The sequence below is a fragment of the Staurois parvus genome, unplaced genomic scaffold (genome assembly GCF_062004578.1).
Source record: "Staurois parvus isolate SC_StPar_1 unplaced genomic scaffold, SC_StPar_1.0 ptg000415l, whole genome shotgun sequence".
NCBI lineage: Eukaryota > Metazoa > Chordata > Amphibia > Anura > Ranidae > Staurois > Staurois parvus.
The window spans coordinates 2,917,346-3,061,524 of NW_028318211.1; the positions used below are offsets into that span (position 1 = coordinate 2,917,346).

At 42.2% G+C, this 144,179-nt stretch overlaps 2 protein-coding genes across 3 annotated transcripts; one reads left to right on the forward strand and one right to left on the reverse strand.

The window, feature by feature from the left end:
• Window positions 1-17,286: 17,286 nt before the first annotated feature.
• Window positions 17,287-74,284, reverse strand: TOX4 (TOX high mobility group box family member 4). 2 transcript variants are annotated; one of them, XM_089687039.1, is made up of 9 exons: window positions 74,190-74,284; window positions 53,125-53,193; window positions 37,778-38,020; window positions 36,684-36,944; window positions 36,375-36,602; window positions 36,042-36,122; window positions 33,455-34,159; window positions 27,559-27,725; window positions 17,287-18,283 (listed from the first exon to the last, which is right to left on the reverse strand). In XM_089687039.1, the coding sequence occupies exons 1-9, from the start codon at window positions 74,193-74,195 to the stop codon at window positions 18,223-18,225; spliced, it is 1,821 nt and encodes a 606-aa protein (XP_089543165.1). In that variant the 5' UTR covers window positions 74,196-74,284; the 3' UTR covers window positions 17,287-18,222. The 2 variants fall into 2 exon arrangements, with proteins under 2 accessions (XP_089543165.1, XP_089543166.1); XM_089687040.1 differs by lacking the exon at window positions 37,778-38,020.
• Window positions 74,285-74,370: 86 nt separating this feature from the next.
• RAB2B (RAB2B, member RAS oncogene family) lies at window positions 74,371-118,006 on the forward strand. The gene is made up of 8 exons (XM_089687041.1): window positions 74,371-74,548; window positions 96,213-96,284; window positions 102,496-102,563; window positions 106,613-106,695; window positions 107,814-107,906; window positions 114,989-115,100; window positions 115,187-115,255; window positions 115,347-118,006. Exons 1-8 carry the CDS (start codon window positions 74,503-74,505, stop codon window positions 115,446-115,448), a joined length of 645 nt encoding a protein of 214 aa, XP_089543167.1. The 5' UTR covers window positions 74,371-74,502; the 3' UTR covers window positions 115,449-118,006.
• Window positions 118,007-144,179: the final 26,173 nt, after the last annotated feature.

The following is a 144,179-nucleotide window of genomic DNA, read 5'->3' on the forward strand; positions in this document are numbered from 1 at the left end:
ATGCAGCACTAGCGTGATTAATATTACGGTAAAAAAATTTACCAGGACTCAGTTTATTGTTTTGCACTAATTGTTTTGTATGTATATTAATAGTGGAGCGCAACACAAAGTGGTTTTTTAATTTGATATAGACACATTGGTATGAGTATGTGTGAAGTATACGAGACCCACTCATTCAATTTATATATTTATTCAATTAATTAAATTTAGTCACTGAATCATTTATATTTATAATTTATTTTACTTAATTAAAATTTCAGTAAATTTAAATACATCATAGTAGCTCACAAGAATCACATTTATAAAGCATTCAGAGCTAATATCTCCCATGGAGAGCCATTGCAGGAGGACCTCCCTACTTGATGAAGAACTCTGGTAGCACCCATTGTCCTTCTCCCCACCGCTCTTCCTGTGAGAAGACATAGCCTGCTGCGGCGTGATAGGCCTGTAACCCAGGAGTAAGTGGCCACACAGCTGAGAGGAGTGTTGACCTATGCCAAAACAAAGTGGCAGCGCCCCCCAAAAATACATATGTCTTTGTACTTGCTGTACCCCATTAGACAGAAGTCAGCTCAGTTAGTGGTTGCGGAAGTCAAGATCAGGCAGATGTTGTTGAGCAGTGTGGACAGGAAATCCCAACAGAAGTAAATAGGATACAGAATGGCGGACTGGCTCGCCCATTTTCAACACTGCCACTGTACAGTTGTGACCAAAATTATTCAACCCCCAATGCTGTAAAGGGGTTTAGGGACTATAGTGTACATTTGGAATTGTATTCAGAATCAAATCCTACAAGGACGTTGTAACTACCCAAATGCAACTAAAATGACATCAATTGTTTATGTAATACAGTAGTAAATGGTTCTTATGTGGTTTCTTCATTGCCACAATTATTCAACCCCTTAAAGACTACCACTCTGAAGAACAGAGGTTCATACAGGTGCTTTCCATCAGGTATTGAAAACACCTGTGGATGTCACCGAGCAGCAATCAAGCATAATAAGCACCAATTAGGCAGCTTTAAAATGACTGTGATACTCAGCTCCTTCTAGACATTTACTGGTGTGGTTACAAACATGGTGAAGGCAAGAGAATGGTCCAGGAAGACAAGAGAAGAGGTGATTTCTCTTCACAGGAAGGGCAATGGCTATAAGAAGATTGCAAAGATGTTAAACATACCAAGAGACACCTTAGGAAGCATCATTCGCAAATTCAAGGCAAAGGGCACTGTTGAAACGCTACCTGGTCGTGGCAGAAAGAAGATGCTGACTTCGACTGCTGTGCGCTACCTGAAGCGTAGAGTGGAGAGAAGTCCCCGTGTGACTGCTGAGGAACTGAGAAAAGATTTGTCAGATGTGGGTACAGAAGTTTCAGCCCAGACAATAAGACGCACACTGCGTAATGAAGGCCTCCGTGCCAGAACTCCCAGGCGTACCCCCTTGCTGTCTCCAAAGAATAAGAAGAGTCGACTGCAGTATGCCAAAAGCCATGTGGACAAACCACAAAAGTTGTGGGATAGTGTTCTGTGGACTGATGAAACAAAATTAGAACTGTTTGGGCCCATGGATCAACGCTATGTTTGGAGGAGGAAGAACAAGGCCTATGATGAAAAGAACACCTTGCCTACTGTGAAGCATGGTGGAGGGTCAATCATGCTTTGGGGCTGTTTTGCTTCTGCAGGTACAGGGAAGCTTCAGCGTGTGCAAGGTACCATGAATTCTCTTCAGTACCAGGAGATATTGGATGGAAACGTGATGCAGTCCGTCACACACCTGAGGCTTGGGAGACGTTGGACCTTTCAACAGGACAATGATCCCAAGCATACCTCCAAGTCCACTAGAGCATGGTTGCAGAGGAAAGGCTGGAACATTTTGGAGTGGCCATCGCAGTCACCAGACTTAAATCCGATTGAGAACCTCTGGTGGGACTTAAAGAAAGCAGTTGCAGTGCGCAAGCCTAAGAATGTGACTGAACTGGAGGCCTTTGCCCATGAAGAATGGGCGAAGATACCCGTAGATCGCTGCAAGACACTTGTGTCAAGCTATGCTTCACGTTTAAAAGCTGTTATAACTGTAAAAGGATGCTGTACTAAGTACTAAGATTGAATGTCACTTGGGGGTTGAATAAAACTGATAATGCTGTGAGCACAGAAAAGACATTTGTGGTTATTTCATTATAACTGTTATGTTATATTTGTCTGACCTACAAGTGCCTCTTTAATGTAAATGTAAGCAAGATGACTGAATGATCAAAAGCAATGTCAAACTGGCCAAAACACTCAATTTCAGTGGGGGTTGAATAATTTTGGTCACAACTGTATGTATATGACCCCATAAAGTGTGTCATGATGGACTCCTGTGCTCTAAACACCACACACTGAGTGCACACTGTAAGGGGGAGCTGCCACAATTCCACAAACACAGGCACTTACCAGTCCACACTACAGGTCTAGTAGACCCAAACTTCACCTATCACAGCAGGAACACCCTGCAGGGCCTTTGAGGACTCAACTCCAACCCAGGAGGATCACTGCCCTTGACTTGTAGTGGAGCCTGTCCGCAAGATCGCCAGGTATGCTGTATGTTGGAGGTTGTTGCCCACCAGATCCAGTGCCAAACAGCAGCTGTTACTGACCTTCCCTGCTCTTGTATGCAGGGTCAAGGTACAGTTGCTCTTGGCTTGCAAGATCTTCAGCGATACCAAGGAAAGCATGCATTACCTTCAGAAATCAAAACATTGTTCTTTATATTTACCACCATTATCCCTTTTTGACTAGCTCCATGGCAGTATGTGCATGAGTCTAGGCCCCACTCTGTCCTGCATGGATATGACCTAACTCATAAACCCTAGCAGCTCTGCATTGCGTAGCTAGCTTTCTCTGACTGGGTGGGCAGATGTGCTGCTATGGAGATGGTCAGAAAAATAAAATTGCAGTAAGTATGGAAAAAAATGTTCTGATTTCCTTGACAGTTTCATGCCAGCACACAGGAGAAAAACTAATCATATTGGAAAGAGCAGAAGCTTGCAAACCATGAGTAATTTTAATCATGTACAAAAGAGGAATCAATAATTCTCCAGCAGTAGTGAGCCACAAAACGTATGGATCAAGGAGCAGGTTACATATCTTTTCCAGTGAAACACAATTCACTGCTGCCCAGGTAGTTTAAATAGCGTAGCCTGCATATTTACTGCCTCCAGAACTGCCAACCCCTTTGACTTGTAGGTGAGAGCAATGGCCTACCATGCAGAAGGCAGTAACTCTACATGAAGCTTTTTAGCCCTTCCTTGCTCCTCATAGGATGACAAATAGATGATCCAAAGATCGGAAGCTATATGCAGCCTCAGTTTAGGGTTCTAATAACTGATTTGCTGAGCATTGTCTGAGAAGAATATTGGCAATACTAGCTCTTGTTTTACGTGAAAATTGTAAGCCAGAGGGTGCTTGGGTGAACCCCAGCATTGAAACATAGACCACTCTACCAGGAAAAAAGGGTGTAAAGAGGTTGTTCAAATTCCAGTGCTGAAATCTCGGAAATGTTTTTGGCAGACATGACAATTAAAAATGCTGTGTGCACGGCCGAGGCGTAGCTGGGGGGGGGGGGGTACATATGTACCCGGCGCCAAAATGAGGTCACAAGATCACTGCAGCGGCTGCAGCAAATGTGTCATCTGATAAGTCTGCCATCCACAGTGAGTTATGAGAGGAGCCGGCCAGGAGAGAAGAGCAGTGAGCCAGGCATGTGCCGGAAGGGACAAGGAAAGAGCAGAGTCGGGTGAGTAGTGCCATGGATGAAGGGGGGGGCAATGTGATCGGGATGGGGGGAGTGTCTACAGGGACCATATGAAGCGGGGGGGTGTCATGAGGTGGCCGTTCGTCCCCGGGCGCAAAATATCCTAGCTACACCTCTGGTGCACGGTGAGGTGCCAGAGAAACACACCTAGGAAGACCTCTGAGGCTAGAAAATCGTAAACCAGAGGTCAGTCCCATTTTGGGAAAAGGAGCTTTCTTGGAGGTTTCTACCTTAAATAACTGTACAACGTGAGCTGATTGGAGGCCCACTGAAGGGCAGTGAATGCAGAGATAGCTGAAACATGTTTCTTAATATGTACGTACCCTAAATTGTAGATATATTTTTTTTAATGCGTGTTCACAGCCTGCCTCACACCCCTTCCCAATCACAGCCTGCCTCTTGAACACTTCTCCTGATCAAGCACAGCTTGCATCTTGTCTCAGGCTGAACAGACTATGGAATACAGGCACACAATGTGTCTGCACTTAATCAGGAAAAAGAGCTGCATGGTCACAGGACAGAACTTTTTAACCTTATAAAAAAGGCACATAAATACATATCTGAAACTAAGCTAAAACAGTTGTGGTTCCAGCAGTTATAACTGTATTAAAAAGTGTTTATGTCATTGTATGTTCACAACTACTAACCACTAAAGGACCACCCACAGTGCTGTAGTGGATCATGTACACAATCCAACATATTGGGGTATAGGGCGCACGCATCCCTGCCATGTCTGTGCTATGATTTGGTACAGCACAAGTCAGTCAGCAAGTTGAGGCCAATGCTTTTTGGCATAGACCTGCTGATTGCCTGTACCAAATCACAGAACAGCATGTGCCAATGTTTTGTCTCCAAAAACCCAATGTTAGAAGAATGAGCACTGTTTGCTGCCAGCACTTGTGTTTAGCGCCCTGTCCCCCCAACAAGTGCAGTGTCAGTATAATTTCTGATCATTGCAAACTCTGATACATTGTACATAAAATCACAGAGTTGGCAGAATCAGGCCTGATCTCTGCTAGCACTACCAGATAAATTTTATTTATAGCGGTTCAAGCAGTCTCTGACAGCCAGGGGCTCTTTTTCCCATAGTCGCACTAGGTACCTGTAAATTTAGTGCCCGAAATGTCCCAAAAAAAGGTAAACTAGAGAAGAGGCCTACAGGATTTTGAGCCGGTCAGATGACAGCAAAGGAGAAGCCTCTCTGTGAGAATCTGGTTCAGAAAGCAAACCTGGAAAGAGCAGCAGCACCCTAAAGGGAGCTCAGACAATGGAGAAGAGGCCCCTGCTAAAATCAGATGTACCTGAACTCAGGTTGCTGAGGTGCTATAAATGCATGAATATTCTTATATGCAGCAGAGTGCCAGTACTAGCACTGCACTACCGCTTGGTGGACTGACAAGCACCAGTGGCCCAGTACATCCTAGCCTTTTAGACACCAGCACTGCAGTGACCACCAGCAGTGCAGTCCAAACTGATGAAGTGGCTAGCACTAGTAGCATCCCACAGCCATAAAGAATTCAAGCACAGGCTCATAGCACCCACGGTGTCCTTCCAGATGTGCTTGCAAATCCGAATTGACAGCCCCAGCTTCATCAGCACCTTTTATCCCCGCCATTCACAGTCCAGCCCAGCCCAGCCCATAATTCAGGTGGAAACACCAAATTGAACTCCCCTAGTTTTTTTGAGCTGTCTTTCACGGGAGATCTGTATCAATTGATTGTGGACCAAAGAAATCTTTATGCCGACTAGTACATCACCGCCACCCATAATTCGTACCTTGCCAGAACATTCAAGTGGAAACCTATCAGGGTTTCAGAGTTTAAAATTTTTTTGGGCCAAGCTCTAACAAAGGCATTACAAAAAATAATGAATTACAGTCATATTAGTCCACAGACCAAATTCATCATATGTCCATGTTTTCTGCTGTAAAGGCCAGGCTTAGATATGAAAATATAATGTGTTTCATGGATTTAGAGGACAACAACCTCTGTTGTCCTAGGGATGATTCTGAATATGATTGGCTCCACAAAATTCAGCTTCTCATAAATTACCTGTCCCAAAAATTTGCAGATGTGTATACGCCCCAACAAAACATATGCATAGATGAGTCCCACATACTGCTTGAACCCAAGGTGGCCAGAAATATGCATCTCCCCAGCCAGCATGCCTGATCTGGGGTCAAAATGTATAAGCTCCGTGAGAAGGCCACAGACCATACATGTCATTTTAGAATTTGAGGAAAAAGACAGTCATGTGGAGCCCCCCCGATACCCAGACTACATGGAGAGCAGTGGCAAGATAGTGTCGGACTTGTTCCTTATGTACGTACCATTTGTACATGGACAACTATTAAGCGAGCATACCGTTTTTTAGGCACTTATTCAATCTTGGAATTGGCTGCTGTGGTACCATGCAACCTATTTACTGTGACTTCCCCCAATGGCACATTAACACCCAACTTAGAAAGCCTGGCTACAGAATGAAGAACTTTTTCCAGTAAAGTGATATGACGAAAACATCCCGTTTGTCCGGTCTACCATTCACACAGACACAACAGTCCAAATTTGCACAGTATCTGGTGTTGAAAAGTCTCTCTGTGCCCATGAATATAATCTTTATCTGAGAGGCGTAGACTTCAACAAACCCAATGCTTGAAGCAGTACTTAGTTTCCTATAGAACTAGATACTGATATAGAGGTGTTTATACACCGATTAAAAAAATGTTCCTTTAATTGTTTGAGCAGCGTATAGTATCAAGCCAATGAAACTCCTAGGGTATTGTTCTGTTCAGTTAAGTAGCAGAGGGGGGTTGTTAATCAGTTTTAGCTGCTTTGGTGTTAATGAAATTAACAACAGGTGCACTAGATGGGCAACAATGAGATGACTCCCAAAACAGAAATGGTTTTACAGGTGGAGACTACTGACTTTTGTTTCCCTACTCATCTTTTCTGACTGTTTTTCACTAGTTTTGCATTTGGCTAGGGTCAGTTGTGCTGGTAGCATGAGGCGAAACCTGGACCCTACAGAGGTTACACAGGCAGTCCAACTCCTCCAGGATGGCACATCAGTACGTGCCATTGCCCGGTTGGCTGTGTCTCCCAGCACAGTCTCAAAGGCATGGAGATTTCATAAGACAGGCAGTTACTCTAGGAGAGCTGGACAGGGCCATAGAAGGTCCTTAACCTATCAGCAGGACTGGTATCTGCTCCTTTGTGCAAGGAGGAACAGGATGAGCACTGCCAGAGCCCTACAAAATTACCTCTGGCAGGCCACTGGTGTGAATGTCTCTTACGATTCAGAAACAGACTTCATGAGGGTGGCCTGAGGTCCTCTAGTGGGCCCTGTGCTCACTGCCCGACACCATTGAGCTCGATAGGCATGTGCCATTGTACACCAGAATTTGCAGGTCCGCCACTGGTGTCCTGTGCTTTTCACAGATGGGAGCAGGTTCACCCTGAGCACATGAGAGATGTGAAAGAGTCTGAAGAAGCCGTGGAGACCGTTATGCTGCCTGTAACATCGTTCAGCAGGACCATTGTGGTGGTGAGTTAGTGATGGTCTGGGGAGGCACAGACCTCTACAGGCTAGACAATGATTGATTGATTGATTATTTATATATATATATTTAGATTACACCCATGCCGCACTGTAGCAGTACTTTTGCTATAGGGCGGAAGTGGTTAAAATCAAAGGCTGCAAGGTTATTGGTCTAAAATTTAGATTATAAAAAAAAGTTTACAAAGTAAAAAAATAAACAGAAAAAAAAAAGTTTTATTGTGTTAATGTTATATTGTTGATTACTTTGCAAGAACATCAGTTAGCTGCAGCACTGATATGTGTATTCTGACAGCAGCCGGGTACTGCCCCCAGCATACATATGTCAGTGTGTGCAGCGCTGCAGGATATTTCTCAGCCACAGTTATAAAATGGAAAAAAAAAAAACAAATATGCCCAAGCATGAGAGGCCTGGGGTGGTCAGGGATCGCTTCTATACTTCTGCATATTTTTTTTTTTTTCCTGGCAGAGATTTCTTCATCCACATTGATCAATGTAAATTGAGAAATCTGTTAGGGTCTGTTTTTTTGTTCAGCCACATGGGCTGAACGGAAAAAAGAACATTAACTGTATGCCCAACATTACAAGTGGGTGGATGTGTGTTGAAAGATTTTAATGGTGGACATACCACACACTTTTTCTGGCAGAGATTTCTTCATCCACGTCAATCGATGTGAATCGAGGAATCGGTTAAGTTTTTTTTCTTCTTTTATGCCCAAGCATTAGGAACATGGGGTGATCAGTGGGCAATAGCTCCTATGCGTCAGCATATACATTTTCACCTTTGTTCTGAAATTTCCTCATCCACATTGACTGAGGTGAATAGTGGAGGCTGTTAGGTTTTTTTTTTTTCAGCCTACAAACATGTATGCCCAACCTTAGAAGAGTGGGTGATGTGTGGTGGAAGCTTCTAACATTGGTCATAAAATGCCAGGACAGTTTAAACCCCTCCCCCCTTTTTGGAAAATACACCCCAAGCTATTTGCAGAGAGGCATGTTGAATCCATGGAAGATTTAATTTTTTACCACAAGTTTTTGGAAAGTGACGAAAATATTTTTTTTTCCTACACAAAGCAGTCATTTTATTGCAATATTTCTAAAAAAATAATTTTTTTCCCCATTTTTCAAAAAACCAGCTTGCGAAACAAACAATTTTGCCCTGATAAATATAAATAAACAGCGCAAACATAGACCTCTACATCAAATCAATATATAAAGTGCATAATATATAATAAAAATTATATTAATAGTGAAAGTCCATCATGATAATAGACAACAAAAGTTCGTGAATCACAAAAAGTTTGTGCAAAAAGATCAAAAATTCTTCTAATGCAAAGAAACTTCCACCCGTGCAAACCAACATCAAATACACTCACCAGATTTAGGTGAATGAAACGCCTTTTAGGAATTTTTATGGGATCCTAAACCTCTTTCGTATCCACTCTATAGGGATCCTCACCATCAGTATAGGATCCACCATACAACCGGGGAGAGAAAAATCTCAAATAGTGTGATATTGCAAAATACCGTTTTTAAATAAAATCAAGGATTAAGGCCACTCACATTTAAATCACTTTAAAAAGGCATATTTATTAGAACAAGCTTCTTCCAGATGGACAATGAATGTCAGACAACCTCCTCAGGAATCTCACATCACAGCTCCAGGATACAGCAGAAGCTCCACAGAGAACAAACATGCACAAATCCCAAAAGATGGCCGCTGGAACGCACCGCTCAGCGTGCGCTCCACTCACCGGAAGTGACGTCAGACGTACGGGGGTAAAGACCGGAAATACGTCAACGCATTTCGCCCCTCCCATCGGGCGTTTCACTATTAATATAATTTTTATTATAAATTATGCACTTTATATATTGATTTGATGTAGAGGTCTATGTTTGCGCTGTTTATTTATATTTATCACATTTTGTGTTCATCACATTGCACAGCAGCAGGATAGATCCTGTAGTAGTTTTTTTCATTGGCGCAGGAAGAATTTTTAGTTTTTAGAAACAATTTTGCCCTGTCTAAAAGTATGGGTTAAAAACAGAGGGTTTTGTTTGGCTTACGTATGTATTTGCAAATGTGTACAAACAAAACCCTCTGTTTTTAACCCATACTGTTAGACAGGGCAAAATTGTTTGTTTCACAAGCTGGTTGCTAAGTGTTGCTGGGAAATCTTTAGTTTGTTCTGCGCTGTGCATTGCCCTTCCATATGCACCTTGCTGCTAAGGCTGGTTAGAGGTTGAGACGGCTGCCATTTTTATTTTTGTAGTTAGCTAAATTGGATGCAAGGACACACTGGATGCCTTTGCTATCATTTTGGTATAGCTGGATGTCACGTGTGTCCCTGTACCTTTTTAAGGAGGCATGGGCTCCGCCAGGCACACCTGCCCTTAACCTATTCATTTATTCATGTGCTCCCACTATGGAGGCTTTGGAAATTTTAGTTGGGTCCACAGTATATAGAGGACCCTTGATGTGGGACTGTGGCTTACGTATGTATTTGCAAATGTGTACACAGTCCCACATCAAGGGTCCTCTATATACTGTGGACCCAACTAAAATTTCCAAAGCCTCCATAGTGGGAGCACATGTATAAATGGATAGGTTAAGGGCAGGTGTGCCTGGAGGAGCCCATCCCTCCTTAAAGGTACAGGGACACACGTGCCGCCCAGCTATAGCAAAATGACAGCAAAGGCATCCAGTGTGTCCCTGCGTCCAATTTAGCCAACTACAAAAAAAAAAAAAAATTTAAAAAAAAATGGCAACTGTCCCAACCTATAACCAGCCTTGCTGCTTCATCAGAACAGCTGAACCTGATTAACCTTCATCTTTAAAAATCCAAGCCTGTAAGGAAAGCTTCTTGGGTGCTAGATAATTCAAAGGTCAATATGTACGGAAGGTCCGGTGACACCAGATAAGGTAGAGGTTCCCTCATGCTCAGCTGTTAAAGAGGGTACCATAGATGTTTGGACCAGCTGGGAATCACAGCCACGACCACAACTTTCTCCCTCAACAACATTTTAGAATGCTGAAGATGAGTGGAACAAGGAGAAAGGCATATGCCGATCAAATAATCAATCTGTGATCAGAGCATCCACCACTACGGCTTAAGGTCAAGGCAGTCCTGAATAAAACCTAATCAGTTTGGGATTTGAAAAGCTTCAAGAATGCTTGATAAATGCCTATGAAAATGTTGCTTTTCTAGTGTGAAGTGCTTTAAAAGGAAGTGAGGTAGAGAAAATGATCGAGTTTGAGGGTTGGTTAGGTAGTGGCGTGATAGCAGACATTTTTATGAATTATCTGCAAGATGGATTTGTATACGGTGATCTTTCACCCTTGGCTTAGTCCGGCAAACTTTGCTTTCACAAAAAGCAATGCATCTGCTCCTGCCTGACACTGTCATGAATTGCTGGTTGGCTTGATGCTTTGCCTGCACACAGAAGCAAATGGTGTAATCACAGGGCTGCCATGTCCAAACAGGAAGTGGTTGTAGCTGCTCTAGTTCTCTATTATTCACAGTGCATTCTGGGATACAGGACCCTCCACTAGCTCTTCCCCAGTGCCCAGTTGACACTTTATAAATGCTTCACTAACACCATAAATGCTATAGCTGCTGTTAAGGTGCAGTTACAGAGCTCTATCATTGAAATCAATTTAGTCAGGCGAGAAGAGTCAATGCCTCATGAAAGCAACAGGCTGCTTAATGCTGCTACTGCTCCTGCTCCTGTGTGAACAGCACAGTGTGGTACCATTGTAATATTCATGGCAAGTGTTAAAGGGCAGTGATCCACCAGTTCAGACTCTCTTTGAGGAATTAACTTGGATCAACAAAGTAAGAATCTTACACTGCCACTGGGGTAAGAACCCAGACTGACATGTGCAGGAGCTCAGGGCCTTTTTGACCATTGGTACGGTAGCCACCATGGTCCTTACCACTTGAAGACACTGCACGGTCATAACAAAATTGGCAGAAAGGATTGATTCTCTTGTGGATAATTAGGATATTCTGAGATACCATATTCTAACATGGGTCTATGCAAACTCCTAAGTCAATGAGACTTTAGGCGGGAAGATGATTCTTTTCTATATTGATTAGGCATCCAGATTTTTGTAGTGTTGAAAGTACTAGTTCTTGGTGAGTTACCACGGTATCTTAGTTTTGATTCAACAGCAATAGGTTATCAAAGTAATGATAGAAACTGCATCATCCAAAAGGTAACATGCCCCGCATTTAAATCTAAGTCAGCTACTACAGGGAACTCTTCTAGCTTTTTAAATCTCATTTTTGAATAGGTACAACTTCAAAAAGCAGTTTTATCTACTCAACTCCATTCATCAGCGAGTTAGGTTTAAAGGTATTCCTTCTCTTCAGCTGAACTTTCCCCTAACATGACTGGCCTAACTAATTTGATTTTTCCCACATTGGATTCCTTTGTCAAATTGGCTGCTTTGATCTTTGACTTAAAAAAGAATCTGAGCAAGAAGCAGTTCCAGAACTCCCTAGAAGAGCTGCAGAAGATGGCCCAAGAGAAGGTGTTGTCATGTGGGACTCCAGGGAAGAGGCCCACATTTGACCGACGAAAATTACCAGTGCCCTAAACAATCTCATTGGAGACACAACCTGTAGCTTGTCTGGTTCCTTGTCCTTTGTAACTTACCTGAAGATATTCTCACAAACTTTTTTTGCCAAAACTGCTGTATTAATCCAATCCCAGAATGCAGCTGAAGGTGGCTGAGGGTAATGGAAGGAATCAGAGTACCTTTAAAGGCAGAGGACTCATATGCTCTAGCTCTCTTTATCTATGTGTGCTATGACAGAGAGGTGGCTTTCGCTGAAAGATCTGCGTTTGGATAAAGATGAGGGCTCACACTAGGCTCTGAAAGGAAGAGAGGCCCCATGATCTAACCTGGATGAACTGGAGAGGAATAAGCAGAAATAATTAGGAGACAGGGTTGTACTGAAGGAAACATTTATTGGAAGCAGCCACCTACCTTCTTTGTGAATGCTGGTCTTCAGAAAGGGTTGGCCTGGCACTTGGCATTCAACAAAATAAAAAGTTGCCTATAATGCCCTTAAGCTTTAAAGGAAAAAATAAGTAATTCAGTAAAATAATAGGTTATACCTGATCCATGCATTAGTCAGAAGGCTGGTCCATCCAGACAGGCCACCACTCTGTCTTAATATTGTTGTCCCACTAAGATCGATCAGCTGTGACCTGTAGTCCCGAGTGCCCACTCTGCTGCCACACATGGGAATACAAGCTGCCCACCTCAAGGAAACCCTACTCGCCTTGTGACACCACCAGCTGTACTATGCATAAACATGCAGGCCAGTCAATTTAGGGTGAATGCAGGATCGTGGAGACCACCCTTTGGCCCCTTTTCACATGGGGCAGATTCTGTTCTGATCAGCTCACAGATTCCCTGCTGTTGACACATTCACTGCCCTATGGGTGGCTAGGATGTGCCTATGAAGTCTGTTTACACCCACCTGTCCATAGAAATGCATGGCCCTTTCGATCAGGTCTGCCTGAAAAACTGACAGATAGACCTGAGCAGATTGCCTGTGTCAAAGAGGCCTTAAGTTCTGCAACTGCTATGTAGCACTCAAGGCAGCCCAGAAGACCAATATAGTAAAATCACACACACAAACGTGGGGGCACAAGATACAGGCTAGTGTACCAGCAGGGACTACCCCAGAGCACTCACCTTTCCATGCCACAGGAGCCCCTAGGGGTTCTAATCTGCATCCATCACAGCATACAGTGTCACAAGGGCCTTCAGGAACTCTACTTCTCTACTCCTAGAGATCACTACCTTGGACCTGTATAGTAGCCTACAGGGCACAAAATAATATCATGGAACAGGAAAAGGCCAGTAGCCCAAGTAGATCCATTGAGAAGCTCGTTTTATAGGCAGAGATTACACAGCCATGCCCATCACCTAAGACACTAGCAAAAAAAAAATAAAATAAAAAAAAATGAAGCCTTGCCTTAAAGCAGTGGTTCTCAACCTGTGGGTCACGACCCCTTTGGGGGTTGAACGACCCTTTCACAGGGCTTGCCTAAGAACATCGGAAAACACATATTTCCGATGTGTCAAGAGCAGCTACTATGTAGAAAGCAGCTACTCTGTTAAAAGCAGCTACTGAGTTGAACGCAGCAGTATTGGAGGTAAAATGACACTTTATGAATTATAATTACTGGGTAAATAATTTTATGGTTGGGGTCACCACAACATGAGGAACTGTATTAAAGGGTCGCGGCATTAGGAAGGTTGAGAATCACTGCCTTAAAGGGATGGGTTATGCCTATAATGGGATTTCCTGTCTTTTTGACTGGTGTCCAATCAGCTGAAGGAGGCAGCATACCCTATCATAATGGAGATGAAAAACTGTACCCTTTACTCATTCACATGGGGGGGTGGTATTTGGGCCCGCGCCCCCCCTTAATGGTAAAGGGGTTCTTCCAGAATATAAGCCCCCAGCCAGCCACAACCACCAGGCCAGGGCTGTGGGGAAGAGGCTCTTGTCCTCTTTGACATAGGGACCAAGTGCTTTGCTGGGGGAGGTATCCCTGCAGCAGAGTACACCACTCCCCCATGTGTTCTGCATGCATTTTGGTGCTTTTCTATTGAAGTCTATGAGGCCACAATTGTGCAGCAACCACATCAAAAGAAGCACCAGCAACTTTTTCCAAAAATGCAACGTGCTGTATTAATGTGAATGGGCACCAGAGAATACTGTAATGTGATTGCCATGGTCATGTTATTGTGTGCAACTCAAGTCACATCTGAAATCACACTAGCATGAACCAGGCCTATGCTTTGTTTTACCTTCATCATGAAGGAGGTTAAAGCAATACTAAATATTTTTTTTTCTGCATTACATTAACATTTTACACTTACTTGACCTGTGCAATGTTTTGCCACAAAGCAGCCCCACTCATCTTATGTCCCCTGCCACGTGTCCACCACAGGAGGCTGCTTCCTTCCTATGGTGGTCACTTGCCTGGGCTCACTCTCAAGCCAGACTGTTGCATTTAGTGCATTTAAAACGCACAGGGTTGTTATGGAGCAAAGAACAGTCACTTCCAAACTCCGCAGATTCATTCATCACTACCAGACAGTCCAAAAGAGTGTCAAAAGCTTAAAACAGCTGTCTTAATTTATTATTGCCCAAATATTTGAGAACTTGTTTCCAATACCCTATATTTAAATATGGTGTAAAATTTAGAGTGGGAAAAAATAAATAAATTGGACAAGGGCTATCCCCTCACACACCCATGAATACATATTTCACTGAAGAGCGGGTTCTTAACCCATTATGTGACAAGACCTAAACACTATCAATGCTATTCAAGCAACGGTTTGTCTTCTCCCACTAGAGATAAATAGTAGCAATCCCCCCAAAAATCGGTTCAATGTTTATATATGCCAAAATGGCTACATTCATTACCTACCCAACAAACATAACTATGCCAGTTTTATGGAAAGAAAACCAGTGTAGTACTCTGTGAACTACCACGCTTGAGCACTCTGGTAGTTGGATTCTTCCTGTCAGTGTGAAATTGGCTGCCCGTATTATGTACAGGCAGACAGATTACACAGTCTGCACCTGCAATCTGCTGATCAATGGTGCAATGCTTTCCAGGCTCATTAATCACTTCATGTCCGGACACTTTCACCCCCTTCCTGTCCAGGCCAATTTTCAGCTCTCTCACATTGTGAATGACAATTACTCAGGCATACGACACTGTATCCAAATGAAATTATCATCATTTTTTTTCAAACAAATAGAGCTTTCATTTGGTGGTATTTAATCACCACTGGGGTTTTTATTTTTTGCTAGAAAAAAAAAAAACCTGAAAATTTTGAAAGAAAAAAAAAAAAATCATGTTTTTCTTAGTTTTTGTTACTAAATTTTGCAAATAAATATACTTTAATAAATTTGGGCCAAAATCCATTGTGCTACTTTTTTTGGTAGAAATAACCCAAATCAGTATGTATTATTTATTCTTTGTGAAAGTTATGGAGTTCACAGACCACAGTATATATATTTTAAAATGTATCAATCCTGATGTACGGACTACCTATATAATTTCTTGGGGCCCTAAAATGCCAGGACAGTACAAATACCCCCAAAATGACCTCTTTTTGGAAAGTATAAAGTCTGAGGTATTGAATGAGAGGCATGGGGAGTTTTTTGAAGTTGTCATTTTTTGAGGGAAATGACAAAAGTAAACAATTTTTTTTTTCCCACAAAGTTTTCATTTAACAAGTTCTCTCACACGGCATAGGCATACTTGCAATTACACCCCAAAACACATTCTGCTACTCTTCCTGAGTATGGCGATTCCACATGTGTGAAACTTTTTCACAGCCTATCCACATAGAAGGTCCACACATCCAATAAGCACCCTTAGGCGTTCTAGGGGCAAAAATTACACATCTAATTTCTTGACGGTCTATCACAGTTTTGGAGGTCCTGGAGTACCAGGACAATTGAATTACCCACAAAATGACCCCATTTTGGAAAGCAAACACCCCGAGGTATGTTTTAAGAGGCATGGGCAGTCCTCTGAAGACTTCATTTTTTGCCAAAAGTTTTTGGAAAATGTGAAAAGAAAATGAAAATAGATTGACAACTTTGCGTTAAAAAAATACATGAGATATTTCTATTACACAACATATGCATACTTAAAATTACACCTCGAAAAATGCATTCTTTAACTCTTGTTGAAAATGGCAATACCAAATGTGTGAGACTTTTTCACAGTCTGGCTACATGGGGGGGCTCCACATTCAATAAGCACCTGTTAGCGTTCTAAGGGCAAAAATTACACATCTAATTTCTTGACTACCTATTGCTGTTTTGGAGGTCCTGAAGCATCAGGACAATGGAATTATTCACAAAAAGACCCCATTTTGGAAAGCAAACACCCCAAGGTATGCCAATTGTGTGGCAATCAGGGACACTGCTGGACCACTTGTGCGGCAATCAGGGACACTGCTGGACCACTTGTGCGGCAATCAGGGACACTGCTGGACCACTTGTGCGGCAATCAGGGACACTTGTGGGGCAATCAGGTGTCACTGAGGTGGAGGGCAGTTTGTTCTCTTCTACCTTTTGCCATCTGCTCCTTCTACTCTCACAGACAGAACTCCGTGTGAGGAGAAGGAGGCAGAAGCCACACCATGCGGCTTTTGTTTACACTTAGACTGTGTCCTTATTGGACACAGCTGATCACATGGTATAGGAACGATTTCATTGGTCCTGTACCATGTCACGTGATCCACTGTGTCCGTCGGACTCGGCGATCATCGGGCTCGCGGGTGAGCGTTCTAGGAGCCGCGCACCAGCCTCAGATGCAGGACGCCGTTCAGAAATGGCAACCTGCTCCTGGAGGTGTCCCGTCGTTCATAAACAGCAGCCGAACGGGAAGTGGGTAAAAAAAGAAAAAATAATAAATGCACATTTTTTATACCTGCAAAAAATAAAATAGCATTTATTTTTTTTAAAAAGTGAACTTATCCTTTAACAGATTGGACACCGGAGCTTGATTTGGCTGCTCAGCATGCACTTGTACGGAGCACCCAAGAGCTTCCTTGTGAGAGGGTAACCTAAAAGGAATAACGTTTTTTTTTTTTGTTTTCCTCACGGGGGCCGGTGCATCATTTACTTGCTCAGCAGGTGCGATTATGCTAAGCGTTAAGAGCCTGACACTCCCCTTTCCTGACAAGCACCCAATTGGTGCTCATTACATTGCAAGGTCTCTCCCCTCCCTGCGTGTGATGACAATTCTAAAAGCACCTCAGATTTAAATACAGTTTGTTAAAAATATATATATAAAAAAATTTTAATCAGGTCAAGTAGCTTGGGACCCTGATTTAGTCCCTTAGACAAGTAATTTTTTAAAAAAAAATTCCACATCCCTCGTAATGGAAGCCTCTTTATTCACTTGCATGTCTTAGTTGAAAGAAAGAATGCCAAAATCACAAGATCTCTGGAGTGGGATGAGGAAAGTGTAATTGTGTAGGATCACAAGATCTTTGGTGCAAGATGAGGCAAGTATTTATGTGCTTGATGCTCTTTTCCATGCCTCTGCTTAAGGCTGGGTCCTTGTACAGCTAACCAGTGATTGGACTATGGGGCCCAAGGAGCAAAGCAGAAGACAGGTGAGCTAGAACTACCCTACCCAATTCAGGGATCTCACAATCTTGGAGCTCTTTATTATTATCTTTGCTTCATAAACCAGAAGCGCTGTATTAATTGACACAATACCCTGCAATCAAACAATTGTAATTGCTTCTTATAAGCTCTTGTGAAGAACACATAAGAGACACAAAGTTGGATCTATACTAACACCATTTCAAACTGCTTAATAACTCACTGACAAGACCTATGTAAATATTCTTTAAAATACACGTCGATTTATTTATGTATTTTTTCTTCATACTTTTTCAGATGTTTAGTCCTTTTAAGATTGCATTCTTGAAAAAGTTCCAGAGACTGTGAAAAAGCCAGTGGCTGTACTTGGTGTCATAAGGAATATCCTCTGCCCTTGATTCTAGCAATAATATGCCGATACAGCCTCCAGACAAATTCCATCTCTTTAGGAGGACATAGGTTTCTTAGAAGCAGGAAATAGAAATGGTTTCCTACAAAGACAAAACTGGTTTCATCCATCATTTCTTCAGAACAGGTCATTGGCCCCAAGGCATGGAAGTAGGTACATTTTCCCATCCATTATAGTCTTCCTCACATATCACAATATGTACATGTAGTCAGAAAAAAATGTGTCTCTTGGATATTCACTTGATCCATGGGAGTTGTGTGATCCAACAAAATACCAATGTGGGAGGAATCAAGGGTTATTTTACAGGTGCAATTGTCCCTTGACTTCGTGCAGCAACAAAAGCCAAGAAGGCGTCTCTGTTATAAAAAAAAAAAAAAAAAAAGTCAAAAATATATAATACAAGTGCTACATGACATTTTGAAAAATGCAAATAGTTACACTTTCATATTACATTCACTATTTTTCTTCATCTTTTACTGTAAGAGTGAAAGAAAATGTAGCCCTAAGACAGAATTTTTGTACAGGCTGTACCTCTTTTTTCCATCACACAGAAGGGAATTATTCCCTTTTTGTTTTTTCCCCTACCTAAAAATGATAATCTCTTTCTTTCCCATTGAGGGATACAGGAACTACTGTTAGGTTATACTACCACCTATAGGATGATTAAACAATGGCAAAAAAAAACTGTAGGCCAGCCCAAAATGAGCACTCTTCCTAGCATTTATTTATTTCAGGTACTTATATAGCACCGCCAATTTACGCAGCGCTTTACATATATATTGTACATTCACATCAGTCCCTAAACCCTCAAGGGGCGTACAATCTAAGGTCCCTAACGCACATTCATATACAAGGGCCAATTTAGACAGGATCCAATTAACCTACCAGCATGTCTTTGGAGCGTGGGAGGAAACCGGAGTACCCGGAGGAAACCCACGCAGGCACAGGGAGAACATGCAAACTCCAAGCAGGAGGTGCAGTGGCTGGGATTCGAACCAACGACCCGAGTACTGCCAGGCAAAAGTGCAAACCACTTAGCCACTGTGCTGCCAGCATGGCTGTTTATAGTAGCAAGCAGTACCAAGAGCATGTTCTACCCTCTCCTCTTTGCTTTGGCTATGAAAACCCTAACTGCATCTACATTGGATAAAGAAAAGAATCAACCCCCCCCCCCCTTTTTTTAAATAATCATATTTTTTGTTTTATCCAGCTGTATTTACTCAGTGCAACTTATAACATCCAAGTGAAAGGTATAACACCAACATGTCATGCCTCCTAAAAAAAATTACTTGTATACTCAATCAGGAATAACCAATCACCTTCTCAATGGCATACAACTGCAATCATCTGTGTTAATTTTTATTAGGTCAGCATGAAAAAAAGCTTTCCTGGATCATTTCAGTTCCCGATAGTTGGTTGATTGATTCAGTTGCACTATGGTGGCAAAGCACTTTCAAAAGATCTCTGGGATTAAGTTGTGGATAGGCACAAGTCAGGAGGTGGATACAAAAAATTCAAAGGCTTTATCAATGCCTAGAAGTACCGTATATACTCGAGTATAAGCCGAGTTTTTCAGCCCATTTTTTGTGCTGAAAAACGGCCCCCTCGGCTTATACTCGAATCAACGTCGAGTCAACGTTGCAGATGACATGCCGTCCCTGTCATCTGGACACCCCCCCGGGATCAATCCTGTCAGTGTGGGAGGAATAGTGCCCCATCGTTGGTGTTAGTGGGGGAGGGGATTACTGCCCCATCGTTTGTGTCAGTGGGGGGAGGAATAGTGCCCCATCGTTGGTGTCAGTGGGGGGAGGAATAGTGCCCCATCGTTGGTGTCAGTGGGGGGAGGAATAGTGCCCCATCGTTGGTGTCAGTGGGGGGAGGAATAGTGCCCCATCGTTGGTGTCAGTGGGGGGAGGACGAGTGCCCCATCGTTGGTGTCAGTGGGGGGAGGACGAGTGCCCCATCGTTGGTGTCAGTGGGGGGAGGACGAGTGCCCCATCGTTGGTGTCAGTGGGGGGAGGACGAGTGCCCCATCGTTGGTGTCAGTGGGGGGAGGACGAGTGCCCCATCGTTGGTGTCAGTGGGGGGAGGACGAGTGCCCCATCGTTGGTGTCAGTGGGGGGAGGACGAGTGCCCCATCGTTGGTGTCAGTGGGGGGAGGACGAGTGCCCCATCGTTGGTGTCAGTGGGGGGAGGACGAGTGCCCCATCGTTGGTGACCCCTGCTCCAGCCTGGGCTCGTTCGCTCCCTCCCTCTCCCATGGTACACACTTACCTGTCAGATGTCTTCCTTCTCCGGCCGCTTTCCTCCTCCTCACTCGCTCAATCTGCGGTGCCGCTCGGCTCCTCCTCTCGCCGGTGATTGGGTGCCTGTGTGCCTCTCCTGAGCTACAGTTCCGGCGGCCAGTCACCGGCGAGGAGGTGGAGCTTGGAGAGGAGGAGCCGAGCGGTACCGCGCAGAACGATCGAGGACAACGGCCGGAGAAGGAAGACATCTGACCGGTAAGTGTGTACCATGGGAGAGGGAGGGAGCGAACGAGCCCAGGCTGGAGCAGGGGTCACCAACGATGGGGCACTATTCCTCCCCCCACTGACACCAACGATGGGGCACTCGTCCTCCCCCCACTGACACCAACGATGGGGCACTTGTCCTCCCCCCACTGACACCAACGATGGGGCACTATTCCTCCCCCCACTGACACCAACGATGGGGCACTATTCCTCCCCCCACTGACACAAACGATGGGGCAGTAATCCCCCCCTCACTAACACCAACGATGGGGCACTATTCCTCCCACACTGACACCAATGATGGGGCACTATTCCTCCCACACTGACACCAATGATGGGGCACTATTCCTCCCCCCACTGACACCAACGATGGGGCACTATTCCTCCCCCACTGACACCAATGAAGGGGCACTATTCCTCCCCCCACTGACACCAATGATGGGGCACTATTCCTACCCCCTCGGCTTATACTCGAGTCAATAGTTTTTCCCAGTTTTTTGAGGTAAAATTAGGTACCTCGGCTTATATTCGGGACGGCTTATACTCGAGTATATACGGTATAGTGAAGTCTATTATTAGGAAGTGGAAGGTATTTGGTGCAACATAGATCCTCCCTGGATTAGGACATCGCTCCAAACTGGATGAAAGAGCCAGGAGGAAATTGGTCAGAGGCTACCAAGAGGCCTACAGCAACTCTGAAGCAGCGTCAGGAATTTATGACAAAGTGGTCATTGTGTGCATGTGGCAACAATATCAAAAATTCTCCACAAAATGTGGCTTGTATGGGAGGGTTGCAAGAAAAAAAAAAAAGCCACTCCTCAAGGAAGGCCACATGCAGTCACAACTGAGCTTTGCCAAAAAACGCACCTTGAAGATTCTGAGGCCACATGGAAAAAGGTGTTATGGTCAGAGGAGACTAAAATTGAATTATTTGGCCTCAACACTATATTAAATGTCTGGCAAAAATCCAATACAGCTCACCTTTCAAATAACACCATTCCTACAATCAAGCATGGAGGTGGTAATATCCTGTTATGGGTGGGGGGGGTGTTCTGTGCAGCAGGGAATGGAGCACTTGAAAAGGTAGGAGGACAAAATACCATCACATTTTTTAGGAAAATCTGCTGCCCTCTGCCAGAAAGTTGTCAATGAGAAGAAGGTTTAACCAAACGAGATATGAGGTTTTTGGCACACTCAGTGGAGGCTAATGACCATGGAGGTGCCAAAACAACACAAAACGAAAGGCTGTATGCAGACTTTTTTTTTTTTAGGGGATATGGATCACTCTTTAGAATCGCTTATGGCAGTGATAGGGATGCATGGTTCCCAATATGGTTTAGGGGACACATATACACACACCCCCCTATAAAAAGTTGCAGTACTTCGTTGTTCACTCACAGAGCCAGGTACTGCACTCTAGGGGGAGGCAGAGAGCACAGCACACACTCCTTCCTTTGCTTTCACTGCGCTCAACTATTTAGCAGTCTGACAGCTCCCAGTGACAATGACAGATTCGGCCTGAGCTCCGAGCCTGCTCAGCAAGACGGACCTGGGGGACACACTCGCCCCCACCATAATTTCCACTCGCCATTGGCGCGCAGGCGAGTGGAAATTTAAAGGTCTGGTTTAGGTATTAATTGGGATAAGCCGGTCTTGCTCCAATTAGATAATGTAACTATTCCACTGCTAATGGGTACCCAGCAGATTAAAGATAGTAACATCTTAAATATCTGGGGATTATTAAACATTCAAAAAAAGGGAGCACTAATTAGAGTATAATTTGGCTCCAATGTTAGCCAGATTTGACTGGTTAGAAAACTGCAATGAACTGACACTTTCACATAAACTTACACAAAATGATTTCGGTACCACAATTACTATAACCTCTAAAAAAAATTCATGCTATTTGGATTACTTGAACATAGTTCAAAAAGATACGCTTTTCAGACCTTGGTTTGGAAAGAAAAAAAAAAAAAAAACACAGCTAGAATTAATCAGCCTTACATCTGACAAAAAATAGACGCGGTCTGGCACTGCTACATACCAAATTTGCATTTTATAGTGGACCAGCTACAGCATTTTGTAGGAGGGGGTATTCTTAACAAAAGGATTCTATTCAAGCCATTGTCCTAAGCTGACCATACATTATACAAATTTTCTTTAGATTTACCTTTAACTATGTAGTTGCCTGATTGGATACAAATTGAAAGTGCCTGCCTGATTGGATAGAAATTGAAAGTGCTTAGGTTTGACCTCATAGGGTTTTTGGTAAAAGGAAATCTGCACAGTATGTATAAATGTATGATCAGCTTATAGTTCCAGGTACCATTTGATAGCACAATTGGAAGCAGGAAACATTTAAAATACCTACCCAACCATTAAAAGTATATGCATAAAAAAATGAATACAACTTATGAAATCTGGAAGCTATTACAATTTATACCCAGTTATGGAAGAATTTTTTTTTGTGTGAAACTGGGTAAGCGGAAAGGATTTGGTTTTGGCACCGTATAGGGCTTTAGTTTGTTCACCAAGTATACTTTGAAAACACTCTGAAGGCATTTTGTGATTTACAGGATGTGCATAATATACCTAATCAAAGATTATTTCAATATCTTCAGCTTCACCATGCACATATCACAAGCCAAACATTAGTGAAACGTATCCATAAGAGAAATCTTATGCAGGCTATAGACGGGTCGTTTATCGGCCGAATTTTCGTCCGCACGAAAAATCGGGCCGATAATCACGCCGTTAGTGGGGCCAGCCCATTGGCCGTTTTTCGCGGATCTCATTTATTTTTATCGGTCAAGCTGGAATATCCGCGAAAAACGGCCGTTTTTTGCTGACATGGGTAGCAGCATCGGCAACGAGGCTGACCGATTTTTCGTTTATTGGCCGAAAATTCGAAAATGGGAAGTTTTACACGGAGGCATATAAACATTCGGACCTCTAGTGATGTACTTAATCTCATCAAAAGGTTGTTCTGAAGATATGGTGGTCCTTGAAGATCAAGTCAGTCAGGAGCTCTTTGGATAAGGCACCTGCCACCCCACACCAGTATTGGGACGCCTGTCTGTCTTTACACACACATGAACTCAATAGCATCCCAGTCTCAGTCCACAGGGTTCAATATTAAGTTGGCCCAACCTTTGAAGCTAGCACAGCTTCTAATCTTCTGAAAAGGCTGTCCACAAGGTTTAGAAGTGTGTCTATGGGAATGCCTGACCATTCTTCCAAAAGTGCATTTGTGAGGTATGGCACTGATGTTGGACAAGAAGGCCTGGCTTGCAGTCTCCGCTCTATTTCATCCCAAAGGTGTTCTATCTGGTTGAGGTCAGAACTCTGTCTTTATGTCCATGTCTTTATAACCCTTGCTTTGTGCACTGGTGTGCAGTCATGTTGGAACAGGAAGGGGCCATCCCTAAACTGTTCCCACATTATTGGCAGCATGAAATTGTCCAAAATGTCTTGGTATGCTGACACCTTAAGAGTTCTCTTCACTGGAACTAATTGCCAAGCCCAACGCCTGAAAAACAACCCTACACCATAATCCCCCTCCACAAAACTTTACACTTGGCACAATGCAGTCAGGCAAGTACCTGGTTCCTGGTAACCTCCAAACCCAGACACGACCATCGGATTGCCAGACAGATGCGCAATTCGTTATTCCAGAGAACACGTCTCCACTGCTCTAGAGTCCAGTGGTGGTATGCTTTACACCACTGCCTCCGACGCTTTGCATTGAACTTGGTGATGTAAGACTTGGATGCAACAGCTCAACCATGGAAACCCATTCCATGAAGCTTTCTACGCATTGTTGTGCTAATCTGAACACAATCTGTTTGTAGAAGTAGTCTGCATACCTAGGTGCTTGATTTTATACACCTGTGGCCATGGAGGTGTTTGGAGCAGATGAATCCAATGATTTGGAGGGGTGTCCCAATACTTTTGGCAATATACAGTGAAGGAAATAAGTATTTGATCCCCTGCTGATTTTGAATGTTTGCCCACTCACAAAGAAATGATCACTCTAAAAATCGAATGGGAGGTTTATTGTAACACAGACATGCATTTCTTTTGAATTTTTTGTTGCTATTCTGTCTAACAAATTATGCACTGATTTGCATGTTCATGAGGGAAATAAGTATTTGATCCCCTATCATTTAGCAGGATTTCTGGCTACCAGGTGTCTTTCATACAGGTAACAATCTGAGATTAGAAGTTTTAAAGGGAGTGCGGCTAATCTCATTTTGTTACCTGTATAAAAAACACCTGTCCACAGAAGCAATCAAACAATCAGATTCCAAACTCTCCACCCTGGCAAAGACCAAAGAGCTGTCCAAGGATGTCAGGGACAAGATTGTAGACCTACACAAGGCTGCACTGGGCTACCAAACTATCGCCAAGCAGCTTGGTGAGAAGGTGACAACAGTTGGTGCAATCATGCGCAAATAGAAGAAACACAAAAAACGGTCAGTCTCCCTAGGTCGGGTGCACAATGCAAGATCTCACCTCGTGGAGTGTCAATGATCATGAGAACAGTGAGGAATCATTCCAGAACTACATGTGAGGATCTTTTCAATGATCTCCAGGCAGCTGGGACCGCAGTCACCAAGAAAACAATTGGGAACACACTACGTCGACAAGGATTGAAATACTGCAGTGCCCGCAAGGTTCTTCTGCTCAAGAAAACACATGTCCAGGCCCGTCTGAAGTTTGTCACTGAACATCTGAATGATGCAGAGGACGACTGGTTGAAAGTGTTGTGGAAAGATGAGACCAAAATCAAGCTCTTTGGCATCAACTCAACTCGCCTTGTTTGGGAGAGGAAGAATGCTGCCTATGACCCCAAGAACACCATCCCAACTGTCAAACACGGTGGTGGAAATATTCTGCTTTGGGGGTGTTTTTCTGGGGACAGAACAACTGCACCGTATCAAAAGGACGATGGACGGGGCAATGTATCATCAAATCTTGGGTGAAAACCTTCTTCCCTCAGCCAGGGCATTGATAATGGGTCGTGGATGGGTGTTCCAGCATGACAATGACCCAAAACACACGGCCAAGTCAACAAAAGAGTGTTTCCAGAAGAAGCATATTAAGGTCCTGGAGTGGCCTAGCCAGTCTCCAGACCATAATCTGATTGAAAATCTGTGGAGGGAGCTGAAAGTTCGAGTTGCCAAACATTAGCCACAAAACCTTAATGACTTGGAGAGGATCTGCCAAGAGGAGTGGCCAAAATCCCTCCTGAGATGTGTGTAAACCTGGTGGCCAACTACAGGAAACGTCTGACCTCTGTGACTGCCAACAAGTGCTATGCCACCAAGTACTAAGTCATGTTTTGTGAAGGGGATCAAATACTTATTTTCCTCATGAACGTGCAAATCAGTGCATAATTTGTTAGACAAACATTTCTTTTGAATTTTGTGTTGCTATTCTGTCTCTCAGTGCTACAATACACCTACCATTTGATTTTTAGAGTGATCATTTCTTTGTGAGTGGGCAAACATTCAAAATCAGCAGGGGATCAAATGCTTATTTCCTTCACTGTAGTCTCTATATCTATCCATCCAGAGATTTACAACCACTTTAGCCCCTTTCATGGTAAAATTGGCAAAAGCAAGGTGTTTGCGGGGTAGCTAGTAAGTGTGAGAGATTTTTTTTGTTTTGTTTGTAATGAGCTCCCAGTACTCAGCCTGATTGGCCTACTCACAGACCAAGTCTACAGAGACAGGGCAAGTACAAAAATAATTCCAGTGGTTCTGAACCTGTAAAGCTTTCTGAGTCTAACTTGCTACCAGAACAACATGTGGAAAGTGTCTGAATGTGAAACCCAGCACCTGAACATAACTTCCAGGCTAGCCGCACAACGTCAAGTTCAGCATTGTGCTGGTACAACACTCCAGAGGCTAGGCAGAGGAATGGCTCATCCAGATAGCTGCTATATGGAGAACAGCTCAAGCAGTGATGTAGCAAAGAATCTGGATTAACATAAAAATGAAGAAAAATACTGGGAAAAGTTTACACTGTTTTTTTTGCCAACTAGAATATGTCCTCCTAGGACACTAGCAAAGAACCGAGGCATGTTAGGAAGAGAGATTACCCTGGGCTGTCCTACAGATTTATCTTCCAGTGTCCAATAAACCTGTAAGTGTCACTTTGTCCTTGGTCATTGACTCCACAGAAAGTCATTGATTTTAGGTTAAGCATGCGGATCAGTAGTTGATTGTACTTTAATAGCTTTTCAGGGTCAAAGACATTAGAAACTAGGGTCAGTAAAGGCAGTTAGAAATTAATAGGTTGCCATTGCCTAAGCTCCTTTAAGCACTTGCCTACTGGCCACTTTTACCCCTTCCTGCCCTGGCCAATTGTCAGCTTTCAGCGCTGTCACACCTTGAATGACAATTGCATGGTCATGCAACACTGAACCCATATGAAATTTTTAACACACACAAAAAAAAATCAACCTCTTTTGGTGGTATTTAATCACCACTGGGAATTTTTTTTTTTCCCAGCAAAAAATTACACAACCCACACATTTTTCTTAGTTTCTATTATTATACAGGATTTATATAGCACCAAGAGTTTGCACAGTGATTTACAATATAAAATTTCAGTACAGAAGGAATAGGAGGGCCCTGCTCGTGGAGCTGCTTATAAAATTTTTCAAACAGGAAATTTATCTCCCTCACTGATGTGTTCATGAGGCTGCACGGATAGGTGGCACTGGTGGGCAGATTGGCAGCACTGATGGACCCCGATTGTCTTTATTAAGCAGAACTGATGAGCACTGTTGGGGCTGAACTAATAATCAGTGCCCCCTTCCACACTTGCCGGTTACTGGCAGTACCTTCCTCACGCTGTGACAGTGTCAGGAAAGTACTGCCGATAATGGCAAGTGTGTTTACATTGTGATCAGCGGTTGTTGGACACAGTTGATCACAGGAGTGCCAGGTGTGCGCCACAGGGCGCAGTTCTAGGAAGACGTCGTATGATGCCCTCCCAGAACTGGATGGCCAGCCATCATTCGGCTATAGCGGGGTCAGCCAGTGGTTAAAATGCTATGCATCAGTTTTCTTTAATCTAACGTCAAAGAACATCAAAGCAATGTTACTTACCTGCAGTGCTTGGCCACACATTCATTACTACAGTACTCATTGTCCCAATCTTTGCTTTCCACAGGGGGATTCTCACATCCTGAGCGTACACACCGAAGCTGGGGAGATGGACTGTGAGGTGGAGAACCACTTACTAGCTGCACATCCATTTGTGGCGGGGAAGACTCCTGCAAAGTGAAGCGATTGCTTTAGATGAAACAAAGTAACGTACAACATACAAAGCTCTCCGTATTAGTCTCACAGCAATATTAAACTTGAATACAGTAATACCTCGGTTTACAAATTTAATTAGTTCTGCTGGACTTTTCGTATAGCGACAGCTAAAAAAAGAATTGCCGGCAATTAAAAAAAAAAATAAAAAACGGCATGGCTGATCCCCCCTGCCCATCTATAACAAGCCCTTCAGGTCTGGTATGGATTTTGAGGGGCACTCCCCACGCCAAAATTAAAAACACCACACCACCATACCAGACCCTTATCTGAGCATGAAGCCTGGCAGGTCAAGAAAGGGGGGGGGGGGGAGGGCACATTTTACAAGCAAGCGCCCCCTCCTGAACCATACCAGGCCACGTACGCCCTCAACATGGGGGGGGGGGGGGGGGGACGGGGGGGGGACGACAAGGGTCTCTTCCCCACAACCCTGGCCGGTGGTTGTGGGGGCCTGCGGGCAGGGGGATTATTGGAATCTGCAAGCCCCCTTTTACAAGGGGCCTCCAGATCCAAGCCCCCTCCCTATATAAATGAGTATGGGGTACTACTCATTCACAAAAAACAAAAATGTAGTGTGAAAAAAGACAGGACACGGAAAAAAGAAGAAAAAAAAAAAAAAACACTAAAAGAGAATGTCCCTCGCAGTAGATCCAACAACAATCACGATGCCCGCCGTCACCACCTGAGACCCCTTACCCCATGGATTTTTTTTTTTTTTTTTTTAATTTTGGCGTGGGAGTTCCCCTTAAAATCCATACCAGACCCGAAGGGAATGGTTTGGTATGGATGGGAGGGGGAACCCCACACCATTTTTTAATTTATTATGGTGCCAGTTTTTAAATGTAATTACCGCTTTTTTTTCTTCACTATAGCTCAGAAATTCAGCTGTCACTTTCCCCCCCAGCTAAAAAAAAAAAAGTTTTTTTTAGTTTATTTCCCGAGTTAAGAGAAACAAATGTTTCCTTTTAGTTTCTTAAAAGAAACAAAGTTTCCCTTAACTCCGGGGAAAGTGACAGCTAATTTTGTAAGCTATAGTGAAGAAAAAAAAAACAAAAAACCGGCAATTGCATTTAAAAATCGGCACAAACACTTCATATTGCGAAACAAAATCGTAAAAAATTCGGAAACCAGAGGCATTATTTTCATTCGTAAACCGAGGCGTTCGTAAACCGAGTTATTACTGTACAGTCCCTTAAAATTTTTTTACATATTTTAGTACCTATGCAACCATGTATTACTAAAAAGTGTTTACCAAAAAAAAAAAAAATGTACTTCGCATACAAACTTGAAGTCCATTGAGGGCCACAGGAATTCAAAGACAATTGGGTTATACTGCCACATACAGGAAGGCTGTGATATTGCCAAAACAGAAAAAAGCCAGCCAGCCCCTGTAGAGCCCATCTTCTACTTAGCAGGCCTCAGTTTTGTGACAAAGTGGTTCAAAGTACTAGAATGAAAACCAACAATGATGGAGCTGGACCCAGGTCTCTCAGTGGAAAAAGATTTTATGGCAAGTGCAAAATTCTTATTTTCTTTACTGTCCATTGAGAGACACAGTATTTCAAAAATGGTCATCAAAAAGTCCAAAACTAATACAACTGTCCAGCAGTCACCGACAGACCTATAAATTTAGGAACCATCAAGTCCGCCTTGCATTTTTATAAATTTTTGCAAAACACTAATTGGACAAATGTAGAGATTGTGACTGTTGACCACCCAGTACAATTAGAGAATGCTTTGCATTCTTTGAGAAAAACCACAAGGTGTTCTCTGAATGGAGGCTGCACAGAGAGATTGACCTCCTATGGATACTATGCAGAAGGGCAGCCACTCGACAACACCCAGAAGATCACGGTCATCACCGTAATAACTCAGGCTACTACAGTGATTTCCTTTCCACAGAGGCCAATCAGGCATCACATATGCATACTTACCTTGGGCCTAAACATGTCCAAAGTATGTATAAAAAAAAAAAAAACTTCAGTATCCATGAGTCCACGCTCTCTGACTCAGGAGGGAAGGCTGAGAAGGAATGAGACAACAGATAAAAAAAAAGGAGACTGCGATTGTGAGTATTCACAATGCACCTTACAAGCTCCAAAAAAAGAGGAAGGAGGGAGAATATTCCTGACAGATAAGAATGGAATTAATGCCCCACAGGAAGTGGACTTCCTAAAGCCAGCCTTACAAGGACTGAAATTCAGCTGGTTCAGGAGGGACCAATTAACCAAATCGACTTTTGTACAACTTCCCTGTTAGAATACACTGATCAGCACTGCAGTTATATTCAGCGACACAGATCATGTGGCAAAAATCTAACAGTGGGGAATTCTGCTTGAAGTCAGAATGCAGTAGCACATCAGGGAGAGTTCCCCATCCACACTGAATGCATGGATGTGGGGAACAGACTTCTTCCCCCCCCCCCCCCACTTGCTCAACCCACTGGTTGTGTCCAAAAAAACGGAAAAAAGGAATCATCTATGGGCTGCTTTAGGGAGGATTTGAGAGAAGCAACCCTGCCCGACGGTGACCCCTTGAGGAGCCAATCCAAGAACTAGGTCCCTCCAAAAAGCAGCCTCTCTCAACCTTTTTAACACAGAGGAACCCTTGAAATAATTTTCTGGTCTCAGGGAACCCCTGCTACAAATTACTACATCTACAGCTAATGATACATTAGTGTGATGGCCTGTGGAAAGAATGCTCCTTACACTCGTGGTCATTGGGAAGAATTACCCCCTTACAGATAGCTAAAAAGATCATTGGTGTCAGTGGGAACTTATCTGAGAGGCAGAAACTGTTCATGCTCAAGGAACCACTAGCAACCTTTGGAGGGACCCTAGGGTTCCACGGAACCCTGGTTGAGAAACCCTGTTCTAAATGGTTCAGACTGGAAGAGACAGTGGGGATACCAGAAAAATAGTAGGAAAGACACAAGGACCAAAGTGTAAAGAAGCAAAAAGGAGATTCTGGTGGACCCTGCATGGTCAGGTCCTTATTAGAGAAGATCCCCAACAACCTCTAGCAGGTCAGGAGGTCACCCGGGGTCAAAGCTGAGGGGTAACCAAATACAAAACAAGGAGGGAACACTCATGAAGTAGTGTAAACCCATGGCGGGCATTGCTCCTAAAGACTAGCATTCCCGAGTGGGAAACAGGGTCCCAGGGTGTGGAGGCCCCAGATAGACATGGATAGAGAAACACTGCTGAGTGCAGTAACACCAGGAAAAGAAAAAAAAAAAAAAAAAAAAAAGGGGGGGGGGGGAGGCCAGCTGATGAAGATGCCATGCCCAAGGGCTACATGGGGTGACTAAAGCCCCTTAATGATAAGAAGGCACACTACCTAGGAACCCATCTGTATGTGAAAACAGCCATTATGTGGGGGCGCACACCCCTTGGATATTTGCAAAATCCAAAGCACGCTGGAGAGAAGAAGGATTATGTGGGGGCTTGCAGCAGTATAAAAACCATTTCTCAATTTCTGTGTCTCTTGATGGACAATAAAGAAAAAAGCAACAAACACACACACACACACACACGATTTTTTCATTGTTTGTAAAATCCTTTTCTGTGTGTCTATTGAGGGACACATTCCGATACCATCAGGTTATATTGTCACCAACAAGAGGACTGCACACTGGCAAACAAAAATAAATTGTGAGCTAGTCCCAGGAGAACCCCCTCCTCTACCCAAGCATGCCTCAGTTTGTAGAAAGTAGTAACAAAAAAAAAGGAAAAAGGCATGAACAGAAAAGCAGCGAGGGGGTGGAACTTGTCCCTTAGTAGACTCTAAAAGAAAGGACTCAACTATGGGACAAAAGGAAGTTACATACTGTCTAGCCGTTCAAAAGCAGTCCTACTGAGAGGTGGGCAGCAAAGCACCAGCTGCTAACAGGCACAGTGTGAGAACTGGAGACTGCCTGCAGAACCAAGGCCCCAACCTGAAACTGGATGACAGGAGAATCTGCCAAAATGGTGAATTGACCCAATGCTCAATACCTAGATAGAGAAGGTTACCACTAGGGTAAAATAAATGACTCCACATTGAACTAAAACCGAAGAGGGTGGCTGGAGGTGGATCAAGTTAATCAAATGGGTGAATTTTTGTTTTTTTTCGGCACCACATTCTTAGGACAAGGAAATGATTAAAGGACTGTTGGGTCTCCCTAGTTTCAGGTATTTCAGGGCACCTTTCAGGCTGTCCATTTTTACCACCAGCTTTTGAAAGCTCTCATTCCAAAATTAGCTCTGAAAAAAAAAAAAAAAAAAAAAAAAAAAAAAAAAGGAAGGAAGGCGTTTTACACGTGGATCATACCCTCCTTGTGAGCCACAAGGAAAAAGTAGTTAGCCATATCCCCCCCCCCCCCCCCATCAGCACTTTTGGTCAGACTTACTAATAAAAAGTAGGACTCTGTATTAATGAAATTCAAAAGTCAGGGGCGATTCCCCTTCCCCACCTTCAAGGCAAGCAGATAACCACTAGATCAAGGTTTCTCAACCAGGGTTCCTTTAGAGGTTGCTAGGGGTTCCTTGAGGAACGAGCAATATCTGCCTCTCAGATAGGTTCCCGCTGACACAATCGATGTTTTTAGCCATCTATAAAGGGGGTAATTCTTCTTAATGATCACAAGTGTAAGGAACATTCTTCCCCACTGACCCTCACACTAATGTATCATGAGCTGTAGACACAGTAATTTTTAGCAGGGGTTCCCCGAGACCAAAAAGTCATTTGAAGGGTTGCTCTGTGTTGGAAAGGTTGAGAAAGGCTGCACTAGTTCAATTGTGCTACAGTAATTTGTGTGCTACAATACAATTGAAGATTTCCTGTGTGATGCAAAAATAAACAAACTGCACCTATCTTTCCCAAGTGTTGAAGGGCACAATGAGCATGAAAACTTAAGTGAACTCGAGTCTCTGCAAGTGAAGTCTGTGCGATTTTCCCAGCAGTTTTTATGCACGTATGGGGTGAACAAGGCCTTCATCAGTTTTTATGCGCGTTTCAGTGAGTTTTAATGCACGCTGACATCAGTTTTCACACATCTCAGTTATGTGATCTGTTTACACCAGTGTTGATGTCACCTCAGCTCGAACCCCCCCATATCTCTACACATGGTGTGAATGAAGCATTATTCACGTGGTTTTGCCAACAATAAATGTGCAGGCATGTTCCACTGTTATCACCATCAAGAAGCCTGACCTAAAGCTGGCTATAGGCTAATCGATATAACAGATTCCACTAGCACAGATGGTCAAGTCTCAAAGCTGAGGCTATTGTATATTGATAGCCAGCAGCTGTCAGAATACCCAAGCAGTGGCTGCACTTGATTAGACGTAGCCACTGTTCGGGTGACAATTTTCTGTCCAACTCTTTCCATTTTGCAATTGAAGGATGTTAGGTGGGAGAGTGCTGACAGAACCAGCCACAGAGCTGAAATTCAAACAAATACTGTATGGCCAGCTTTAGAAATAACCTGCAGCCACCACTGGACTGCATGTATGTAGATGGGAAATGGCTGCAAAGAGGCATAAGAAATAAAGAGGTATAAGTTTATACAAAACCATGCTTTGGTAAAATATTATATTCAGTTAGGGTTTACACATTTAGAATCCATTTAAAAATACAAGATCGCTCAAGCTGACTGGAATTTGAAGCAGTTATAACACACACCCACACACACAGTAACACTAACCTCTTGTACAACTTCTGTTAATACTTCCAAATGTTCAGGTGAGGCAGGAACTTCAGGTGAACTGGGTACACTAATGATTGGGATGGCTTGTGCTTGGACTTGTACAGTCTGCGGTTGGGGTAGCAGAGGAGGTGGTATAATCTTGATCTGCAATGGGGGAGGCTGCACACTAAGCCTCACTTTCTGCATTGGCTGTAGAGGTGGAGGAGGCTGCAGAATAGTGATTGATGGTTGCTGAGCAGGTGCCATCTGTAGACGTGGTGGTTGCTGCATCTGTTGTAATGGTGGTGGCTGTAGGCGCGGAGGCATCTGCATTGTTGCCTGTAGTACTGATCGTGTGACTCGCGTCTGAGGGCTGGGCTGCAATTGGTGAAGGGGTAAGCCACGAGAAGTCACCATAGTAGCTGGAATCACTGTCACCATGCCCTGAGACACAGCGATTGATGCGGGGATCTGTCCCGCCTGGAGCATCTGTTTGGAAATTATTATTTTAGCAATGCTTGGTTGGGTAGCAACTACTTGTGGGAGTGGAGGAGTAGGTGCAAGTGGAGGTGTTAGTACTTGACTAGGTGTTTGGGCAGGAGGCGAAGAAGCACTCTGGGGTACACTGACTGCAGCTGCTATAGAGGGAGAACAAACGGGTAATTCGGGCAAAAGAGCTGGTGTAGCAGGAGGAGGATCCAAATCCATAGTCTCCACAACCACCTGTTTGCAAAAATATTGGGTCATTACACAACAATCAATTTGAAAACATCTTTAATGACATATTTAAATCAAAAGCTATTCCTTTATTTAGTGCTCTCGGTGTCACTACTCAAGAGCAGATGCAATGTTCACATGTGCTGGGAGAAACTCATGGGGTTGGTTAACATTAGAAATTAGATCCCACAACCACCAAAAAATAATTCTCATTAAAATACATATGTCCTTTCTGCAAAAAAATCCTTTGCCCCGTGCTATCAATTTTACCTGAATACTGCATACCAAACAGAGCAAGAAGCCAGGGATGATGTAACGCCTGTGAACATGCACAAGAATTATATCAGTAATAGCTGTTCAGTGGCAGAAAAGGAGACGAGTAGGACACGGAGGAAGCAGCAGGGGAGATGTCATTCTATCAAGCTTTGCAACCAACTGTAGGCTAGTCCTGTCATCAATGAAGGAGGTCATAATAAGAGCAGTTTGTACAGAAAACTTAGCATTTGCACAGCTTTCAGCAAACGTTAACGGTTTTGTTAAAGTCCTTAAAGCATTAACTCCAAAAAGGAGATGTTAAAAAAAAAAAAAAAAACGCTTGCCGACGCTTTAAAAACAAGCTTTTGGTGGGCTTTAGCAGACTTTCATCAAGGTTCAAGTAGCGCTAAAGCCTACTGAAGCCCGATAGAAGCTTAATGGAAGTGTTGACTTACAGCAAGACCTGCGTTTCAACCCCTACACTGGTGCTGAAGGGTTTTCTAAAAGCTTGAAGTTGATTTTCCCCAAAAAAAAAAATCAAACACAAACCTCTGTAGAAACCTGCTGTAGATATTTTATACAACATTAATTCCATATGTACAAAGCCTTAAAAGGATAAGTTCACCTTTTAGACAAAAATAATAAAAATGCAAATGAAAGGAAGAGTGCATTTATTTCTGTCTGCAGGAGCTGGGAAAGCATTGCACCAGTGATCAGTAGATCACTGATGCCATGCAGGTTTCCTGCAGACCTGTCACAATATCTGCTTACTGTACAGGATGTACGAGCAAGTAGATATTCTGACAGGAAGCTTCTATGAACTACCACGGCGCTCCACAGTGCTGTGGTAGTTTACTGAAGACTACAAGCCCACAGCCGCTAAAGGCTGTCGGGACTTGAAGTGCATTCATTTACGGAAGTCCATGAATGAATGACGCGGCCATGTGGGCAGAGCCCCGCATGGCCACACAGTTTTCAAATTTTCAAATACAGATAGTACGGGGAGGGGGGAGGGGGGGGCGGTGTTAGGCGGCTTCTGGGGCTATGGGAACATGTTCCCAAAGGTGAACTTATCCTTTAAATACACTTTACAGTGCACAGACATGAAGCAGTTTACAGTAAAATTTTCACATCAATGCTCCTAAAGAAACACATACGGTCATGAATCTACACAGTGATAACAAGTGTGGCCGCTGGCAAACAAAGTTTGATATACCCAAACCTAAAAGCTTACAATATCGTGAAAGGATATGGAAGTGCATACATATGGAGATGATCTGGGTCTGAGAAACATGCCGTGTCTGCTGTACCTGTTACAGTTTATGCTTTGTAAGTGTGCATTTGATTAAGGTGATGTTTTTGTTACACTACAAGGATCTGGTGGAAGATCTTTTTTATTTTGAATATGGACTTTGATTTAAGAGAGACATCACCTTTTGCACATTGAGCACTAATTTTTTGTATATTTTTGTTATATTTATTGGCGCTGCATCATATCATAAAAAAGCTAGGGAACACTGACCTCTCAAAAAAGGAATTCAAGTGCTAAAATGGGGTCATCATAATTTTGGTATCCAACCCACAAGGACACATGTGAAAAGAAAGCCCATTTTAAGCTCAGAGGCAGCTTTACCTGTGACATTTGATTTTCCTTGTACAGTGCCAAAGCCTTTAGATATTCCTTTTTAGCTGCCTCAGTTTTTCTTTTATAAACCTAGGGAAAAAAAAATAAATAAATATCAGTGACAGACAACTTTTGTCAATTGCTATTGTAACATCTTAGCATGTTATTGCTATTTTTCTTCATCTTTTGTACAATTTTATAAAATACCCACACAGTACATGTCTGATACCCAATTACAAATACCCCTGTGAGTTAAATAAATTAGATTAAAAAAAACAAAATCAGTGAACTGTGAAAAGATAGCAAAGAACAAAATAGTAAAAATCTTTTCAAAAAGGTTACCTGCTTCTGCTCTTCTCCAAGGCTGTCCCACATAGAGGCCACAATTTTAGACACCTCCCCAAATGTTGCATTAGGGTTTTGTCCCTTAATGGCAGCCTGCGTGTCACGAAAAAATAGAGCATATGCAGAAAGAGGTTTTTGAGGCTCGTTAGGATCTTTCTTCTTTCTTTTCTTAGAAGCTTTCTGTTTCTTTGTTTGTTCCACAACAACATTCTTAGGAGCAGTTATCTGTGAAGTACAACAGCAGATGTAGCATTGTCAAAAACAGCTTTCATGATTTTAACTGAGTGATTGGGAAATGATACTAACCCTTCTAAAATCTTCCATGTCCTCATCATGCAAAGAGCTTGTGGGTGAGGGAGTAGGTGACAGGTGATCTTCAGGAGACTGAACTGGAGGCAAAATAGTACCACCACCAAGGCTCAAACCAAGTTGGGTGCTCAGCTCTGATTGGTCAATCGTTGTTAGCTGACTGTGAGCCAGAAGACCAGTTGATATGTCGGTCATTGAAACATCTATGGTAACTGGTGGGTTGGCACTGTACGTGGTGACAATGGGATGATCCAAATCCTGCACACAAACAAAAGCAATCAAACATTGTATTTTTGTTTTAAGTAGGGATGCACAGATACTGTGGTAAGTATGAGTACTGATACTTTCGATCAAGTACTCCCTGACACCAATTACTGATACTCTGTGGTGTGATTCACATTAATGGATGCAAATTGCACCTCAGAGAATAGCATGCGTTTTAAACAGGAATGAGATTCCTCTCCAAATTGCATTCGGTTTCTCTACTGCTTCTGTATGAGCCCAGGCTCGTTATAGCTTGCGTTCACACAGGAGTAGTGCGGGAAACCTCCCTGCAGGCATTCCATGTTGAGTCTCAGTGGTAAGATGAAAAAGCGGCAGGGATTTAAAATCCCTGGCGCTTTCTTTCCTCTCCTTGCAGCGGTGACAGTTCGGGCCAGAGGACTTTTGATTGGTCAGCAGCATCATCACATGGAGGATGCTGACCAATCAGATGCCATCTAGCCCGAACTGTCATCGCTGCAAGAAGAACACGGTGGGGATTTAAAATCCCTGTCGCTTTCTCTCTTCTCTTACCACTGAGACTCAGCATGGGATGCCTGCAGGGAGGTTTCTCGCACCGATCCTGTGTGAACTTGGGCTATGACAAGCCTGGGTTCACACAGCAGTGGGGAAACCGCATGCGATTTGGACAGGAATCGCATGCTAATCTTTACGGTGCAATTTACATCCATTAATGTAAATCGCACTGCAAAAGTATCAGTTAAGGTATTAGGAGTATTTTCATGAGTACTCATGAAAATACTTGGTATCGATGCATCCCTAGTTTTAAGTGTAATAAATATTACTGTGCTGCAGGATTTAATGTTTACCATGGTTAATCCGGTTCCAAGCAGTCCACCAGTTTGTTCTATTACTTCATGGGACATTTCCACTGGCATGTCCAAAGTCTGAACTCCATACTGTGCTGCAAATGCTCCTTCTTGAACAGCTGTAGGATCCCCAAGATCATCAAAGTGTCCAACTACATCAGTGACTGCCAGGGATGGGTCAGAATCTAAGGATATGGGAGGTATCTCAAACTCCTCATCTCCTAGGCTTGGTGTATGAAATGTCTGTACAGAAAGATAATGGAAAAAATAGGGACATGCTTCAGTATTAAAACAGGCTGGCACTTAACTGCCAACCATATTAGAAGTGCTGTATCCCCAGTTCTACTCTGACAGTAGGTAAAAAAAAAAAAAAAAAAAAAAAAAAAAAAAGGAAGGAGAAAATGCATTACTAAAGCATTAACGTTTTGTAAAAGATTGAGGGATTCTAATACTTCATTTCCAAGCATGCATGAATTCGAATTGGAAGAGGTATAGAAATGCATTCAGAAGCCTTAGCGGCTTACATATCAGTCCACCTAAGGAGGGGAAAGACCTGGCATTATGCTCTAGCTTCAGAACGTCATTAATAAATGATTGAATTATATGCCAGATTGGATAGAGAAAGATCAAGTAAGTTTCATCCCTGTGAAGGAAGCAAGAGAATGTATTGAGAACAAATTCTTTTAATACAAAAGAACGAAGGTAAAAAGCCAGCCCTTTTGTCAATAAATGCCAAAAAGGCGTTTGACAGGGTGGATTGGAATTATATGCTTTCAACAACACAGCATCTAGGTTGGGGAATGCGTCAGGGAAGCCCACTCTCCCCTTTGCACTATCCCTGGAACCCCTACTAGCGACGATTCAGGCAAATCAGGAGATACAGGGTATAGAAGTGAAGAGAGACATCAAGTAACTGCATTTGCATGAATATTTTGCTTTATGTATCCAAAACAAAAACATTGCCTATTATTATGCAGGAATTAAAAAGATATGGGGAGATCTTTAATATTTTAGATTTTTTAAATATTGACCTTATAATTTTAATATAGCTCTGTTACCCAAGGGGAGTCCAGGGTCTTTAGACCTTTGTGCCCATTTATGAAACAGAACGGTTTGAAATACTGGAGTACAAATCTATAGATGGGAGCTAGAATTACATCAACCTATCTCAGAAGATCTAAAGCGTAAAGCCATAGACTTACTTATGTACCTCAGTAGATATGAAGATAAAAAACAAATTATAAACTATTGGCTAGGTGGTATTATGTTCCATCAAAAATTACATAGGATAAAACTCTGGGTCCGCATCGGAATGTTGGACAGAATGTGGGGGTGAGGCCCATGAATATTGGCACAGTCCAATATTTCAGACATATTGGAAAAGGGTTTTAAAATGTAATGGAGATGATTAGTAAATTCTGAAATCGTACAAGACCCTTTGCAATGTCTTTTCTTTCTACTAGTGATTTAGGGAAAAAAAAAATTACAATTTATACCATTTCTGTTGAATGCAGTAAAAGTATTAATCCCAAAATATTGAAAATAAAAAAAAAATTACCAATTATGATAGAATGGTTTAGACAAATACACTGCTCAAAAAAATTTAAAAGGAACGCTTTTTAATCAGAATATAGCATCAAGTCAATTAAACTCCTGGTGATGGAACCAGTCAGCCAGATACCACCGTAAGAAAGCTAAGAAAGATAAACGTCCAGACATAAGAAGTAATTTGTGGACAGATACCAACGAAGTGCCTTCACTGATGGTGACTGGCAGCAGAGCCATGAGGAAGTAGCTGATCACATGACTTAGAGAGGTCACATGACCAGAGTGCAGTGGGAGGAGATCGCAGAGTGTTCCTGGAACCTGAGCTTTGTTACGGTGGTATTTAAAGGGGCCTCTGGCTGATTGGTTCCATCACCACCTGAGAGCTCCAGCAGCACCACCACCTGTAAGCAGAGGAAGGATCTTCCCTGTCCAGGACCACATCCAACTCCTAGAGGTGACCTTTACTGCTTTATTGCGTATTAACATTACGCATCTGGTGAGTGAGTACTCTTACCATATTATTTTGGAGCACCGACACTGGATCTTGACAATAGCTTCACCTAGACCTGCACGGACTGTCACTTTTTGGATCATTTATATATTTATTATTGACCGATTATTATTAGCGCTGCACTTTGATGTATTTGATTGATGAAGGTTTTTATTGGTTACCTTTGGTGCAATAGCTTCTATCTTTTAGGGCGCTCACTTTTACATTCCATTTTTATACTGTATTTAATAATCCTCTGAATATACCTGTCTGGTGACGGTGTGGGTTACAGACAATTCTTGCTCACATCTGTTCTTGCTAACATTGTGAAGGGCTGATAGTCCCAAAGTTATCTGGTGGTAGTTTGGAGTTTGAAGGGTTAATTTCATAATTAACCTAACCCAGTGACAATTGCTCTCAGGCTGCTGGCAGCTAGATTGTGGTCCCGCGAGCTGGAAAAGCTCTGTGCAGGCTGCAGCTGAGAGTGGCATTGTTACACACGTGACAGCGCGGTGTGAAATTGGATGGTTCTTTGTCACAAGTTGGTGAGAAGGGTAGGGGGTCGGGCACAGTGTGTCACAGAGGTCACTGACTTTTTCCCAACTCATCTTTTCTGACTGTTTTTCACAAGTTTTGCATTTGGATAGGGTCAGTGTCACTACTGGTTGCATGAGGCGATACCTGGACCCTACAGGGGTTGCACAGGCAATCCAACTCCTCCAGGATGGCACATCAATACATGTCATTGCCACAAGGTTCTCAAGAGCATGGAGGAGATTCCAGGAGACAGGCAGTTACTCTAGTAAAGCTGGACAGGGCCATAGAAGGTTCTTAACCCATCAGCAGGACCAGTATCTGCTCCTTTGGGCAAGGAGGAACAGGATGAGCACTGCCAGAGCCCTACAAAATAATCTCCAGCAGGCCACTGGTGTGAATGTCTGACCAAACAATCAGAAAGAGGACTTCATGAGGGTGGCCTGAGGGTCCAACGGCCTCTAGTGAGCCCTGTGGTCACTGCCCGGCCCCATAGAGCTTGATTGGCATTTGCCATTGTACAACCAGAATTGGCAGGTCCACCACTGGCACCCTAAGCTTTTCACAGACGAGAGCAGGTTCACCCTGAGCACGTAACAGACAGGGTCTGGAGAAGCCGTGGAGACCGTTATGCTGCCTGTAACATCGTTCAGCATGACCGTTTTGGTGGTGGATCAATGATGGTCTGGGGAGGCATATCCATGGAGGGATGCACATATCTCTAGAGGCTAAACAATGGCAACCTGACTGCCATTAGGTATTGGGATGAAATCCTTGGACCCACTGTCACACCCTACGCTGGTGCAGTGGGTCCTGGATTTATCCTGGAGCATGAAAATGCCCAGCCTCGTGGTGAGTATGCAGGCAGTTCCTGGAGGATGAAGGAATTGATACCATTGAATGGCCCCCACGTTTACCTGACCTAAATCCAATAGAACAAATCTGGGATATCATGTTTCATTCCATCTGACACCGCCAGGTTGCACCTCAGACTGTCCAGGAGCTCAGTGATGCACTGGTCCAGATCTGGGAGGAAATACCCCAGGACACCATCCATTATCTCATTAGGAGCATGCCCTGACTTTGTCAGGCATGCATACAAGCACGTGGGGGCCATACAAACTACTGAGGACCATTTTGAGTTGCTGCAATGCAAAATGGACTAGACTGCGGCATCATTTTTTCACTTTGATTTTTGGGGCGTCTTTGAATTCAGTCCTCTGTAGGTTGATAATTTTCAATTTCCATCAAACGATGAGGCATCCTTGTGTTCCTAACACATTACCCAGTCCATATCAGTATAGACATCCAGCATATTTTTCCCCATTGAGATCAGATAGGTTTTCAAAGTGTTCATTTAAATTTTTTTGAGCAGTGTAGACAGAACTAGATTTAATGGATGAGCTGATGTATTTAAAACCGTATTTGGTCTATGTAAGATACAAAAAGAAATGAAAATGCTCTAGAAGAGAGGCAGGAGGGAAAGGCAGAATAATCCCCATAACACGAACAGGTAGAGGATAAGAAAAGGATGATGGTCAACCGTGTTTTTAGAGGGAAGGTTAAAAAGATAAAAAACAGAATATGACGACTGAGGAAGGTAATTTATTCTCTTCTCGATGGCGAGTGTCTGATCATTGGAAATGAGCAGGATGAGTTCCAGCACAACTAGAAAACTGACCATGCAGTTCTCACATGCCTAGTGTGGTCAGTGTTTAATAGGAAAGCAAAGGGACTGGCAGGAACACCAGGGATTTCACACAAGGAAGCAATACAAAAAGAGCAGGATATGTTTTAACACAAGTACATGGTACAGCAGGCTCATATCATGAATATGAAATGCTGGGTTTACATATTCTTTAAGAAGGACCCTCCCAAAAGTGATAATGTAGTTACAAGCAAGTGGAGTATAGTAGGCTAAGTCAGCCATTGACTTTAATATATTCTAGTGGTGAGGTCTTCTTTGCATAACTCCTGGCTCTGTTTCTGCTTACAATATTGTAACACCATACACATTTAATGTATCTATCTCCATCCAACAAAGAAAATGGGAAGCTCTCATGACCAAGGCAGGTGTGCTGCCCTAAAAATTCAAATACAGCTATATCATTCAGTCCCATAAAAGATACACAAAACTGTCAGGTGATTTAACTTGTCAACATGTAACAGCACACAAAATTAAAAAAATGTGTTGTGGTTCTTGTTTAAAGAACCCTTTAAACCTACATTAAGAGAAGTATGGGGCATGCTTTTGCAAATGCTAGCTGCCTACTTGTTATGCTGACACACTGGCTTTAATAGTTTCTAAGTCACCACACCATGAAAAATATGCACATTAGGAAAGTGGGAGAATTGCATATAGAGAGACTTAAAGTGGCTCTAAAGCAGTGGCTTTCTTAAAAGCAGGACTACACTGCACCTGAGCAACACAAACAGAAAACACTATTTAATTAATTTTTAAATATACAACGCAAACTCCCCATTAAAAAGGATAGGTTCACCTTTGGAACATATTATATGTTCCACCCGTTTTTAGGGTTGAACATGTAACATGTTCCCATAGCTGCAGCCGTGCCTGCCGCCCCCCCTCCAACATATAGTATGGGGAGACCCGTACTGTTACATTTGAAAAAACAGCGGGGCTTTGCCCACACGGCCACGTCATTCATTCGTGGACTTGCGTGAATGAATGAACTTTAAGTCCTGGCAGCCTTAGCGGCTGTGGGCTTGTAGTTTATGAACTACCACTGCGCTGTGGTAGTTCATTGAAGCTTCCGGTCAGAATATCTGCTTGCTCATACATCCCATATAGCAAGCAGATATCCTGACAGGTCTGCAGGAGACCTGCATGGCATCAGCAATCTACTAGCAATTTCAGAAGCCGTTCAACAAAAGAAGCACCCATAACTCCCCAGTGACAAAAACCCATTCAACAGAATGAAAGTCTAGGAGCCCTAATACCTTGGTATACAAACATGTTCATTCTCCTATCATGTACAGACCAATAATTAAGTGTATCCAAAAATCAAAATATATAATGCAGTTTACCAATCCTTAAAATGCAGTAGCTGCAATGGTTTTCCCACTTTTACTCTTTATTTTTACCTGGTGATCCAGCCAGTGACACTTCCTGCCTTGTGTCCCAACTCTGGATAGAGAAATACTGGAGACATCTTTGGACAGAAGTCAGTCTGAGAGGAGGGTACTGTTAGATGCACTAGCAGAATCCAGGTTTTCCAATCAAGTCCACCTGTCCATTTTTCAGGTAAACCTAATTGGAAGTTTCATGTGGGTCTATGGGTAGTCCGATGTTAAACTTGTGTCTACTTACACCTGCCCATCTGAGACCGTCAAGGTCCAGCATAAAATAAATCCATCTAAATGTCATGGATGTGAGCTAGCCTCACGTAAAATTGACACATCTGTTTACATCCAGCCACCCAAGGATCTATCACATGTCTGCTCCTGTCCACTGTCAAATTGCAGACACGAACTCAACTGGCATAGAACAGATTTGGGGGGGGGCACCTGACAAATAAAAAAACAAAAACGAACTCTACTGCAGCCACCATATCTAAGGATTGTAAAGTGGCAATAGATTACTTTTTTTTACCAGAATTAGATAAGCTTTAACCCTGAGGCTCGATTCACACTACTGCGACCTGAAATTGTGTGATGTACAGTCCAACTTTGCCAGGTGACTTCCTGGCAATTTGAGTACGACAGTAATGAGGCTGGACTTTCATGCCATGCAACTTTGCCTAGGTAATCTTTCTGTAATATCTGTTCCAAATCACATTACTATAGATGAGGATCCACCTTCTATTAAAGTCTATGGGCACAAGTCAGATAGAAGTCGCCTTGAAGTAGTACAAGAACCTTTTCTAAAGTCGGAGCAACTTCAGTAGTGCCAATTAAGACCGCTCTCATAGACCAACATGGGATTTCACATGTTATGAACTTGGAGTCTCACGAGTCGGATGTCAAGTCACGCAGTGTGAACTGAGCCTAAGGGTCTGGGTCATTGGGCTTTTGTTTCAAGATTTTGAATATCCATACAGGTCTACGGGCATGACAGCACGTCAGAAAGAGGTAAAACATACCTGGAAATGGATCCTGAATGATATCATGGGTTTCAAACGGATGTCATCAGCATAAATCCAAAGTCCATCAACACAGGCCCCAACTTTTGCAGGAATGTTCATTGTTTTATCAATGTTTGAGCATCAGAGAAAATAGTTCTGTGCTTCCAATATAAAGTGTTGGCTACATAAAATGTGCCTTTAAGGCTACTTTCACACTGGCCATCAGGGCCAGTGCAAATTTTTGCAAAAGGAAAAAAAAAAAAAAAAAAAAAAAAAAAAGGATTCCTGCTGCGCCTCTCAGCAGCTAGGTGTGGTCGCCAGCAATCGGTCATTGTGGTGAATGGGGCCAGCAGCCACACCTAGCAGCTGAGAGCTGCAGCAGAAAATCAAACTTCTGGTGTGCATGTAGTCCAACTCAAATTCGAAAACCTTTTTTTTTGCCTAGGCTACATTCACACCAGCAGTTTGATCTTCTGCTGCAGCTCTCAGCTGCTAGGTGTGGCCGCTGGCCCCATTCACTACAATGACAGATTGCTGGCGACCATACCTAGTCACTGAGAGCTGCAGCAGAAATCTAACTGCTGGTGTGAATGTAGCCCAACTCAAAATTCGAAAACCTAGGAAGAAAAAAAAAAAAAAAAAAAAAAAAAAAAGGGGGAGGACAGGCTTAGTTAATTCTTATGGCTGCTATAGAAGCAAACTTGTTCGTTCAATTTTGGGAGGATGATGAATGTTTGTTCTATGCACCCAGGCTCCCACTTTTGCCTAACCAGTACAACCATTATGATGTGGTCTTTCAGCTGGATGTTTCACTTATTCTACATTCAAGATAATGCAGTCAGTCAATGTAGGCACCCTCCGTTCCCTAGTCTCTTAGGATTGAGCCCACCAGCATCCATGCATTTACAAAATATAGGCTTCTTGGTGCTTACATTTTAGTTTTTGATGTTTTTTTTTTCTTGTACACACACGTTAAAATTATAAGTTTGTTTTAACCGCCTCCCGCCTGCTATATAAGGAATTGACGGGTGCAAGGCGGTTCTCTCATTCTGGGAGGACGTCATATAATGTCCTCCCACTCTAACCTCGCGTGTACGGAGTGCAGCGATCGGTGGTGCGCTGTGTCCCTCAGACACAGCGGATCACGATCAACGGAAAGAGCCGAAGACGTCGGCTCTGTCATGTGATCAGCTGTGTCCAATCACAGCTGATCGCATGTACATAAGGAAATGCCGGTTATCAGCATTCCTCTCCTCATGAGCTGTCATGCTGACAGCTAGTGAGGAGAGCCGGTAAATCGGCATTACTCAGAGGGGTCATGTACACTGATCATCAGGGCACTGATGATCAGTGTGCCCTGATGATCAGTGCAGCTCCAGCAGTGCCACCTGTCGGTGCCCATCAATGCCACCTGTCAGTACCCATTAGTGCCACATCAGTGCCTACCAGTGCACATCAATCTGAGCTGCCTTTCAGTGCTGCCTCATTAGCGCACATCAGTGAAGGAGAAAAATCACTTATTTACAAAATTTAACAGACCAAGAAAAAACAAATTTTTTTTTAAATTTTCAGTTTTTGGTTTGTTTAGCAAAAAATAAAAAAACCCAGAGGTGATTAAATATCACCAAAAAATAAAATAAAAAAATAAAAAAATAAAAAAGGATAAAAATTTCATATGGGTACAGTGTTGCATGACCACGCAATTGTCATTCAAAGTGCAACAGCACTGAAAGCTGAAAATTAGCCTGGGCAGGAAGGGAGTATAAGTGCCCTGTAGGCAAGTGGTTAAAGCCCAAGTGCAGCCAAAATATACAGATACCAACACAAAGGACATAACTTACAGTCAGTCGGATGTTTCAGTTATGCTGCTTTTTCTGTTTTTATTGGCGATCACGTGATGTGGTAAAAGGCCAATCTCAGCGGCCTTTTACCACGTGATCAGCGGTGTCCAATGACACGCTGATCACAGGGAAATGCAAGTGCCGGTTCTCAGCTGCACTTTCCTCACGCTGTCAGATCGTGAGGAAAGTACTGCCGAGAACCGGCAGTTGTCAGAGCGAGGATCGGCACCGATCATCAGGGCCCTGATGATCAGTGCCCTGATGATCGGTGCCCAGCAGTGCCACCCACAAGTTCCGCCCACCTGTGCCCAGCAGTGCGCCCACTAGCTCCGCCCACCTGTGCCCAGCAGTGCACCCACCTGTGCCACTCTGCAGTGTCACACACCTGTGCCACTCTGCAGTGTCACACACCTGTGCTGCCCACCAGTGCAGCCCACCAGTGCAGCCCACCAGTGCCCAGCGGTTGTGCCAGTCAGTGCCGCCAGTCAGTGCAGTCTATCAGTACCCATCATCAGTGTCACCTATCAGTGCCGCCTATCAGTGCTGCATATTAGTACCGCCTATCCGTGACACCTCATTAGTGCTGCCTATCCGTGCCCTTTAGTGCTGCCTATCAGTGCCGCCTATCAGTGCCCATCAGTGCCGCCTCATCAACGCACATCAGTGAAGGAGAAAAATTACCTGTTTGAAAAATTTTATAATAGAAACAAAGAAACTTTTTTTTTTTCAAATTTTTTGCACTTTTTTATTTATAGCGCAAAAAGTAAAGCGCCCAGTGGCGATTAAATACCACCAAAACAAAGCTCTATTTGTGAGAAAAAAATTATCAAAATTTCATATGGGTACAATGTTGCATGACCGCGCAATTGTCAATCAAAGTGCGGCAGCGCTGAAAGCTGAAAATTGGCCTGGTAAATAAGGGGGTATAAGTGCCTGGTAGGCAAGTGGTTAAATAGGAGTACAAGCTCTGAAAATCTTAGAATATATGCAGGTTTCTATAAACGTGGAAAGCAGGTAGCTGGGCACAGCTTTACATCAGTGCACGTTTTCTCCACACACTGACAACAGCAACCATTTATATTGGGTCACAGTCATGTATGGTTTTGCAAAACAAATATACTATAATCATCTTACTAATGCAAACATTATTCCACTGAAAACATTTAACTTGACTTTAATACATCTGAAATAAACAGAATGAAGGCTTACCTAAAGCTTGTTTCTCAGAGTTGTTTTGTCTGCTTTACCCTTTCCTGAAGGCTACTTCCCTAATTCTTTACACAGTGTCCTGTCTGCTCACATGACCTGTCCAATCAGCTTGTTACACATTCATTTTAATTTATCTGCTAACACTTCCTCTTTCCTTACCAGAACACATCCTATCTGTTACCTCTTCTGGAATTGCCTAAATGTATATGAATTGGTAGGAGTTGGGGAGTGATACAAATTGGATTGCATTAGGAATGTTGCAATTAATGAGTTATATTCTGTTTTATGCAACAGAGTATTTTAAAATAATAAAGCTAAATCAATATATTATTACTGATGACATGCTAGAGGATAGAGTTTAAAATATTTAAGTGAGTAAATCCTCTTTTTTTTTTTTTTTTTTTTTAAATGGTTACATGCCCCACTGAGTCATTAAAAAGATCCCATTTCTATTAACCACTTCCAGACCGGACACTTTTACCCCCTTCCTGACCAGGGCAATTTTCAGCTTTTAGCGCTATCACACTTTGAATGACAATTGCGCGGTCATGCAACACTGTACCCAAATGAATTTTTTACCATTTTTTTGAGATAGATAAAGCTTTATTTTGGTGGTATTTATTCACCACTGGGATTTGTATTTTTTTTGCTATGTAAAAGAAATGTCCAAAAAATTTGAAAAAAAGTGTTTTTTTTATAAAATTTTGCAAATAAATATTTCATCATAAATCTTAGCCAAAATTTATTCCATTATCTTTAGTAAAAAAAAAAAATCCAAATTAGTTTATAAGCAAAAATTATAATTTTTAAACATTTTTTTTTACATTTTTTTTTTTTCTTTTACATACTGTCACCCTAGCAGTACAGTGTCACCATGGTGACACTGTACTACTTGTGAGGGGTGATGAAGATTTTTTTTTTTTTTTTTTACACTGATTGCTTTTACACCCATATAGGATGTAAAAGCAATCATTTCTCTTTCTCTCTGTGTGCATTCTTGCACTCATTGAGAAGAACTGAGTGAGCTGTGATTGGTCACAGCTTGTCACATGGTACAAGGCTTTTGTGAATAGCCTTGTACCATGTGATCTCTGTGATCATTCACAGATTTCACACATAGTAAGCAATGATGTCAGAAGTGACATCTTGCTTACTACTTTGCATGTGATCACTGATTGGCCAATCAGTGATCACATGATCGGGATCTCGTACAGAGGTCCCGTCCAACGATCGGTGTTTCACTGTGTCCGGAGGACACAGTGGGCACCGGATCGCGGTGCTGCGCGCTCCCAGGGAGCGTGCACAAGCAGGGTGCGGGGAGGCCGTTTATAGACGGCCACCCGACCCTGCAGTGCCACCGTCCGGCCGTTTATATACAACGGCCGGTCGGGAAGTGGTTAAGACAGTTGTACAGGCTCCTCTACTTTAATAAAATTGCAGGTTTCCCTGTACACACCAAAGGCTGGCCACAGACTAGTATATAGACCAGGGGTGGGCAAACTTTTTGACTTGAGGGCCGCAATGGGTTCATATATTGGACCCGGGGGCCGGACCAAGAGTAGATGAATGATGTGTATGTGTCATCCATAGTAAGTATAGTAATATTCCCCCATAGTAAGCATAGTAATTCATCCCCCACATAGCAATTCATCCCCCACATAGCAATTCATCCCCCACATAGCAATTCATCCCCCACATAGCAATTCATCCCCCACATAGCAATTCATCCCCCACATAGTAATTCATCCCCCACATAGCAATTCATCCCCCACATAGTAAGTCCCCCATATAGTAATTCATTCCTTATATAGTAAGTCCCCCCTGTGTCAATTCACTTACCTTTGCTCCGCGCGTTCCTCTCGTATTCCCGCGCCGTTCTGGTCTTCAGGGAGGACTGTGAGAGAAGAGTTCGTCACGCTGCCCCGCCTACATCCTGGCTGCCCCGCCTACATCCTGACAGCTGCAGAGTCCTGACGCCCGAGAGGAGGGAGGGGGCGGCCATCCAAGAGGGGGGGCGGCCATCCGAGAGGAGGGGAGGGGAGGAGAGGAGGCCGCCCGCCCGAGAGGAGGGAGGGGAGCGGGCGCCCGGCACACAGGAGAGCCGCATCTAAGTTTGTAAAGAGCCGCGGCTTGCCGACCACTGGCCTTGCGGGAGCCTAGCTCCGCGGGCCGGATTAAAAGGTCCGCCGGGCCGTATACGGCCCGCGGGCCGTAGTTTGCCCATTGCTGATATAGACTATGAACAAAAATCTAAATTGTTTGATTTTTTTTTCATACTATTGTGCCATCAATTGTTTCAGAATTTTCCTCTGCAAAAACATTTTTTCTTCATCTGTGGAATGATGCAATATATCATGAGCTATTGGTTTGAAATAATAACACTGGGTTTATTATGTTAAATAGCTTTGTTTCACGCACTTCCAGCCCCATCTATCTGGATTCCTTGTTATTGCAAGGCTGCAATAAACAAAAACATTGAATTTGCTTATCCCCTACAACCAGTTCTGGCTGCAGGTTTTTATTTATTTATTTATTTTAATTACTATTAGTAGAAAAACACACACTCTACGGTCATCAAAATAAATCATGACAGACTTTTGGTGACAGGGAACACTCTTTTGTGCTCATGCCCATTTCAGTTTATTTTATAGAACGATAATGCTATACACAATTAGAGGATAGTTCATTCCAATGTAAAATTTTCAGTATGTTTGATGTAATTTTCAATAACCATATGAAAAATCACCGGTTGCTGTGGGCACATTAAGGATTAACAAAAAAAAAAAAAAATCAAACAAACAATCTTTCTTCTGACAGTCTGGCTGAAAAACGACAAGTCCATCCAGTTCAGCCATTTAAAAAAATTAAAATAGAAAAAAATTTAAAATAATCCTACACCCACAGTTGATCCAGAGGAAGTAGAGGGCAAAAAAAAAAAAAAAAAAAACCCCAGCAAAGCATGATCCAATTTGCTCCTGCAGGAGAAAAAAAAATTCCTTCCTGATCCCCTGAGAGGCAATCAGATATTCCCTGGATCAACTTTACCTATAAATGTTAGTATCCAGTTATATTCTGTGTATCCAAGAAAGAATCCAGGCCTTTTTTTTTTTTATTTAAAGCAATCCACTGAGCTGACCAGAACCAACTCTTGAGGGAGTCTATTCCACATTTTCACAACTCTCACTGTGAAGAAACCTTTCCATGTTTGGAGATTAGATTTCTTTTCCTCCAGACGTAAAGAGTGCCCCCTTGTCCTCTGTGATGACCTCATGGTGAATACCTCTACACCGAGTTCACTATATGAACCACTGATGTATTTATACATGTTCATCATATCCCCCCTTAATCTCCTCTTCTCAAGAGAGAATAAATTCAGTTCCTCTAATCTTTCCTCATAGCTGATCTCCTCCATGCCTCTTATCAGTTTGGTTGCCCTTCTCTGTACTTTCTCCATTTCCCCAATGTTCTTTTTGTGAATTTGTGCCCAAAACTGAACTGCATATTCCAGATGAGTTGTTACTAATGATTTGTACAGGGGTAATATGATATCTCTCTCTCTGGAGTCTATACCTTTTAATAAAAGAGAGGATTTTGCTTGCTTTAGAAACCGCAGCTTGGCATTGTATGCCATTATTAAGCTTGTTATGATCTACCAGAACGCCCAGATCCTTCACCATTGATTCCCCCAGTTGTACCCCCCCCCCCATGCATGCATATTCTTAGCCCCCAAGTGCATAACCTTACATTTATCAACATTAAACCTCATTTGCCACATAGTTGCCCAATTAAACAGTGCATTGAGGTTGGCTTGTAAATTGAAGACATCCTGTAAGGACGTTATTCCACTGCACAGCTTGGTGTCATCTGCAAAGACTGAAATGGGATTTTTAATCCCAGACCCTTTATCATTTATAAATATATTAAAAAGTAAGGGTCCCAACACTGAACCTTGGGGTACAAAAATACCACTGACAACCCTAGACCATTCAGAGTATGAATCATTAACCACTACTCTCTGAATACGATCTTTTTGCCGGTTTTCTATCCATTTACATACAGATTTTCCAAAGCATGTAGACTTTACCGTATACATTAGCCGTGTGTGGGGAACTGTGCCAAACGCTTTTGCAAAATTCAAGCATACCACGTCCACCACCACCCCTCTGTCCATGGCTCACCCTCTCAAAAAAAGAAATCAGATTTGTTTGACAACTTCTGTCGTCATTTATGAATCCATGCTGTCTGTTGCTTACAATATTTTTTTCCAGCAAAAACTCATCTATGTGGTCTTTTATTAAACGCTCCAGTATCTTCCCAACTATAGGAGTTAAACCAACAGGTCTATAATTACTTGGTAAAGATTCTGACCCCTTTTTAAATACTGGCACCACATTGGCCTTACGCCAATCCAGTGGTAGTATGCCAGTTATTAAAGAGTCCCTAAAAATTAGAAACAAGGACATGCAATTTTGTTCATTTTTCGACTCATGTATGGCCTGCTTAAAGTGGTTATAAAGGCTGAAAGTTTTTTACCTTCATGCATTCTATGCATGAAGGTAAAAAAAAGCCTTCTGTGTGCAGCAGTGCCCCCAGCCCCCTCAATACTTACCTGAGCCTCGCGATCCAGCGATGTTAATGAAAGCTTTGGATGTCCCAGATCTCTGCATCCTCATTGGCAGAGACAGCAAGCGGGAGCCATTGGATCCCGCCAATCACAGCCAGTAAACCAATGAGGGGAGGGGGGCAGGGCCAAGCCACGGCTCCATGTGTGACATAGCTGCTTGCTATGGGGGTACCCGAAATACAGAAGGAGCCAGAAGAGCCTGCAGGGGACCCAAGAAGGAGGAGGATCCAGGCTGCTCTGTGCAAAACCACTGCACACACTAGGTAAATATAGACTTTTTTTTTTTTTCTGTAAAGACTCTGCATTCTAGCTGGGACACACCCATTTCCCCTACCCAGTCCTGACACCAAGGTCCTAGCAGTGGCCAGGGAAGCCTCCACAGATCTGCAAACTTTGTCAAGGCAGATAATGTAAAGCTCACTCAGCTGCCATCAAACCTTTGTTCGCCTTACAGCCAAGGGAGCAGCTGTGTGATGTTTATCCTAAAGAGCAGCTAAACCCTTTGATTTACCCCTTTCCCAAAACGGCACAAACCGTTATTGATGAATTATACAATATTAACTTATCCTCTAGTTTAGGAAAAAAAATCTGTCTTTTCTGCATGGGGGAAAAAAAAAAAATACAGGTGGTCTTCACTCAGTTGTTACCCAGTGAAGCAAATTGAACAGATACTGTCTGGATTACCAGACAAGTCATATGTAAACTAAAGACATTACACAAATATATAAAAGGTAAAGATTCTGAAACGTTGGTTGTAAGATTGACTGTGCCAGAATGCACCATACTGTCAAAAGCTTCTAATACATATTTTGTAAAAGAACTACATTAGGTAAACACCCCATGCTATAGTTAGTCTGAACATAGCCTGTGTATAAGGGGTGGTGGTACTAGATCATAATTTTGACATGCCAATCTAGTATTGTAACAGGACATCTAAAAATATACAATGAAGGTGGTACTGTAGTTTAACTTTGTAAAAGATTAGGGCCATTTTAATATACAAATGTCACACTCACCTCTGTCCCAGTCAGGAATGGGTGTCCTGAACCAGTGATGGTCAGGTAGCTGTCACTACCCCCTGGAAACTGCAAACAACAATGTGAAGAATTGTAACATGTTGCATCAACAATACTGTATACACAACAGATAATATACACATTTAAACCCCTTTCATGCAAATATATGCACCATAATCTTAGCAATAACTAAACTTCCTGTTATGCTTTAACCACTTCAATACAGGGGCACTTTTACCCCTTCCTGCCCAGGCTAATTTTCAGCTTTCGGCACTAACAGTTTGGATGAAAATTGCGCGGTCATGCAACACTGTACTCAAAGTAATTTTTTTCACACAAATAGAGCTTTCTTTTGGTGCTATTTAATTTCCACTGGGTTTATTCATTTTTTGCTAAATAAACTAAAAAAAGGCGGCAATACGGGAGGACATCCTATGACGTCCACCCGGATCAACAAGAGTCCCGATCGGCCGTCATTCTCCTATAGGCCCGGTGGAAACTGGTTAAATTGGTTGTAAACCTCAGACATGAAATATGAACAGAGAATGTCCCTCCATAGCAAGGGTCTCCAAACTTTCTACACAAAGGGCCAGCTTACTGTCCTTCAAACTTTAGGGGGGTTTGACTGTGGGAGTAGATAATGCCCTGACGAAGGAGTAAACAGTTCCCCATCGTTGGGGTCAGTGGGAGGAATACTGCCCCATCGTCTGTCAGTTGCAAGAACTATGCCCCACCGTTACAGACAGTGTGGGGGGAATTTTGCCCCAAGGGCCAAGCAAAGGACCACATCTGGCCCCTAGGATGTAGTTTGGAGACCACTGCTCTATAGTGTGTACTTGTCTTAATCCAGAGCATTACCAAGTGTCATTTCTCTCTACTGCCTCATTCTTCTGCTATCCACATTGATCACTTCTGACAAGTTTTCCTGACACCAGGAGATATTAAAAAAAAAAAAAAAAAAAAAAAAAAAAAAAGTGACAAGGGGAGGGATCTCCAGCACAGTCTGACAGCCTCAGCTGTTACTGTGTGAAGGGAGGTTTGTCCCTTCCCTACAACCAGCTTTCCTCACAGAGCGCTGCAGAGTGTAACTTCAGGTCCCCTCCCCCTGCTTTCTGTAAGCTCAGACAAGCTGTGTAAATTCTGGGCTTTGAACAGCTGTAAAGAGAAGAGAAGAAAGCAGATAAGCCAGTACAAACTATGCAGTAGGATTTGTATCATCTCTGTGTATCACACAAGGCCAATCACTTCACTGGGTATATGTAAAGGTTTACAACCACTTTAAACTTCATTACCTTACAAAAGCCTGCATTGAGGCGCATGAAGTGATCTCAGTATATTTTATACACACACACACACACACACACACACACCTAATGCCTATGCACAACAGCAGCAGTCTTGATTACTAACACAAATTTTACATTGCATCTTTACTGACACTGAAGGGACACTATTTTAGACCCAAAATCAAGCCCAAAAGCTCCCTGAATCCATGATATGTGGATAGTAGCACCATTATTGTATGTTTCAAACCCAAAAGGCATGCTTGTGAAGTAGGATTAGTCACCCCTCCTGTGTCACTGATCTCTGCTGTGAGATCTATACTGGCTGAAAAATCTTTCAGGAATATCTGATGCCTGATCCCCTTTGTGTTGGCTTTGGTTCCTTCCTCTGTCCCCTACATCAATAGTATACATAGCAGTGTGGTAGGAGTTGGAGGAGAGAACCACCGTGAACAGGGAGAACAGGCATCCAACGCTCCTAGAAGTGTCAAGATGTTGAAGATTTTTCAGCTAGCGTAGGTCATGAAGACAGTAGAAATCAGAGTCGGGGCACAAGCAATTTTAAATATTAACCCTCTTTGCAGGCAAGCCTTTGGGTCTCAAAATGATGTAGGACAGGGGTGTCCAAACTGTGGCCCTCCAGGTGTTGAGAAACTGCAAGTCCCATGAGGCCTTGCAAGACTCTGACATCCACAGGCAAGACACCCAGAGGCAGAGGCATGATGGGACTTGTAGTACTTCAGCAGCTGAAGGGCCATAGTTTGGACATCCCTGATGTAGGATGAGGCTTTAAAGTACTGAAGGGCTTTGGAAAGAATTTGTGAATACTTAATATAGGTGTTCTTAAACTTTTTAAATCTGAGGTCCCAAATAAGAAAACCATCGTGGGACACAGGGAATGAATTTTTACCAATGTAATAGGAAACCCATAAAAAGACTAATAGCCATTAAACACCACTTGGCCTTCCATGGTTGTAACAATTTATGAAACTTTCTGCTGTGTCAATGAAGCATTCCTCAGAGCTGCCAACATAGTGTGTTTACAGTGTAAAAACTGAATTTTTGGCCTGAAATTGCTTAACACACCCAAAACATTATAAAATTTCTGAAAGCAGAGGATCTGTAAAATAAAAGATTGTTTTCATATTGGTGCAACTGTTAAAGTATGACTGAAGGCAAAACTTTTTTTTTTTTTTTTTTTTTTTATTAGTTTTTGAGAGAGTGAAGAGAGATTAGAACCCCGATCAGGTTTTTAGGGTTAGGATTAGAACTCCGGTTCAGGTTTGCTGTTGGTGTCTCAATTAGGGAGAATCACCCTATTTGTCACATTTATTATTATTTCTTAAAGCGGAGCTCCACCCAAAAGGGGAAGTTCCACTTTAATAAATGCTCCCCATTCAGGATTGGCACCTTTGGGGGGGGGGGGGGGAGCGGTTACCCGAACTCGACAGGTACCTGCTCCCACTTCCATTCTGATTGCCTAGGCGACCGGAAGTGGAAGGTGTCCTCCCTGTAGTCTTTTGGGACACGTGACAGGTCCCAGAAGACTACAGGACCATTCATGAAGCACAGTGGTACTGGCGCATGCGCAGTGGGTACCCGGCTGTGAAGCTGCAAGCTGTCACAGCTGGGTGCCCACACTGAAGAGCCAGTGAACCAATGAGGTGAGAAGAGGGGGCAGGGACGACCTGAAAATATGTGTGAATGGACACACAGACTTGGGAGACTTTGGAGAGAGCCTGCTTGGGTGCCCCCATAGCAGGCTGCTTGCTGCTGGGGCATTTGGCAGGAGGGAGTGACCAAGGGGTGCCGGTGGGTACCTGAGAAGAGGAGGGTCAAGGCTGCTCTGTGCAAAACCACTGCAGGAGTAGGTAACTGACATGTTTAAAAAAAAAAAAAAAAAAAAAAAAAAATTACCTTTACAATCACTTTAATGCTACCACACAGGGCCTCACAAGCCTCCTATGCACTAGACAGGTACTCTTTAGGGAGACATCAGGGCTCTCCCTGCCCTCTGTTTTAGCCAGTTGAGCAGAGTGTGCTTGATCTGCGATATACTCATGCTTGCACCGGGGTCTTGACAGCTCTGGACCCAGAGAATGCTCAGAGTGAGCACTTATGGGTTGATCCTCTTCAAGTGACACCCCCCTCCATGGGTCAATAAGCAGAGGGCTGCCATATACAGGGCATGGAGGACAGAGGTAATCCTTACAGCAACTACTACTACTACTACTACACAGGTGCGTTCCTTCTTACAGAGTAAACATGCTAACGTACGTTAGTGCTGGGAGACTGCATCTGGAAACTTACATCAGCACTCATGAGCCAACTTTACAAATTGCAGTACATACCTGTGTACAGGGGCCTAGACCCATTCATGTCTATGGGCAGCAGTATGTAGCCTCTGAGGCTCCTGTGCAGCAAAATACACAGTGGGCTTACACTGTAAGAAGCAATGTATCCATGTGTATGACTTTTAAAGAGTATTTAAAGACTAATACAGTGTGAAGAATTAGACTGTCAGATTTTATTACTGTAGTTCTTTGATGAGAAGATTTAGATGTTGTTAGACACAGTTGAATGAAGTGTCATTTTGTGAAAGACAGAAAAAAAAAAACCCAACGTGCTACCTTTTATGACTACATCACACCCCCTCCTCCTTGACAACCATGTGCAGGCTGTTATGAACCAGCCCTTAGGGTCCTTTCACACAGGTGTCATCAGATCAGTCACATTTTCTGCTAAAACAAAAAAAAACAAAAAAGAAAAAAAAAATAATATGATGAATACAGATTCAGGTTACATTAGTTTGCACATCTGTCTTCAGTTTACATCCTTTGTTTCCAGTTGTAGAAACCAAATCATAGGTTACAAAAGTATAAAGAAAAAGGTTTCTTGCTTAAAAACAGCCAAAATCTGTGTCATATCCTTTCAGCTGCAGCTAGACAGACAAGGACACAACCTTGTACTCTTTAAACAAAAACCAGACCTGAAAGAACACAGAGGATCTTTTTACATCCACCTGACCATAGACATACATTGTGGTTCTGTCTGAAAAACTGACAGACAGATCCAAACTAAACAACTGTGTGAAAGAGCCCTCTTAGGGAAAATCCAAAAATTTTGGTCTCCAAAGAAGACTTGAGATTAAAGTGGCGTTCCAGCTGTTTTTGTGTTTATTACAAGTGAGCAGCTACAAAAACTTTATCTGCTGACTTTTAATAAACACACACTTACCTGTCCCAGGGTCCAGCGATGTACTCCCTGCACTGTCCTTTCTCTCCTCCACAGCACCAGCATCTCTACTGTGGGCACCAGGCTGTGACAGTTTGCAGCCTGGTGCCCACCGCACATGCGTGAGTCGCACCACACCTCGTGACTGGTGCTGCAGTCTCCTCGGACCTGTGAAAGTTCCCAGGATACTGCGGGAGCAAGGAGGGGTCTGAACTTCCGGGTCACTTTGCCGCGGCGAACTGATCCGGAAGTGGGCGCGGTTACCTGTCAAAACTAGGTACCCGCACCCCCCAAAAAAGGTGCCAAATGTGGCAATGGAGAGGGAGGCAAATAAGCAGAGCTTCCGCTTTTGAGCAGAACTCTGCTTTAAATCAATAATTTAGGACAAACGTGATGACAAGTGTCTAAAAAGGAAACACTCATCTTCACATGGAGATCCCCTACCTTCAAAAAGGTGTCACAATGACAGGAAGCAAGTGAGAATCTCTCTAATTGGCCACAGAAAGCCAAAATCCTCAGCCTGATTGATATTTAATCCTTCCCTACTCAAAAGCAAAAAAAAAATAAAAAATTAAATTAGAGAAAAAGTTTAGCTATACAAATCATCAAATGATTGCAATTGTGGTGCAGCCCAGAAAATAAGAACAACTATGAGACAGCAGCCTATCCATGTATAAATGGAGGGTGCCCAGGGGCGGACTGACCATTCGAGCACTGCCGAGGGCCCAGGGTCAGTAGGGGGCCCCATGAAATGCCCCTGATACCTTTTTTATAGGCTTTGAGTGTGGGCAAGGACACAGAGGCCCCATGATCCCCATGAGTTGTCAGTCCGCCCCTGAGGGTGACTGTACCAGTGGTGAATCCTGATCACGTGTCAATACACAGGAAGTGTCGGGGGAGCTCACCTTACTGCGCCCATACATGCCATACACATGTGGAGAGCCCAGACCAGTGGAGGGACCCTCCTCCCCCGGGAACAATCCTGCCCCATCCCCACTCTCCAGAGCCGTGAAGAAATGCATATCCATCAGCCAACGCTGTATAAGACCAGCTGACCACCGGCTCGCCCGCCACTACTGCATACATTTGATTCTGCCGCTCCGCCCACTACATCACATGACTTGGACATTTATAAACACGAGTCTCCCCGAACGGCGGCCCGAAAGTCTACGGGATCATTTTATTAGCGCTACACTGCCCCCACCGGCCGGAACCTGCACTGCCCGAGCACCAATCAGGAATTGGGCAAACGGTAACGTGAGTAGCCGGAGCGGTCCGCTTACCAGACACACCCGTGAGGGACCAGCAGACAGATGACAATGGCAGCCATGGGTTACCTATGACGGGTCTTCTTTGGAAGGCTCTGTGAGATAAGGGTGTGCACTCCAACTGCCTCATGTCACCCATGCGCACTGCTGCCAGGGGAAACACACAGGTAGCTGGGATTTGTCTGGTCTACCTCCAATGCAGCGATTGCTCCATTGATGGACTGGGCTTTTCTGCCATCTCCCCTGTCCTCACGTGTGGGAGAATACTGTGAACTTTAAATATCCAGGCTGGCCCAAACAAACGACTGCACTAAGCCCCCAGTCCCATCAAAGATGATTTTGAAATCGTGCGACTTACAGTGAAGTTGCACAATTTCAAAATCAGCTGACCTGCCGATATCATTTGCGATTTGCAAGACATCTGACACAGGTGACTGTGCAAATCGCAACAAAAGTTTTGTATGTACTACTTTAGAAATCAGTGCGGCTCCGACCAAGTCAGGACCGCACTGATATGACCGCTCCAATAGCAGACAATAGGGTGCGACTTGGCATACGATTTGCAAGTTGCCTGGCATGGAAATTGCATACCAAGTCGCACCCGATGTGACCGGGGTGTAAGGGCTCTAGTAAACCACAGAAAAAAGCCAGCACCTCGGTCATTCAGCCTAATTGCTTATTTTTTTTTTATTACAAAGTAGTGGAGCATAGCCAAATAGAAAGCCAATGTGTTTCAACTGTTAGGCCTTTACCACTTCACCCAGCCCTTTTCTGACACTTTTTGTTTACATGTAAAATCAGTTTTTGTTTAAGACCCCCAAACACACATATATATATATATATATATATATATATATATATATATATACACATATTTATTATACATATTATACAGGATTTACATAACACCAACAGTTTGCTCAGCGCTTTACAATATAACGGGAGACAATACAGCAACAATACAGTTCAATACAAGAGGATTAGGAGGGCCTGATCCTTAGAGCTTACAATCTAAGAGGAAAAGGCTGGTGGTACAAAAGGTAATAACTGTGGGGGATGGACTGGTAAGAGGAATAGAAGATTCCATTATTAGCTGAAGGCAGTATAAGCTTCCCTGAAGAGACAGATTTCAGAGATTGCTTAAAAGTGGGCAGAGTAGGTTATCGTCTGATATATAAAGGTAGAGAGTTCAAAAGGATGGGGGAGGCTCTGGAGAAGTCCTGGAGACGAACAAGGGAGGAGGCGATAAGGGAGCTAGACAGCAGGAGGTCGTGCGAGGAGCGGAAAAGACAGTTTGGGTGATATTTGGAGACAAGATTGGTGAATGTAATTTGGGGCAGAGTTATAAATGGTTTTATATGTTATTGTTTTGAATTTTATCCATTGGGCAATGGGAAGCCAATGGAGGCACTGGCAGAGAGAGGTGGCAGATACAGAACGGTTAGTAAGGTGGATGAGTCTGGCAGCAGCATTCATGATGGATTGAAGAGGGGATAGCCTGCGATGAGGGAGGCCAATGAGGAGGCAGTTACAATAGTCAAGGTGAGATATAACAAGGGAGTGAATAAGTTGCTTAGTAGTTTCCGAGGTTAAGAACCGGCGTATCTTAGAGATGTTGCGGAGGTGAAGGCTACAAGATTTGGACATGATTTGTGATTGCATTTGGGGCTGAAAGGACAGATAGGAGTCTAGGATTACACCTAGTACCCTGGCATGAGGGGAGGGACTGATGGTTGTATTATTGATCTTGATGGAGAAGTCAGGGGAGGGGGCACAGGCTGGAGGGAATAGTATGAGCTCAGTTTTGGAAAGATTGAGGAAGTGGAGTGACATCCATGCCGATATGTCACTTCGTAGGTTAGTAATGCGAGAGGAGACTGAAGGGGCAAGGTGAGGGGTAGAAAGATAGATTTGTGTGTCATCAACATAGAGATGGTTCCTTAAAGCCGTGGGAGTTTATCAAGTGACCAAGGGAGGAGGTGTAGATGGAGAAGAGTAGGGGTCCAAGGACAGGACCTTGAGAGACCTTTACAGAAAGAGGAAGTGGAGAGGAGGAGACAGAGTTATAGGTAACGCTGAAGGAGCGCTGCGATAGGTAGGAGGAGAACCAGGAGAGAACAGAGCAGGCCAAGAGAGTGGAGTTTTTTTAGGAGGAGGGAATGGTCAACAGTATCAAAAGCCGCAGAGAGGTCAAGTAGCAACAGTAGAGAGCAGTGGCCATTGGTTTTAGCAGTTAGTAAATCATTAGTGAGTTTTAGTAGGGCAGTTTCAGTGGAGTGTAGTGAGCAAAAGCCAGACTGTAAAGGGTCAAGAAGGTTGTTGTCAGTGAGGTGGGAGCTCAGGCGATTGTAAACTAAGCGTTCTAAGGTGTTTAGAGGTAAACGGGAGCAGAGAGATGGGTCTTAAGTTGTTAAGGTTGGTGGGGTCCAGCGAGGGCTTTTTAAGTATGGGAGTGATCTGTGCATGCTTTAGAGGGGTGGGGAAGGCACCATTAGAGAGGGAGATTGAAGAAGTGTGTGAGGGAGCATAGGACAGAAGAAGAGGGTGACCATAGTAGTTGTGAGGGGACAGGATCCAGGGGGCAGGTGGTGATACAGGCTTCTGAGAAAACCTTAGTGACCTTTTCAGTAGTATCAAGGTCAAAAGAGGAAAGTGTTGAGGGAGGTTTAGTACAAGGTATGTTAAGTGGGATAGATGTCTCTGTAGTGGTGATGCCCCTACGAATTGCATCAATCTTGTTTTTGAAATGATTTGCAATCTCGTAAGCAGTGAGTGAGTTACTGAGTGGAGGTGGAGAAAGTAGAGAGTTAAAAGTAGAGAAGAGACAACGAGGACTGGATGACAAGGTATTAATAAGAGAGACAAAGTAGGCTTGTTTGGCAGCATGGAGGGAGGAATTGTATGTTAAGAAAGCAGATTTATTTAGGGTGAATGCTTGCTGAGATTTGGTTTTATGCCACAATCGCTCCAGCGCACGACTATGTCGCTTAAGATTTCTGGTGTCTTCAGTTTGCCATGGTTGTAACGGTCAGGGCCTGATACTTCTTGTAGTTAGAGGAGTAAGTGAGTCTAGTGTGGATGAAAGCGAACTGTTGTAGACAGCAGTGGCCAGGTCAGGGCAGGACAGGGGAGATTCTGTCATAGAGGCGGTCAGTTGCAGAGTGGAAAAGAGAAGGGTTTAAGTTGTGAAGGTTTCTATATCTATCTCTATTCACATAGATAGGGATATATATTATATACATACATACATACACACACCATATCCCTCTCTCTCTCTCTCTCTCTATATATATATACACATACACACCATATTGCCAAAAGTATTGGAAGACCCAACCGAATCATTGGATTCAGGTGTTCCAATCACCTCCATGGCCACAGGTGTAGACAATCAAGCAGCTAGGCATGCAGACTGCTTCTACAAACATCTGTGAAAGAATGCGTCATTCTCAGGAGCTCAGAGAATTCAAGCGTGGTGCCATGATAGGTTGGCGCCTGTGCAATAAGTCCATCTGTGAAATTTCCTTGCTACTAAATATTCCTCGGTCAACTGTTAGTGGGATTATAACAAAGTGGAAACAACTGGGAACAACAGCAACTCAACCACGAAGTGGTAGGTCACGTAAAATGACAGAACGGAGTCAGCGCATGCTGAAGCGCACAGAAAATCGGCAACTGTTTACAGAGTCAATAGCTAAAGACCTCCAAACTTCATGTGGCCTTCAGATTAGCACAACAACAGTGCATAGAGAGCTTCATGGAATGGGTTTCCATGGCCGAGCAGCTGCATCCAAGCCTTACATCACCAAGTGCAATGCAAAGCGTCAGATTGAATGGTGTAAAGCACACCGCCACTTGACTCTAGAGCAGTGGAGACGTGTTCTCTGGAATGACGAACCACACTTCTTTGTCTGGGTTTGGCGGTTGCCAGTAGAACGGTACTTGCCTGACTGCATTGTGCCAAGTTTAAAGTTTGATGGAGGTGGGATCATGGTGTGGGGTTGCTTTTCAGGGGCTGGGATTAAGGCGTCAGCAAACCAAGACATTTTGGACAATTTCATACTCCCAACTTTGTGGGAACGGTTTGGGGATGGCCCCTTCCTGTTCCAACATGACTGCACACCAGTGCACAAAGCAAGGTCCATAATGACATGGATGAGTAAGTTTGGGGTGGAGGAACGTGACTGGCCTGCACAAGGTCCTGACCTCAATCCAACAGAACACCTTTGGGATGAATTAGAGCGGAGACTGCAAGTCACACCTTCTCATCCCCAGTTCTCTCCTCTGTCCTTCCAAGCTTCTGATCAAACCAAGATTAGTGTGAAAGGGACTTGTTTACATGCTGGGGAAACCAGAAGTGACAAAATATTCATTACTCCCAGTGTCTAATACCATAAAGATGATTGGGTAAGAACTGATCCCCGTTCACCACTATGGTAAGCCAAGGGAACCTCAGGCTTCAGTGTCAGGCTCCACCAGGACAGGAGAGCTCGGAGAGGCACCAGAGGGCAGCAGGAAGGGGGCGACCGCTTTCCACAGTCTGTAAAAGCAATACAGCAAATAGCTGCTAGGATTGCTTTTACACAAAAGAGCATCACTTGCCAAACAAAAAAAAAATAGCACAGGCATCAGCCTGGTATAAGCTAAACTGGCAACTTACATGTATGTTAGCCGTTTCAGAACTGGTTAATCATGATTAACGTCCAAAATGCATTGGATTTCTGTTTGGCTGTATGCCACTATTTTGTAATAAAGGATATCCAAGTATGCTGATTTACCAGGGTGCCAGCCTTTTTTGGAGTGTTGGGGTTCATGGGAAACCACCCTGCCTGAGCACCCAGTACTTGGAGCTGTGGATTGAAGTGGAGGTTGTAGCATTATCTCGCCTCTTCCAGTCCACACTAGAGCACAGATCTGCATTTTTTTTTAATTGGAGAACACAGCTCTCTACAAAAGCACACACTAAACAATGGTTTTCTATGTGCTCCATTCACACTTCCACAAAGCTGTCAGATGCAGGGCAGAGTGAAAACCTGCAACATGTCTTCATTGCTCCTGGTGTCGCCCTGCATTTTCTGCATGGCAGCAGAGAATGTCACTTTGTGCGTATAGGTAAGAGGGGGGGAAAAAAAAAAAAAAAAAAAAAAAGGGTGAGAGGAGTAACAGTGCATCGGGTTCTAAAAATGAAAGGCACCATCCCCCAAAGACCCACCCAGTATGATTGCTACCTGCAAAACAATGTTTTTCTTTGTGGGTAATGTGAACCTGGCCTAAAAGATGTGCCTGCTGTGTGCATTGTATAAACTATACATAGCATCAACTACATCCAGTATACAGTGTAGTGACAGCAGTACACAGACTTTCCATCCCACTCCCAGAACAAACTCAAACAGGCTGAGCCCTGCTCAACCATTCACAGGAAGCTTTGGATTTTTATGAATGGATACCAGGCTTCCTCTGCTTGCCTGAGGTGGAGGTTGTGAAATCATCCACCCACCTACCCCCCCCTCAGAGGAAGTTTTGTATTCATATATAGACTACAAAGATTAATTTGAATAGTTGAGCAGTGCTCAGCCTATTTTGTTTCAGGAACAGGATGGTGTCTGCCAGAATAAAGTGCTGTATACAGGATGGCACTGACGTTACATACAGTGCGCACAACAGGTACATCTGTTAGTGAAGGAAATGGGTAGTTTGGGGCAGCTTGGTCTAAACAAACTATTTGAAGTCACAGTAAACATGGAATGATAATTTAAAGTAGAACTAAAGGCCAAACTTTTAACAGCTCATTGGGGACACTTCCCATCCAATAGCTGCAACAGGAAAGGAGAGAAAATCCCTGGCTATCACCAGAATTTGTGCCTCCATAGGAAGATTTCTCTGCTTCTGTTCTGTTAACAACCCCAAAATTGAATTTCTTCTTTTACATTACCATTTTCTAAGCTGTGTGAAAAAATGCAGGACAGAAGCCAAATAGAACTTGTCTCAGACACATTTCTTTTAAATTTCCCCAACTTGCGTCAAAAGAAATTTGAACTGAAACATGCAATAAATTAGCAATCCGTGTCAGAAGATCCACCCTTGTCATTTCTGGTGCAGAGCTCCTGACCCAAAAAAGAAAGATTGTAGTTAGGGGTATCAAAGTAAAGGGAGCTGAATTCAAATGCACACCACACTTTTTAGATATTTATTTGTACAAAATTAGAGACAGTTTCATTGTCCTTCCACTTTGCAATTATGTGCCAAATCCCAATAAAATACATACACATTTTTGGTTGTAATATGACAAAATGTGGAAAATTTCAGGGGTATGAATGCTTTTCCAAGGATATACAATTTTGTTTGGAGATTTTGGTTGGCGTTCTGTTTTAAAATGGAATTGGAAAAAGAAAAAGTTGCTGGCAGGTACGTCTTTGCATTTCCCTCTTCTGGGAAACCCTCTTTAATCCTCTAGCAATTTTTTCCTTATTGTACACTTTCTGCTGTGCAGTAACAGTTCAGAAGATGCTCCAAGCACTTGTACGATGCCAAGAATGGTGCAAAGATTATATAAGTCCAGTGTATTCATGTAGGTCTTACATCATCAATGGCTATAGAAAGAAGACATCAAGCAACAAAGAAAAGATGGGGGCAGATAGAACAAGGCAAAGTGCAGACCTTGCACCACTCAAGGTAACAAAAGTGGGGGGCAATTCTGTTATGTTCACATAATAGTAAATACACATGGGATGTGCTGCAGGTTTACTTGCCCTTATCTTTTGTGTATCTACACACCCTTTCGGCAGTGGGATCCTCTGCACTGAAGACCAGTCCTTTCTGGATACCAGCACCAAGGTTCTCTTAGGCTTGCTTATATGGTTTGCACCATCTGAAGAATGATCTGCTCTAGACTGCTTTTCAAAGGGGGGGAGATATGTTTTAAGCACCTGTTTTAACCCCTAAAAACCCACACCACCATGCAGGACAGTCTATTTAGTTGAATGGGTCTTGTTTACTGGGTGGTACTGTCTGCATAAGAGGAGGGGGACATTGGAGATTTAATGTTTGACATACCTCAATGGAAAGCACCCTCATCCACTGCCTTGCAACTTAAGGGGGAGTGGTTGGGGCAAGTTTTTACCACATTCCCACCAACCGCAAGTGTAAACTGAATGACTGAGGTAGACAGATGTCACACCCTTTGACATTACTCATAAAATACAAAGCTTTCGATAAGTGGTTGAGCAGCACTTAGTCCAACTTGATATTGTTCTGAGAATGGGAGGGGAAGACCCCATACTGCTGCTGAAAGACAGTACTGTATACTGGTTGTTTTAAGCGCTGTATAAACTGTAAGCGGCGGCAGCTACAGACACATGTATAAGCAAACAGGGGGTTTAATACCACTTTAACCACAACTTGGAGAGAAGTATGGGGAGGGGGACACAAAAAGGCTACTATGAAATGTTTTAACCTGCAACCTAGTAAACAGTCATAGGTATGGCTAGGAACCTAGTTAGAGAGTGTAAACAGTCAGCACAGCCTTTTTGTTTTCAGTCAAGTGCTCCTATATTGATGGATAAAAAGTGTATTCCCATGTATTTTAGCTACTGTTTTGGATGTTGTGCTGCACAATTGAAAGATGCTTTACACAAGCAATTACAAAATCCTACCTCCTTGTCATCCATTGCCACAGAGTCTGTCATCCCAGCAGCATAGGCCAGATCACACTTACAAATTCACTAGAAAAACATTGTTAAAGTGGAACTAAAATCCAATATTTAAAAACTGTAAGACAAGCTCCTCATTGCCAAAGAAAACATGCAACCTAACTGCCTGCTCACAATCTTCTGTAGAATGTACACCAAGATACACAGCTCGGTTTACATTCTGGCACACTGCCTATGCAGAGATGACTGCACTATTGTGTATGTACAGGAGTGACATCATGCCACACTGGCCAATCCATATAGACAAATACTGGCACCTGAAAGAAGCCTGGGACCCTGCAGGTATCAACTTTTAAAGCAAAGGTAACTATCACTGAATTTAGTTCAGCTTTAAGGCTGGGTGCACACTGTTGCACTGCAACACACGTGGGTGCACTATAGTGCCATTCATTCTTAATGGCTCCCCAGCACTTGGTAATGCACTACCATGTGTTGTGAAAGGAATTCAAACAAATGAGCTGCCTTAATGCACCATGTTACCGTGCATGCATTAATCCACCACAACAGTATGAATCCAGCTTTTATCACAGAAATGTACAATCACAGGGGCAGCGACTATCAGTGGAAAGGGCTGTCAGTGGAGAAGTGGGTGGGCACAGTGGCAGTTAGTAGGAGTGCACAGGTACAGTGGCAGTTAATAGAGTGCAGGTACAGCCAAAGAGTGGACAGGGGTAGTGGCATTCAATGAAGGGGTGCCCAGGTACAGTGCTGGAGTGGGTGAGGACAGCGGCTGTCAATGGAGGATTTGACAGGTACAGAGAGAATTATACTATATAATGTATCATGTGACATGAAAACCAAGCTGTCACTGACAGCTCCAAGACTACTACTACTGATCAGGAGCCAAGAAAACCACCTCTTGATCACAGTGATCTGTCAAAATTCACACCTTTACTGTTTTCTCCTTTGAATGTAACCTTTTATATGGTTTGTGTGTAAAAATGGCCAGATCAGGGTAATCTAGCCACTTGCCAACTGCCTGAGAAAATATGTAATTACCTTGATTTTAAATACCGGGATTATGGCTGCAGCTAGATGCCATAACTCCAGTAATATTTATTCCCTTAGGTGCCGATGTCTGATAAAAAATAATCAGAGTGGTGGATTTGCCACTGGATCACTTTTAGAAGCTGCATATAGGGTCACCCCCCTCCTTACAGTGGTTCCCAGACCTGGTTGGTCATTGAGTCTGGGAACCTATCCAGCACTTGGGGTGGCAGGGTATAGAGATAAGTGAAGGAAAGATGGCGTAGGAGGACTAGAGCGATGTCATGACATCACTCCGGCCAAATATCAACAAGGCTTTTTTTTTTTTTTTTCTTCTTTTTAAAGCAAAAAAGATCAAAATGTTTTTTGTTTTATCTTTTGCTTTTAAAAGGTAGAGGAGATATTTGAGGTCTTTTTGACCATGCTGTATTGTGATCACAAGGGATGTTTACTTTTTTTAATCACTTTTATTGCCATCACAAATGTAAAGGGACAGTGTAAAAATAAAAAAATGTAATTAAAAATTTTTTTAACCACTTGCCCTCCAGAAGTTTTACCTCCCTTCATGACCAGGCCATTTTTTGCAATACGATGCTGCATTACTTTAACTGACAATTGCATGGTCATAGAAGCAGCAGCTGCCTGCTGACAGGGGAGAGAGGTGTGTTTACACACAAATCTCTCCTCTGTCAGTTTCTCCGCTGAGTCCCAGCCATGAATCACTGCCTGGGACCCGTTGATTGGCATCTTTGGTAGCCAACCACAGCGTGGGTAGGGCAGTGTGCATGAGCCTCCTTTCCTGAAATGCAAAAATTGCATATAAATGCGTGATTCTGCACAGTGCGACTGCCCTGTAGCAATAAATCTGCTATGGGGTAGTCTTTAAATGCTCCCATGCAGTAGTGAACACATACATAGGTTACGCCCTCATATGTTAACGGTGTTCGCACCACACCTGTTCTAGCAAAAATTGATGTTTACTTGTAAACAAAGTGTCAGAAAAAGACCTGGTCCTTAAGTGGCTAGGTTAATGAAAGGCTAGGTTCACACCTATGAAGTTTGATCCATTGCTGCAGTGCTTTTTGTGGTACGTTTTGACAAATGCGTTTTTGACTCAGATGAGTTTTGCATTTTTATTTTTTTGGCCAACTTGGTGCTAGGCAGAAAAAATGTGTCAAAAACACATTAGAAAACACGCAAAATGCTGCAATTGCATTTTATATGCTGCTACCTCACTGACAACAACCTTCTTGATCCCCTACAGTCTGGCTGCCGCCCACAACATTCCACAGAAACTGCCCTACTAAAACTCACGAATGACCTATTAACTGCTAAAACCAATGGCCATTACTCCATACTCATACTCCTTGACCTTTCCGCTGCCTTTGACACAGTTGACCACCCGCGGCTCCTCCGTAAACTCCAATCCATCGGCCTCCGTGATTCTGCTCTTTCCTGGTTCTCTTACCTTTCTCAGTGCACTCTCAGCATCACATACAACTCCTCCTCCTCCTCCGCTCCTCTTCCGGTTGGGGTACCCCAAGGTTCTGTCCTTGGACCTCTGTTCTCTCTCTACACCTCCTCCCTGGGCCAACTGATAACCTGCCATGCCTTCCAATACCACCTCTATACTGATGACACCCAGATCTATCTCTCCAATCCAGCAAAAACTGCATAGATGTGAAAATGATCCATAGGAAATGATAAAAAGCATGCACTGCATTCCTGCAAAACGCATAACACATGTGAACATGGCCTCAAGGTCATGTCAGGGTTAAAGATCACAGACCAGGTCAAAGGCCAAAGTGTTTTAAGAAGGAAGGAAAAAAAAAAGCAAGATGTGCCCCATTGTTTCTTGCCCCTACTACAGGTACAAACACATTAAATACGTCATATTGTCATGAATGCCAGTAGGAGAATTTATTGCAGGACTTTTGTGGTGGGTTATGGTAATGACAAGAAATTTACAGATAAAATGTACTTTTTAAAAAAAATGTATACAATTCACCTGGATACACCAAGAAGTTGCGATATGTACAGTTTTACTAACACCTGCAAAAACAGTATTCAAGCATTATGGTCTGTTTTACTTTCAAACATGAAGGTGTTACCAACTGTGCTCTGACAAAGGGTTGAAGGTACAGTAAAAGATGTGGCAGAGTTATTGTGTCTTGTGCTGCTTTGTAATAAAGTAGCATTAAACCCTCAGTTTAATGTGTAGCAAGACAGGTCTAGTCCCTGCATGCCAGGGTGGCTCCATAGGATGCTGCAAGAGTAACGAGCCACCCTAAAACAGGCAACCTGAAGCACCAGGCTACACTGGACCACAAGCAAGGATTAAAAGTTAAAGATGCTGCAGATGGATGGACGAGTCTGCTTTCAATATTAAAAATGAATTATATAGTTTTTTCGGTTTGTGGTGCTCAGATGTGGCATAGTCCCGCCTTAAAGCCCAAAAGTAAACTATTATATTGCAGTTTATCAATTCTTAGATGTGATGGCTGCATTAGATTTTTTTTTCCCCTCTCTATTTCGATATGGTAACAGGGATTTTGGATTCCTATCACCCGATGCCCAGGACATGTAGTTCCAGGCACCGAGCAGGTAGTTTCTTTCTACCTTTAGCCCTGCTGCAGGCAAGCAGCAGGGCTCACCTGTCAGGTGAAGCAATCAGCGGCAGCACTGCCGCTGATTGTGTCACAGTGCCAACCTCTCCGCACCCCCAGCATGAGGTCTCCCAGGCTCTGCTTGCCCATCTGCAGGCTCGGCTCTCCGTCGGCTAGATGTGGAGGGGAGTGGACTTGTCCGCTCTTCTCCCTCCCTTTTTGTGCTGACCCGGAAGTAACGTTATGATGTCACTTCCAGGTCCCCATTGTGAGATTGTAGAGCAATGCCCAGTGGAGCAGAGGGGAGACATCCAGGGTCTTTTAGACCTTGGATGTCTCAAAGAAAACCTGTCACCAAAAGTTTAATTGTAAACAATGAAAGTTACATCCAAGCACATACCATCTTCCCACCAAAAAAATATTGAGGCCCCCACATAAACACACACAAATATAAAAGCACGCGCTGGGGAGCCTACACATGAAACAGTCGATTTCGATACACGTTACATATCGCTGTGCACGCCAGAATGAGAGCAATAATTCTAGTACCAGACCTCCTCTAATGCTAAACTGGTGATCTATAAGGAGCTTCAAAAGTGTCGACCTATAGAAAATATAGGGTACTGAAGTTCGTCACCATTTCACGAGCACGCACAAATTTAAGGTTTGACATGTTGGATATCCATTTACTCGCTGCAACCTCATCTTTTATATTTTACAAATAAATAAAAGGCAATTTATTGTATCATTTTTTTTGGGGGGGTTAGGTCATCTTCAGGCCTAAAATAATTTTTTTAAAACGTGCGAAAAAAAACATTTCTGGCAGTGAAAGGGATGAAGTATAAGCCCTGACCCACCCTTTCCTGACGAGCAGCCAATCGGTGCTCATTACACTGCAAGGTCTCTCTCCTCCCTGCTAGTCCCCGGGTGCAGTGCAGGAGACACGCAGGGAGAGGAGGTGGAGATAAACAGTGCAATGTTAAAAATATTACACATTTAAGTTGCCATAAAGCCTCTTGCTTTTAAAAGCCCCAGACATTCCTAAAATCACCTCCGATTTAACAAAGGTTGTAGTTAATTTTTTTTTTTTTTTTTTATAATCAGGACAAGTAGACTAGGACCATGATTTAGTCCCTGGACAAGTAGTTTTTTTTTAAATTTCCACACCGCTTGGTAATCCAGCCAGCAACTCTGGTTTTTCACTGCACAAGCTCTCCAGTAGATAGTATCAGTTTACATGGATGAGACCATCAATTTACCACTGCCAGAAGTGATTACAATGATCAGCTTTTATTTATTCATGTAAAAACCTTATCCCAAAAGGGAAAAAAAAAAAAAATCTGCTGTAACTGATTTTAAAAGGTTTGCTAGAGTTTGGCTTCAAATTGTACTAGTATTCAAAGCTGCTGGTATATTTAACACTACCCTCCTCCCAGACTGGCATTGTTTGTCTACTGTGCCCCCTGTATTCCATCCAGACCGGAGTCACTCTAATACAGGAGATGTGTTACTGGCCAGATCACCAGCTGAAAACAGAGGTTGGAAAAAGCCAAAGAAAACTAATGCAGCCACCACATCGAAGGATTGGAAAGCTGCAATATATTACATTTTTGGTTTGAGGTTTATTGCCATTTTAAAGTGTTACTAAACCCAGGACCCTGCATTCACTATATCTGGTCTCCCACAGTACACACAACATGGAAATGCAATTATTTTAGTAAATATAAACTGCTAAATACCATTTCTCATCAGGATTTAGATGAGTCTTGTGACGTGTATCAGTGTCTGGCTGAGCACTGATTAATCTTGTACTAGTTTTCATTCTCACCCTCTGTCTGGACAGTGCTGATTAACCCTGTGCTAATCACATGCACCCACAAAAAAAAAAAAAACCTCTAGAAGTACACATCAAACTGAGCATGTACAGGGGGTCTCCTAGAGCTTTGTACTATCAGCAGATGGATTGGGGACAGTCAAAGGGGAGGATCAGAGGAGAAAGGATCAAACAGCCTTTTTTAACCACTTTACTACCGCACTATTGCTGACTGACGGCTGCAGTATGGTAGTATTAACATTATTATACAGTATTTATATAGCACCAACAGTTTGCTTAGCGCTGTACATTACAATGGGAGACAATACATGAGACCGTAACAGTACAATGAAATACACGAGGGGTTCAGGGGCCCTGCTCCTTGGAGCTTACAATCTAGGAGGGAGGGGATAGTGGTACGGGAGGAATAGCTGTGGGGGATGGAGTGGTAGGAAGAGTGGAGGAGATCAGCAATTAACAGAGGGCGGGGTAGGCTTCCCTGAAGAGATGGGTTTTCAGGGTGTGCCTAAAGGAGAAGAGAGTAGGTGATAGTCTGATGGATTGGGGTAGGGAGTTCAAGAGGATGGGTGATGCCCTGGAGAAGTCCTGGGGGCAGGCATGGGAGAAGGAGACCAGGGAACTAGAGAGAAAGGTCTTGTGAGGAGCGGAGAGTGCATTCTGGGTGGTATATGGATATCAGGTCGGTGATATAGTTTGGGGCAGAGTTATGGACAGCTTTGTATGTCAGTGTTAGCATTTTTGAATTTTATGCGTTGGGCAATCGGAAGTCAGTGGAGGGATTGGCAGAGGGGGGTGGAGGATACGGAGCGGTTGGAAAGGTGAATGAGTCTGGCCGCCGTATTCAGGATCGATTGAAGCGGGGATAGCCTGTGATGAGGCAGGCCAGTGAGGAGGGAGTTGCAGTAATTGAGTTGTGATATGATGGAGTGGATGAGTTGCTTAGTAGTTTCCGGGGATAGGAGCGGGCTTACAGTTTTGGGAGGATGTCATGACGTCCTCCCAGAACGCATCCACCTCCCCCTGTGGCATGCACCAGGCGCTCTCCTTGTACACACCTGATCACATGACATTGAAAGGCCAATTTTCTCACATGATCAGCTGTGTCCTATCACAGCTGACCACTATGTAAATACATTGCCAGTTAGCAGTATTTTCCTCACGCTGTCACTGCAGGAGGAAAGTACTGCCAGTAACTGGCAATCTTGAAAGCAGACATCTGCATAGATAATGAGTCCTAATGATCAGTGCAGCCCCAAAAGTACCACCTATTAGTGCTGCCTATCAACATCATTGCCACACATCAGTGCCTCCTCACCAGTGACACCTCATCAGTGCAAATGCATCAACACACATCAGTGAAGAAAAATTGCCTGTTTCTATTAACCTTTACACAGAAAATCTATTAAAAAATGTTTGCTCTTAATTATAGTGAAAATAAAAACACTCAGTGGTGATTAAATACCACCAAAAGAAAGCTTTTAAACATGTCACATAAGTACAGAGTTGCATGACCAATGAGCAACTGTCATTCAAAGTGCAAGAGAACTGAAAGCTGGCCTGGACACAAAGGGGGTAAAAGTGTTCAGTAGGCAAGTTGTTAAACACAATGCAGAGGATTAACCCCTTAGGTCCCACAGTGAGTATACCAAGCATGCTTTACTGCATATACAGACTGATTTTACTGTTGTGGGTTTAGTAACACCAAGCAGTTTTAGAGGACATAGTAAGCATTCTTCCAGATTGTCTCCATTCCATTGTCAATGGCTGGGAACAAGCATAGATCTGCTCCTAGGTGACACCAGACTGGCCTGCAGCAAGCATCAGATCACACAGATCTCCCTGAGGTCACCTGATCCCAGCACACAACCACTATGTCAGCAGTGATGGCGCCATCATCAGACATTCCTCTACATGACACCACACTGACCTGTGAGAAAACTCCTTCCTTCATTTCCATGTAAACAGAGTCCAGCTAACAGGCCCAGTACAAAACTCTCTCTCAGCTAGACTCAGAACACGGCTGCCTGCCGCTACAAAGGTAACCCGAAGTTCCCCAACGCTTCCTTCTGGTCAACTGTCATTTTTTTTAACGCTCACAAAACAACCGTGTCACCACGCCCCAAAATCGCAAACAACCCCCTTACCTCCATCTTCAACACCGGCTATCTCCCTTCTTTTTATAACCACACTTCTCCGCCTCCACCAAGATGGCGGAAGACCAGCTTCCGGTAAAGCACCGGAAGTCACCTTGACGTATTCCAAGCGCCTGGCTAGTGTAGTTACACGGGGGTCACGTGGTATAATGACAGCTGGCAGTAACCAATAGCTGAAGACTTTCTGGAGCATCCGAGAGGAAGTGTGGAGAGCAGATCGTCTCCTGTCAGACCATCGAGAGCTGGTCCAGTGGGCAGAGAGACTACACCCTGTGATCGTCCGTGTGCTTGGTGTGCAGCAGTCATGTCGTATGCTTATCTGTTCAAATATATCATCATCGGCGACACAGGTGCGGACTTCTCCCACTTATCACAGTTATGGCTCTTCTGTGGACGGGTCTTTGTGGTGCTGAAGTTGTGTCAGCTGCCAGTGTGTGGTGGTGCAGCTGATCCACCCATAACAACAAAGGCTCCTTACTGTTTACTATGGATCCCACCCCTCAGGTCCCTCCTCGTTATTTTCTGGCTGTTGGAGGGGGAGGGGGGTTGTGTGGTGGATTGGACGTGGAGGTTGCTAAAAGCAGCTTGTTATGAGCCAAACCTGGAGGCAGCCATTGCTGACCTCTCCTCCTGAAATGCCATGTGCCTGGCTGTCATGGTGACGCTCCTCAGTAATTAGTGTCACGCTACCCTCGTGAGGGCTGCTGTAAGACACCACTTCCCAGAGGTTGCCCTGACCTTGCAAGCCGCCTGACACCTCTGACACCCTGGGTTCAGACATAATGCACACTGGAAACAATTGCACAGACAACTGAGTGCAGTAGAGCATTTACTAAGAATTGTTCAGTAAATGTTCATGCAAATACTTCTCATGTAACCAGCACCTTGTTGGGCTCCAAGGTGGACTTGTCAGAGGTGAACACAATGATTCCAACAGTGTTTCAAATATGCGTAGTGGGGAGCCTTATGACCCCAGGTATGAAAGGGAAAAGAAAGACTTCTCAGTGTCATCCTGCTCCCTTAGGCTAGGTTCACATCTGTGCGGGTGGTGCAGCTGTGGATCCGCACAAAAATCTGTGCAGCCGCACCACCAGCACAAAGGAATGCGGACCCGCGGGCATGTGCCATTACTTCTAATAGAACGCCACCCGTACTGGGAACCGAGGTTCCTGTGCGGACTGCGTATTACAAAGAAGTGCGGGGACATCTTCCCTGCTTGTCCCTGGCACGGGAGTCCATTCAAATGAATGGGCTCTTGTGTCCGCGCAAAACACGGCCACATATATGAGTCAGGGCTTAAAGTGTTACTAAACCCAGGACCCTGCATTCACTATATCTGATCTACAGTACACACAACATGGAAATGCAATTATTTTAGTAAAAACTGCTAAATACCTTTTCTCATCAGCAGTTAAAGCAGTCTTGTGACTTCTATCAGTGTCCAACAGAGCACTGGTTAAAGCTTGTAGGAGGAGTTTTCTTTCTGCTCTAGGAGGATTCAGAACCCTTGACCTCTGTCTGGACATTGCTGATTGGCCCTATGCTGATCACATGCACTCTCCCAAGAAAAAAAAAAGACCTCTCTAGTAATACACACCAAACTGAGCATGAGCAGAGTAACTCCACACGATATGTCTTATCAGGAGATAAGAAGGGAAGGATCAGAGAAGTCGGGGTCAAACAGCCTTTTTACACAATGCAGAGGATTAACACCTTAGGTTCCACAGTAAGTATAACAAGCATGCTTTACTGCATATACAGACTGATTTTACTGTTGTGGGTTCAGTAACACTTTAAAATCCTGATGCCACAGGTCCAGAAATAACAACACACTTTGTAAGTGTTTGAATGCTAGAAACAAATTCTAACAAAGTCCCCCTTTAACATACGCACTGATATAGGCAGCCAGTCCTCGTCCTCGGCATGAGGAGTGTTAACAGAGAGTCTTGGTGGAAATAATGACCTGGGTCTTCAGCTAGCTCAGTAAGGACCCAAAGAGATTGCTGTGCAATGGCAACCAGCAATGATGAATTCTACATATATGTATATCTATGTATGTGTGTGTGTGTGTGTGTGTGTGTATATATATATATATATATATATATATATATATATATATATATATATATATATACAGTTGTGGCCAAAATTATTCAACCCCCACTGAAATTGAGTGTTTTGGCCAGTTTGACATTGCTTTTGATCATTCAGTCATCTTGCTTACATTTACATTAAAGAGGCACTTGTAGGTCAGACAAATATAACATAACAGTTATAATGAAATAACCACAAATGTCTTTTCTGTGCTCACAGCATTATCAGTTTTATTCAACCCCCAAGTGACATTCAATCTTAGTACTTAGTACAGCATCCTTTTACAGTTATAACAGCTTTTAAACGTGAAGCATAGCTTGACACAAGTGTCTTGCAGCGATCTACGGGTATCTTCGCCCATTCTTCATGGGCAAAGGCCTCCAGTTCAGTCACATTCTTAGGCTTGCGCACTGCAACTGCTTTCTTTAAGTCCCACCAGAGGTTCTCAATCGGATTTAAGTCTGGTGACTGCGATGGCCACTCCAAAATGTTCCAGCCTTTCCTCTGCAACCATGCTCTAGTGGACTTGGAGGTATGCTTGGGATCATTGTCCTGTTGAAAGGTCCAACGTCTCCCAAGCCTCAGGTGTGTGACGGACTGCATCACGTTTCCATCCAATATCTCCTGGTACTGAAGAGAATTCATGGTACCTTGCACACGCTGAAGCTTCCCTGTACCTGCAGAAGCAAAACAGCCCCAAAGCATGATTGACCCTCCACCATGCTTCACAGTAGGCAAGGTGTTCTTTTCATCATAGGCCTTGTTCTTCCTCCTCCAAACATAGCGTTGATCCATGGGCCCAAACAGTTCTAATTTTGTTTCATCAGTCCACAGAACACTATCCCACAACTTTTGTGGTTTGTCCACATGGCTTTTGGCATACTGCAGTCGACTCTTCTTATTCTTTGGAGACAGCAAGGGGGTACGCCTGGGAGTTCTGGCACGGAGGCCTTCATTACGCAGTGTGCGTCTTATTGTCTGGGCTGAAACTTCTGTACCCACATCTGACAAATCTTTTCTCAGTTCCTCAGCAGTCACACGGGGACTTCTCTCCACTCTACGCTTCAGGTAGCGCACAGCAGTCGAAGTCAGCATCTTCTTTCTGCCACGACCAGGTAGCGTTTCAACAGTGCCCTTTGCCTTGAATTTGCGAATGATGCTTCCTAAGGTGTCTCTTGGTATGTTTAACATCTTTGCAATCTTCTTATAGCCATTGCCCTTCCTGTGAAGAGAAATCACCTCTTCTCTTGTCTTCCTGGACCATTCTCTTGCCTTCACCATGTTTGTAACCACACCAGTAAATGTCTAGAAGGAGCTGAGTATCACAGTCATTTTAAAGCTGCCTAATTGGTGCTTATTATGCTTGATTGCTGCTCGGTGACATCCACAGGTGTTTTCAATACCTGATGGAAAGCACCTGTATGAACCTCTGTTCTTCAGAGTGGTAGTCTTTAAGGGGTTGAATAATTGTGGCAATGAAGAAACCACATAAGAACCATTTACTACTGTATTACATAAACAATTGATGTCATTTTAGTTGCATTTGGGTAGTTACAACGTCCTTGTAGGATTTGATTCTGAATACAATTCCAAATGTACACTATAGTCCCTAAACCCCTTTACAGCATTGGGGGTTGAATAATTTTGGACACAACTGTATATATATATATATATGAATGGTTCCTGATAGAGATTGCTAATTTATGAGAAGACGTGGGGTAGAAGGTGTCTGCATGCAGTGTCCCTCAGTGAAGAGTGTACATAATGTGGGAGTCTGCCTGCTCACCAATCCTGATGACACCGCAGCTCAAGGGAATCAGGATCTCCTGAAAGGGCTCCTCTAGAATCTGGAACCAATGTAGGGGGCGTCTGGCTGTGCCCCTTGTAACAGTGGGATTCCACTGTGACTATGATGGTGACACAGCACACACCTCTGGCCAGTCACTGTGCCAACAGGAAGCTGGGGACAGATGATCTACTTTCAAGTCTGTAGCTTACCCACCAAAGACTCTCCACACCGTCTGGACCGCATGGCTTCTTTAAAGTGTTACTAAACCCAGGACCCTGCATTCACTATATCAGGTCTCCCACAGTACACACAACATGGAAGTGCAATTATTTTAGTAAATATAAACTGTTGAATACCTTTTCTCATCAGCAGTTAGAGCAGTCTTGTGACTTGTATCAGTATCCAGCAGAACACTGGGTAAAGCATGTAGGAGGATTTTTCTTTCTGCTCTAGGAGGATGCAGGACCCCTGACCTCTGTCTGGACAGTGCTGATTGGCCCTGGGCTGATCACATGCACTCTCCCAAGAAAAAAAAATCTCTAGCAATACACACCAAACTGAGCATGTGCAGAGTGTCTCCACACCATATATCTTATCAGGAGGTAATAGGGGGGCACTGGAAGAAGGGGAGGATCAGATAAGTCAGGATAAAACAGCGGTTTTACACAATGCAGAGGATTAACCCCTTAGGTTCCACAGTGAGTATAACAAGCATGCTTTACTGCATATACAGACTGATTTTACTGTAGTGGGTTTAGTAACACTTTAACTCTCCACAGCATCCAGGTCCCTCCTTGCAGCTTCAGCCCATAGTCCCAAGAAGAAGAGCTTCCTCCAGGGTCTGAAATATGTATCTTCTCCCAGCATTCTATTTCTCTTCCTGCAGCCAACTGGAACTTGTAGTTCACAACAGTATTGGCTCCTTGCAAATCTCAGCCTTCTGGACTACATGTCCCACAATCCCCAGCTTTTTGTTAGGTTCTCCTCTCTTTCTCAGTCCCTGGCACAGTTAGGGTAGCCAGCACTGAACTACATTAGAATCACTGGCCCAGGGCAATTACAGATAAGAACATCTAAGTTTTCTGTTCTGTATGCATTCCTCTGTCCAGTGCCTGACTTTGGAAGTATAGACAAACGTACATCAGCATAACAGCCAAGCGATTGGCATTTTCAGAAAATGGTCAGCAATGGCAGCCCCCTTATTTCTCACATGACTTTTTGTCTTCGCTGTCTACAGTTATAAAATAAATATACATTATGGGCAAATTAAGGCCTAGTTCACACCAATGTATTTTGCATGTGTGTTTTTACTGAGGTTTTTTTTTTTTCTTTTTTTTTTTTTTTGAAGTGGACATTTTTTTGTTGCTGGGAACAAAAAAAGCAGCAAAAACACACTACATGCATTTCAGCAGCTTCCTCATTAAACTCTATTGTAGAAAAATGCTGCTTTTTGCATTTAAAAAAGTCCCTGACCCTTTCCAAAAACACAGCAGCTCAAAAAAAGCATAAGTGTGAACATGTCCCATAGGAAACCAGGTTAAATGGATCGTAGTGCGTTTCTACAAAAAGCACTAAAAATGAATTGGTCTGAACCATGAACCAGGCCTAAAGCAGAGCTAAAGGGATCACTACTCACCATTTTCCATGGTCCAGTGCTGGCATTGTCTCTTTTTGTGCCAGTTTTCGGCCATCTTCATTTTCCAGCATGGCGAGGGGTCACTCCTACACATGCATATGAGCTTGTCATTCCAGCACACCGCGATCGACCAGCCACTGTAAGGTGAGCTGTGCATACGCAGCATGGTTTACATTCTGGGGATCACTGTGAGAAGGCAGTTAAGTGTAATTTATTGAAAAAAAAAAAACTGCCTCCTTACAGTATGTAGCAGTAAAACTTTAGTTCCACTTTAATATACACATATGCATTTGTTTGTTCTGATTAATTGGTTCCTGCCTGGCCTATTTTAAGAAAAAGATATTTTGGTTTTGTTTCCCAAAATTTTGATCTTTTTTCATTTATTTAGCAAAAAATAAAAAAAACAGCACTATCTGTTTAAAAAAACTAATAAAAATGTATTTTGGGCACAGTGTTGCATGACCGCGCATTTGTCATTCAAAGTGCGACAGCGCTGAAAACTGAAAATTGGCCTGGGCAAGAAGGGGATAGAAGTGCCCGGTATTGAAGTGGTTAAAAGAAAATGTGCTTAAGTGCTGGTTCACATATATGTAGATTGGATGCGGTTTGAACTGCATCCAGTCTGCATGACATGTGAAAAAATGTTGCTTTTTACAGTGTCTGTTCACATATGTCTGTAAACTAGCAGTGCATAGTCATTGCGGTTTGAAAAAGAGTCATGTCCGATTTCCCAGCAGCGCAGTCCGGTTCAGGTGCGAATTAAAGGCTATTGACTTCTATGGGAACAATTTCTCAACCGCATATGTGTGAACAGGATAAAATCCTGAGAGCTAATCCTGTCCTGAACCTGATGCAAACCTGACATGATCCAGTGAACAACTATTGTGTCAATTAGCTGTGAAACCTGAGCTTCAATCCACACCGCACATGTGCGAATCCGCTTTTACTCTAGGTTCACACCTAAGCGTTTTGCAGAAACGCACTGCAGTCCATTTAACATGATTTCCTATGGGACACATTCACATCTCCGCATTTTTACCCGGTGCTTTTTTTAAAAAGAATCCGCTCCTCACAAGACCTCCTTCTCTCTAGTTCCCTGGTCTCCTCCTCCCATGCCCGCCTCCAGGACTTCTCCAGGGTGTCACCCATCATCTGGAACTCCCTGCCCCAACCCATCAGATTATCACCTACTCTCCTCTCCTTTAGGCGCACCCTGAAAACCCATCTCTTCAGGGAAGCCTACCCCACCCCCTGCTAACTTGCCGACCTCCTCCACTCTTCCTACCACTCCATCCCCCACAGCTATCTCCTCCTGTGCCACCATCCCCTCCTCCTAGATTGTAAGCTCGAAAGAGCAGGGCCCTCAATCCCCTCATGTTTTGCATTGTATTGGTATTGTTCTGTCACATGTTCTGTCCCCCTTTGTAATGTACAGCGCTGAGCGAACTATTGGCGCTTTATAAATACTGTATAATAATAATAATAATCAGGGGCTTTTTTGAACGCAAAAATTAGCGTTTTTGGTTCTATAGACTTCAATGGAAATGCTGTAGAAAAGCATGTAGTGTCTTTTTGCTGCGTTTCTGATGCATTTTGCAGTGTTGTTGATGTGTTTTCCATTTTAAATCTGCCTAGCAACAAAAAAATAAAAAAATTTTAAAAAACGCAAAATGTGCAAATATGCAAGTGCAGAAATGGATGAAACGCAAATTGCATAGGTGTGAACCTAGCCTTAGAATTATTGCTGCCATGCATCCCCTGGCAGTTCTAGTATGTAAAACCCAAATGAACCTTCAGTTTAATTCTACTAAATAGTAAATCCTGTCCCCTGCCAGCATGCAGAGTATGATCCTTGCTCCTTGTGGGGAAGCAGTGATCTCCTAGATTGTAAGCTCCAAGGAGCAGGGCCCTCCTAACCCTCTTGTATTGAACTGTATTGTTGCTGTATTGTCTCCCATTATATTGTAAAGCGCTGAGCAGACTGTTGGTGCTATATAAATCCTGTATTATAATAATAATCTCTTTTCAAGTTTCTGACACTCCCTTTACTGAAACTAGTAAGAGATGTTCATGTACAGTACTGCTACATAGGTTTCTTAGAAGAGGTTTTCACTAAAGTGTCTGTCTGAGCCTGTGAGAGCGGGGAGAGGGAACCAGCGTTGCTGCAGGCGGGCAAAGTGCTAGATCAATACAGGACTCGGGTAAGTATTTAGGGAGGTAGGTGGGGGAATGACTAGTGGAAGGTATTTTACCTTAATGCAGGTAATGCATTAGGATCAAATCCCCTTTGGCTGTAGAACCACTTTAAGATTGCCGTCTGCATAGCATGATGGGCACTCTGAAAGGACAGCATAAAAAAATAATGACTTCATTCAAAAGAGACCTTTTTATTCTCTTGTCAGATGGGCATGCCAAAACCGATTCTCTCTTTCATTTTGCCAGTTCAACATTAGAAAGTGGAAGGAATAATTTCTGGGTACCTACATTTCTTCATTCAGGCATTTTGATACAAATGTATAGATGTGAATGGCACATCTGTATGTAAACATGTATCAAGCGTTTCTGATACATTTAAAATGTAGTCTATATTTCCAGATGGTCAATCTTTCTTACCACCGTGTATGGTGCTCTGTGTCTGATATAGAATGGATGCACTTACCTGATCAATTGGAAGGCCATTGAGGAGATCCTTGTTTTTTTCCAGACTGCACAACAGACGTTCACGGAATTTGTCAAGAATGACTCTGATGCTCTCTTTTGTGATGTTCTGTTTCAGTAATGCAGTTTTGGACAATCCAATTGTTAAGATGATGTGCAAAGCTTAGGAGTATGCATGCACTTTAAATCTACAATAACCCCACGTTCTGTGATGTCTTAACGAAATAACATCTACTTAGGAGTGTTCCAATTTCTGTTAACGGTTTCAAAGTAACTTCCTCTCATCTTTGTGTCTTGGAAGATCTTGTGGTCACAGGTGGGAGTGAGAAACCCGAGCAGTCTATGTAAATTCAGCTAACAAAAAGCATTAACGCATGCCTGTATACAAAAATGAAAGGTTAAAGTATTACTAAACCCAGGACCCTGCATTCACTATATCTGGTCTCCCACAGTACACACAACATGGAAAGGCAATTGTTTTAGTAAATATAAACTGCTAAATACCTTTTCTCATCAGCACTATAGAGCAGTTTTGTGACTTATATCAGTGTCCAGCTGAGCACTGGTTAAAGCTTGTAGGAGGAGTTTTCATTCTGCTGTGATTGTCCTATGAGGCAGCACGACCCCTGACCCTCTGTCTGGACAGTGCTAATTGGCCCTGTGCTGATCACATGCATCCTCCCAAAGAAAATAAAACTCTAGCAATACATACTAAACTGAGCATTTGCAGAGTGACTCCTACAGCTTTGTACTATCAGCAGATGGATTGGGGACAGTAGAAGAAGGGGAGGATCAGAGGAGATGGGAAAAACAGACTTTTTACACAATGTGGAGGATTAACCCCTTAGGTTCCACAGTGAGTATAACAAGCATGCTTTACTGCATAAACAGACTGATTTTACTGTTGTGGGTTTAGTAACACTTTAAGATGGCAGTGCTTTGAAATCAACACAACAATGTATTCAGGAATATGTACCTGTAACTTTCTATCTCTTTTTTTGTCATTTATTGTGTTAAATCAGACAAAAGCAGACCTTCACTCCCCCAAAACTTTGCATCTTTGCAACTGTCAATGCCCCCCTTCCTCCATAATCTTAAAGACGAACTCCACCTTTTGGACCATGTTAGATATTACATTTATTGTGTAACATGATGCATATGGGAATTACCAAGCAGTGGGAGAGGATGCTCCCCTACCGCCTTCTGTGGAAGTAAATGGCATCATTTAAAAAGAATAAATAAAAGCATTAAAAATCACAGATTTTGCTGTATTGAATGCTTTTAAATGCAGAGGAGGGATTTGGAATCTTGAAGACCCCAGATCTCTCCCTAAAGAGCACCTGTCACATGCCTATTGCTGTCACAAGGGATGTTTACATTCCTTATGACGGCAATAAAAGTGATTAAAAAAAAAAGAGCAACAGTTTAAAAATAAAATAAATTCATAATTAAAAAAAATTAAAGTACCCCCGTCCTCCTGTGCTCGCATGCAAATGTGCACGTCTGTCGAACACACACGCAAACAGTGATCGATCTAAACATGTGAGGTATCGCCACAAACATCAGATCATGGGCAGTAATTCTAGCACCAGACCTCCTTTGTAAATCTAAAGTGGTAACCTGTAAAGGCTTTGAAAGCATCGTCTATGGATAGTAAAATTTAAGTCGCTTGTCAGGTTGCACAAAATGACATGTTTGGTATCTATTTACTTGGTGTAACATCATCTTTTATATTTTACAAAAAAATTGGGTTATGTATTGTTGTTTTGTTTCGTATTAAAATTAAAAAAAATGTAGTTTTTCCCCCCAAAAAATAGCTTTTTAAAAACCACTGCGCAAATACCATATAACATAAGAAATTTCAAAACCCACCAATTTATTCTCTAGGGTCTCCGCTTTAAAAAATATAAAATGTTTGGGGGTTCTAAGTCATTTTGTTTACATGTAACAATCAGTATTTTTTGCTAGCAAAAGTGCCAGAAATGGCCCATGGTTAACACCTTCCCACTCAGCCTATAGCAGATTGATGGCCTGGGGCGGGATACTCCTCCTTCTGAGTGGGCGCCAAATGACGTCCTGTCAGATGGAGCTTCTCACGGCTGCGGGGCCCACGCAGTGGCACGATCTGTCTCCGGCTGTGTCCGCAGGACACAGCTGATGACAGATCACTATACCAGCCCACTGCCCACTGATTAGCTGTGATTGGGCAAAGCTCATCACATGATACAGATGCGCTGTGATTGTCCCTGTCTGTACCATCTGACCGCTGTGACCAATCACAGCAGATCACATGTTAATTGTATACAATGGATGGCTTCCTGTCATGCCATCCATTGTATACAATTGTGTTAGCTGTGATTGGTCAAAACAGTCACATGGTACAGACAGGGACAATCACAGCTTTGCCCAATCACAGCTAATCACAACAAAAGACTGAATGAATCATTTTCATTCAGTAACAATGGTTGCAAATTTCAATGAAATACATGGGTATTAGCAATCATAATATGTAAAGAAAAAAAATCCTGATCACTTGCCCAGAGTAGTTCACTGTTATTATGGTAATATTGGATTGGTCACAGTGTGTTGAAAACAAAAATAATAAAAAAAAGAGTTATAATGTAATCAAAAATAATAAAACAATTTGAAAAAAATAAAAATATTATTTTTTAAAATTTTGTTTTTACATACTGTCACCAGTCCATGTCCCTGATCACCACAACACCAGTTATATAATAACGAATTCTTTTTTTTTTTTTTATTTCTTAATTTTCTAAAATGTAACACAAAATTACAACTTAAAAAAAACTCATCATGCCTCTTACTAAATACCTTGGCCTGTCTATTTTCCAACAATGGGTACTTTGGGGGTGTATTTGTATTATCCTGGCGTTTTTGAGATGAGAGAGGCCGTCAGTACATCAGGATGGTCATATATATATAATCATGGTTTGTGGACTCCTGAAGACTAAATACTATACACTAATTTGGGGTATTTTCACCAAAGAAATGTAGCAGAATACATTTTGACCTAAATTTATGAAGAATGATTATGTATTTGCAAACTTTTATAACAGAAACCAAGAAAAACACATTTGGTTTTTTTTTTTGTTTAGCAAAAAATAAAAAGCTCAGCAGTGATTAAACAAAAAGAAAGCTCTAGTTGTATGAAAAAAATGAATTTTTTTTTTATGGGTACAGTGTTGCATGACCGCACAATTGTCAAAAAAGTGCTACAACATTGAAAGCTGAAAATTTGCCTGGGCAGGAAGGGGGTAAAAGTACTTGGTATTGAAGTGGTTAAAAAGATGGGGTTTTTTTTTGGGGGGGGGGGTTTGGCTTTCCTACTCCTACCCTCCATTCTTGCCTAGGCGCAAATGACTGTTACTTTCCTCCAAAAAGCAGCCTCCTGGGATAAGTATAGGTATAAGTGGCTGTTTCTGCATGTTAAAGCAGACTAAGAGGGGAAGTGCAGTAGAAGAGCTTGCCGTAATATCCACTAACTGGGGTTTTGCCTGCTACAGTGATGCCAGTCCCTTGCCCTTCCACTATATCAGTGTTTTTCAACCTTTTTTCAGGCAAGGCACCCTATAAAATTATGGACAGTCCCGAGGCACCCCTTTCTAAAATATAAAAAACTTTTCTAATAGTTTTATATAACGCAGTAACATCCACACATGGACACCCAACGCTAAAGGTGATTTATTCTTCCAAAGCAAAAACACTTTTACACATTGATCCTGACTAGTATTCCAGTGTTTCTCTCAGTTTTTCTCCATCACTGAGCTAATGTAACCCCAGCACTGATGGCGAGGGCAGGGGAGGGTTAAACAGGGATGCTCTGCAGGCAGCTGATATCCTCCTTATCAACTGATGATATCATTGGTTGTCAGGATGCCAGCGGCTCTAAGGTCGTAATGGTGCACAATGAATGGCCAGTGGCTTTGGGAAACTAAAAGTCGGGCTTCTTCCACCTGCTGGCTTGTATTCAAGTTTTGGGCAACTTTTAGACATTTTGCCAAGGAACCCCTAAAGAAACCTCAAGGCACCCCAGGATGCCTGGGCACCCTGGTTGGGAAAGGCTGCTCTATACTACTGCTATCTTTGCTGAAGCTTCTTTCACTGCCAGCCTCTTCTTTCTTATTTATACTACAGGTGGACATGGTACAACTCGATGAAGATGCACCATCCCAATACTAGATTCCACTCTTCGGCTTTTTACAGATACCTGGAGTGTACACTGTGCATGCAATGAAGGCAGTATAAAAAAAGAAAAAAAAAGCTTTAGGATCGAAGAGACATACAGGGGGTTAGTCACTAAATCTTCATGATGCAAAATCTGGTGCAGCTCTACATAGAAACCAGTCAGCTTCCAGGCTTTATTTCCAAATCTTAATTGAACAAGCTGAAGTTAAGCAGGCCATACATGGGTTGAATTCCGAACATGGTTCGTTCTGTAATCCGTTGGATCCACCAATGATTTCGAAAATCGATCATTTTCACGAATTTTCCAGCATGCCCAATAAAGAAAATGGGGAGGAACCACGAAAATCTGCCGGTGCCATTGCCCCACTAACAGATTGAAAATCGGTTGATTATTCTTAGGTCCGATTTTCGACCCATGTATGGCCGGCCTTAGAAGCTGCACCAGATTCTGAGTGCTCCAGTTTTAGTAAAACTCACAAAGTCTAGCATATTTTCCCCTTGCCTCAGCATGTGTGTTCCAGAATCAGTAAGTTAGGCCTCATGAGCAGGGGCAGACTGACAACTCATGGGGCCCCCGGGCAATAGGGGATCATGGGGCCCCTGTGTCCTTGCCCAAACTCAAAAAAGCTTCTGAAAAAGGTCCCAGGGGCATCTCATGGGGCCCCCTACTGACTCCAGGCCCTCGGGCATTGCCCGAGTTTCCAAATGGTCAGTCCGCCCCTGCTCATGAGTTTATGAGCTTTTGACATTTTTTTCCAAAGCCCCTGAACTCAACTCAAGAAAATCCAATCAGATAAAACGAGACTAATCACATATGCACCTGGAAACGCCAATTGGGGACGTTCTTATCACATCTTTACTTCACCATATGTTTACAGTACATATATTTGCACATTACCATACGCCATAGTGCGTGTATTGATTTCTGGCACCTTAAATTTTTGCGGATATTATATCTTGTCATCTGTTTATGTCACTATAATAGATAAGGTCATTGAACTTGGTCACTTTCTTATTTTTAAACCTTTGCAGATATTATAGCTTGTCATCTTATATTATCTATTTATGTCACTATACCAGATAAGGTCATTGGACTTGGTCACTTTCATATTTTTTATTTTGTTATATTGGTATCATATAATTTTATAATTTACGATTTTATGTGTTTTATCATACTTTTAGCGCTGCATGAGTTTTATTTTATTATCAACTCAAGAAAAGCCTTTTACCAAAGTTTAGGAGCAGCAGAGTTAGGGGCAGTTAAACGTTCCTCGTGAATGCAGAAGGATCGCGTTCAGGAGAGGAACATTTTTGCCAAAAACCTCTGCAAAAACGCAGCTAAATATTAGCCGCCTTTAGTGTTTGGGCATTTATTCATGTCAATGGAAAATACTCAGTCCGATCAAATGAATAAACGTCCAAGCTCGAAACGTGGTACCACTTTTACAATCATTTTTGCTGCGGTTAGCGTTTTTTTGCTGCTAGGAGAGCTTACTGTTTAGAAGAGTTCATGTGTACATGAGGCCTAAAGGTGGACTGGTGCACTGGTAGCCTTCCTTACATGCTTCTCAGGGCTTCATTTTCACATTTGGTTGGAGTCTACCTTTCAATGTTCAGTAAAATTGATCCAGTTATTTTGTAAGAGCATTTTTAAGATGGTTTGGAAAGGTTCTTATGTGGAATACAATAGGGCTACTTATAAAAAAAAATGTGAAAGGAACAGGTATGTTGGCTGGCTGTTGGTACTGCTCATATTTCATCCATTATTCCCTGCAAAATGAAACCAAAAATCTGAAAGGTCATCATGGCAGACTTTTGTGTTTTTCATCATTTCCTATATATATATATTCCCCACAAATATATATATATATATATATATATATATATTACTCTATAACATGCTGGTAGGTTAATTGGCTCCTGTCTAAATTGGTCCTAGTATGTGTATGTATGAATGTGAGTTAGGGACCTTAGATTGTACACCCCTTGAGGGTTAGGGACTAATGTGAATGTACAATATATATGTAAAGCGCTGCACAAATTGACAGCGCTATACAAGTACCTGTAATAAATTAATAAATATAATGAGAGCTATTGTGTATAATAACCTTCTATAATAAATACCATTTTCTTCAGAGTGTAGATACCTGAAGCATTGACCGCTGCATACTTATTGGAAAATAGCATGTGTGCATGTAAATGTACAGTTGTGTCCAAAATTATTCAACCCCCAATGCTGTAAAGGGGTTTAGGGACTATAGTGTACATTTGGAATTGTATTCAGAATCAAATCCTACAAGGACGTTGTAACTACCCAAATGCAACTAAAATGACATCAATTGTTTATGTAATACAGTAGTAAATGGTTCTTATGTGGTTTCTTCATTGCCACAATTATTCAACCCCTTAAAGACTACCACTCTGAAGAACAGAGGTTCATACAGGTGCTTTCCATCAGGTATTGAAAACACCTGTGGATGTCACCGAGCAGCAATCAAGCATAATAAGCACCAATTAGGCAGCTTTAAAATGACTGTGATACTCAGCTCCTTCTAGACATTTACTGGTGTGGTTACAAACATGGTGAAGGCAAGAGAATGGTCCAGGAAGACAAGAGAAGAGGTGATTTCTCTTCACAGGAAGGGCAATGGCTATAAGAAGATTGCAAAGATGTTAAACATACCAAGAGACACCTTAGGAAGCATCATTCGCAAATTCAAGGCAAAGGGCACTGTTGAAACGCTACCTGGTCGTGGCAGAAAGAAGATGCTGACTTCGACTGCTGTGCGCTACCTGAAGCGTAGAGTGGAGAGAAGTCCCCGTGTGACTGCTGAGGAACTGAGAAAAGATTTGTCAGATGTGGGTACAGAAGTTTCAGCCCAGACAATAAGACGCACACTGCGTAATGAAGGCCTCCGTGCCAGAACTCCCAGGCGTACCCCCTTGCTGTCTCCAAAGAATAAGAAGAGTCGACTGCAGTATGCCAAAAGCCATGTGGACAAACCACAAAAGTTGTGGGATAGTGTTCTGTGGACTGATGAAACAAAATTAGAACTGTTTGGGCCCATGGATCAACGCTATGTTTGGAGGAGGAAGAACAAGGCCTATGATGAAAAGAACACCTTGCCTACTGTGAAGCATGGTGGAGGGTCAATCATGCTTTGGGGCTGTTTTGCTTCTGCAGGTACAGGGAAGCTTCAGCGTGTGCAAGGTACCATGAATTCTCTTCAGTACCAGGAGATATTGGATGGAAACGTGATGCAGTCCGTCACACACCTGAGGCTTGGGAGACGTTGGACCTTTCAACAGGACAATGATCCCAAGCATACCTCCAAGTCCACTAGAGCATGGTTGCAGAGGAAAGGCTGGAACATTTTGGAGTGGCCATCGCAGTCACCAGACTTAAATCCGATTGAGAACCTCTGGTGGGACTTAAAGAAAGCAGTTGCAGTGCGCAAGCCTAAGAATGTGACTGAACTGGAGGCCTTTGCCCATGAAGAATGGGCGAAGATACCCGTAGATCGCTGCAAGACACTTGTGTCAAGCTATGCTTCACGTTTAAAAGCTGTTATAACTGTAAAAGGATGCTGTACTAAGTACTAAGATTGAATGTCACTTGGGGGTTGAATAAAACTGATAATGCTGTGAGCACAGAAAAGACATTTGTGGTTATTTCATTATAACTGTTATGTTATATTTGTCTGACCTACAAGTGCCTCTTTAATGTAAATGTAAGCAAGATGACTGAATGATCAAAAGCAATGTCAAACTGGCCAAAACACTCAATTTCAGTGGGGGTTGAATAATTTTGGACACAACTGTACTGTATAGGATCACTTATCACCAACTATACCCAGGCATGATTTTTTGGAATGATCCAATGCAGTTGTTTAACAGTTTGACAGTGTATGGACCATAGATAGATTGCAACAGTCTATCATTTTAGGATGTGATCTGTTAGGTTGGAAAATTGATGAACAAGTTTTGTTAGCTGATGTTAGCTGATGGTCAAATGGGGATTTTTACCCGTATTATAGATTCATCTAATTGCATTGTAAGAGAGCTGTAAGAGGCAGATAGGCTGTTTGAGCTTTGGAAACTATAGATTTAGATTCTGTCTCCTAGGTATCCATATTACTGGCAGAATTGCATAAACCAGTCTCTGCCGTGAACAGATCCGGATGTAAAAATGATTTCAGGGGCAACAAGCTTCACACAATGTGATTTGCCATGTGATTATCACGTCAACACTGCTTCCCTACTGCCCCAAAGCAGATGTACTGCTACAGGGCGGCAGGGATGCGCAAAATCACATGTATATATGTGATTTTGTATTTCTGGTTGGGGGGGGGGGGGATAACACGGAGCTCTCCTCTGTCAACATGAACGGGCTGCTTTGTATTGCTCTGCACAGCAGAGCAATACAAAGCAGTTTGTCTACACAGGAAAAAAAACAAACTGCACACTATGTAAAAAACACACAGCACACAGTTAACCCTTTGATTGTCCAAGATGTTAACCTCTTCCTGCCCAGTGTCATTAGTACAGTGTCAGTGATTTTTTTATTAGCACTGATCACTGTGTTAGTGTTACTGGGGATGTCAATGGGAGTTAGGCAATTCCCCATCCCCCCCAGTGTCAGAATGCCCACCGCAGTCCCTCTATAATAAGTCACTGATCGTTGCCATTACTAGTAAAAAGAAATTATAATTAAAATCCTAGTATATATACCGCCATTTGTAGATGCTATAACTTTCATGTAAACTATTTAATTCACACATATTGGGATTTTTTTTATCATATAGCAGAATGCATTTTGGCCTAAATTTATGATAAAATTTTTGATTTCTTAAATTTTTTTATTGGACATGTTTAATAGCAAAAGGTCAAACCTATATATATATATATATGTATATATATAAATTCGATATTTATTTATTTATTTTTTTCAAAATTGTCAGGTTTTTTTGTTTATAGCACAAAAAATAAAAAGCGCACAGGTGATCAAATACCACCGAAAGAAAGCTCTATTTGTGGGGGGAAAAAAGGATGTATATTTCATTTATGCACAACGTTGCATGACCACGCAAGTGTCAGTTAAAGTAACAGCGCCGTATCGCAAAAAATGGCCTGGTCAGGAAGGGGGGTAAATTCTCTGGAGGGCAAGTGGTTAACAGCTAGGGGCAGCGGGAGTGGGGAGCTGGTCCATTCATAACATGTTGCGCCCTGAATATGGCTGTAACATGTTATGAAACGTGAACTTATCCTATAAAAGGTTAGTTCAGCTTTATCAAAAAACTGCCTATACAAATAAGGGGCATATGTAGATAAAAACAAACTGTGCAGCTTTGATAACAGTTGAATAATGCCCTTGCTATAGGTGTAGGCCATTTATGTACCTCATGACGCCTTTAAAGCAGCAGTAAACTGCAGGGAGAAAAAAAAAAAAGTCCCCTGCAAGGTAATGTCATAATGTGCTAGTGTGCATCGCATACTCGTACCTTATGTAAAACTTACCTTTAAAATGAAGCCCTGCAGCAGCATGTTGTCTCCACTGCAGAGGCTTCCATCTTCACCTGGTCTTTCTTCTGGGTTCGCAAGCTCTGGCCCTCTGAATGGCCACGGCAGAGTACTCTGAAGGAACGGCACGGGTATACCTTTCCTTCAGAGTGCATGCGCCGGCTTTAAAGAAGAGAAAATATCTCCTAATGGTGTTTGTTTAGGAGCTATTCATTTTACCTACAGGTAAGCTTTATTCTAAGCTTACCTGTAGGTAGAAGTTAAAAAAAAAACTAGTTTAACACCATTTTATACCGGTCCTAAAACATGCATGGTTCTGATGGCACACATGAAACTTGCTTTGTACAGTTGCAAGAAAAAGTATGTGAACCCCTTGGGATTACGTGGAGTTTTGCATGAATTGGGCATAAAATGTGCTCTGAACGTCATCTAAGTCACAACAATAGAAGAACACAGTCTGCTGAACATAATACTACACAAACATTAGATGTTGCCATGGTTTAATTGCACATAACATGTAAACATTCACAGTGCAGGGAGGAAAAAGTATGTGAACCTTTGGACTTAATAACTGGTTGACCTCCTTTGGCAGCAATAACCTCAACCAAACGTTTCCTGTAGTTGCAGATCAGACCTGCACAACGATCTGGAGTAATTTTGGACCACTCCTCTTCACAAAACAGTTTCAGTGTAGCAATATTCTTGGGATGTCTGGTGTGAATCGCTCTCTTAAGGTCATGCCACAGCATTTCAATCGGGTTGAGGTCAGGACTCTGACTGGGCCACTCCAGAAGGCGTATTCTGTGCTGTTGCAGCCATTGTTTTGTTGAATTACTTGTATGCTTTGGGTCATTTTCCTGTTGCATTACCCATCCTCTGCGGAGCTTCAGTTGGCGGACAGATGGTCGTACGTTTTCCTGCAAAATGTCTTGATAAACTCTGGAATTCATTTTCCCATCAATGACAACAATCCGTCCAGGCCCTGAGGCAGCAAAGCAGCCCCAAACCATGATGCTCCCTCCGCCATTTTTTACAGTGGGGATGAGGTTTTGATGTTGGTGCGCTGTGCCTTTTTTTTCTCCACACATAGTGTTGTGTGTTCTTCCCAAACAACTCAATCTTAGTTTCATCTGTCCACAGTATATTTTGGCAGTAGTGCTGTGGAACATCCAGGTGCTCTTTTGCAAACTTCAAACGTGCTGCAATATTCTTTTTGGACAGCAATGGCTTCCTCCGTGGTGTCCTCCCATGTACTCCATTCTTGTTTAATGTTTTCCTTATTGTAGATGTGTCAACAAAAATGTTAGCATGTGCCAGAGATTTCTGTAGGTCTTTAGCTGACACTCTGGGATTCTTATCTAGTATAAAAGATAGTGAGCGCTCTCTAAAAATGTCAGCAGCTAGAACACTATAGGCAACCACAATGCCTCAAAAATATATCAATATGACCTTAAAACAATGAAGTGCAGCGCTTAACCAGGTGAAAAAGTCAATAAATAGGTAACCACAGTGAGTGCTTAACCAAGTAAAAAAGTCAATAAATAGGTATCCGCAGTAAATCACTGCATAGATGCGAATTCCCACGGCCTCCACTCTGTCAAATAGTAGAAATGCGCACTCACCGGAAACGCATAGGTTATGCGCATGTGTGATTATGCATCACAGGCAATGGGAGCATCAGAGGTTAGGCAGCCAGGCATCTCCCTCATGGTGGGTCATCACAGACTCTTTGAATAGGTCCAGGGGTCCCCTTAAGGTCAGCCAGGTGTTGTAAAAGAATCTCCTCTCAGGATGGCAAAAGTGTTTTCTCTGTGGGAATGATAACTCCAATAGGAGCCCCAGAAAACAGATGCCAGAGATAGTGTAGTATGTCCAAAAATCAGTGCTTTATTGATATAAGTAACAGGGCAGTAACAGGGCAGTATGCATATATATAATAATGTAATAACACAAATATGCAGCAGTACTGACCCTTAGTAGTGATGGCCGCCGGGCCTCCTCGTGGCTCCGGCGGTGGAATGACGTCACGCTCTACACAGCTCCTCCTTAGGCCTTTCGTGCTATAGGCACATCATCAGAGGGGAGGCTGCACAGGAGCGTGACCGACGTCAGTGCTAAAAATAGGAAAATTGGCACATGCGCAGTTAGCCGCGGCCATTTTCCCGGAGAAAGCGTGTACTGCGCATGCGCCAGCACGGCAGCGCCATTTTGCCGTGGATCCGCGATCATACATAAAACGAGGAGGAGACACAGAAGTCTCATGACACAGAATCCCAGTGCCGTTTGCTGACTATGCCACAGACCCCAGGGACTTTATGTCAAACGCTATTTCCCTCAATACAGTGACAGTGCAACTAAAGTAGCAATACCTGTGCGCATAATGTATGGGGTACAAAGATCCCCCTCAGTGACTGGCATATGATTGCAATAACGGACCACGGCAAGATGAAGAATGACAAATCACAAGATAAAATCATGCAAAGGCTTGAATAAAAACAATGGAAATAAAAATAAGGCATTAGATCTAGGCAGTAAATAACATACTTAATATTATACTACCTGATCATACCAGAGTGAATGTAATAATTATATACATCCCAAATATACATGATAAATATGTACAAAGCAAAAAGGGGATAAAAAGAGGTAAAAAGACCCTAAAACTAGCCCATACAAGGCCGTCATGATCATTCCTCCACCCGTCTTCTATAATGGGAAGTCAAACGGGGCAGAAGGAAAAATATTATTAATACTAGGACCAATAAATATTAATCAGTCAGGATGGATGAATGTCCGAATAAAATTCAAAAATAATCAAACACATGGAGAAGAAGCACGCTAAGGGTGCAACTTAATGCAGGGAATAAAATTACTCAGCAATATATGTCAGATGTATATGTTTTTATGCTTCATGCAAGTCAACAATTCTTGATCGTAGGTCTTCTGGGAGCTCTTTTCTGCGAGGCATGGTTCACATCAGACAGTGCTTCTTGAAACCAGTAAACCCAAAACAGGTGTGTGTTTTTTAAGGGCAGGACAGCTGTCAGCAACACATCCAATATCATCACACTGATTGGAGTCAAGGTTGGCTCACTCCTGGCTCCAATTAGCTTTGGGAGAAGTCATTAAGCTAGGGCAGGGGTGGGCAAACTTTTTGACTTGAGGGCCGCAATGGTTTCATATATTGGACCCGGGGGCCGGACCAAGAGTAGATGAATGATGTGTATGTGTCATCCATAGTAAGTATAGTAATATTCCCCCATAGTAAGCATAGTAATTCATCCCCCATAGTAATTCATCCCCCATATAGTAATTCATCCCCCATAGTTATTCATCCCCCATATAGTAATTCATCGCCTATAGTAATTCATCCCCCATATAGTAATTCATCCCCCATATAGTAATTCATCCCCCATATAGTAATTCATCCCCCATATAGTAATTCATCCCCCCTATAGTAATTCATTCCCCATATTAATTCATCCCCCATATTCATCCCTCATAGAGTATTTCATCCCCCACAGTACTATTCCCCCCAAGTAGTAAGCCAAGTCCCCCCTGTGTCAATTCACTTACCTTTGCTCCGCGCGTTCCTCTCGCCGTGTTCCCGCGCCGTTCCGGTCTTCAGGGCGGACTGTGAGAGGAGCCTAGCTCCCCTCACATTCGTCACGCTGCCCCGCCTACACACATCCTGACAGCCAATGTATCACGCTCCGCGGGCGGGCCAGATTAAAAGGTCCGCCGGGCCGTATACGGGGTAGTTTGCCCATTGCTGAGCTAGGGCCTCACATACTTTTTCCTCCCTGCACTGTGAATGTTTACATGTTATGTGCAATTAAACCATGGCAACATCTAATGTTTGTGTAGTATTATGTTCAGCAGACTGTGTTCTTCTATTGTTGTTACTTAGATGACGTTCAGAGCACATTTTATGCCCAATTCTTGCAAAACTCCACGTAATCCCAAGGGGTTCACATACTTTTTCTTGCAACTGTATATGTTGCCTTCATAATTCCTAACCAATAAACTGTTTTGTAATATACAGCAGTATTTTTTTTATGAGTTTGGTATATTCTGTTCATCAGTGATGTCTCTATCTTTTATTTTGTAGGGGTTGGGAAGTCATGTCTTCTTCTTCAGTTTACAGATAAGCGATTTCAGCCTGTTCACGATCTCACCATAGGTAAATGCTTTCAAGAGATTTTTGTAATGTGCTATTTAAATTTTTGCTTTTGTCTTCTCTTCTATATATGTAATGTAATGTAATACTCTTCAAAATGTTTTATTGTACTGCAGCTATGCATATTTACTTGTTTGAATGTTACCCTATGTAATCATATTTAGAACCTGTTGTTTGAAATGCTCCAGGTAGAACTGTATAAATACTAAACCATATACAAGCATTTAAATATGTTTCTAAACATATGGAATCAATTAATAATTAAGCAAAATAACATAATTAAATCTCAGTCTATTCAAAGGCAAGGACGTGGTTAACGAAACAGGTACATTATCTGACATCACTCCAAGAGTATCCTAGTATACACCAATTATAAAAAGTAACAATATAAGAAGCTTGTGATAATATTGTATCTTTTTATAATAGGTGTATACTGGGATATTCTTGGAGTGATGTCAGATAGTGTACCTGTTTTGTTAACCACTTCCTTGCCTTTTGAATAGACTGAGATTTTATGAAATTGTTATTTTACCTAATTGTTAATTAATTGTTTAAATGATTCCAAATGTTAGAAACATATGATTTAGTACTTGGATGTATTCTTATCTGAGCAAGGGCATGATCATAATAGGCTGAAACTGTCATATAATTTTTTCCTGTAACAATAAATTTTATGTGCAGCAATCCTACTTGAAGTTTTTCTTGATATGGCCTGATTTGCTTTGCACAGTGAGTGTATGTGTACTTTACTCTAATCAGTTCTAAAAAAAACTTCTCCTTTTCCCTTCAACTCTTATTTTTGTTTTTATTTGTTTTGTTCATTCAGTTTGTGTGTCACATAAAAAAACCCCCACAAAATTACAGTACTACAGCCCCCTCAATACTTACCTGAGCCCCATTGAGGTCCAGCGATGTGCACAACAGCCTTGGCTGTCCTGGGGTTTCTGCCTTCTCATTGGCGGAGACAGCAAGTGGGAAGCCATTGGCTCTCACTGCTGTCAATCACAGCCAGTCAGCCCATAAGGCGAGAGGGGGGCAGGGCCAGCAGCAACAGGTGCCCCCTTAGCAAGCTGCTTGCGGTGCGGGCACCCAACAGAAAAGGAGGAGCCAGGAGAGTCTGGGAGGAGCCCAAGAAGAGGAGGATCCAGGCTGCTCTGTTCAAAACCACTGCACACAGCAGGTAAGTATAGATATGTTTATTGCCAAAAAAAAAATTTACTTTTAGTATCACTTTAAGCTTTTGTTTAACCACAGTGGTCAAAAAAGATAGAGGTCCTTTCTTTTAATTTCATTTACTTTTTTATCCAAGGATTGCATTAAAAACATTCTAGGATAACAATACTATAAATATCATGAATAGAAAGCCTTGTTTCTCCTTTAAAAAAAAAAAAAAAAAATATGTGAGCGTGCATGCGTGTAATATATATATATATATACACACACACAATCACTTGGTTATGTTAAATAATGACAAAGTTATTGCTGAATAAACAAGTTTATAGCAGAGATCCAAAAATTGTTCTGGTCCATTTTGGATGTACAGGTGAGAGCTAAAGTAGTTAAAGTACATTAACTATTCCATATGACCAACAAAACAAGTCCCAAATCCAGTTACTATGTGATGGACAAACCTCATAATGTAAACAAAAAACTCCCTTTATTCCCTTAGCCTTTGCTGGCTGAGCCAAATCCTCCTTTGTGTCTCACATTCTCCCCCTCCTAGACACTGCAGGTCACAGTGGGAGCGTTTCAACATCAGATGTAGTGCTGACAATCCAGAAAACAGCAGGACGTTGTGTGGCCAGATTGTGATTGACAGGCTACAGGCTTGAGAATCCTCAGTGACTTTGCTGATAGTAAGCAGGTGCAGACCACCTGAGGAGGACCGTGCCGCTTTGAATAAGGCTGGTCATACATTATACAATTTTCTTGAGAATTTTGCTTTAGATTTACCAAAAACCATATAATATGAGGTCAAATCTAAACACTTTCAGTTGTATCTAATTAGGCAAGCCCTTGCACTACATAGTTGAAGGTAAATCTAAATGAAATTTGACAGAAAATTGTAAAGTGTATGGCCAGCCTTAGGAAACAGTGCAGCATCGTTGCCACATCATCACAGAAAGCAGCACTAGGTGGACTTCGCTGGTAGGATTAACAGGTATTTGTAGGACAGAAGATAGGAGGAAAGAAGCTAGAACTGTAAGTGCAGATGTACTTATAATTAGATGCTGCTGCACTTTTTATGAGAAGCTCTTCTTTAAATCAAAGGATTTTGTTCTTATATTTCACTATTATATTAAATAAAATAACAGGATGAATGAAATACATACTAATGAATAAATAGTAGATATTATTTAAATAATTAGGTTTTTGTATTATTTTATACTGGGTGCCCAAACCATTGATTTGAAATCAAGCCAAGTTAAACAGTAATGGGTAAATAGATCTATAAAACTAGCTGGGCAGATTTCCTTGTGCTCTTGTGTTTAAGCCCTGGTTCACACTGATGCGGTGTGGAATTCGCAGCGTTTTCAGTGTGAATTCTGCACCGCATCAGAATCCCCATTAACACCCCGAAAGCGGTCCGCAAAACATGGTGCGATGTGCAGAAGCGGAATGCATAGGTGTGAATACCCATGCGATCCGATTCTAGTGCGGACCCAAAAAAAGGGTCCTGCATGTTTTTGGTGCGGGTGCCATGTGAATAGAACCGTACAAAATGTATGGCTCCAATCGCACCCAGGGGCGGACTGAAAACTCATGCGGCCCCCCCAGGCAATAGGGGATCGTGGGGCCCCTGTGTCCTTGCCCAAACTCAAAAAACCCTATGAAAAAGGTACCAGGGGCATCTCATGGGGCCCCCTGCTGACCCCAGGCCCTCGGGCGGTGCTCGAGTTTCCAAATGGTAAGTCTGCCCCTGATCGCACCGCATACAAATCGCATGTGATTTGCACAGGAATGCGGAGCAGTTCCTGTACAAATCACTGCACCGCATATATGTGAACCCAAGTTAAATCTACAGAATGTGTCCAAGGTGTGAGTTCTGAGGGCAGGATCTGTGGACTGTTGGTCTACACTTCAGAAATTAATGTTTACTGCACAGTTCGTGTCTCATATTTATTTAATACGGATTGCAAAAGGTAATATTCAAATGTGACTTTGAGTTGTATTTAGACTATGCAGTCCACACTATTAATTATAAATGAGTTTGATATTTTTTGCTGGCTTGCTGCATGTGCAGTGACCCAAGGATATCGCATTGCAGTCTAAGCTGCCCTTTATTTTGTTTCTGTTTTTTGCATGTGAGAAATTTGTAATACAGGGGCTTGCTGTGCTCATTTGTTTATAAGTAGATCCAAAAAGTGCTACAAAATCTAGAAGCTAGTAACAATGTAACTTAAAACTGAACTGATCAGTTCTCTATTCTCCTTATAGCAGCCATATATATGACATCAGCAATATATACAGATCTTCTAACATAGACACAACGGCCATATATACAGTTATACAGTTCTTAACCAGTTGCCTCTTTACAGCTCTTTTAACCACAAATATTAACCACCCTATAATAGGTGATTTTGTACTTCCTGTTGGGAGGAGGGCAGAGAAATAAAATCCAGCACATTGCCTAGTAAAATCACCACACCTTGTACACAAAAACACTGGTTAGGCAGACGGTTAACCCTTTGATCGCCCTAGATGCCAGTGTCATTAATACAGCAACAGATTATAATAATAAAAATAATAAAACAAAATAATAGTGTGGAGTTCTATTAGTGAGGTCATTCATTCTTTGAAAAACCAGTGGCAATCATTGCCCTTATTTAAGGAAGGAAGGCAGCAAATGTTGTACATGCTGGTTACAGTGCATTTCTCTCTGAAATTCTGAGGAAAATGGGTCGTTCCAGACATTGTTCAGAAGAACAGCGTACCTTGATTAAAAAGTTGATTGGAGAGGGGAAAACATATAAAGAAGTGCAGAAAATGATAGGCTGCTCAGCTAAAATGATCGCAAATGCTTTAAAATGGCAACCAAAACCTGAAAGACGTGGAAGAAAGTGAAAAACTACCATTCGAATGGATAGAAGAATAGCCAAAATGGCAAGGACTCAGCCAACAATCAGCTCCAGGAAGATCAAAGAAGGTGTAAAGTTACCTGTGTACTGTTACAATTAGAAGACGCCTATGTGAAGCCAAGCTATCTGCAAGAAGCCCCCGCAAAGTCCCACTGTTGAAAAAAAGACGTGTGCTGAAGAGGTTACAATTTGCCAAAGAGCACATTGACTGGCCTAAAGAGAAATGGCGCAACATTTTGTGGACTGATGAAAGTAAGATTGTTCTTTTTGGGTCTAGTGGCCGGAGACAGTTTGTCAGATGACCCCCAAACACTGAATTCAAGCCACAGTACACTGTGAAGACAGTGAAGCATGGTTGTGCAAGCATCATGATATGGGGATGTTTCTCATACTACGGTGTTGGGCCTATTTATCGCATACCAGGGATCATGGATCAGTTTGAATACATCAGAATACTTGAAGAGTTCATGCTTCCTTATGCTGAAGAGGAAATGCCCTTGAAATGGGTGTTCCAACAAGACAACGACCCCAAACACACCAGTAAACGTGCAACATCTTGGTTCCAGACCAACAAGATTGATGTTATGGAGTGGCCAGCCCAATCCCGGATCTTAATCCAATAGAAAACTTGTGGGGTGACATCAAAAATGCAGTTTCTGAGGCAAAACCAAGAAATAGAGAACTGTGGAATGTAGTCCAATCATCCTGGGCTGGAATACCTGTTCACAGGTGCCAGAAGTTGGTTGACTCCATGCAACACAGATGTACAGCAGTTCTCAGAAACAGTGCTTATACAACTAAATATTAATTAAGTGATTCAAAGGAAAGCTAAATCTTCAAACATTTTTCAGTTTATATAGTGAATGTTTGAGTTTGTAAAGAAGAATATAAACACTGCTATTTTTTTTGAACAGTCGAATATTCTTTTTTTTTTTCAATTTTTTTAGAGGAACAACACAAATTTGATATATTTTTCTCCATGTTTTGATTTGGAATAGAATGTGTAGTGTTCCCAATTCATTTGTGTGTATGGAAATAAAAGCTATTAGAAGGATTTTGAGCTTTATTCACTTTTTTCAACACACTGCTATTATTTTAAACACAACTGTACGTGTGTGTGTGTGTATGTATGTATGTATGTATATATATATATATATATATATATGCATAATATAAATATATATATATATATATATATATATATATGTATGTGTGTGTGTGTGTATATATATATATATATATATATATATATATATATATATATAATATATATATACGGAGTGTGATTGTGATGCGGTGCGGAATTTGCACTGAAAACGCTGTGATTTCCGCACCGCATCAGTGTGAACCAGGGCTAAAGCTTTATGAATTGAGCATTTCTAGCTTTGTGGCAACCGTTTCTGTTCCAACTGTTGTGCATAAATCCTTGTTATTGAAGACCTGGGTAGATTAGCTTGTTGTGGAACAACTGGAGGGGCCTGCACAGAGCTTTGACCCCCAACCCTACTGAACACAGTCTGGATAGATTGGAACAGTTACGAGGATGCAGATCTTCTTTTTTTTTTTTTTTTTTTTTTTTTTACAATATCAGTACCCTTGACCTCACAAATGTGTGTTTTTTGTTTGTTTCTTTGTTTTTTTACTGAATGGGCACAAATTCCAGCACACATACTCCCAATATCTCCCAAAAAGTGGAGACTGTTGTAGCTGCAAAGGCAGGCCAACTTTGTATTATTGCACATGATTTTGGATTACGCTCTCCAACAACCTCATATAGGTGTGATTGTTAGGTATCCACAAGCTTCTGATTACATTTTATTCCTTTGCACAGTATATACAGTCTGGGGCTGTGTCTGTATCTTTAGTTTTTCTTTTCTGCATTTTTCCCGTCTGATCATTCCTTACGGACCCTGCCACATTCTAATTTTTATCACCTCAGAAAAACTGACCACAGATCTCTGGAGCGACAAAAGGATTTTTCAGATAAAAAGAAAGAGGCTAGACTTTCACACAAACTAGTTTTTAGCAGTCATGCGTCATTACATCAGTAAAACCTAAAGGGGAAAAATAAAACCTATATCATAAAAATCAAGCCACAATATTTTCAATTCATATACCTTTTTTTTTTTTTCCAGGAGTTGAGTTTGGTGCAAGAATGATAAATATCGATGGGAAACCTATAAAGCTGCAAATATGGGACACGGTAAGATTTCTTTTTTAAATTACAATTAAATTCCTGCTGACTTAAAGAATATGTAAACCCAACATTTTGATATTCCTGATATGTGCCTGCTGTACCATGTATTTGTATGAAAAAGTATCCTGTTCTTTGTATTGGATCCTTTGTGTAAATTCCCTGATGTTGCTGCCAGTCCCTCTGCTTTCCTATTAAAAACTGACCATACTAGGCATGAGAGCACAGCGTGGTCAGTTCTCTAGTTGTGCTAGAACTCCGTGTGCTTTCTTCCAATGATCAGACTTGTCTTAACCCCCCCTCCCCACACAGCATTTCAATGAGAAGATCAGTGTCTTGCTGTTTCTCCTCCCCCAGTTCTTAAAGTGGTTGTAAAGGCCTAAGGTTTTCCTTTTTATTTTTACCTTCATGCATACAATGGACGGGTCGGTAAGGGATAATCAGAGGAGAAAAATGCACAGGAGACTCAGCTTTTCTGGGTCTCCCCCTCCCCATTCGCTGAGACACAGCAGCGGGAGCCAATGCTATGAATCACAGCCTGTGAGGAGGGAGTGGGGGGAGCTGTGTCTTGTGGACGCAGAGAGTGGAGCTCGGGGACAAGCCCACACCAGTGCCCCCATAGCAAGCGGCTTTCTCTGGAGCTCTGCTGGAGGAGGACTGGGGCTGCTATGTGCAAAACCATTATACAAAGCAGGTAAATATTACACGTTGTGTTTTTTGTTTTTGTTTTTTTTGTTATTTTTATAACAAAGATTTTAGTATTCCCTTAAGCAGCTAAGAAATGAGGGTATATAGTCACTTATTTAAAAAAAGGGGGAAAAGGTATTCATAATGGGGTTTTTTATATCTATATATAAATGTTTTCCCTTTCATTTCTGTCCTAAAAATGAATGGGTTGTTTTACTAGGTGAGTGTTTTCAATCGCTTTAAAGCCTAAGTGTACCTTAAAAAAAAAAAATAAGCACAAGTAATATAACTTACCTTCAGTGTGATATGTACCGTGTGCTTCTGTCTTCTAGTTCATTAGTAATCTACAATGCACCCCCCCCCTTCTATTCCTGTGCTGGTGACCACTCACAATTGCGGGTTTTCTTTCACTTCACTTTGAAAAACACCCCCCTAGTATATCTGGCCATGGCCATCTTGAGTAAAAGCAGATGGTTGATATAGCAATTACTTCCTAGGATCCCTCTGCCCTTAGCTCAGGCATGTAGTCAGGAGGGTGTGCTGAAAAATCCCCTCCTGAAGTAAATATAATATACTTTCCTATCTATTTACTAATGCTAGCAGCATAAGTATTAAAAATGGACAATGTTTATTGAAAGATTGAAGTACTGGTTTCAAAAAAATGCCTTTATGTTAGCCTATGTGGCCATGCACAGATAGGCATTTACAGGCAGGGAAAAAAAACCCCAAAGACGCATTCTGAGAGGATCTTTTGTACGTGTGCTTAAACACGTAAATGTATTCCAGTGGACAGAATAATACATTTACACTCAATTTCCATACATGTGTATACTTGCACATATAAACGCTCATACATATTGTAACACATTTTTTTCTGCCTAATTCTGGCAGAAAGTGCTGCTTATTTTCTTAAGCTTATGTGCATGTGGCCTTAAAATGTGACTTAAATACTGAAAGAAAAATTAAATCATTAAACTCAATTCACCAAAAATTAAACAAATTAAAAAAAAAGCATTCACTACTTATCTCATGGTACATTTTGATATTTTAGTAATGTAAATAACAATGAGGTGGAACTGTGTATTGGCCAAGAAGTTAAAAATATACAATGTATCAATGTGGAAATGTTATGCCCCTAGGGCTGGTTCACACCATTAACCACACAGGAGCACACTGGCCACATGGGATCTGGGTGCAATGTGTGATTTCTGCCCATTCATTTAACCTCACCAAGTAATGCATGCTACTTTATAAAACAAACAAGAACTGGATCACATGGTACTACTGTACCATGCAATCCGGTGCAAGGTGCAAACCCAGGACCCTGCATTCACTATATCTGGTCTCCCATAGTACACAGAACATGGAAGTGCCATTATTTTAGTAAATATAAACTGCTAAATACCATTTCTTATCAGCAGTTAGAGCAGTCTTGTGACTTCTGTCAGTGTCCAGCAAAGTACTGGTTAAAGCTTGTAGGAGGAGTTTTCTTTCTGCTCGAGGAAGGTGCAAAACCCCTGACTTCTGTTTGGACAGTGCTTATTGGCTCTGTGCTGATCACATGTACTCTCCTAAGAAAAAAGAAAAAAAAAAACCTCTCTAGCAATACACACTAAACTGAGCATGTGCAGAATGGCTACGGTTCAGTATGTCTTATAAGATGTGGACATTTGAACAAGAGGAGCAGAGAAGACAGGATCAAATGGCCTTTTTACACAATGCAGAGGATTAACCCCTTAGGTTCCACAGTAAACAAGCATGCTTTACTGCATATACAGACTGATTTTACTGTTGTGGGTTTAGTAACACTTTAAGTGAACATTGACACCCGTTGCAGAGCATAGCTACAGTGAGTTTTGAATGCAGTGTGGGAAATGCGCATTGAATGTGTTCTGCTATGAACTGGCCCTTCGCTCAGGAATGTAAATAAATGGCAACATTTCACAAGAAGAAGAACGTTCTGTGAACGAAGAAGATTGAAAATATTTTTATAGTTTAACAATATTTCTGTGTGCATTCATTCACAGCACAATCTTCTTCTGGTGCTGTGTAAGCCTGTGAAAAAAATGTGATAAAACAACATAAAAATAACACTAGAAATGCCTAAATATCATAAAACCTAAATATTTAACATATTTGTTAATGCACGTTTTTTAGTGAGTTGTGTACTTTTTAAAATAAATGATGTGTGAGTTATTTTAAGACAAAAATTTAAGAGGTATTTATCTTTCAGTGAAGTGTGTTAATTAGGACGTCAGGGGTTGTATCCTACACAGGAACGCGAGGCAGGAAAAATCTGTCAGGATCGAACCTTTCTTCACTGCATTTAAAAAGGAAATGTTATGAATGGAATTTCACTAATGCAGTAGATAATATGAACCGGGAACAACACTGATTTTTAATCAAATATACTTTTGGGTCCGTTTATTGAATTACTGACTTGGAACAAGCATACAGTGAGTACGGCTTGGTTCACATATGTGCGGGTGGTGCCGCTGCGGATCTGCACCACCCACACAGAGGAATGCGGAGCGCATGCGGGTGCCATTAGTTCTAATGGCACGCCGCTGCACTGGAAAACGCAACCGTACTGGAAACTGAGGTTCCTGCGCGGGCTGGGTTTTAAAACAAGTGCAGGGACTTCTTCCCTGCGTGTCACGGGGCATGGGAGTCCATTCAAATGAATGGGCTCTCTTACTCACGCAAAATGCGGCCTGCACGGCTGCATGTATACGTGAACCAGGGGTCAAGTGTGAACTCCTATCTTCATGTACACTCACCAGCCACTTTATTAGGTAGACCTGTTCAATTGCTTGGTAACACAAATTGCTAATCACATGGCAGCAACTCTCAAAACATTGAGGCATCTAGACGTGGTGGCGACAACTTGCTGAAGTTCAAACCAAGCATCAGAATGGGAAAATGCCTTGTTGATGTCAGAGGAGAATGGGCAGACTGGTTGCTGCGACATTCAGATGGTGGGATCAGAATTTGATGTAAACAACAGGAAAGCATGGATCTATCCTGCCTTTTGTATGAACACTTCAGGCTGCTGGTGGTGTAATGGTGTGGGGGATATTTTCTTGGCACTAGCAAGGTGTACCTAATAAAGTGGCCAGTGAGTGTATGTTGTAGGTGAGCAACTCACTAGGTAGTGCAGCCAGCCTCAGAATTACAGCCCCAGATCTTGCAGTGTTCAGAATGGCTGCCATATTCTTATTTTCATAGAAGAGGCTGATACATTTGGATGTACTGAGTATCTGATGCTTTTTATTTGCTTTATTGTAATATGCTGCGTGTGCCATGTGGTTGTTTAATGTTGATCTATAATATACCTTATCAAATATTCCATCTTCCTTTATTCTACCCAGGCTGGACAGGAGAGTTTCCGTTCTATAACCAGGTCATATTACAGAGGTGCTGCAGGAGCACTCCTTGTGTATGACATCACTAGGTAAGAGAAAATGGCAACCTTTGTAACACTGGCACAGTTCTGTGCTGTGGATCATACTCTCTGTGTACTCTATAATTTTACATTAGTTTGTTCACTATTAAACCATCGGGACCTATTCACACCACAGTCCTGTGGTAGTGCACAATATGTATGTTGTGGTGCCATTCATTTTCAATAGTGCCCCAACGCACTTCCAGTGTAACATGCAGTAACATATACTGTGAGTTGCATTTATGAAAAATGCAGCAAGTACAAATTTTTAACCATTGTGCTTTGAGCTTCCCGTTGAAATGGCATGTAAATGTGCTTCATAACCTACTGTACTGGCCCTGAGCAGTGTGAATGGGCTTCTACCATATTGTTTTTATTGTAGTGTTATATTTTAAAGTAACAAATTCATCTGTGACTGAAAATAGAATTTTGATGTTCTGATATTCCAATCAGTTCCACGCTCCGTCATTTTGTTGCTCAGAAGCCCCTAACTCTTTGTAAGCACTGTATCTGATGGCGTCAGAATTGACATAGGGTCAGATACACAGAAGAAAGGGGAGGAAAAGGGAGTCATTAGGTGCCATACACAACCTCAAGAAATAAACACACAACCTCTAGGTTAAACCATTTTTCCAGTACTTTATTTTAAACAAAAATGTATTTAAATCACTTCATAAAGCTAAATGAAATGAATGAGCTCATTCACATTACAAGTTGTGTGTCCATTTCTTGAGGTTGTATATAGCACCTTAAAAGTCTCCTTTCCTCCCTTTTCTTCTGGGATGTGGTGCTGTGTAGTTCAAGCTGTTTACCCTGTTGCTCATTCCAATTGACATAGAGTTGATAAAGTCCTCCTTTCTGTCTTGGGACAATGTTTGAACTTGATGGTTAGCTGCTCAGACCCAAATATTGCATACTGAAAGTCAACATGCTTCACCATGTCTGGAAGCACTGAGTAACATATGGTGCGTTATGCAAGCAGAAATTTGACCTGTTAAAAAACCACCTAATGTGGGTTTGTTTGTTTTTTAAATTTTAATAAGGAATTAGTTCATTTTAGAGGAGTCGTGAGAAGCAAGTGTAAAAATGCTGGAACAAATGTTTTAGAATTGTTTTTTGTCTTTCAGACGAGAGACATTTAGCCATTTAACATCATGGTTGGAAGATGCACGACAACACTCTAGTAGCAATATGGTGATCATTTTAATTGGGAACAAAAGGTGAGCTTTTCATTGTATCATTCCTTCTCTTTTTTTGTTTCAGTCATATACAGTATACATGATAATTTTCACATATTAGCTATAACTATTTGCACACTAAGGACAAGGTTTGAGTATAAATATTACAGCTGTGCATCCTATGTTGTTAAAGGGTTAGTGCACCCAAAGCTAATAGTTTTATCATTTGGTAGGTGCTCCAGAGTCTTGACCTATATCATCTTCTTTGGCTCTCCAGTGGAGATAGCTCTACTTTTAAGCAGAACCAGCTACCAATGGGCCTTAGTAATATTTTGGCTCTTCCACTCATAAATTTTTTTTAACACAGCCTTACTTCTTACACCATCCTTAGGCAGCCTTTATAAAGTGTCAGTCAACGGTCCTAAGCTCAGGCAGGAGATATGTCAACCTCTTACAGCCTGATACTGAGGTGATGTGTCTGCTCTGACTGGAAGAGAATTAAAGTGAATAATAGCAACACCAGTCTCTGAAGTAAGACTGCAGTATGCTAACAACTAAATAGTGTACAATTGCCCTTTTCCTGACTAGTTCTCTTTAAAGTAATCCTTTCATTTTCCAATGTTTACAAAACATTCTGCCAGATCTGAACTATTTTGGCTTATAAGCAACTCTATATTACTACTAGTAGTGATTTGTATGCCAGTTGTCCTAATAAAACTGCGGTTAGTTGCGAGAACACAATTTGTCATATCACTGAACAATGGCAATTTGCAGTCCTATCTTGGGGCCAGAAAGCAATGTTCAGAATTAATCTCTGCTATCCCTATGGTGGTTCCTCTAGAGACAGGATTACCTCCTTCTCTCTTGGAAGGAATACCTGTGAAAAAGAATGTAGGGGATTCCTGCAATATCTGCTAAACTCTTCTTGCACTTGCATATCCATTCTTGTTCCTTCACTAACCCTGGACCCCCAGCAATATGGACTTGATGTAGAGTTCAAGCGGTTGTAAAGGCTCAAGGTTTTTTTTACCTTCATACATTTTATGAAGGTGAAAAAACTGTATGCAGCAGTGCCCCAGCCCCCTCAATACTTACCTGAGCCCCATCGAGATCCAGCGAATGGAAATACGGAGCTGCGGGTGCCCCCATAGCATGCTGCTTACTATGGGGGCACCCAACAAAAATAATGAGCCAGGAGAGCCTGTGCAATGCCACTGCACAGAGCAGGTAAGTATAGACATGTTTGTTATTTTACCGAAAAAAAAAGGACCTTTTTTGTATCGCTTTCAGTTTAGTAAATTATCCCTAGTGCAGTTGATATATGTTAAAATATAACTACTAATAAAACACAGCTCATTGAAAATAAAGTCCTTATATTTAGTGCATCATGCTCCAATATAGTGTCACGTGCTCAGAAGAAAAATCCAGAATGAATATCCCATGCCTTGAAACAAAATTTCCACCACGTAGTGCTCAGTGATCCCTCCCCGGTGCACTCCACATTCACCAGATAGTGGACTCCTACCTTTATGGGCTTAAGAGTTCAAAAACACTTATTTCTGTTGGAATGTGCTCACAAATATTTCCAGAATTCATTAGAGTGCTGGACCCATGGTTGTAATATAAAAGGTAAGATCAATCAATACGTTCTGTTTAACATCATGTGGATAATACAGTGAAGCAAAAGGAACACTGATAGTGTAATTTTGTCATGCCATTTATTTAGCTATGAATAACAGTATATATTACACTCACATTCCATAAATAATAAAATAGCCCTGTAAGATATAATCCTTAAATAGCCTCAAACAAAGGTAATACAACAATATCAAAATGGCTCTGTGTGCGCTCCACTCACCGGACATGACGTCACACCAAACTGCCGGAAATTGCATCAAAACATTTCGCCCCTCCTACAGTGCGTCCTCATAGACCCGTCTTCTTTATATCTTATTCCTAAGGACCTCCTATTCTAGTGACTTACTTCCTACTAATATACTTCCTGAAGGGTGTACTGGCTTCAAACCTATGGTATAATATTGTATATCCTACACCCCACCATTCCGATTGCTGAATACATCATATTACATAGAAACCAATAGCCTTTAATAAATGGTTAAAATGATTAAAATAATACAAACGGAAATAAAATAATAATGAAAAAATTTTAAATATAATCAAAATAAAAACTGTTAAATTCTATGAGTAATACAAATGCCCCAGAAATATGCATTCTGGCTGGACCAAAAATGGGGGTCACCCCAAACAAATAATCTAGGTGAACTTGGATATTTTTTACCAGTTGGACGGGAAACAATTCAAATCTATTTCTACATTTAACCCTTTCAGAGCTAGAGTATCTAATTTTTTAATTCATCTAGTTTCATTCTGTGATATTGATGGGTTTTTTTTGTAATATTGTAGATCTTTATTAAAGGCCAAAGCCCATTTTTTCAGAACAAAGTTACAACAACACTTTAGGTGTGATTGTTGCAGTAAGAGAAAGCCACAATCAATATAAAGGAGAACAGAAACAAAAGAAATGTGATAATTAGACCGCATGGTAAACTGTACAATTCAAGAACACAAAATGACATAAACCTGCACATTGTTGGGTTATATTAGTTGTCAGAGGTTTGGTAAGTAAAGAGGTGTCTGGGGGGGGGGGAGAGGAAAGAAGTCTACCAAAGGGAGAATGATCCCATGATTCTCAAATAGATCGAAAATGACCTAAGTAGTCACCCACTAGAGCTGTAAGATATTCCATTTCAGAGATTGTTCTTAAAAGATGATTTAGTGTGAGGGCATCAACTGATTTCCAGAATCGTGGTATAACCCGTCTAGCAGCCAATACTGATGTTTTTAAATCACCCTCTCTCTAGAAGGGCTCCACCTTATCAATCCCACAGAATTTCAAAAGTGCAGGATCCTTATTATGAAACTTTCTAAAATGATAGGATAAACTATAATGCATAAATCCTTTTTTGATGTTTCTAATATGCTCACTCAAACCCACTCCAGGTTTCCTTGTTGTTCTCCCCACATATTGCAATTTACAAGGAGATTCTAAAAGGTAAGTCACATGGGTGCTCACACATGTAATAAATGGTTTGATCTTAAAAACGTTTCCCTTTGTGTGTGATTGGAAAATCTCAGTTTTTGTACTACATGCTAAACACCTTCCACAGCTGAAAAAACCTACTTGATCTAAAAAAGTACCTATTTTTTTTTTTTGGGGGGGGGGGGGGGGTCTATCACATTTTTGTCTAATTTGTTTCTCCATGTGCTTGGTTTCATATAAGTAAATTGTGGTGTCTTAGGTAAAATTCCTTTGAGGATCTCATCCTGCAAGATAATTGGCCAATATTTCTTAAACACTCCTTCTACCAACTTATGTTGTCGAGAATACCCTGTAATAAATGCTATTCCAAAGTCTTTCACTTTCTTTTTCTTTGTTTTTAGCAGTTCTTCTCTTTCCACTCCCTTCACCCAATTTTTGATTCTTCAAATCTTTGTATTAAAATATCTGCTTGTTCCTCATATTCTTCTGTCTCATCACAATTACGTTTGATTCTCATTCGTTGGCTTTTTGGGATTGTATTTAGCCATCTAGGATGATGGCAGCGGTGTTTGTGAATATATCCATTCCAATCCACATCTTTAAAGTGGGTGCGAGTATACAGCTTTTTTCCTTTTTTATATATGGCGAGGTCCAAAAAAATTTGTGAGATATCATACTTATTATTGATCTCTTTGATGAACTCTAAGAGGGATTCCTGTGATCCTTCCCATACACTAAAGATATCATCGATGTATCTCTTGTATAATTTTAATTCCAAGCTCTCTCTACGATAGATTGACTCATGTTCCCATTTAGTCATAAAAAGGTTGGTTACTGAGAGTGCATATTTAGCACCCATTGCTACCCCCTTTCCTTTGTCTATAGTATTTACCTCTGTGCCAAAAGAAATTATTACTCATAGCTAAATCCAGGGCCTGTTTTAAAAAAATCTCTATTTTTTTCTTCAGATTATTATTTTTCTGTAGAGCCCACATCACTAGAGTGGATGTAAACTCATTGTATACTAATATCGGACAGGATGATGCATTGGATGCTGTGATATGGCTCTACAGAATAGAGATCAGCAATAGTAAGTATATCTCTTTTTCTGAAAATGTAGATGGGGAATCCATTAATTTTTTTGGACCTCACCATATATAAAAAAGAAAATAAGCTGTATATTCCCACCCACTTTAACCACTTGCCTACCGGGCACTTATACCCCTTTCGTACCCAGGCCAATTTTCATCTTTCAGCGCTGTCTCACTTTAAATGACAATTGCGCGGTCATGCAACACTGTACCCATATGAAATTATCATTTTTTTTTTACACAAATAGAGTTTCTTTTGGTGATATTTAATCGTAGCTGGGTGTTTTACAGTGGGGCAAAAAAGTATTTAGTCAGCCACCAATTGTGCAAGTTCTCCCACTTAAAAAGATGAGAGAGGCCTGTAATTGGCATCATAGGTAGACCTCAACTATGAGAGACAAAATGAGAAAAAAAATCCAGACAATCACATTGGCTGATTTGGAAAGAATTTATTTGCAAATTATGGTGGAAAATAAGTATTTGGTCAATATCAAAAGTTCATCTCAATACTTTGTTCTATATCCTTTGTTGGCAATGACAGAGGTCAAACGTTTCCTGTAAGTCTTCACAAGGTTGGCACACACTGTTGCTGGTATGTTGGCCCATTCCTCCATGCAGATCTCCTCTAGAGCAGTGATGTTCTGGGGCTGTCGCTGGGCAACATGGACTTTCAACTCCCTCCAAAGGTTTTCTATGGGGTTGAGATCTGGAGACTGGCTAGGCCACTCCAGGACCTTGAAATGCTTCTTACGAAGCCACTCCTTCGTTGCCCTGGCGGTATGTTTGGGATAATTGTCATGCTGGAAGACCCAGCCACGTTTCATCTTCAATGCCCTTGCTGATGGAAGGAGGTTTGCACTCAAAATCTCACGATACATGGCCCCATTCATTCTGTCCTGTACATGGATCAGTCGTCCTGGTCCCTTTGTGGAGAAACAGCCCCAAAGCATGATGTTGCCACACCCATGCTTCACAGTAGGTATGGTGTTCTTTGGATGCAACTCAGCATTCTCTCTCCTCCAAACACGACGAGTTGTGTTTCTACCAAACAGTTCTATTTTGGTTTCATCTGACCATATGACATTCTCCCAATCCTCTTCTGGATCATCCAAATGCTCTCTAGCAAACTTCAGACGGGCCCGGACATGTACTGGCTTAAGCAGGGGGACACGTCTGGCACTGCAGGATCTGAGTCCCTAGTGGCGTAGTGTGTTACTGATGGTAGCCTTTGTTACGTTGGTCCCAGGTCTCTGCAGGTCATTCACTAGGTCCCCCCGTGTGGTCCTGGGATTTTTGCTCACCGTTCTTGTGATCATTTTGACCCCACGGGGTGAGATCTTGCGTGGAGCCCCAGATCGAGGAAGATTATCAGTGGTGTTGTATGTCTTCCATTTTCTAATTATTGCTCCCACAGTTGATTTGTTCACACCAAGCTGCTTGCCTATTGCAGATTCAGTCTTCCCAGCCTGGTGCAGGTCTACAATTTTGTTTCTGGTGTCCTTTGACAGCTCTTTGGTCTTCACCATAGTGGAGTTTGGAGTGTGACTGTTTGAACTTGTTATCAGTATAAAAGACACCTGTCCACAACCTCAAACAGGTGCCATTGATACAGGTAATGAGTGCAGGGCAGAGGAGCCTCTTAAAGAAGAAGGTACAGGTCAGTGATTTAAAAAAATCAATATCACAGCACGAAACTAGATAGATTAAAAAATTAGATACTCTAGTTCTCAAAGGGTTAAATGTAGAAATAGATTTGAATTGTTTCCTGATCAACTGGTAAAAAAATATCCAAGTTCACCTAGATTATTTGTTTGGGGTGACCCCCATTTTTGGTCCAGTCAGAATGCATATTTTCTGTGGCATTTGTATTACTCATAGAATTTATTAACAGTTTTTATTTTGATTATATTTTAAATTTTTTCATTATTTTATTTCAATTTGTATTATTTTAATCATTTTAACCATTTGTTAAAAACTATTTTTATGTTTTATATGTAATATGATGTATTCAGCGATCAAAATGGTTGGGTGTCGGATATACAATACTATACCATAGGTTTGAAGCCAGTACACACCCTTCAGGAAGTATATTAGTAGGAAGTGAGTCACTAGAATGGGAGGTCCTTAGGAATAAGATATAAAGAAGACAGGAACCAGAGATTACTGTCTGAGGTTGCCAAATAGGAGGGGCGAAAGGCGTTGACGCAATTTCCGGCGGTTTGGTATGACGTCACATCCGATGAGTGGACCGCACGCAAACCAACGGTGCTCCAGGCAGTTTCGATATTGCTCTATTACCTTTTTGTTTTGAGGCTATTCAAGCATTATACCTTACAAGGCTATTTTATTATTTATGGAATGTGAGTGTAATATATACTGTTATTCATAGCTAAATAAATGGTATGACAAGATTACACTATCAGTTTTCCTCTTGCTTCCCTATATTATCCACATGATGTTAAACAGAATCTATTGAAGGATCGTACCTTTTATAATAAAACCATGGGTCCGGCACTCTAATGAATTCTGGAAATATCTGTCAGCACATTCCACCACAGATAAGTGTTTTTGACTCGTAAGCCCATAAAGGTAGCAGTCCACCATATCTGGTGAGTGTGGAGTGCACAGGGGAGGGATCACTGAGCACTACGTGGTGGAAATTTTGTTTCAAGGCACGGGATATTCAGTTTGGATTTTTCTTCTGAGCATGTGATATTGGAGCATGAAGCACTAAATATAAGGACTTTATTTTCAATGCGCTTTGTTTTATTAGTAATTATTATGTGTTCGTGTAGTTTGCTTTTGTGCAGCAGCATTCTTTCAACACAAATTTTATTTGTTTTGTTGTCACAATTATTTTGGTCACAAATTGTTTAGCATACAGGAGCACAGGTTATTTGTTGTTTAGTTTTATATGTTAAAATCTATACACCGTATTCCACACATGGGTTATTTTTACAATTATTCCTCAGTGATCTGGAGGGCCGTAGAGATGTATCGAGGGAGGAAGGAGAGGCATTTGCTAGAGAACATGGCCTGATATTTATGGAAACCTCTGCCAAAACTGCAGCAAATGTGGAGGAGGTAAGATTGAGGCATGCATGCCAGACATAAAAATGTTACTACTTTTCATGGCTTTAAGCATGTGACTTTTCTTTTTTGTCTCTAAGGCCTTTATTGGCACTGCCAAAGAAATTTACAAGAAAATTCAGCAGGGGCTCTTCGATGTAAACAATGAGGTAAGGATCAGGAATTGATCATGTGTTTGATGGTGGCATGTTGATCATGGTACTAATCTAACATTATTCATTTTGCTCCTTTTGCTTTAAGGCTAATGGTATTAAGGTTGGACCACAACAGACACTTCCGGAGCCTCTTGGAGGATCAAGACAAAGCCAGGCAGAAGGGAGAGGGTCTTCTGGCTGCTGTTAAAAAAATAAATTAATTAAAAATGCTAGAATGGATAATATTTGAGGATAATGGGGTTCAGCCCTTGACTCGCTATTTCCTTGCATCTCTTCCCTTATTTGGTCTATTGTATTTCTCTTCATATTTTAAAATTGGCCCTATTCCGGCTATTTCAATGCACACATATGAAGGATTAATCTCTTCTTCAAACATTCATTTTCTTGCTGAGTGTAGCAAGCATAGTAATCTACGTGATTGATAAATACTACATTTGTAAACCAGTTGAAGAAGGAGAAAATATGTTTACATTCCCAGGTGTTTCCATATGAAGTATTACATTTTAAAGGTCATTTATCACCATGATTATTAAGTGCCATGATTAATATTTACGGTCTGTTATCCTTAAGGTGTCTATAGTTTGTCTGCTTGAAACCAGGTTGCCTACAGAGACTAGAATGTGCATTTACTGTATGTAATGACAATAGGTAGCTGGGACACCTATGGTAAAAAAAAAAAAAAAAAGTTTCTTCAATAGGGAGCATTGTTACACGTCTTTACACAGGCTGGCAGAACCAGCGCATATGTAGTAAGAAGGGCAATGCGAGTTCCAGCAATTAAGCCTTTAAATGAAACCACATAACGCCTTGTATATACAAACTGTCTATTCTCTCTGTAGCATGCAGTTAGATGCCACTGCACGTTAGGTTAGGCGTGACTTGTTGGTATGAACTACTGGTTTGTTTTCCCAGAATCATCTTTCGGGATTATTTAAGAGTGAAATATTTGCCCACCTGCAGGAAACTGTGACTGAAAAAGATTGAAAATGGCTCCTAGGAGTCAGCAGCTCTATTCTTGTGCTTCCTGCCTCCAAAAAACGCACACACATTTGATCTCCTAGTATATTGATCCCTTAGAGGTCAGCTGCGTGTGTCGGAGGCCTACCCCTCACCAAAGACACTAGAGCAAGCTAATGGGTCCTCCTCGTAGATGGAGACCTGTCCCAACCTTGGCTGGTTCTGGAGGTGTGATCTGATTTCTCAAACCTGCTTCCCTCTGGTTACCTTGCAACCTTTGCTGAAGTGACATGCATTTTCTGGAGTAAATTCACAACAGATCCACTATGCGTTCTTCCTGCAGTATTCATCAACTTACCAATTCTCCATTTGGCTAGTCCTTGTTCCATTTAAATGTTAAGTTAGCTATTTTAGTGGCCATCTCTTGGGCTTGCAGAGTAAGGCTTGTTTCACACAGGCTTCAGATTGTAAGGGAGCAGTGTGTAAAAGAACATTTTTACAAAGCATTTGCAGAGCTTTGAGTAAGCTTTGTTGAAGCTTTTAAAGTACCATTCAGCTCAGTGATCCTAATGGGGGTGCTGATTGCCACTTTAAGCAAGCTGCTAGCAAGCCTTGGCACTACTTGAAGATTGATGAAAGCCTGCTGAAACCTGCTTAGCTGCTTGTTTAAACTGACAGTCAACACTCCCATTAAGATCTATTTATAACATTTCCAAAAAAGAGCTGAATGGTACTTTAAAAGCTTAGAGAAAGCTGCTCAAAGCTTGTTGAAAAATTCATAAAACCTTGTTCACACTACTTTTATAAAAGCTGCAGCCCCTGTGATACAGGCCTAAGCGAGTTTCAGAATTCACCATAGCTAGACGGACTGCTCTGACTTACACTTCTGCTGATAAGAATTGCCCTGTACAAATTGTACACTGTGCATTCAACCAGAGTACTGTCTTCTGGGCAGAAAAGTATAGTGCATCTGAACAGATGTGTAGATCGGCTACATGGTCAGACTTAATGCCATGAGACATTTTCACATCACCCTCTGCTCCACTCACATTTAGACTTTCAAAGGAAGGTGCTCAAGTTGTACCCTCTCATAGGTAACCTCTTGTTTACTCTCTTGTATCCTGTTATGGAGGATGATTCAGGGAAAACCTACTTTATTTTTTGAGAACTGCTTTCGATGAATTCTCCAGGACTGTGAGCTCCTGCCCTCTTTTTTCTACTTGGTATTGGTTATTTGGATTGTCATCTTTTAAATTGCTGAGGTATTGACTCCTAGGAGGCCTTTTTAATCTGTCTTGTGTTTCCTGCAAGTGGACAGAGCCATGTCTCATGTGAACCACCCTGAAGGATTCTCAGAAAAGTAGTCCTCAGATAATAACTTAGGTTTTCCACCAGTTAAGACAGTAAAGCTACTGGCCATTGCTTGGTGATAATCTCTTTGTAAAGTGCATATAACTTACTGGAAACACAGCATGAGAATTCAAATTGCCTATAGCTAATTGTCTTATTGTTGTTCTACTTGAATAGACACTAATTTAGTTTTTTGCTCTAATTTAATTTTTTTTAATCCTTCAGACTGAAGGGTTGTGTTTTTTTTTTTTTAATGTTTTTAATGTAATTGTTACATTGTATTTTAGCACTTTATTGCCTGAAGTTAGGTACCAGAGAATGCGGTTATTATTATTATTACTATTCTTATTATTCCTTTTTTTATTATTATTATTATTATTGTTCTCAACTTTTGGTGCCATTTAATGTGTTAATAAATTTTTTTTCTTTGCCATTAAATACTTCATTTTTATTTTGTTTTGCCAATTCCATTTTGCTGTCTGTGGCTTCTGTTAATAGTGTATTAGACCATGTCAGTTAGTTGACACAAATCATGCAAGTTAATTGAACTGATCCCTTCCTTTTGCTCCCTTGTCACTGCATTCAGCCTCCAGGAGCAAAGAAAGGTAGCCTTGTGTATGATATGTCACAATCTGGAGCTTGCACAGTGCTGGAGACTCACTGCTAACACCCCACATGAAGAATACACACACATATGTCAATGTAGCCTTAGAACTAAGAAGGGCTTTATATTTGCACAAGAGATTTTCCATATTTTGGGAAATGGACCAGTACAGAAATTCTGACATGACTAAAGTGTCTGACCCTTCATTGTTATATATTTCTTGGCAGTCGTCCTAAATACTGTGTGGTATAGTGCACAACACCCAGCACTTTCATGCATGAGGGAAATTAAAGTGTATGTACAGTTTTTTTAATTTTTGGATATAGTAGGTATAGATTAAAAACCCTGTCAAGTTTATTGCTCAACTGGGAAATATGGATGGCTGGGATTTTTACAGGTACACAGACAAACAAGAAAACAGGAAAAAAAATATTAAAATCCATATACATGTTATTGTTCCTGGCTAAAAATAGCTCTGGAAATATATTTCACCCAACATACATAGAGTTAACAAATCTTGTATAGACTGAACATGGTACAGTTACTGATTTTACCATCATTCACATAATCATAAAAATCTGCCATGAATAGGTAAGAGACTCCAGCCCACATGCCCGACATGTTTCGAGACTTCTTCAGGAGAAATCAGACAAGAACACATGAACACACAGAAAATTGGCAAATTATATCCACTAAATGTCTCATAACATTATTGGGTGTACAGCCAAGAGTTTTGAGATTGACACAAGTCTGCTGCTTCAGTGCTTTTAGATCTTTTTGTCAGATGTTACTATGGTATACTGAAATATAATTACAATCACTTCATTAAGTGTCAAAGGCTTTTATCGACAATTACTTTAAGTTTATGCAAAAAGTCAATATTTGCAGTCTTGACCCTTCTTTTTCAAGACCTCTGCACTTCGACCTGGCATGCGGTCAGTCAACGTCTGGGCCACATCCTGACTGATAGCAGCCCATTCTTGCATAGTCAATGCATGGAGTTTGTCAGATTTGTGGGTGTTTTTTTTGGTCACCCGCCTCTTGATGATTGACCACGAGTTCTCAATGGGATTAAGGTCTGGGGAGTTCCCTGGCCATGGACCCAAATGTTTGATGTTTTATTCCCCAAGCCACTTAGTTATCACTTTTTGCCTTATGGCAAGGTGCTTCATCATGCTGTTCATCACGAAACTGTTCTTGGATGGTTGGGAGAAGTTGCTCTCGGAGGATCGTTTGTACCATTCTTTATTCATATGATATAGGTAAAAAACGAGCGCTGGATGTAAATAAGAAAAGCGGCTAGCATGAAAGGTAAAACTCCTGAACCTTCTGTAAACCATATAAAATAAGCATGCAGAGCTAATAACGTATCAAAAACATAAAAGTAAAAAGTCCAACTTTTATCCGTATGATCTGGATAATCATATAATGGTTAACAAATGACATATTACTAATAGCACATACGATTGAATCAATAAAACTCAAAAACGCAGTATGGCGTTGTGCAAATAAACTTTGTGAGAAAACGTCCAAACTTGTCATTTAAAAGTGCATAAAGTGAAGTAAAATTCAATCAATGTAGATCAGTGGAAATCCGTGATAGTGGTGTTAAGATAAATGAATGCAGATTGCACAAACCAGATAGCACAAATCAATGCGCATTTGAGTACATTAGGAACAACTCCTAGTCATCAGCATCTGGTAACTGGAACACCGGGTCATCTAGTGAGCATCAGTTGGATAAGCAGCACACCATCAGGGCATCCAGGCACCAGGAGTACACTCATGCAAACACCGGGGGGAGCCACACTTGCAGTGTAAAATCGGCAAGGATCTCCTTAGAAAGGAAGGCTCATAACAAATGAGCCCAAGCAAAAAGATTTTCCATAGTGCAGTACCGCTTTAATATAATCACGGGGTAACATAAATAAAAATAGATAAACTCACACTTCGAGTAAATTGACAATAGTAAAGATGGCCGCCGGTCATCCAGGAGGGGTGCGCGGTGTGACGTCACTAAGTAGGGCAGTTTCCTAACATGTTTCGTGCGCCCGCACGTTATCAAAGTTATCAATCTTATGTGCTATTAGTAATATAAGTCATTCTTTATTCATGGCTGTGTTCTTCAAAATTGTAAGCCCACTCCCTTGACTGAGAAGCAACTCCACACATGAATGGGCTCAGGATACTTTACTGTTGGCATGACACAGGAGTGATGGTAGTGCTCACCTTTTCTTCTCCGGACAAGTTTTTTTCTGGAAGCCCTAAACAATCGGAAAGGGGATTCATCAGAGAAAATGACTTTACTCCAGTCCTCAGCAGTCAAATCTCTATACCTGTTACAGAATATCAGTCTGTCCCTGATGTTTTTGCAGGAGAGAGGTGGCTTTTTTACTGCCCTTCTTGACACCAGGCCATCCTCAAAGTCTTTGTCTCACTGTGCGTGCAGATGCACTCACACCTGCCTGCTGCAATTCCTGAGCAAGCTGTGCACTGGTGGTGCTGCAATCCTGCAGCTGAATCAACTTTATGGGACGGTCCTGGCGCTTGCTGGACTTTCTTTAGCGCCCTGAAGCCTTCTTCACAACAATTGAACCTCTCTCTTTGAAGTAGTTGCTGATCTGATAAATGGTTGAATTAGGTGCAATTTTAGTACCATCAATATGCTTGCCTGTGAATCCTTTTTTGTGCAAAGCAATGATGACTGCATGTGTTTCCTTTTAAAGCTTCCAGTCTGTTATTCTAACTAAAGCAGACCATACATGGGTCAAATTCCAAACGATTTTTCGATCAAAAACATTGTTTGTTCTGTAATCCGATGGTGCCACCAATGATTTTGAAAATCGGTCGTTTTTCACAAATTTTCCAGCATGCCCGATTAAACAAAATGGGGAGGAACCACAAAAATCGGCCAGTGCCATTGCCCCACTAACAAAGCGAAAATCGGCCGATTATTCTTAGGTACGATTTTCTAACGAAAATCGTTCGAAAACCGACCTACATATGGCCGGCCTTGCTCAAAATGACAGTGATCTCCAGCCTTTGTCTTCGTCAACACTAGCATCTGTGTTAACGAGAGAATCACTGACGTGATGTCAGCTGGTCCTTTTATGGCATGGCTGAAATGCAGTGAAATGTTTTTTTTTTTTTGGGATTAAGTTCATTTTCATGGCAAAGAGGGAATTTGCCATTAATTGCAATTTATGTGATCACTCGTCATAACATTCTGGAGTATTTTGTATCGTGTCGTATTAAACCCGTAGATTACATTGATTTCTCCAAAGAAGGTGAATATGGCTAATGTATATATTGAAACCAATAAAGTCACTGCCAACCATAGAAGAGTCCCGCTGATAGGAGGCCACGAGGAGAGATGCAGTGCCAAAACATACGCAGAGATCCTTTTAGGCGATGCAAAGAAAAACAAAAACTGACGCACACTAAAATGTCAAATTTCAAGCATGTTAACTGCTTTCAAACAGATTTCAAATATGAAAATAACCAAATGAGTTAAAGCACTGTTAAACCCAAAAACAAAAATATATTTGTATTTATATAGACGGCGTGGCTGCATTCATTTTCTTTCTTTTTTTTTACCTTTATTTTTACCTGGTGATCCTGCCAGGAAATAATTTTTCCATTTCATGTAACCAAGTGCTCCAGTAAAAGTGGCAGTTAACATGTTAAAGACAAACCATTTGACACTGAGAGATGCTTACAGTGGTAGGTTTTTGTTCATTTGTGTAAAACCTTTATTATTATACAGGATTTACATAGCGCCAGCAGTTTGCTCAGCGCTTTACAATAGAACGGAAGACAATACAGCAACAATACAGTTCAATACAAAAGGGTTAGGAGGGCCCTGCTCCTTGGACCTTACAATCTAAGAGGGAGGGGCTAGTGGTACAAAAGGTAATAACTGTGGGGGGTGGATTTGTAGGAGGAATAGAAGATTCCATTATTAGCTGAAGGCAGTATAGGCTTCCCTGAAGAGAGAGGTTTTCAGAGATCGCTTAAAAGCGAGTAGAGTCGTTGATAGCCTGATAAGTTTGGGTAGAGAGTTCCAGAGGATGGGGGAGGCTCTGGAGAAGTCTTGGAGACAAGCATGGGAGGAGGGGACAAGGCAGCTAGAGAGTTGGAGGTCGTGCGAGGAGCTGAGAGTACGGTTTGGGCGATATATGGAGACAAGATTGGTGAATGTAATTTGGGGCAGAGTTATAAATGGCTTTATATGTTATTGTTAATGTTTTGAACTTTATTCGTTGGGCAACAGGAAGCCAGTGGAGGGATTGGCAGAGAGGGATGGCAGATGTGGAACGGTTAATAAGGTGGATGAGTCTGGCAGCAGCATTCATGATAGACTGAAGAGGGGATAGCCTGCGATGAGGTAGGCCAATGAGGAGGGAGTTACAATAGTCAAGGCGAGAGATAACCAGGGAGTGAATAAGTTGCTTAGTGGTTTCTGAGGTTAGGAACGGGCGTATCTTGGAGATGTTACAGAGGTGAAGTCTACAAGATTTGGACAGCGATTGGATTTGGGGCTGAAAGGACAGATGGGAGCCTAGGATTACACCTAGTACTCTGGCATGAGGGGAGGGATTGATGGTTGTATTATTGATCTTGATGGAGATGTCAGGGGAGGGGGCACAGGCTGGAGGGAATAGTATAGGCTCCATTTTGGAAAGATTGAGTTTGAGGAAGTGGAGTGACATCCATGCCGTTACTGTATGTCATTTCGTAGGTTAGTAATGCAAGAGGAGACTGAAGGGGTGAGGTGAGGAGTAGAAAGATATATTTGTTTGGCATCAGCATAGAGATGGTACTTAAAGCCATGGGAGTTTATCAAGTGACCAAGGGAGGAGGTGTAGATGGAGAAGAGGAGGGATCCAAAGACAGAACCTTGAGGGACCCCAATAGAAAGAGGGAGTGAAGAGGAGGAGACAGAGTTATAGGTAACGCTGAAAGAGCGCTGTGATAGGTAGGAGGAGAACCAGGAGAGAGCAGAGTCTCGGAGGCTAACAGAATGGAGTTTTTTGAGGAGGAGGGGATGGTCAACAGTATCAAAAGCTGCAGGGAGGTCAAGTAGTAAGAGTATGCAGTAGTGGCCATTGGTTTTAGCAGTTAGTAAATCATTAGTGAGTTTTAGCAGGGCAGTTTCAGTGGAGTGGAGTGAGTGAAAGCCAGACTGTAAAGGGTCAAGAAGGTTGTTTTCTGAGGTAGGAGCTCAGGCAATTGTAAACTAAGCTTCTAAGAGTTTAGAGGTAAACAGGACCAGGGAGATGGGTCTTAAGTTGTTCAGGTTGGTGGGGTCCAGCGAGGGCTTTTTAAGTATGGGAGTGATCTGTGCATCCTTTAGAGGGGAGGGGAAGGCACCGTTAGAGAGGGAGAGATTGAAGATGTGAGTGAGGAAGCATAGGACAGAAGAAGAGGGTGACCGAAGTAGTTGTGAGGGGACAGGATCCAGGGGGCAGGTGGTGATACGGGCTTCTGAGAAAACCTTAGTGACCTCTTCAGTAGTATCAAGGTCAAAAGAGGAAAGTGTTGAGGGAGGTTTAGTACAAGGTATGGTAAGTGGGATAGATGTCTCTGTAGTGGTGATGCCCCTACAAATTGCATCAATCTTGTTTTTGAAATGATTTGCAATCTCGTAAGCAGTGAGTGAGTTACTGAGTGGAGGTGGAAAAAGTAGAGAGTTAAAAGTAGAGAAGAGACGACAAAGACTGGATGACAAGGAATTAATAAGAGAGACAAAGTAGGCTTGTTTGGCAGCATGGAGGGAGGAATTGTATGTTAAGAAAGCAGATTTATTTAGGGTGAATGCTTGCTGAGATTTGGTTTTACGCCACAATCTCTCCAGCACACGACTATGTTGCTTAGGATTTCTGGTGTCGTCAGTCTGCCACGGTTGTAACGGTCGGGGCCTGATATTTTGTGTAGTTAGAGGAGCAAGTGAGTGTAGTGTGGATGAAAGCGAACTGTTGTAGACAGCAGTGGCCAGGTCAGGGCAGGATAGGGGTGAGAGTCTGTCATAGAGGCGGTCAGTTGCAGAGTGGAAAAGAGAAGGGTTTAAGTTGTGAAGGTTTCTGCGGGTAATTATTTGCTGCTTGGAAGGATAGGTGTTTGAAGATGAGGACACTGTGAAGGTGATGAGTTTTTGTGATCAGAGAGAGGAAAGGGGGTGTTTGTGAGGTTGTTGGGAGTGCAAAGATGGGAGAAAACAAGGTGTAATGTCCCATCAGTGTGAGTGGAGGACTGCGTCCATTGTGTTAAGCCAAAAGATGAGGTTAGGTTGAAGAGCTGGGTTGTAGCTGGGTTGTTCACATTAATGGGGATGTTAAAGTCTCCAAGAATGATAGTGGGTATTTCAGAGGAGAGAAAGTAGGGTAGCCAGGCAGAGAGGTCATCAAGAAAGTGAGACACCGGTCCAGGAGGCCGATAGATCACTGCAATACTCAGAGATATTGGAGAAAACAGTCGAATGCAGTAAGTCTTGAAAGAAGAAAAGGATAGAGAGGGAGGGTTAGAGAGGACTTGAAAGGTGCTCAGTGGGGATAGAAGCAAACCAGCTCCACCACCTTTCCAACCACTGGGTCTGGGTGAGTGGGTCCAAAGAAGGGCTCCATAGGAAAGTGCTGCGGGAGAAACAGAATCTGCTGCTTGAAGCCAGGTTTCTATAATTGCTAGTAGGTTAAGGGAGCAGGAGACAAAAAGGTCATGGACAGAGGTGAGCTTATTACAGACAGAGCGGGCATTCCAAAGTGCACATGAAAAAGGGAGGGTGTTTTTTAGGAGCACGGATTGAGATTAAGTTGAACGGATTGCGGCTATTCCCGGAGGAAGGAGGGTACGTGGTGTGGGGGTGAGATAGTTGAGGACCAGGGTTTGGGGAGATATCCCCAGAGGTTAGGAGAAGAAGGACGGTGAGGAAAATTAGATGGGAGTAAGATGTATATGAGTGCACATGCCTTCCAGTCCTGATGTTTGGGTCAGCAGGTGAGTAAAGTATCAGCAGGAGGTGATGAGAGCAGTAGTAGGGAGATGGTAGAAGTGAGGGTGAGATGTATAAGCTTTGGGGCGGAGTAGAGGGGTAAAGAAAGGAGATTTTGGGAAGAGAGGATAGTAATATGAAAAGGTGGAGTAGAGGCGGCATATTAAAAGGTGCATAGAGTGGGACTCAGACTTGTAGAAGATGTTTCCCAGTGTGTTTGCTTGCAGTCCATCCTGCTTGCAGTAGAGTTATTTGTTGTATCTCCCTGCTGCTTGAGGTATCTTGCTTTAGTTAAACTGCTGTGTTCAACTGCTGCTTCACACTCCACCACAAACCGCACTGCTGTGTTCAACTGCTGCTTCACACTCCAGCACAAACCGCACTCATGCAGAAAACTGCACCCCAGTCTGACTGTGCTCCCCCATGAGCTGGTCTAAATTTATAGGGAGATGGGCAGATGAGCAACTCTTATCCTCCCCATTTAGAAACTGATAAGGATCACATGTGTTGGGCGGGGGGGGGTTAATGTTGCTCAAAGACAGACCAGCCACACAGACACAGGTCTAAGTCAAAAAAAGAAATGCAAGAGGAAGAATCAATCACCACAAGCAGACCAAAAGATATACACTAATTGTTCTGAATTTTGCAAAAAGTCTATGCGTTGCAGAAGTTACAGTTTAAGGTGGAGATGAAACAGCAGCATTTACCCAGAGTTTATCACAGAAGGAAAAAACTGTTGCTGTAACTGCTAAGAACTTGTACACAAACTGTACAGAAGGCATCCAGGTTGCCATATTGCATTGAATTTTATAGAAAACTACAGCATTGCAGATTGAAAATAAAAAATTTTTAATAACATTAAATTACAATATGGCTTGTGTAGAAATGGTCCAGAGTAGCATTATGGCAAAAGAAAGGGCAATAGTCCATGTTGTGGCAATTTGACACAGCAGGGAGAAATAATCCACAGGGCAGGGATATGACAAAGCAAAGAACAATAATCCACAGGGCAGGGATATGGCACAGCAAGGAGATAGTTCACAGGTGGCAGTGTGACAAGATAGAGTAATAATCCATGGGACAGTAATATGACACAGTAAGGAGGAATAATATGTGGAAGGGTTAAAATAATGCAGATGCTTGACTGTTCTGGGTTGCTGGTGTGCTAGTCTTGGTGTCAGGGGGTCCAGGCAGGGTACTCTGTGGGGGACTCTGGGCACACGATAGCAGGTGTGAGAGGAGAAGGCAGGCAAGGTAATCTGTGTACTCTGGGCACCCAGTACTAGGCATCTGAGGAGAGGGCAGGAAAGACAAATCATGGACTCTATGAACATAGCAGCAGGTGTCTGAAGAGAGGACAGGAAGGGAGAGACAATTCCTGGAGACCTGACCATAGTCTTGTGCAGGGGTGATGGCACAGGAAATCTCACCCTGTTCCCCCCAACCCAGGTAGATATACCTGAGCTGGGGTGAGATCCTGTGGCCCAGGCCAACTGACGATCAGCATTGGATTGCCCAGGCCTCTTGCTGCATGGCCACATCAAGCATACAGCTGTGGGTGGGCTTTTATTTTCCAGTGGGGCACATCAGGGAAGAAGCCAACACTGTGCCCATCATACTCTGGTGCTTGGAGGAAGGAGGTCTGCAGACGGAATTAGGGAAACCAAACACCGTCTACAGTAGGGGCACTGATAGCCTGGCGCCCTGGAGGTGTGGAGTGGCAGTAACTGTGTGTGAGGTGCTAGATGTTGTCTCCATGTCTCCCTGCACGTATGTGGTGGGGAGCAGAAGAGCAAAGCCAGGTGCTGTGACAAGTCTTTAACTTAAAAATTCAATATTTTTACTTCTGCCTGTGTTCCTATTTGAGAGGTTTCCCTACCGTTTTTCCTGTACGCAACCTTTTCACCAGGCAGGAAGTAATTTAATCTTTTCAGTGTAGTTTCCACCTGCAGTAAAACCCAACTGAGATTTTGGTCCATATTGACATGATAGCATCACACAATTGCTGCAGGTTTGCTGGCTGCACATCCATGATTAAAATCTCCTAGTTCACCACATCCAAAAAGGTGCTCTATTGAGTTGACATCTGGTGACTGTGGAGGCCATTGGCATACAGTGAACTCATTGTCATGTTCAAGAAACCAGTTTGAGATGATTTGAGCTTTGTGACATGGTGCATTATCCTCCTGGAAGTAGCCATCACAAGATGGGTACACTGTAGTCATGATGGACATGGTCAGCAACAATACTCAGGTAGGTCATGGTGTTTAAACAATGCTCACTTGGTACTAAGGGGCCCAAAGTGTTCCAAGAAATATCCCCCACACCATTACACCACCACCAGCAGCCTGAACCATTGATACAAGGCAGGATGGATCCATGCTTTCATGTTGTATGTATATGCCAAATTCTGACCCTACCATCTGAATCTCGCAGCTGAAATTGAAACTAATGAGACCAGGGAACGTTTTCCAATCTTCTATTGTCCAATTGAACCCGTGCAAATTGTAGACTCCATTTCCTGTTCTTAGCTGACAGGAGTGGCACCCAGTATGGTCTTCTGCTGCTCTAGCCCAACTGCTTCAAGTTTTGACATGTTCTTTCAGAGATGGTATTCTGCATACCTTGGTTGTAACAAGGGGTTATTTGAGTTACTGTTGTCTTTCTATCATCTTGAACCAGTCTGCTCATTCTCCTCTGACCTCTGACATCAACAAGACATTTTCGTCCACACATCTGCCGCTCACTGGATATTTTCTCTTTTTTGGACCTTTCTCTGTAAACCCTAGAGATGGTTGTGCATGAATTTTCCAGTAGATCAGCAGTTTTTCAAATACTCTGACCAGCCTGTCTGGCATCAACAACCATGCCACGTTCAAAGACACTTAAATCTTCTTTCTTCCCCATTCTGATGCTTGGTTTGATGTTGTCTAAATGCATTGAGTTGCTGCCATATGATTGTCTGATTAACAATTTGTGTTACCAAGCAATTAAACAGGTGTACCTAATAAAGAGACTGGTGAGTGTATATACTGGGAGTGTCTGGTTAAGATTTTTTACATCTGGTGTGCAGTGTGGAGCAGCAGAAAGGTGAGTGTGGTGCAGACTGGAGCAGAGCAACTAGCAGACACCACACATTGTGTGCATCATGGGAACATTATAGCAGAAGGTGAGTGAGAACTGGGGAGAGAGAACTGAGTGGCAGAGGATCAGCAGAGCTGGGGAATTGGAGCAGGAAAAACTACCAATCTCACATGTAGTGCAAAGCATGGGAGCAATATAGTGGGAGGTAGGTGAGGTCCGGAGAGAGAGGAGGATCAGTAAATCAGAGCTAGGGGTTACTATTGAGTGGGGGATCAGTAGAGCTAGGGGTTACTACTGAGTGGGGCATCAGCAGTGCAGGGGGTTACTATTGAGTGGGGCATCAGCAGAGCTGGGCATTACTACTGAGCAAGGGATCACTTGAGCTGGGGGTTACTACTGAGTGGGGCATCAGTGGAGCTGGGGGTACTACTGAGAGAAGATCTGCTGAACGAGGGTACTAATAAGCTGGGGATCTGCTGAACAGGGTACCGATGCACTGGGGATCTGCTGAGCAGGGGTACTGATGAGCTGGGGATCTGCTGTGCAGGGATACCACTGACCTGGGGTTCTACTGGGGCCCTTCAAAACAAGTTGAAATCAACACACACAGGGCCTTTACCAAATTTCATTAAAGCTTAAAAAAAGCATCATCGAAGCATCTAGAACACATCAAAAAAGCACATTGAAGCAGCAGGCGATTTAATGAATGTTAAAGTCAAAGCAAGTGTTAAATGAGCTCTTAAACTCATAATTGCTTTTTCACCAGTACTTTTCCTTTTTACTGGGTTTTCAGAATACCAAATGTGATAATTTGGAGTTGGTTGGATGAAACATTTAGTGCAGTAAAATAGGATTTTTGTACCTACTGTACAATCCATTGGTTGCAGTTCATTGAGGGACACAGGAATTCAGAGACTGTAGGATTATACTGCCATCTACATCAGGATTTGGACACTGGCAAACAAACAGTGACCTGCATGCTTTAATTTGGTGGAAAAGCATTCCAGAGAGCAGGATCATAAATACAGAGGGTTGGGACTTGTGTCCCTTAATAAACTCCAAGAAATGGATTTAATGGAAAATACAAAAATGTGGAGGTTGGATGAATGATTAAGTGCAGTAAATGGAATTTGTGTACTTACTGTACAATGCATTTCTTAGCGTTCCAACTACATTTTGGACAGCAGCAACAGAATAACTCAGGATTGCCTGCAGCCTAAAGAGCTGTTTGAAGGAACTTACTCCTGAAGCTGGCATCAGATGATGTCCGAACATCCACCTGGTCAAATTTGGAGAGCGTGAACAGAAGACCAAGTGGGAACCTTGAAAACCTTGGAAACAGTAGTCTGATGCATAGATCCAGTAGGGTGAGTTCTGACAGGAAAGGGGGTATTAAAGCCTATTTTTTTTTTTTAAATAACAAATATGTTATACCTGCTCTGTGCAGTGGTTTTGCACAGAGCAGCCCTGATCCTCCTCCTCTCAGGTCCCCCACCAGCACTCCTGGCTCCTCGCTCTTTGAGCAGTGCCCCCAGAGCAAGCGGCTTGCACTGGGGGGCACTGAAGCGTGTTTGCTTCTGAGCTGCTGCTCTATGCATCTATAAGACACATAGAGCCATGGCTTGCCTCCCCCCAACCCCCCACTCTCCTCATTGGCTCACTGGCTATGATTGACAACAGCGTGAGCCAATGGCCTCCTGCTGCTGGCTCAGCCAATGAGGAGGAAGTGTCCCTGTAGAGCAGAGGCTCTCATGAACATTGCTGGATCAAGGGGACTCAGGTAAGGATTGGGGGAGGACAGGGGCGGACTGACAACTCATGGGGCCCCCGGGCAATAGGGGATCATGGGGCCCCTGTGTCCTTGCCCACACTCAAAAAAGCCTATAAAAAAGGTACCAGGGGCATTTTATGGGGCCCCCTACTGACCCGGGGCCCAGTCTGCCCCTGGGGGGGGCACTGCACACAGAAGGGGGACCACTGCAAACCTTCAGCCTTCTATATCACTTTTAGGCTACGTTCACACTAGCCTTGTTAGCAAGCGGCAGACAGGCGTTTGGGAAGTGTTTTTACCGTTTCCCAAACGCCTGGGAAAATTCTGCACATTGCAGCACATGGTGCTGTTCAAACGGGAATGTTTGCATCAAAATGGACGCCTCTGATTGAGTCAGGAGGAGTTGAAGCCTCCGATTCAAGTCTAGGGGGCAGTTCGGCAAACGCCCATCCAGCGTTAAAAACGCTCCGCAAACGCTGGACCAACGCTTGTCAAATGCTATAGGGGCGTTTGGCAAGAGTTGGAAAAACAGTCAAGTGTGAATGAGCCCTAAGACCATAATCAGAACTGATGGTCAGTCTGAGACACCAAAAAAAGGTGGACTGCTGTCATGCACCGCCCAGCAGGATCTTTAAGGGCCCACAGAACGAGATTCCCCAGGACGCAGAGTTTAGGTCCCAGTCTGCCTTTTCACCAGAGCCCCTGATGGTGGGGATGGACTTGGTGCAAGACTGAGACCAGGTCGCGGTCCCTGAGTGCACCCAACTATGGTAGAGGGGTCCCACTGAGAGTATGTGCCAGGGGTGAGCCTGATGTGAAGAGCTGACAGGTCCAGGACCCGTGCAAGATGGATGGATGACAGTCAGGGGTAAACGTGGTCAGACAACGGTGGAGGCAGATCGGTACAGAGCAGTAGGCGAAGAGTAAACAGGTCACGAGCCAAGGTTCAGCAACAGGAGGTCCAATAACATAGGGGTAGGCAGAGGAGTAGTCAGGGACGAGCCAGGGATCAGAGCAGGAGATAGACAACAGGAATCAGGACAGGCAGGGTCAGCAACTGGGAACTCACTTCAGAAAACAGATGACAGGAAGTAGACTTTGCGGCAATCTGATCACCGCCTGGCTAGTTTAAATAGCGTGGCCTGCACCATCATTGGTGCCAAGCGTGCGCGAGTGCGCATGCATGGCCGCAATTGCCACTGCGGGCGCCCAGGTCCTAATGCCTGCACATTGGTGCGCCTAGGCAATCTGCGCATGCGCAGACCCGTGAGCCGCGGCGAGACCCACGGTCCCTGACAACTGGGAAGCAGATCTTCTTTTACAGGGACCATCAGAATTGACAAATAGAGTAAGGCTTACTAATGTAAGCAGTAGCTGCAAGGTAGACATGCACAGCACAAACTACAGTTAGGCAATGGAGGGAGATCTTCTGATCAACAGGAACCTGACAGAGGGATGCAAGAACAATGTCCTGGTTGAAAGGCCGAAACTATCTTAGGACAGAAGGGAGTTCTAGGCCTTAAAACCACTTTGTTCATGTGTAATACTAGAAAGGGTTCTTTATGGGATAAGGCCACCTGCCTGAGTTAATAGCAACATGAAACACAACCTTTTGAGTGACAGTAGAAAGGGGAATATCCATACTGGCTTCAAAAGGTGTTAATTGAGGTGCCAAAAAAACTACATTCAGAACCCACTGAGTCATGTAAGACAGGTTGTATGAAAGTCTTAATAAAGGAATGGGAAGCTAACAGTTTTTGGAACAAGATTGCAAGTACTAAATCTCACCCTTGAAGGTACTTGGGAAAGGCCAGGATTCATCTCATGGAGAGTTTCTTGGAATTAAAGTTTTTTTTTTTCACCTTGCACCAAGCAAAGTATATCTTCCATATGCAGCCATAGACTGCATGAAGTGGACTTCCTCGCTTTCAGCATCATGGGAATCACTAATTCAGAGGTGTCTTTGTCCCTCAAGTCATGGGTTTCAACAGCCATTCCATTAAAGCCATCAACCCAGAAACAAACAGGATAGTAAACTGATTTCTAGGACAAAATCAGATAGAGTCTCAATGACTGAGGGTTCGGAGGCTGCTAAGGATGCTGGCAGGTCAGATAAAAATCCTGCAGGGGAAGGCATGGAAGTACATTTGTGGGCTATACAATAATAGTTAGCAATCAAAGTAGCAATTAGGCCCATAAAGTCATGCATAACAGCAGCAAAAACCTCCCAGGATAAAATTAGGAAGGAGGGTCACACCCAACAGAGCTAAGTAAGGCAAGGACCCAAGCAGAAGGCACGATTTCAGGCTGTCATTGTCAGGCCTTTTGTTGGTACATTGCTGGAACCACCAGAAATGTTGGTGTATTGTGGGCTGGAGGCACCAGGTACAGTGAGACTGTTCCCCATGTGTCTGACGTGTTACTTGCAAATCAGAGATAATATAGCTCAGGGTACAGGGCTATGCCTTGGATACGCATGAACCAAAAGCAGGTAGCAGGAGAAGTTTAGGCAGCTAGAGGTGACCAAGCCACCTTAGGCACACAGCAGGGATCAACTGAGGAAAATTCAGGTCACTTGCAACTAGAAGAAACAGCAGGAAAGTGCTCACTCAATGCTGAATGACAGGAGAGTGTGAGGAGCTCTTGCGAACATTCCACAGAGCAGATTATGTCAGCCCTTAGTCCCACAGCAAGAACCATTTCAGTATTACACCAATGAAAACAAATGTGGATTTGTAAATGGCTCCTAGTGGTTCTAATAACAGTATAGTTCATGGTGTTTAGTTTCACAGTCTACTCACTGAGTTTTCAGAGACAGCAGCTTACACAGTAAACTAAGATCTGGAAAGCTCTATACAGTAGAGCAGAGCCCAGCGCCCAATGGGTACATTCTTTTTTTTTTTTTTTTTTTTTTTTTTTTAATATTTATTAAATTTTTCATATTAATACAAAAACCCATAAAGGGAAATAATTCTCATACAAGTAGACAATTATAACATTTCTACCTTTCCCTTACTAAAAACTCGTTTCCTTCCCGTCCCACTACCCCCCCTTCCCGCCCCTCCTCCCCCCTCCTCCCCATCTGCAGACTCTAGCCCTTTCTAATCTCTTGAGGCTTATTAATTTTTTTGCTAACATCCTAGTTCATATTTTCCTATATTTCTCTTTCAATCCTGCTCTTTCCCACTTTTCCCATCTCCTGGAATAAACTCTCATCCTATCTTCTTGCATATGTTATGATCTTTCCATTCTACCTATCTGGTTTACTCTATTAATCCAGTCTATCTCCTTCGGTACCTCAGCTTTCCGCCAAAACTTGGGTATCAACCCTTTCGCCGCATTCAAGAAGTACCAAATACCTGAATCTTTATATTTATTTACAGATGTCTCCATATTGTGTAGGAGACGCGTCGTTGGGTCTAACCCTATGTCAATTTCAGTTATTTATTCAATTAATTTAACTATTATCTTCCAAAAAGCCTGGATTTTCGGACATTCCCACCATATGTGAAACACCGTGCCTATCCCTCCACATCCTCTCCAACACATATTTGAGATTTCCCCATTCATCTTGTGCTCTACACTCGGTGTAATGTGCCATCGTGTTACACACTTATAATTAACCTCAACCTCTCTCATACTAACATTATCATGTATCAATCTAAACATCTTTCTCTGTCTATCTTCATCAAACCCAACTCCCATATCCCTTTCCCATTTTGTCATAAAAATTAACTTTGTGTTTGTGTCTAATTCTGTGAGTATTCTATACACTTTTGAGATACCGTGCTTCCCATCCCTTCGTGTCTCTAACAACCTTTCAAACATATTCCACTCCTGTTTTGTTCTCAGGGGTTTCGGTAGATTTCCAATAAAACTTTTCAATTAATGATATTTCCACTCATCTATTCTAATAAAAATATCTCCCTTCTTCTCTGTTAACTCTTTAAGTGATCTCAATTCTCCCTCCACCAAAACATCTCTCAATTGGGTATCCTCCTTTCTAAACCATCTCCCTGATATCTTATTCTTTCCCGGGGGAAAGTACTCAGTGTTTGTGAGAGGCATTAATATGGAATTAAATTCCCATTTCATATTTTTGTGTAAATTGTCCCATATCCTTAAAACATTTAAAGTGTAAATACTTGTGCTTTCTTTAATTCCTCTAAACTGTGGTGGAACGCATATCATCTGACTCAATCTAATGCCGCTAAAATCATTTTCTATTGTTACCCAACTTTTCCCCTTATGGTTAAATGTCCAGTCATATATTCTTGCTAAAACCACTGCTTTATAGTATCTCTTGACATCTGGTAGGCCCAATCCCCCTTTCTCTTTAGTCCTACTCAATGTTTCATATGCTATTCTAGGTTTTTTATTCTTCCATATATATCTTGTTAACATTTTTTTCATTATCTTAAAGAAGGCTTCTGGAATTTTAATTGGTACCATTTGGAATTTATACAGTATTTTAGGCATAATTACCATTTTGACTAGGTTTATACGTCCTATCCAGGATGGATTTCCTCCTTCTAGTCTTTTCAAATCTTCCCTGATCTAATTTATCAAAGAGATATAATTTAATCTATACAAATGCTTAGGTGAGGCAGTGAGTTTTATTCCTAGGTATTTTATCTCTTTTTCTCTCCATATAAAAGGGAATTCTTTTTGTAGTTTTTCTTTTTCATTCTTTGGTATATTAATATTCAGGATCTCTGTTTTCGTTGGATTAATTTTTAAGTTTGATAGTTCACCATACTCTTTCAGAATCTTCATTATATTTGGGAGAGTTATTCGGGGATTCCCCACATAGAACAATAGGTCGTCCGCAAAGGCCGCTACTCTATGTTCTATGGATTCTATCTGAATTCCCTTTACCGATCCACTATTTCTTATTATTGACAACAGAGGTTCGAGTGACAATACATATAGCAGAGGGGACAGTGGACAGCCCTGTCTTGTACCATTAGACATTCCGATGGGTTCTGATCTCTCCCCATTTACCGTGATGATTGCTGTAGGCTCCATATATAGTTTACTTATCCACTCTCGCATTCTATCACCTATCCCCAGCACTTTTAAATTGTCCATCATAAAGCCCCAGTCCACTCTGTCAAATGCCTTCTCTGCATCAACCGACAAGAGCACCACCGGGGCTTTCCCTTTTCTACTTTTCTGAATAAGCATTAGGGTTCTCAAGCCGTTATCTCTACCTTCTCTCCCCGGTACAAAGCCCACCTGGTCTCCATGGATCCATTCAGGCATCAGATCCCTCAATCTGTTTGCTAACACCTTTGCATACAGTTTAGTGTCTGTGTTCAATAATGAGATAGGTCTATAGCTGGAACACTGAGATGGATCTTTTCCCTCCTTGTGAATAAGTACTACATGGGCCTGTAGGGATTCTCTCCTCACTTCCATCCCACCTCCCAGAGCATTCATATATTTCTGCAGCTTGGGTAGCAGTACTTCACTAAATTTCTTATAGTACTTAACTGTGTATCCATCCGGGCCTGGGCTTTTCCCCCCCCCCCTGTGCTTTTTAATGCTATTTTAATTTCTTCCTGGGAGATTTCTGCGTCTAGGGAGTTCAACTGTGCTTCACTTAGTTTTGGTAATCCCGCATTTTTTAAGTATGTCATCTTTTTTTCATTAATTCCCTCTTGGGCTTCTTTTTGAGGGCCTTGGGGACTAATATTATATAACTTTTTGAAATACTCCGTAAACACTTTAATAATCTCTTTATTTGAGTGGACCAACTCCCCCTTTGAACTTTTTATCTTTTCTATATAGTTCCTATTTTTCTTTTTATTCAAAGCTCTCATTAGATATCTTCCTGGTCTATCTCCCCATCTATATCTCTCGTTCAAAACCCTATTGTATACTCTTCTCTTCTCCCCATCCATCAACCTCTCTAACTCATTTTTTTTATCCAATAACCTCTGTCTCGTATCTTTTGTTATTTTCTTCTTATGGATCTGCTCCAAGTCCAATATTTCTTTTAAGAGCCCACTGACCCTCTCTCTTCTTTCCCTTTTCTTCCTTGCTCCTGCCGAAATCAAGATTCCTCTTATGAATACCTTATGGCTTTCCCAGACTGTAGCTATCGATACTTCCTCTGATTCGTTCTCCTTAAAGTATACCTTAATCTCTTTCTCGATTTTCTGAACTACATCCTCATCCAGAAGAAGAGCCTCATTTAACCTCCACCCTAATCCTCCCGTCCTCCTTCTTCCCCATCCCATTTTCATTACAACCGGAGCATGATCCGAGAGCGTCCTTGTCTCTATGTCAATTTTAACCAGATGATCTATAAGTTGATGGTATATTAAGATGTAATCTAATCTCGAGTATATCTCATGTGCATTAGAGAAGAAGGTATAGTCTCTGTCTTTCAAATGCTTTATTCTCCACGTGTCCACTAGTTGATATTCATGCATCACTTTTTTCAGAGCTCTCAGAGACCTACTCCCCTCTCTTTGCACAGAAGAGGTATTATCCTTTTGTGGGTCCATACAGAAATTTAGGTCTCCAGCTACTATCAGGCGCCCTTTTTTAAATTCCATTAATTTTTTCAGCAGACCCTTCATATACATCTCCGGGTTTTTATTAGGGCAGTATATATTGGCTAAAGTACACTCAATCCCCTGGAGTCTACCTTTTAAGAATAAAAACCTCCCCTCCGGGTCGGTTCTTCTATCCTCCAGCTCAAATCTCATATTCTTTGCCAAACCTATTGCAACCCCTTTTGCTCTTTTAATTGGAGAATCTGCATAGTACCATGTTGGGTAGTGTTTGGATTTCAATTTCACGTTTGCCTCTATCTCAAAATGCGTCTCCTGTAGAAATACCACTGACGTAGCCCTATGATGTAACTCATTAAACAACCTAAATCTCTTCCCTGGACAACTCAACCCGTTCACATTATAGGTTATAAACTGTATTTCTTCCATCATTCCCAATTTAACTCCATCTCTCTTCCAGATTGCCTCTTCCTCTTTATCCCTTCTGTCATGCAGAGTATTGACCCAATACCTCCTCCCCTCCCTCCCTCCCACCCAACTCTCATCCCCTCCCTCCCCCCTTTCCCCCTACCCCTTTTTAGGCTTGTATAGTGCCTACTAATCATTTGTGGGATCATTCCCACCCTTGATTTAAGACTTTGGGGTTGACCTCCGCCCATGGGCGGCTCACCTCTCCTCCATCCTCCCCAGTTTACCTCTCTCTAAACATTTGACTCAGAAAGAAAAGAAAAAAAAGAAGAAATCAGTCCGGAAGAAATACCCTATTTTCAGAAGGGGGTGGGTGGGAAATGAGGAGAATGGAAGGGAGAGACAAAAAAAAACAAAAAAAAAACTGGAGTCTATTTCTCCCCTCCCTCTCTCCCCCGCCCCAAACTGCCCCCTCTTCCTCCCCTAACCCACAGCCAGTCCTCTTTTCTTATGTCTTCTAATTCTCCTTTTTCTTCTTCCCATCCTTCTATTTCCATTCTTTGCAAGTCCAATCTCTCACAAAAGACTCTCAGTTCCTCTGAAAATCTCAGGTAGGCTGTAACTCCGTTTCTCCATCCAATTAGGCATTCTGGGGTTCCCCATCTATACTGCACCTTCTGCTTTCTCATTTGTTCCAATAAAGGTCTCAAGGATCTTCTTCTCCATAGGGTCTTTGATGTTAAGTCCGCATAGATTTGGATATCTAAATCTCTATATTTAATTATTGATCTTCCTTTAATCTTCCTCCAAATCTTATCTTTGTCCCCAGATTTTTGAAATTGAACAACTGTATCCCTCGGTCTCTCCTTCCCAATGATCTGTTTGAGCTTTCCTGTTCTGAACACTCCATCCAGATTAATCACTTCTGATTCCGCTCTATCCATTATGGAGTTTAGAATTTTACTAACTAGTTCATACAGTGATTCCCCTTTTACAGACTCTGGGATTCCTCGTACCCTAAGGTTACTCCTTCTTTCTTTATTCTCTTGAACCTCCATTCTATAAAGAAGTTTTTTCTGAATAAAGTCCATATTTATTATCTTCCTTTCTAGTTTAATAATGGTTTGGGCCTGATTTTTAACTTTCTCCTCTGTTTCCTCCACTCTCAGCAACAGGTGCCCCAAATCATTCCGAATAGATGTCATTTCTTGCTTTATCATTTTCTCCAGACTTTGGAACATTTCTATCATCTCTTTTTTTATTTGGTACATGTAGTTCACCCTCAGGTTCGTTTTTCTCCAGCCTTTCCACCGTTTGTTGACTACAGCTGCTATTCATTTCCAGTGATAATCTAGGGTTACTTCCCAAACTGACTTCCATTTCACCTTTTTCACTAGCATCTTGGGGCCTTTCTGGAGTACTATTTCCTTGAGTAGTATATTTCTTGATCGTTCCCGTTTGGGACCCTTTGAGCCCTGCTCCTTTAATTCCTTTATTCTTCATGTCCTCTATGGGTCTTGTTTTTTTCTATGACCCCTTATACAGATGTATGTCATATGTCTAGGGCTTGTTAACCCAGCCTTGCCTTGCTATTTTTCCTTTTACTTTACTTTTCTGTGTCTCCTTATTCCTCTTCTCTTCTCCACCTCTTCTTGACCCTTGGGAGTCCCCCCTCCTCTCTTTCACCTTTTTCCTCCCCTCTGCCACAGGAGATTGTAGTACACACACAATATTCCAGTATGTAAAAAAAGCCCCAACCGCTCTCACTCACCCCTCTCTTTGCTTGTAAGAGGCTCTGGTCGTCGGGTAGAGGGCTTTTCTCAGTCCTAGGGGGATTCCTCCGGGTCTCCTTTGGCTTTTCGGTCACTTAGGGGTCATCACAAGGCAACAGGCTGCTTCTCCTGATTTTCCAGGGTCCAGGGCTAGTCTGCACGCCGGGGAGCGAGGCTAGGAGTGAACCGACACTTCCCTCTCTGCTCGGGATGCCGGCCGGTCTCACCTCCTCCCAGAGATCCTCCGCGGCTAGTCACATGGTCTCGCCGCGTCTCCTCGTCTTCCGGCTGACCCGGCTCCTGCCTCTCTTCAGGGGCCACTCACCTCCCCTGCTCTCCGACCTCTCCTCCTCGGCCCACCTGCCAATGGGTACATTCTAAGCTAGCCACACAGTCACCTAGTCCAGCGGGATCTGGATACAGTCTGCAAAGCTATTGCTGAGAATATGCCTATCCCGACAGATGCATGTAGAGACCAACTCAAGCATCTTGTAGAGGAATCTTGTTCAAAGACAATTATCGTGATTGAAGAGGAAAAATATAGCTACTCCAGTTTTAAACTCAGGTGGCCAAACCATTTTTGACATTTTTCCATAGCTTTTTTATTTTTCACTTACAGCTTTCACTTACACCATATATTTTCTGAGAGCACATGACCAATAGAATAAAAACGAGGTGCTGATTTTTAGGGCCCAATATTTGCAAAAATGTTTATCAAATTAATATTTTCACTAAAAATACACTAAAATCATGATTAGCAGATACAAAGACAGCAAATTTTACAAAATTCCCGCTAAATTACTACTAAATATAAAAATTTAACCTGTATTGAGATAATAACCACTTGCCCTCCTGAGGATTTACCCCCCTTAATGACCAGGCCTCTTTTTGCTACTCGGCACTGCACTAATTCAACTAATAATTTTGCGGTCATGCAATGCTGTACCCAAACAAAATTTACGTCCTTTTTTTCACATAAATAGAGCTTTCTTTTGGTGGTATTTGATCACCTGTGCACTTTTTACTTTTCGCGCTATAAACAAAAAAAGACCAAACATTTTGAAGAAAAACAATATTTTTTACTTTCGGCTATAAAAAATATATAGTAAACTCAAAGATAGTTATAAATTTAGGCCAAAATGTATTCTGCTACATGTTTTTGGTAAAAAAAATCCCAATAAGTGTATATTGATTGCTTTGTGTGAAAGTTATTAGCGTCTACAAGCTATAGATACTGCAATTTACGCCATTATTTTTGCTATACAGCACTGCACTAGTTTAACTGACAATTGCATGGTCATGAAATACGGTACATAAATGAAATGTATGTCCTTTTTTTTTCACACAAATAGAGCTTTCTTTTGGTGGTATTTTATTACCTGTGCGCTTTTTATTTTTGGCGCTATAAACAAAAAAATTTTGAGAAATAAATTTTATTTGAAAAAACGATATTTTCTCATTTCTGTCATAAAAAATATCCAAAAAAACTAAAATTTCATCATAAATTTAGGCCAAAATGTATTCTGCTACATATTTTTGGTTAAAAAAATCCCAAAAAGTATATATTGATTGCTTTGTGTAAAAGTTATAGCGTCTACAAACTATGGTATAGATAATGGAATTTACACAGCTTTTACTTTCTCACTGCTCATCACATTTTTTGAGGTACTAAAATACCAGGAAAGTACAAACACCCCCAAATTACCCCTTTTTGGAAAGTAGACACCCTAAGCTATCTGCTGAGAAGCATATTGAGTCCATGGAAGATTTATTTTTTTCCACAAGTTTCTGGAAATTGACAAAAAAAATGTTTTTATTTTTTTTTTTAGGAAGTTATGCACCTTCAGGCTTTCAAAGTTGTCATTTAAATTATATATTTCTCACATAAGCCATGGGTATATGTGGAATTACACCCCAAAATACATTCTGCTACTTCTACCGAGTATGGGGATACCACATGTGTGAGACTTTTTGGGAGCCTAGCCATGTTAAGGAGCCTGAAATCCAATGACCACTATGAAAACCTGAAGGTGCGTAACTTCCTCATTTCACTTCCTCACTACCAATCACAGTTTCAGAGGCCCTGAAATGCCAGGATAGCACCAAACCTCCCCCAAATTACCCCTTTTTGGAAAGTAGACACCCCAAGGAATGTAAAAAGAGGCATGGTGAGTATTTTGCAGATCTCATTTTTTCTCACAAGGTTTTGAAATATAAAAAAAATAAAAGAAAAAATGTTTTTGTTTTTTTTTTTCTTTAAAATTTTCAATTTTCAAAAACTTGATGCAACAAACGAGATCTGCAAAATACTCACCATGCTTCTGATCAAATTCCTTGGGGTGTCTACTTTCTAAATAGTGGTCATTTGGGGGGGGGGTTTGGTGCTATCCTGGCAGTTCAGGGCCTCGGAAACTGTGATAGGTAGTCAGGAAGTGTAATGAGGAAATAAAGCCCTTTAAAAGCCTGATGGTGCTTATTGGATTTTGGGGTCCTGTACTTGGCTAGACTGCCAAAACGTCTCACATGTGGTACCCCCATACTTGGGAGAAGTAGCAGAATGTATTTTGGGGAGTAATTCCACATATACCCTTGGCATGTGTGAGCAATAAATAATTTAAGTGACAATTTTGTGTAAAAAAAAAAAAAAGAAAAAAATTTTTGTTTGTCATTTTCCAAAAATTTGTGGTAAAAAAATGAATTGTTCTATTGATTCAACATGACTCTCAGCAAATAGCTTGGGGTGTCTACTTTCCAAAAAGGGGACGTTTTGGTGGGTTGGGGCATTTTATGCCCAGCATTAGAAGTTTATGCCACACATCACTCACTCTTCAAACCACCTGAAGATCAAGCCTTTTCTGACACTTTTTGTTCACATGAAAAAAATCTGTATTTTTTGCTAGGAAATTAGTTTAAACCCCAAACATTATATATTTTTTTAAAGCAAACACCCTAGTGAATAAAATAGTGGGTGCTGCAAATTTTTATGTCACAAAGTACTCGCGCGGTGATTTTGCAAACGCAATTTTGTTTTAAAAAATCCATAGGCAACGTTTAAAAGCCTTTACAAGCTACCATTTTAGATTTACAGAGGAGGTCTAGTGTTAGAATTACTGCCCTTGATCTGATGTTCGTGGCGATACCTCACATGCATGGTGCAACCTCTGCCTCCATACTGGCACAGGGTCAATGCTCATGAACGCAGATGCGCGCGTGGGGGGGTGGCAAGGGTATTTTTTTTTAAGTTATTTTGATTTTTTTATTATTACACTGTCCCTTCATTTTTTTTTTTTTATCACTTTTAATGCTATCACAGGGAATGCAAATATCCCCTATAACTTCAATGGGCATTGTCATATATTCTTTTTTGAGAAATCTGGGTTCTATCAGACTCTGGATATCTCCTCTGCCCTTACATTATCTAATCAAACCAAGATCGGTGTGATCAGCTGTTTTCCCAATTTACAAATGGCGCTGTTTATATCCTGTGAAACTGAAGTGATGAAATGCTCGTAGCTTCTGATTTCTTACGCTATAGAGATGATTGGCACCATTCTAATCTCCAATCAGCTCTATGGTCAGCTAGCAGAAACACCGGCTGCATTCTCAGGTTGTCCCGATGGCACGGGACTGCCCGCGAAGGCAGTGGGGGAGGGGGGCATCATCTTCCGCTGCTTGTAAAAGCAATCCTGCAGCTAATTAGCCACTAGGATTGCTTTTTCATGAAAGCCGATCGCCGGCTGAAAAAAACGATACCAGGATGATGCCTGCAGCTGTAGGCATCATCCTGGTATAACCATTCAAAGTCCAGTGATGTACCAAAACTCGGTTTACAAATTTAATTCGTTCTGCAAGACATTTCATATAGCGAAAAATTCGTAAACCGAAACACTGTTTCCCATAGGAATGCATTGAAAACCAATTAATCTGTTCAGAAGGTCAGAAAATCAGTAAACGCTACTAAAATACCGCATGAGTTATTTTATTAACTCATGCAGTATTTTAGTAGTGACAACCATGTGTTAATATTTCAGCTGTCAGCGGGGTTCCCCACTGACAGATGAATGAAAAAGAATTGCTGGTAATAAAAAAAAAAAAAAATTTAAATACAGGCAATTCACTCAGCTGTCAGGTTCCAGTTTTTAAATATAATTACTGGTGTTTTTTTTTTTTCCCTTCACTATACAGTAGTTCAGAAATTCAGCTGTTACTTTCCCCCTCCAGCTGAAAGAGAGAAAGTTTCTTTCTTTTAGTTTATTTCCCCAAGTTAAAAGATACAATGTTTACTTTCAGTTTCTTAAAAGATACAATGTATCCTTTCAGTTTCTTAAAATATACAAAGTATCCTTTAGCTCTGGGAAACTGCCAGCTAATGTTGTGAGCTATACTGAAGAAAAAAAAAAAAGATGGTAATTGCATTTAAAAATCAGCACTGACATACACTTAGTATTGTGAAAAAAAATTTGTAAAAAATTTGGAAACCGAGGCATTATTTTCAGTGGATCTTCATTCGTAAACCGAAAATTAAGTTAACAGAGGCATTCGTAAACTGAGGTATTACTGTATATGCTATGTTCTTTTTTTTTTATATGCAGCCTGTGGACTGAATGAAAAAAAGAGAAGAAATATCTGCCAGAAAAAGTGTGTGGTATGCCCACCATTGGAATATACTGCCCTGCATCCATCCACTTCTAATGGTGGGCACACATTAGGTCACACTTTGCCACATGTGCCAGTTCCAAGATTGTACAAATGTTTAAATAGTGGCACGCTTGAAGAAAAATTGTCCACGTATAAGTAGTACCCCATATGGAGAAGGATGACACCAAGTCCCAAACTATCTTGCCACTACTCCCCATTTAGTCTGGGCATCTGGGGGGCTCCACGTGACTATCTTTTCCCTCATAAATCCGAAACTTATAAGTATAGCCTGTTGTCCTCTCACAGGTCTTCTACATCTTGACCCCATATCTGGCACGCTTGCTAGGGAGAAATTGTTTGAATGCAAGGTGGCCAAAAAAATTAATCAGGGACTCATCAATGCAGATTTTTTGCTGGGGAGTATAGACATCTGCAAATTTTTGGTTAAGGTTAAGTTCGCCACCGCACCAGCTTGTTCTACACTTATGGGACTCGCCACGTCATACTGCAGTGCTGGTATTATTATTATTATTATACTGGATTTATATAGCGCCAACAGTTTGCTCAGCACTTTACAATATAATGGGAGACAATACAGCAACAATACAGTTCAATACAAGAGGATTAGGAGGGTCTGATTCTGGGAGCTTACAATCTAAGAGGTATGTGAAAGACCAGGATGTAGTAGACCGCTGGTGTTGCCAGTTCACCAAAAGGTAGCGTGGGACTAGTACTGGCACTCTGCTGCATATGAGAGTCATCAAAATTTACCGGCAAGTAAATCAGGCCTGATTCTGCGAACACTGCGGTTTTGTGTGCAAT

What these genes read in the sequence shown, in the direction of transcription:
- RAB2B (XM_089687041.1), top strand. Translation starts at nt 74,503, where the DNA reads ATGTCGTATGCTTATCTGTTCAAATATATCATCATCGGCGACACAG. An exon ending in TGTTCACGATCTCACCATAG is followed by an intron (nt 96,285 to 102,495) that starts GTAAATGCTTTC and finishes TTTTTTTTCCAG; the next exon opens with GAGTTGAGTTTGGTGCAAGA. An exon ending in CTGCAGCAAATGTGGAGGAG is followed by an intron (nt 115,101 to 115,186) that starts GTAAGATTGAGG and finishes TTTGTCTCTAAG; the next exon opens with GCCTTTATTGGCACTGCCAA.
- TOX4 (XM_089687039.1), bottom strand. An exon ending in CATTCCTGACTGGGACAGAG is followed by an intron (nt 38,021 to 53,124) that starts GTGAGTGTGACA and finishes CTTTCTGTACAG; the next exon opens with ACATTTCATACACCAAGCCT. An exon ending in AGGAAAATCAAATGTCACAG is followed by an intron (nt 34,160 to 36,041) that starts GTAAAGCTGCCT and finishes TTTTGCAAACAG; the next exon opens with GTGGTTGTGGAGACTATGGA.